We start from the raw sequence: 144,179 nt of genomic DNA on the forward strand, positions 1-144,179 counted from the left end.
TCATGGGAAAATATGGATTATTCCAGAGGATGAAATTGTCCTATGGTGTAAATAGCAAGCCACTAGAGAATAATAGATTTTTTTAAAATAAAAAAATAGATATCTTACACAAGAATATCTGAGCCCTGTTGAATTTTGCTGTATTTCTGTTTTTAAGTGTGCAGATAAGTAACTTGACTACTAAATTTAAGGAAGCTATTTACCTATAGCTTATACATAGAATCTGTCAGATGTACGGATGTCTTCAAAGCAATTTTTAAATTATAATATAAATTCATTTATCTGTATTTTACAGACAATGAATATTATTTATACTGGAAAAGAGTGGGCCAAAATTTAAAAATTTTACTTAAAACATAAAAACAGTTTGCTAGGCAACTTGCTAGTATAAACAGATTTCCAGGAAAATATACAACGTGTAATGTTTTTAGGACTCAGGATCAATCAGCCATCTATATCTAACATATTAATGACAAATTATTTTCTCCAAGAGACCTGCCGCATACCTATAAGGCAGCTTTTTTTTTCTTTGGTACACGGGCCTCTCACTGTTGTGGCCTCTCCCGTTGTGGAGCACAGGCTCCGGACGCGCAGGCCCAGCGGCCATGGCTCCCGGGCCCAGCGGCTCCGCGGCATGTGGGATCCTCCCAGGCCGGGCACGAACCCACGTCCCTTGCATCTGCAGGCGGACTCTCAACCACTGCGCCACCAGGGAAGCCCCAGCTTTTTTATTATATATTTACTGAACAGTAAGGCCACTTTACTAAATATTTTGTGATTTAAATGTTTCAGTAAGTCATTTTGGTTTTCATACTAATTCATGCAAATAGATAAAATTTGTGCTGAAATCTCATGGTCACTTTAACATGCTTCTCTCTTTTTGTTTCATGTGACTTGTATCCTTCTTTCTGAAACTCCCTTCTCCAATCCTAATTATCCTTAGTACAGACATGACATGCTTGCAGGTAGTGCAGAGCCAGGACTGATCTTCTCTCACTAGTCCTGTAGAGACTAAGCTGAGCCAGCTACCTCACTGATAATGCAGGGAAACATTGATTGCCATATGTGGTATGAGTAAAGCCAGCCTGCTTGTAGGTCCTGGACCCAGAATGTGGATATTGACCTCCCCCCTGCAAAAAAAAAAAAGATTTCAAAGGTCAGCTGGTAGCTCTGAATCCTAGAGAACACAGGTTTTGGCCTGTAACTGGAGACCCCCTCAAATAAATTATACTTCAGCCTTTAAATAAAATTGTCACTACATTTATAGTGTCTGAATCAGCTGAGTAGGAATAGATGGTAATTCTTTTCATTCTCATGTTTCAGATTTTCTTAGTTTGCAATTAAGGATACTTTTATCCTATGGACTATATAGACTATTTGGAAATCCTGATTCCAAGCTGGTCAGGGACCGCCTATGGGTTGCAGAGAGCTGAACTATGTGAGGTTTGGTTCCTGCATGCACAACATGAAATTGAGCAGTTCTCACACCAAAGTCCCATGGGCAATTAAGAAAGGTCAGAAGTGTGACAGTGACTAACCAAGAGCCAGCATCCTCCACAATAATCAGAAAAAACTGTACACTTACCCTAGGAATAATTATGAATCCAAAAAGTAGTATATTTTTTACCAAATAACTCAGTAAACTCAGTAATAACTCACTTCAAAACCCATTCTTACCACTTTTTATTTATTTCTTAATGCATCTCTAACATTCCATCTGTGATTATTTTCATTTTACTTGATAACTATCCCATTTCCTTAAGTGCATGACTGCTAGTCATGAATCCTTTCAGACAATCTGGTCTGAAAATAGTTATTGTACCTTCATTGTCAAAGGACATTTTCTTGGGTAAAAGAAAATTTAGATAAGCAGTTATCTTTAAACTGCTGCAAACAAATATCATTCCATTGTCTTCTGGCTTCCACTGGGTTTTTTTTGTTTTTTTTTTGAGAAATAGGCTGTTTGTTGCCCCATTACAGGTGTTTAAAAACACCTTTCTACTCTGCATGTTTGAAAGATTTTAATACAATGTGCTTGGGTGTTTGGGGTTCATGGGGCTTCTTAAATGTGTGGAGTAATGTCCAATCTCCAGTTTTGTAAAGTTTCATAAAGTTCTCAGCCATTATCTCCTAAGGGAGAACTTTTGCTCCATTCTTTCTCTCCTATTTTTCCAGGAGTTAAGTTATAAAATGTAAACTATCCCACTGTATTCTTTATGTCTATTACTTTCTGGTGCAGTTTCCATCATCTTAGCTCTCCATTCTTCCTTCTGGATAGTTTCTTTTGGCCAGTTTTCCACTGTACCCGTTCTTTCTTCAACTGTGTTTAATCTACTGTTAAACTCACCTACTGAATCCTTAATTTAGGCTACTGCACTTTTTACTTCTAGTATACCTTTTTAAGAGCTTTTTTTCCAAATAACTTTTAATACTGTCTTTTTTCTTTTTGCATAGAGCAAATAAACTATTTAAATTCTGTCAGACAGTCCCTGTATCTGTATTCTCCTATGGGACTGCTTATATTGCCTGTTTTTGCTGAGTTTTTCTTCTTTCATGGTTTCTCATATCATTTTGGGCCTGATACTTTATTTGCAACATTGATTGTAGAGTCAGTTTGAAGCTCAGGACAATGTTATCTTCCACCAGAAATGGTTTTCTTTTGTTAATGCCATTCAACTGGGAATTCTAACATGCTGGGATTACGTGAATAAAATTTAGGAATTGAAATTATTTGAGCTGACCTGCAGTGCTTGCAAGTACCTGTCTACATTTGGCTTACTCTTACTCCTAGGAGTAGCAACTTTGGTTCCCCACTTAAAGAGAAAAATGTTTAAAAGCCCCTTATCCCTCCTTGACCCTAGACTCAAATGCCTTTCCTCTTAGCTCTGTACACTATGACTCACAAACCCATAAAACAGAATAGCCCTAGAATGATTAATCAAAAATAGAGGAGTCATATATAAAAAATATTAAGAATGAAAAATAAGTAGGTACAGATAATACAGAAGTTATAAAAAAGTGAAAATTATACTTTCTGCCAATAAATTTGGAAACCTGAATGAAATTGATATTTAAAACTTTCTATAAAGAAATGAAGAATCTAAAGATCTTACAGATAAGTTATTAATATTCTCAAGAAAGAATCTTTTCAATCTTATAACAATTATTCCAAAACTGTAAACAGAGGGAAAGTCCCATGTACATTCTATGGGGCCAGGATACTCTTAACAACAAAATTTGCCTTCTGGAAACAAGTGCTGGTGAAGATGTGGAGAAATGGAAATTATTATGCACTGCTACACGGGTGCATTCATTTTGCAAAAGCCGAACATGTACAATTACCTTCCTAGCTATATATTCAATGTAGAGCTTCTTCAAATTTTTTAATGAGCTTTACAATATGATCATGTACAGTTCACACACATGCCTGGAGATAACATGTCCTGAAACAATCATTACTCTTACTATGTCTGATGTTTTAATATTGTTAGTTCTATCATATGACTTTTTCAAAAGATTTTGTTATATATTACTAATTTGATTTTATATTCCATTAATGGTTCTCCAAACTCAGTTTGAATAGTTGCTCTAGAGAAACTTTTACTAAAAAAGCACTACATGTGCAAATAAATTCCAAATGTTAATAATTAGATGCATCAATAAATGATAGATATCTATACACTAGAATATTATAAATCAGTCAAAATGATATAAATACCATTGCATGCATCAATAAGAAGTAAGTCAGAAAGAGAAAAACAAATACCATTTAATAACACATATATATGGAATCTAAAAAAACATGGTTCTGACGAACCTAGGGGCAGGACAGGAATAAAGACGCAGATGTAGAGAATGGATTTGAGGACACGGGGAGGAGGAAGGGTAAGCTGGGATGAAGTGAGAGAGTGGCATGGACATATATACACTACCAAATGTAAAATAGATAGCTAGTGAGAAGCAGCTGCATAGCACAGGGAGATCAGCTCGGTGCTTTTTGACCACTTAGAGGGGTGGGATAGGAAGGGTGGGAGGGAGATGCAAGAGGGAGGGGTTATGGGGACACATGTATACGTATAGCTGATTGTTATACAGCAGAAACTAACACAACATTGTAAAGCAATTATACTCCGATAAAGATGTTAAGAAAAAAAAATGACTCCTAAAACATAATATAGAGCTAAAAAACAAGTTATAAGAGAACATATGTAGTATGATTCCATTAACGTTAAATGCAAATCCAGATTAAATTAGATCATAAATTGTGTAAGCTTCTATGAGTTCCCTGAAAAAGCCTTTTTACTCTTTATTTGTATGTTGAAGATTTCAGAAAATCCAAACACAATGTCTGATACTGCAGTGGCTGAATTACAATCTAAACTGAAATCCCATCCTTGCAGTATCTCTTTAAAGTTAGGATACTGTAAGAGAGTGGGACCCAAAACATTGGGAGGGAGATGTCTCAACAGATTTCATGAAGCTGAGATAGTTATTTTAGTTACAGTAACTTTTGTACCTTGATGTTGAGCTAACCAATTCATTTGACTATTTCCTATGATAATGTCATCAGTATGAGGTAGTTGAGAAAATACAAAGAGGATATAATACTCTGACAATGAGAAAAAGACAACATAACCTTATGTGGACTAAAATTCATACAAGATTGCCTTGTCAATGTTATGTCCTCATTAGTCACCCACAGAAAAATTCAACTAGTGGTTAACTTATACAATAAATGCCATCAGAACTAGCTTTAAACTAATCTATTTTGTTGACACATATTTAAATACCCACAGTGTGCTAGACATTATATTATTAACTCAATCGCAAACCTTATGTTATGCTAAAATATTTTTTAAAAACTTCTGCATTATAGAAACTACATCTGTTCATTAAATCTGAAATTACATTTCCATGGTTTCCCTCTAATGCATTTACTCACCAATGTGTAGCTAATTTGCTTGCTAATTTTGCAATCATTGGCTATCTTCATCTCTTCCACATTACTTATGAATCCCTGCCTTTAGTCTTCCATTAATTGCCTGCAGACATTTTGTAGCCAAATTTTTATTGTAAGTCATTTCACATCACTTTTAGAGGGAGGGTATAACAAAGTTATAATGGAAATGTTATTATTTGATGATTGTTATTAGCATCAAATTACTTGCACCTATTTGGATGGTAGACTTCTTGACCTCTTAGAAGGTTTTTCTGAAAACCTTGGTTGAATGCCTAAATGAATCATGATTAAAGAAATAACACCAAGAAAACCTCCACAAAAAATACAGCCTTATTAAGACCAACAAATTTAAGTTCACCTATGTCTCAGAGAGATACCAGTTTTTGCCACCTAGAAGATAATGATCCCAGGTTCAGAAGCATGCCTGTCTTTGTAATACTTTGGAGGTCAGAAGAGAACTACAAGGACAGTAGTTAGGATGTAAGTTGCTCCTCAGACACATTTATGTGAATTTCAAATGTATATTTCTGAAAATAGACAGTTATGCATAACTTAATTGTTTTCTATTTCTATATGGGTGAATATCAAAGTCAGGGTTCAAAGTGGGTTAGGTCAGGCCAGTTACAAGATGACTGGCTTGCTGTCATAGAAAACAGTTATCTGGAAATAGCCACATAAGCCTTGTTTCAAAGAAGCCGAATACAAACAAATTGCGCGTAGATGTTGACAGTGTCATGCTCCTTTCTGTGCTTAACCTTCGCAGTGCAAAGAAAAATTGGATATTCTGATTTACCACTGTAGAAGAAATATATAAAATAATTATCAGGTAGAAGAAATGCCTTAGAGAATCACATAAAAAATTGATTTTTTCTCTCCTTGGTCAGACATCACTTTGAAATATAATCCCCTGGTGGAATACTGATGGATAGCTTCTCCAGTCATGTGGTCCTTGAAGACAAGAATATCAGGAATCATAAGAACAGAAGAGTAGGTTAAAGTTGTGTGCCTTTCTTCCTCTGCTCAAGAATAAATAATAGTATTCTTCAATATTTCCTTCAATTTTTTTTTTATTATTGCGAATGCCTCCCTCTTCTGATCTTATACTGCTGCTCTGAATACTATATATAATTTGGGTCCTTATTCTTCCTACTCACATTTTCTGCTCCCAAATACCTCAGAATCTAATTATGAATTTTGGAGAACTTTTATTATAGTTATATTTTCAGTGCCCAGCACAGTGCTTAGTATAAAACAAGTGTTCAGTAAATATCTGTTTAACATAAGGGTTGGTGAACTGTTTTTTAAGGCCATCTTGTGCATGTTTTAGGCTTTGTGGGGTCTCTGTCACAAGCACTCAACTCTGCCTTTGTAGTGAGAAAGCAGCTTAGGACAATACAAAAATAAGTGGGAGTGAATGTGTCCTAATAAAACTTCATTTACAGATAGAGGAGGTGGGCTGGACTGGCCCATGAGCTCTAGTTTGCCAACTGCTGGTTTAATAAATATTTGAATTAATAAATTGTTAGTAACCAAAAAGCAACTCCGTAACTTTGAGAAAGAACAAGAGATCATACTAATACTATCAAAGGATCATTTACAGACAATTGAGGTTTAACTAAGGAAAATAATAAAGGTGAGAGGTGGTCCTATAGAAACTTAAAACTCAAAACCTGTTGAGATATATTTTGCTTACTCCAAGACAGTTTGCCTAAACCAGTGATAAGTAGAAACTGAGCAGATCCACAACCACTGAAGGTGGATGCCAATCCATTTCTTGAGATAGAGAAGCTACATCCTCTTCAAGATTAAAAAAAAACCAACACACATCCTGCTCTAAAATGGGCAGAGCATGAACAAAGTGAATACTGAGAGAACAAGGAATTATTTTTAATACAATTTTCATTGTGTTAATTTGTGGCCTACTCGTTTTAGAATTGCTCATAAAGAAGGTTGCCAAATTATGTCAGCTATGCTGAGAAGGCTTGCTCCATAACATTCCAGGGTACAGTCTATAGCATCCATGGTAAATACAGTCACTAATTTACCCCATACATCACATTCTTGGCAGTAATGACATTTTAACATGTTCCAAAGGCCACACATTCTCTTCTAAGTGTTTATGGTGTGGGAACATGCTCAGTTTTAAAATGGCCTTGGCCAAATAGTCTACATTTTAGCAAAAATCTGCATACTTTGGAAAAGAACTATAGATGGCTCTTTTGGAAGTGATAAGCTATGCCAACAAAGAAAGTATATCTTCTTGTCCTGTATGCCATTACGAGCAACAGATTATACATTATATAAGACATGGTTGAGATGGCAGCGTGACACTGCTCTGGGATGTTGTACTTATCACATCAGAAATGTTCTAACCTTGATATGTGTCATAATCAGGACACATTTAGTTTTCTTATTTCCCAGGTTGTTGTAAGTAGACTAGAAATCTGGTCACTTGTAGCATGAAGATGGGGCAGCAGAAGAGCATGCGATCTTTGATTAAATAGTTTTTAAGGGCAGAGTGACCTTTGTGCCACTTGCAGCAGAGAACGATTGCTAGAGTTTTCCAGTTCAAAACAAACTGCTTCAGAAATAATTTTTCTGGGTAGTCTACAGTAATCTGAAAAAAATATATATACACACACACGTGTGTGTATAGTGGGTACCTGAGCTGCTTTCAGTGACAAATTAGTATTAATTACTACTGGGATCATTTTAGGACATTAGGGATATATATGCTGAAGGATAGGAGAAAAATAGAGATAATCCGGCAATGAGAGATAAAAGCCCAGATTAAGGGAAGTTGGGGCAGAGATATAAAACTGAATCCTGTAACTGAATGTGTTCAAAGGCAATAAGGGTGACAGCTCCAAAACAGGAGTCTGGGAAGCTTGTGTTATTCTGACTGTGTGTGTGTCCATGTGTGTGCACATGGCGTAGGGGAGTGAGACTCTCCATTTTCCCACTTAGTCTAATTTTTCCATTAAGTTGCCATCTCTGAACTCAACAGCCTGAAAGAGCTATGTATCTCAAAAATGCCTAGTGTCCGGATTCTGGGAGACAGAGGATTTTGGCTTTGCAGACTATTTTATATAATGTAACTCCTTCAGTACTTATAGTAAAACAATACTTGATTTATCATGAGAGTCACAAAATATTTAGTTTATTAACTATTATTTTTTGTAATTAACATGGGATTAAATTTACACCCAGTAGCATAGTTAATATACATGCCAGCACTTCCTTCTTTTGTATGAAAATGATATTTTAAACAATAATCACATCACAATATTATTTAAAAATTTTCTGTATTTATTTAAAATTCATTTAAAATTTTACAATTAAAAATTATAAAAGAATAATAAATATCAACATTACAGATAATACTCAAATTAAGTAAGGTATTTAATGTGTGAACTAAAATTTATTCATCTCAAAGAAAATATTACACCTCATATTTCATATTCTGTTTCACTATTTTAAATTTTAAAGACAAGTAAAAATGCTAAATGGTTTCAAAGAAAGACGGAATTGACATATTCCAGTTTTGTCTCTTTATCAGTATTCTAATTATATTTATTGAGCTCAGGAATACGTACTATCACAGAGGTGGTCACAGATGTGAACTGTGGTCAGCTCAAGGTTGAACAATTTTGAGTCATTACAGACATTCTCTCCAGTGCACGTGCGTATGAGTTCACACCTGTCATCTATCAGAGCCGACAGCACAAGAGGAGTTGTCCAAAGTGACTCTCATGTAGAACATGTTTTATAGGGCAAGTAATAAAAAAAAAATGCGCCTGTTTGAAGGTTAAATAATTATTATTAAAACTCAGTAATAACCAAAGCAATTGTTTAGAACTTAGACCAATAAAAAAAAAATTTTTTTTTTCAGGAAAAGTATCGTATCACTGATACTATTGTAAATGTCTGGTTCATGGCAGTGATAGGAGACTGACCTTTGGTTAGGTTGTAATGTGTGTAAATTCTCTAGACGAGATGCCCACTCTCTTATTTTGCCCACTCAGGTTGATTACTTGGGAGGGGGTGACTATAAAATCTTATATTCTGTGGAGATGTCTACTGAACCAGAATTTATTAGCTCTCCACAGAAACGTGCCAGATTTAAGTTAAAAAGAGACATCTTTGGAATTGTGAGCTTTGATAATCAGTGAACTGGAATTTTATCTCACACATTACTGGTTAGGTGATCAATATACTGACAATTGTTTTAAACCATTTCGAAGCTTTCTTAAGTGGAGAGAATGTGAATATACATATGAGTGACAATTGAATGACAAAAAAAAATTTGTCCAATGAACACCAAGAGGAAAAAGAGCTGAGGTAAAGTCAAGACAAAGCTAGCTTTGGAAGACATATCAGATGCGTGATATTTCTAATTCACGTACAGCTGAGAAATGGAAGATTATGCATGTTTGTCCAAGGAAAGGGTTCAATTCATCGGAATCTCTTCCTAGCGTGCATTTAGCTTACATGCTTTTAATTTTTTTCTTCATAAATGTATGTAACGCTGAGCATTTGTACCATAAGAAAATCTAGTCTGTTTCCTGTTTTTCTTCTCAAGTGCTATTTAAATATCACGTTCATATTTTATGACCTCTAATCAGAAGGGAATTTAAGTTGCTTTGTCTATCTACATTATTTTGGGGCATTTTACACTCAGGACTGTAAGCTGTGTACTTAAAATCTTTTATTGGAAGAGATGTCCTCCTCTGTTTATGAGTGCATTGACAATCATAGAAACAGGCAGCTCCATCCCAAAAGGAGTATGCTGACCAGGATGCATAATTTGTATCACATGCCCCCAGCAGAGTCAAAACATTCATAATTTGAACCTAAATAGAACTCTTTTCCATAGCAGACTCTCAGAGAGAAGTTTTGAATATACTGCTATCAAATTCCATAACAGCTTGAATGATGATTCCAAGTCCATATTGTAGAGAATAAAAATTCATGAATAACCCTAAAAATCTTTTAAAGCCAACCTACAAATGTTTTTTTTTCCCCATGCTGTACTGTCACAATAACAGGACAAAAGTTTTTATTTTTCAGTGTCTTTTCCAATTATATCAAACTAATTATAATTCGATTAAAAAATACCCACACAAATTAAATTTGTACATCCCGTGCCTCTTTAGGCTATTATATTTGTTTTTCTTTAAACATTTTTGAATATTTTGAACCCAATTCTCCCCTTGTGTGAAAGACACATAAATCCAGCGACAAGGGCAAAGGTATTAGAAACATACAGATATTTATACTCCAATTTCCCTCCCCTTATTGAAAGCTCAATTTAAATTCTCCTAAGCAGAAGTAAGAAAGGCTAAATGGAAGTTTAGGTTTGCAAAATGGTTTTCTGTCTGTTAAACTTAAAGCTAAGAAGTCAAGCAGAACTAAAAACAAACATTAAGTTAACGTTCAACCGTGATTAAGCTTATTTAGTGACCAATTTGCCATACTCTGTGAGTTGGGCAAAACCAAGACCTCTTCTTTCAGCAAATAGCCCCACAGTAGATTTAGAACGGAGGTTTCATTACCCTCCCCAATTGAATTGTCAAACTGTTCCTTCTAAACACAAACAGTACCCTTTCACAGCTCACTTTATATGTTACCTGCCTCTCAATCTGTTCTGTGCCTCAGTGATAAGCAGAGCCAGGCTTCGTTTGGTTGAAAGCTCTAAAATACCTTGGGATATGCATGTTCTGTAGAACTGTGATTTTCAATCATTTTTAGATAAAGAACCTCTCTGAATATCTGATGAAAGCCATGTACCTACACATAAAACATTACATACCAATTCGGTGTGGGGGGGAGGGTGTCTGTAAAATTCTCTGCTCTAGGGAATAGATCATGAGTGCCTTGTCACTCTCAGTGAGCACCCAGCATCTCATTGCAATTCTGCTTAGATACGATGACAGCCTCCAGCCTTGTGCAGGCGACCTACTGTGTCCTTTTAAACTGTGAAAGAGTGTATCTGAGGAAGAGGTAAAAATAAATATCATTTCGATTTTAAACATCTATCTGTATAAAATAAAACTCAGTTAAAGGAGGCCATTTTTTTTGGTCCTGAACATTGCTGTTTCTGCAAAAACAAGATGACTTTTACAAACATAGTGGATTATCAGGACATCACCTCCATCAGGAGTGCAGTATCACCAGGGGTCGCAAAGCGAACACGCAAGCAAGCAAAGGAACCAGCACTGTTAAACCCAAACAGCCCTTATCTTGTCACTGAAATCCAGGTCATTCCTAGAGCACCTAATATGTAACCATGAATTAGTTATAACTGAAAAGAATGACCCCAAGTTGAAATATGGGATAATGTTTATTTTTTATCTTTCTAATTCTATTATTGGTTTTGGGCTCACATATTCTGAATCAAAAGTTAAAATGTGCTTTATGGAGTGGAAGTGGGTCCAATATGTAGAAAACACGACGCATAATTTATCTCTAACATCATTTAAATGTGCATGTCTCTTCCTTTTATAATAATCATTTTTATCCCAAACCTGAAGCCAGCTACAATTAAATTTTTAGGTATGATCCCTTGGACTTGTTCATGGTATCTGTTTCATTTATTATAGCTGATAGAGTAAAAAACTGGATTCCATGTATATTTCTAATATAATTTTTTATGACCAACATTAAAATGTTGGCTCTCTCCCATATCCTGTGCTGAGCACCTGTACCAGTTCACTTAATACTCAGAACAAACCTGTGAATTGTCCCCGATTTAGATGGGGAAAGATATTCAGAGAAGCTGGGTTGCTGCAGGCAATACATTGAGTCACAGTGGGGCTGGGATGTAAAGCCAGAGCCCCCGACCCACATTTTGAGCTCTTAGCCGTCATCTGTCATGTGTGATGTGGAGTAAATTATTTACCTTGCATTTTCTAAGCATCCTTCCTTGCCCACATATTTTCCCACCTTGCTTTGTGGACGTGTTAGAATGAGTGATGATAAAGACAGTCTCTGTTTGAAACATGAAGAATCCAAATTCCCCATAGTTGTTTGTTGTCACAGACCACCAACTGCAGCATTACGAAATGAGTCTCTTCAAATTCTAAGATAAGTGTAGGGACTGGTGACTATGATTTTTTTTTTTTATATCATGCGGAGTTCTTGTTCCTTGATTTATAAAGTGACTTATTAATCCAGAATTTTATGAGGAAGTTCTCTTTTTTCACTTAACTCTTCTCATGTCAGTGAGTGGTGACGTGGAAAGACACACCAGAGAACGACTGATTAGTTGGTGACGCCAAAACTTAAGAAGGGAAGTCAATCCAAAGATGAGTTAAATTCAAGGGCTTCTGAATTAGAACACTTGCTTATGCTGATGAGTTCAAAGAAGTATAGCAGGAAAAGCTTGTGTATGTATGTGTATCTGTATGTGTATATATATGTATATATATGTGTGTGTGTGTATCTGTTTATTTATTCTACAGTTTGTAAAGCAATTAATGGTGGAAATGTAATTGTCTCATGCTTTTTTGAGTGCTTGATCCTCAGCCTTTACTATATATTTGCTTTACTAGTGGGATTTTCCCTTTTCTGTAGATACTTACTTCTTGTTGTAGCCTTTTCTTTCCCACTTAGAGAGGACCTTTTAACATTTCTTTTAGGGTTGGTTTAGTATTGACCAACTCTTTTAGTTTTTGCTTGCCCGAGGAGTTCTTTCTCTCTCCTTCAATTCTAAACTATAATCTTGTTGCATTGAGTATCCTAGGTTGCAGGGTTTTCCCTTACAGCACTTTGAATATATCAGGCCATTCCCTTCTGGCCCGCAAAACTTCTGCAGAGAAATGAGCTGATAGCTTTATGGGGTTCCCTTGTTTATGAGTCTTTGTTTTTCTCTTGCTGCCTTTACATTCTCTCTTTAACTTTTGCCATTTTACCTCTTATATGTCTTGATGTGGGTCGCTTTGGGCTCAACTTGTTTGGAACTCTCTGTGTTTTCTGTACCTGGACATCTGTTTCCTTCTTCAGGTTTGGGACATTTTCAGCCATAATTTCATCAAAATGCATTTTCAACCCCCTTCTCTCTCTCTCTCTCTCTCTCCTCCTTCTAGGACCCCTGTAATGTGAATGTTGGTACTCTTGATTGTCCTAGAGGTCCCTTAAAATGTTCTCTTTTTTTTTTTTTTTTGCGGTACGCGGGCCTCTCACTGTTGTGGCCTCTCCCGTTGCGGAGCACAGGCTCCGGACGCGCAGGCTCAGCGGCCATGGCTCACGGGCCTAGCTGCTCCGTGGCATGTGGGATCTTCCCGGACCGGGGCACGAACCCGTGTCCCCTGCATCGGCAGGCGGACTCTCAATGACTGCGCCACCAGGGAAGCCCTCATATTTTTTTTAAACAATTTTTTTCATTTTGCTCTTCTGATGGTGTGATTTTTGTTATTCTATCTTCCAGATCACATATACTTTCTTCTGCGTCACCTTGTTGGCTGTTCATTCCTTCTAGGGTGTTTTTTTATTTCAGTTTTTGTATTCTTCAGTGCTGATCGCTTCTTTTTTATACTTTCTAGTTCTTTGTTAAAATTATCACTGTGTTCATATATTCTTTGCCCTAATTCAGTGAGCGTTCTTACTGCTAATGCTTTGAACTCTTTATCTGGTAAATTGATTATTCTGTTTCATTAGTTGTTTTTCCAGATGTTTTCTCTTGGTCTTTCATTGGAAACAAATTCCTCTGTGTTCTCATTTTACTTAACTTTCTCTGTCTCTATGAAATTGGGTAAAAATGTCACTTGTGGTCTTGAAGGGGCATCCTTTTGTGGTAGCATGCCTATACAGTCTGTGTGTGCCCAGTGTCTTTGGTGGGAGAGCTGGATTTGACGTGAACACAAGTCATGTCTTTCCTGAGGTGGGCTGGCAGCTACTACCTTGGTAGGAGGCGGGGTTGGAGATGAAGGGACTAAGTCCAGAACCAGGTGTGAGCCAGGACTTCTCCTCTGCTCAGTAGCCATCACTGCCCTATCGGGTGGGGTCCCAAGTTGTGGGAACAGAAGCCCTCAGGGATGGGTCTAAGCTGACTCCATTCCCTTTAAGTATGTGCTCTACACCCTCCTGACACTGGCACTGTTGCCTCAGAGGGAGGCAGTGCTGGAGCAAGAGGGCCTGGTGTGGGCACTTGGCGTGGGTCTGGATGTGGGCTGTGGCAGTCCAGGTTGCCGTCAGAGACCTGGAAGGCTTCTGATGCGCTGCCTACGTAAGAGCCAGTAATGGCCGCCCCCACCCCACTCAGATGCTGTTCCAGGTCTGAACCACCTTCATGTCTCACAGCCGAGATTTTCCCTTGACCATGGCAGTCATTGCCTCAGTGTGGAGCTGTGTTGTGTAGCAAGTGGGGCTGGAGTGGGTGCTCAGCTCAGACTGGGGTATGCACCATGGTGGTCCTGGAAACCAGCCAGCGACCCACGCGGTTAACGCACCCTATTCGGGGAGTAAGCAAGCTCGGGCAAGCTCCTCATGTGCAGAGTTCAGCCTTCCTACAGCCTTCCTGTTAGTCCCACTGGCCCTCCAACCAGCCGAGGGGGCTCAGTCTTCCAGATGTTGAACCCCAGGGCTGGGCGCCCAGTATGTGGCTGAACTGCTCACTCCCAGGACATTACCCTTGTGATCCCTCTCCTCTGCTGACTCACCTCCCAGGGGCACGTGTTATGACCCGATCGGTTCTCTTCTCTTCATAACGGATCCCGTGTGGATCTTTTTTGCAGTCTTTAGCTGTACAGGAGTCTTCCTGCCAGACTCCACTTAGTTTTCAGTGAGAATTGCTCCCCATGTAGATGTATATATATATATATATTTTTGTGATACACGGGCCTCTCACTGCTGTGGCCTCTCCCGTTGCGGAGCACAGGCTCCGGACGCACAGGCTCAGCGGCCACGGCTCACGGGCCCAGCCGCTCCACGGCATGTGGGATCCTTCCGGACCGGGGCACGAACCCGGGTCCCCTGCATCGGCAGGCGGACTCTCAACCACTGCACCACCAGGGAAGCCCCCTCTAGATGTATTTTTGATGTGCTAGTTGGTGGAGGTAAGCTCCGAGTCTTCCCACTCCACAGTCTGGATCACCTCCTTGTCTCATGCCTTTTTGAAACTATAAAATATGAGTATTTTAGTAGAGAAAATTATAATAAGAAGCCCATAATCTTACCTTTCATATAAAATAAACTGGCATGTTATTTGTATGTGTTTTTATGTCTATCTCTAAATATCTGTGTTTAGATAAGCCATACAGAAGGGTGATATATGAAGAGAGAAGCCTCTTTTCTCATACCCCAAAGTGCCTTTATCAAATATAGCCACTGTTAATCATTACTTGTGATTTCTTCCTGAAAACCATTTTGCGAATTTATGATAAGGATTGAACAAGTTTTACTTGTCTGCTGCTGAAAGTTTGTTTATTAAAATATCAAATATTTTTCATTATTAATACATAGAAATGTACCTCCACCTTTTAAATGTCTGCTTCTTATTCCTTAATTTGGACGTGTCATAATTAAATGGATTAGTATCAATTAGTGGACATTTAGGTTGTTTGTAAGTTTTCATTTTTTCTGAGCAAAAGATCCTGCAAAGGGCTTCCCTGGTGGCGCAGTGGTTGAGAGTCTGCCTGCCGATGCAGGGGACACGGGTTCGTGCCCCGGTCTGGGAAGATCCCACATGCCGCGGAGCGGCTGGGCCCGTGAGCCTGCGCATCCGGAGCCTGTGCTCCGCAACGGGAGAGGCCACAACTGTGAGAGGCCCAGGTAGCGCAAAGAAAAAAAAAAAAAATCCTGCAAAGAATATCCTTTCACATATATCTTGAAATAATTTTGTATGTAAATTCTTAGGCATGGCGTTGCTGTGTGTGTCTAAAAATTGAATAGGTATCATCAAATTGCTTTACAAAAACATGCAATTTATTTTACATCAGAGTATGAGATTGGCTATTTTCCTACAACTTGCTGGTATTGTACATTATAACTTAATGTGTCATTCTGATAGATGGAAGAATATTATCTTGTTTTAGTTTTCATTAATAATTCCACTAACCAAACTATGACCCATTTTTTTTGGTGTATCATTGTTTTGTACCTCTTTGTTCCATAAAGCATCTTCTCACATTTTCACCATCTTTTCCCTATTGTGTTATCCATCTTTTTTCATACTCATTTTTATGGGCCCTTCATAAATTAAAGAAAATAAGCCTTTGTTATTTATTGCTAACTTTTTCTGGTTTATTAAGTCTTTTGACTGTATTTTTCATACCACATGGAAGATTTTTATTTTCTAGATTAAAAAAATAACACCTTTATTGAGGTATAATTTATATACTAGAAAGCTGGATGTATTTAATGGATAGAATTTTATGAGTTTGGAGATAGGCATAAACCCATGAAACCATCACCATAATCAAGGTGATAAACACACTCATGTTCTATTTAGAAAAAAACCCCTCTATTAAAAAATAGTAAATAAATTAATAATTTAAATAAATTAAATTGTAATAGAATGCCAGATTAGTTTCCTAGGGCTGTCACAACAAAATACTGCAAACTTAGAGGCCTAAAATAACAATTTTTTCTATCACAATTTCGAAGTTTAGACATCTGAAATTAAGGAGTTGGCTGGGCTTTGCCCTTTAGGAAGCATCCTTTCTTGCCTTTTCCTAGCTTCTGGTGGTTGTCAGACAATCCCTGATGTTCTTTGCTCGTAGAGACACCACCTCAGTCTCTGCCTCCATCCTTGCATGGCACTCTTTCTTGGTTCTGTCTGTGTCTTTGTTTTCTCTCCTATAAGGGCACCAGTCATTGGATTAGGACTCACTGTAATCCAGTATGACCTCATCTTTTCCCCAGTGGTTTGCAATACCATCCTTAGGGTTAACCAAAATCCCCTATTTATTAGAATTTATTGTGGCCTCTTTTCTGGTCCATTGAACCGCTTTTTATTTATAGAGCTCCAAAGTCCTCTAACATGTTAGTATAGTGTGGATTTAATAATGTTAATATGTCAAAAGTTTTAAAATTTATTGATATTTTACTGTCTAATAGGATTATTCCCTTTTCATCTGTATTCTTTTCTCAGAATTGATTTTGATATTTCCCTTTTTTCCCAAATGGGAACTTGATAACATTTTGCCTTTTGTTGTTTAATTATAATCACATTTCATTACATGTTAGTTTGGAGAGAATTAGTAATTTTACAGTGTTCCTAACCAAGAACACATGATATCTTTGCACTTACTTACATAATTTTATGACATTTAGCGTATTTTTATAGTTTCCTCCATATATGTCTTGCACATCATTGCTATCTTTATTTCACTGTATTGTATTTTTTCTTTGTGAGTATCATTGAAAATGGATATCCTTTTCTATTATAGCACTTATGTGGTTCATTTTTACATATGAATATGTGTATGTAATGATTGTATTACTATTAATGACTTCTATTATTTTTCCTAATATTTGTCACTTGACTCGAGATTATTAGGTAGACAATTGCTCGTCTTTTAAGCTTTTGTCCTCCAGTTCAGTATTTATTACTTTATCATTTTCTCTTGTCAGTTGGTGCCAGCTAGTTGTATCAATCACTGTTCTTAGATAAACATTAGCAACTGATACTGGTTCCTTTAATCACAAGAAGAACTTAGATAATTTAGATGATAGATTAAATGGAAGACTAGCAAAACCTGCCAGAACGACCAAAGTAAAATCATACCACACAATCGTTTTGGTGACAGCCCAGCTGCCATGGCTTAAACTGTCAATAAATACTGCCAGAACTTGATACACTACTTCTGAACCTGGAATTGCTAGTTTGCTGCCACTGCCTGCTTCATTTTCCACATCTTGCTTAATTTTCCACTCCCCTTGCTTTTTTTTGCATTGCAAACTCCTGCCAGAGTCGTGTGTCTCTTTTCTGTTGGTCACAAGGACTAAGGAAGACAGAAACTAGTTCTGCTAAGTGATGTGGGCTCTGCTTCATCAGGCGTTGGGTAGCTGAAACAAATAGCAAGTGCCCATTACATTAGTACTTCTAGGTTAGTGCTAACTAACTGTGGTAATAAAGCAGCATTAGAGCTACTTTCCTCTTTATTTTTTGGTTCTTGGCTTCAGTAGAAGAATTCTCATTTTTACCATGAAAAATCATGTTAACTTTGGTTGAAATACACATTTGTATCCTGCTAAGGATTTAGTCCTTTATTTGTAGTTTACTATTTTTTCTCTTTAAATCAGGAATGTATTTCAATTCTGACAAACGTCTGACTGACACTTATTGAGAAGATCATATGTTCATTTTCACTTGACATATTAACATTGCGTATTTCATTAATAAACTTATTATTTACTTACCTTTGTATTTCTGTGAGAAACTTCCCATGATTCTGAATTATTCTTTTCATGTGCCACTGATTCCATATTTCTAATATTTAAAAAATTACCTTTAAAAGTAATATTTATTTGTGAGACTAGTCAATAATTATATATGGTGTATTTGTCACATATTATATCAGTTTACATGGCTTCAGAAGGAAAGTATGAAGATGTACTTTTTTCTCTGTAATATGATACTATGTCAGAATTATTTATTGTTTGAAACCTTGAAGAAATTTTTGTGATAAACCACTTCTTTTGAAGTTTTGTTCACATGCTTCCACGATCAATTGTGACTTATTGTTGTTTCCATAGAAAGTAATTTATTTAATTCAGCTTTAAAAATTTTAATATAAAACTTTAAAATAGATCCATTATGATTATTTTAATTTCTTCAAGATCTATGGTCAGAGTCCTGTTTATTACCATTAATTTAGTGATTTTATTGTATTTCCCTTTATTCTCAATTATTGCTTTCCATGATTCATTATATACTTTTTTCTAAAACTACTATTCCTGTATTAATGCTGTCTTTCCTGTTTCTTAATAAATTTTTAAAATATTTTCTTTATAAGGTTCCTTCTACAGGATATGTTTTTGCTCTTTGGGTCATTTTAAGGCTACCTTCTTGATGCAGACCCTTATTTGACTCATTTTAATTTATCTGGTTCAGTTACACATGTACTTCTGGAGCATATCATTACCCATATCATATATAATGTGATATGTATCATTAGTTGGTAGCAATTTTGCAATTTGGGATTTGGTTTCTTCTTAAACCTAGGGATTGTTTGAAATGTATTTTGCCATATTATTTTTGCTTACCCTTTTGTTGTTATTAGAGAAAATTTTTACATTGAAGTATAATTTACAAAGTAATTACAACGTATTATTACAAATATAATACCTACACTTTGGGAAATAGGTGAACATTTCCATTATGTCCAAAAATATGGTCAGTTTAAAAAATACCTTATGGATACTAGAAAAGAATGTATATCATTTATTTGGGAGGCATAGAATTTAATCTGGACATTAGCATGTACATATACAAATAAAATAAATATAATTAAATAACATGTAACAAATATCAAAAAATATAAGTATAAATAAACACATACCTTTAAAAGTGCTACATGCTTTTTAGTTTACTAGATTTTTCACAATCTTATTGATATAAATTAATATCTGATATTGATATAAATATTGATATAAATATAAATATTGATATAAATTAATACATTGATATAAATTAATATTAATTAAATCAATATCTATTGATTTTTTGCATATTTCCTATATTTCAATACTTAGGTGTTGTGATACTTTATTTGTTGTATAAAGATTTATTAGAGTTATAATCTCATTGTTCTCCTTGCTTTGTTAACACCTTTTGCCCTGTATTAAACTTTCTCAAAATCAGTAATATTGCTATTTCTTTCTAAGAATTTGTTTGGTCTAAATCTGTCCATCTTTCTACTTTCACCTTTTCTTAAGCAGCTTGTTTCGTTACATGGTTTGTATAAAATATAGGGTGAATTTTATGTTTTTGAACCAACTTGAGTCTTTCTATAATGTTAGGATATTTTATGCCTCTTTGTCATCAGATTTTTATGTGCTTTTTCTTCATCAGGTTTTAGAACATCTTTTAAAATTTTATTTTCCATGTAGATTAGTCTTCAGATATGGGTGTGTGTGTATGCGTATATATATTTTGTGTGTATATATATATATATATATATATATACACACACACATATATATATATACATTTTCCCTTGCTGTGTTCAGTTGAATTCTAAGCTTTATCTTTCTCTCATCTTTTCCATTTATACTTTGTCTGAATCAATTATGTTGTTGTATTGTTTTCAAAAAGGGATCATAATTTTCCATATTGTTCATTTTGTTAAACGTTTTCTTTACATTTGACAATGTAAAACAATTTTTGGTTAGAACTATTCTTTTTCCCTCCAAATGTTGATACTGCTGCTATGGAGAAATTGGAGCTAGCAGCCCCGACACTACCCCTATCCCACCCTTCCCACAGCACCTTCTTGAAGTTTCTCAATTTTTTTCTGCCTTAAAACAGGAAAAATAATATTTTTCCTGTTGTTCAAACCAGATGTGTCTTCACTGATTATTTTTTATAATTTGTTTTTCCTGTTAATTAAATTTTCATTTCTCTTTCAGTTAGCAATTTTGGTTATTTCTTTTTTTCCAGCAAATTTTGTTCTCATCTATCTTTGCATATTCTATTTTAACTTTTCCTTTTCCATTCATTGAGTTGTCTTCTGCAGAAACACTGATTAGGCTGATGTTTAATGGACTTTGCCTCACATATCTAAAGATTTGGTCCATCTTCTATTCTATTTTTTTTTTTTTGGAGAGGGGATGAAAGGAGCAAAAGGGAAGTGAGAGCTGGGAAGAGCTTTGAGGCCTCAGGTCTAATGCCTTCAATTTTCAAAGCAGAAGTCTGAAGTTAAGAATTTAATGATTTGCCCAAAGACACATACTTTGAGAAAAGCTTTTGGGGAATTTGGACGAAGTCTTCTCACCCCTAACCCATGCTGTTGCTACATAATTTACAATTTTCATAACACTCTGTTCCTTTATCTGTCAAAGAGGGAAAAAATCTTTCATAGAATTGATGTGATCCTTACATGGGACAGTATATATTAATTTATTATCACAGGGCATAGCCTATAATCGGTGGTCTATAAAAATTATTGATATGAAGGTGGCAGGGAAGAAACTGCTATTGAAATATTGGCATATTGCTACTCCATGACTAATGTGTATTCCATCCATTTGAGGCCAAAACACAAGCCTGATTTAATCTTTCATTTAATTGGAACATGTTACTTCAGCATCTCAGGTATCTCACTACTTCTTAGTCTTCTGACTTGAGTAATGCTACATTTTCCTCTTGAGTATAGCATCCAGTTTATTCTTCATTAATGCACTAATATAATTTTTATCCAACCAAAGTCGAGACCCTGCAGCAGATGACCTTCATGACTCACCATTTTGCCAGTGCAGTTAATACTCTTACCCAGCTGGCAGAATGTTAACTTGTTTCTATTCTCCATGTATATTTTCATGTTTGCTTTGTCTTCCTGAACACTATTTTAATTTTACTAAGAGTAGAAGCCCTGTATTCTTGTTTTGTGTTTCTTACACTGCCTAGTACAGTTCAATCCCTATTGTCAGTACTGGGCAAGAACTTCTAGAAGATGGAATAGCTACTTTTTCCCTTTCCTATGGATTTGCCCTCTCACTACTACATGATAATAAGGCACTGAGTGAATTGTCATTTTTATACAGATTTACACAGTTGAATATAAAAATTTATGTGTTTTAATATAGCACTTGTACAGAATCTCCCCTCAAATTTTCTTCTTTGCTGCAACAGTTAGAGTATCTCCAGGTAAGCTATTTTTATCCCTTTTAGGCTATACTGAATGCTCATTAAATGTGGATATATGTTTTATCCAAAACATTTATTTTTAAAATTCCTTATAGCTATAAGACAACTCTTAACCAGTTGACTTTTGATCTTATGTCCCTTGTAGGGTTCAGAGTAAGAGCACACAGCCAGACCGGTTGAGACCGTGCAGCTTTAAGTTGAGTGCTTTTGTCACTCTAGATAGGTCCTAGTTTATGCTTTTGTTTACTTTATAATATTTACCTCCAAATTAACTTTAAACTTCGAAAATTAGAGGGTTCATTACAAATCTTTAATATCCCAAATTTTATCTCTACTAGTAAAAAAAAAATCCAAGAATTGTTTAGAGAATTTGGCATTTAAACAGGATCATACTGACTTTCATAGGATTAATAATTCATATATTTTATCACATTTGGGGCATTTCAGTAAGTCTGTTTATACTTATATTTTCTGTGTAGTCAGTAAATTCTGTAGCTCTTAAAACCCACGACATAAAATATAGGTTTGAAAAGCCATAACACTATCAATACATTAATATTTATGTAGCTCTTTTCATGACAAACATTCTAAAATGCTCTCCAGCAAAATAAAATGAAATAAAGCATGAAGAGAATGTAGATTACAAGTCAAAGGGTCACTTTAAAAGGCAAATCAAGTGAATTTGGTTGGCAAAGTGATTGACCAGTTTACACAAAAGGAAGCAACTCCCGTTAGGTGACCTCAAGCTTGCGAAACTAGAGAATTAGAAGCAGTCTCTCAACAATCAGGAAAGTCAAATGGAGCAAAGCCTTTCTACTCGCTTAGGTAAGATAGTACCATTCCTATTGTACTGGAAACCACTAGGGCTTCAGCCTGTGGGCCATTTTCATAACTCTATTAATATGACTTTGCAGCTCTAAATATAAATAAGAGTAAATAAGCTGATAAAATGCAGTCGTAAAGGCATCTTTAATTTATTATAAGGTATTATTTTCTTCACACATCACAGAAACAAATTATTGATATAAATTATGCTAATTTCTTTCTGTGATGGGGTCATCCATGAGTGAAAGATAAATCTGGAGGACAAATACCCTTTAACGCATACCCACTGCTTCTCTAATTGTTTGTTGTCTCCACCTAATTTCCTTTGAAAATGAATGGTTCTACGGAAAGATATTCTTCAATTTAAGATGCTTTTAGTTCTAATTTGAATAGAATGTTCATCTCATGATGAAAACGGGGAAAACGAGTGGAGTAATAACACAGGTTGCTACCAAAATACATAGTATGGAGACGCAGGAATGAAAGAGGCTGGAAGAGCATATAGTCATAAAATATTATTGCTAGAACATTTCAAAGAACTAAAATTCTCCTAATGATTATGAAAATTTACTTCTTCTTTCCTAGGTTTGACCCCATCATTTTGCAAAAAAGTTATTTTAAATATTGGTTGCTGACTTTTTCCCTTAATATGGGAAGCCCTAGAAAATAGGTGACCAATAACCGTTTATTAGCTACATATCCATTTATCTCTAGAGGAAGGACTAGAAATGAGAACCAAGAATGATCATCACACTTCATGATTCTGGCTTATTCCACCAAGTATCAGGGTTTTTTTCCTGATATAATTGCACATTTTAGCAATAAAACCTATTAGCTTAATTATCTTTCTTGTGAGCCAACATTCCTAAATGAAAATTGTATTCATGATAGGTCATACTTTCCTAATTAAAATAGGTTTCTAATACGTTGTCCTTGCAATGATTCCCTGTTTTACTGAGAATTCCAGTATCTGTTATTAACATTTCAAAGGCTTAGAAGATAAAATACACCATGATCTGGTTCCTTTATGAGTTTCCATCCTCATGTCTCATCACTCAGTTATTCCTATGTTACGCTCCAATAACATAATACTGATGTAAGTCCATGAATCTTCCATGCTGTTCCTCCCTCTATTTATCTGTTCCCTATCTGGAATGCCTTATGTTGTCTTCCCCACCCCCTCCTATCTAACTCCTATTCTGCCTTTAAGACTTAATTGCAGTTATCACCTCTTCTAGGGTTATTTTATTACATTCCTTTCTTTAAGCCTGAGGTAGTGCCACTCTTGGGTAGGTAGTTTCACAATGCCTTAGGCAGTGTGTGCCTATATCATGTTATTATAACTGAGTCACAGAATGTGAGCTTTTGAAAGTAGGGACTTGAGTTGATTCACCTTTGCATTTGAAGCACCTACCAGAGTTTTTGATATTTAATAGAAGCTCAACACTTATTTGATGTCACCAGGCATAGAATTTAACTTCCCTTAGTTGCTACATAGGAAGACTGATTGCATCAGAGTTGTCTTTCCAGAGACACTCATATGCTTCTAATAGTCACCTATGACTGATAGCATTTCCAGACTTTTTGTATTTGGCCCCTAAAATTAAAGGAGTTTCAGTTTCTTCCCTAACAGTATTTACATTAGAACCAATACATAACACCAGAGGCTATTTGGCTATTAAATTAAGATGCAAAACAAAACAAAATCTTGGGAACGATAAATCTATGTAAGGCATTTGGATTTGGCTGAAAGTTCTGCTCATGTTCTTAAATTTGTGGATCCCAGGCAGCCTTTTTGCTGGGTTATCATAATACTTGTTTATAAATCCAGAATGTAATTAAGCCTCTTTTTTAGCTAGGTATACCCTTTATTTATTGCGAATTATACACTTACTAGTTTAACATCTCTTCCTTCTGAAATGCTTTCCTTGGTAAATTATAAGCCTGAGTTTTTCAGGCAAGTTTTTACAAAAGAAGCATCGATTTTTGACACAGGTACTGACCTCTGTTTTATACTGACCTCTGTTTTACTGACTTCTGTTTTATACTTTACCAACTTGAGGAGTAATTGTTAATATTAACAAGATTGTTTAAACATTTTATTGAGCCCTATAGTCCTTTGATCAAGGATAGGAACTGGATATGGGCTAAAAACGTGGGTTGATGGTATTCATGGAGAACATACATTAACATCTACTGCAGTGTTTTTCAAACTTTAATTCCTGCATCTCTTGAATCCATATTACCTGGGATGACTGTTAAAAGGCAGACATTGGAACCCCACCAGAAACTAAATAGATCATAATTTCTAAGTGCAAGCCAAGGAACATACATGTTTATCAAGGGACTTTTAAAACTGTACCATTAATCTAGAAAGGCAAGATCCTTTATGTAATAGTAAGTATTTTCAGTGGAGCAAATTATGAATGTCTTATTTGGACATATATATCATTCAGTAAGTATTTGCTGACGATTTTCTAAGTGCCAACCTGTTTTAGTAGTAGGGGATATGGAGGTGAAAGAGGGAATTAAGAACCTTAGGGTTTGGGGAGTTCCCAGACAACATATGAATAAACAACTGAGTACATATTAAAAATAGTCTGTCACCCACACCCCATACACTTTCCCTAAAATAATGGAAGGTAAGCGTTTTCTTACGGGCAGATGGCAAGGTTGTAATACCAGACTAGAAACAGCCTTCTTAGTGGAAGGGATCACATATTAACTCTTCTAAAACTAAGATGTTATGTTTGTTTCAAAAGAACTCTATTTCCAAACTGTGTATAAGTAATAATGCTGATCTATAACAGGCCGTCTCCTCCAGCTCATGCCTAGGAATCCAGTGCAATAATTTCACCTTTCTAGGGCATATTAGGAAGTTCTATTGCACAAAGGTCTAGACTTAAAATGGATGCTTTCTAGAGATTTATTATTAATGGGCAAGGTAGGATGTTTGGCTTAAGATGCTTTGAAATTTTCACAGACTTAAACTGCAGTTCTGTTTTGTGGCAGAGAATTCGGGGCTCTCATCTGCCCTGTTGTCTGTTGTGGTAACGACTCTTCCCAAGGAGACCTTTTGTCCTGCCGGTGGGGTCTCCGGTAAGTACACTTAGAGCATGAGTGGCTTGGTTTTCCACACCAGCAGTCCCCGTTTACCTCCTCAGTTTTGATAAAAGAATGGCAGTTCTTCTCCTGGCTTGGCAAGTTGATAACTTTTGGCTGTTCACTTAACTATCACCCTGCAGTTCAGGTACGTATTTGAGCACATCATTTGAACTGCACTGCCACATACTAGCTATTGAAAACCTGGTTGAAAGACAAACTATTCTCAGTATTGTAAAATATATCTTTGGATTAAAACAGATCACTACATTTTATCAACATCCGTGTGTTATCGATTTTATTATGATGCCCCTTTGACTTGTCATTAGCTTGTATTGAAAGATGTCATCAGAAACAACACGCTGGGCTCTGTGACATATGTGTTTACTGTAGGAATTAAATTGCTGGTTCATCCCATGATAGAGTATCCTTTGCATAGGGGTCTGGGAGAGAGATTGTTCTGTGCCTCTCCAGAGCAATTGGTGTATCTTTATCTTACAAACACTGTAAATTACATCACTAGCCATATTTTCCTCTTCCTGCTGACTGATAGAAAGAAAGTGACAAATTTGAGATCTCCCTTTACTGTGTGCATAGGATTTTACAGCATAAATGTTAACTTATCTCCTGGCACGTTCACATTTATTAACCTTAGTTTTTCATTGCCTCAACTTTCTTCCCAACTAAAAACATATTTTATTTTTCTACTCTATGTGTTTCTTCATGAAATGCCCTAAACTGTTTCTGAAACAATGCAAAATATACAGTTAGGTTTTGTTTGTTGGTTGGTTTGTTGAAAGAAGAGTGGTCAGTAAAGATTAAAAGTCTTCAACCTGTGATAGCAAAGAATCCAAAGATTAGTGAGATAAGAAGATGGGTGGAAGAGAAAATGAAGAGAACTGGGAACTTTTATAAAAGAATGGATTTTGGTAAGCACTTAAAGTTGAAGTCCATTTCAATAAGAGAATCTAAGGTTGGCTTTGACCAACCAGTGCCAGAAGGAAAAAGACTTGTAGGAAACAGAAGTGGTTACAAGAAACAGACCAAGGCTGTATATTCCTGCATTTATCAGAGATTATTTTGCACTGAGAAACGGGAGCAGGCATATACTTACCACATTTGACTTCTGTAGTATTAGCTGTTCTGTTTTCATCACAAATGTTTGTCCCTACAATTGAAAGTATCAGACTCGGGAATATATGAATTTAGCAATCAACTCTAGCGAGTTTTATCCAGTGTAGCATGGGCTGCTTTACTTGTGTTAGCTGCTGTTCCTATAATACTTGATAGTATTATGTTTGGCTAGTTAAACCTTAATTATAACAGGTCATATTCATGGGAAAGTCATTTCATACTGCTGTTTGAATCACTATGGAATATTACAGCTTGAAAATATCTTAGAGAACATCCAGTCTAATCTGTTTAATAATAATTGCTGAAACAGGGACTCAGACAAGTTATGTTATTTACCCAAGGTCACAACCAGTTAATGGAAGAACCAGAAGTAGAACAGAAGTTATTTGGTTTATGGACCAGCAATAACTCAGAATGTCTCAGTTATTACAGGTCCCCTCATTGAGGGTTTTTTACCATTTGCTTTACAGAGACCAAATCCTATACCTATTAGTTGCTAAAACCAGAGAAAGAAACTACTGGTATTACTGGTTACTTGGAAATGCCGGTTACCATCCATGTTGTTTCCAGTGCCTGGAGGTGAGGTGGGATAAAAGTGGAATGTAGGGACAGGATGGTAGGGGCACTTTAATGACGGAGCTGAGCCAGAATGTCCCTAGTGATTTGAGGTAGATAATAGAGATAAATGCAGGGAAATCTATGCTTGCTTAAGTGCGCATTGAAGTAATTATCTTGATAATCTAGGTAAAGGACCATATTTTTTCCTAAAATTAAGATGAATGGGGTTTTAGGATTTTATTATCTAAATAATTATCTCGTTTCAAAAATTTTGTTCTGCTAGTGGAGACAAAGCCATGGTTATTAAATTTCTATAAGTTATAGATGAAGACATTTTATGCTTACAAAGCAAATTGTGATTGAGAATGTAGAAGTTAGGGAATTTGTTTATTGTGAGCAATCTGGAGAGCTCAATTAAGAACAGTTTTGTTCCTTCAACACAGAAATTTTTTTTTTTGAGGTACGCGGCCTCTCGCTGTTGTGGCCTCTCCCGTTGCGGAGCACAGGCTCCAGACGCGCAGGCTCAGCGGCCATGGCTCACGGGCCCAGCCGCTCCGCGGCATGTGGGATCCTGCCGGACCGGGGCACGAACCCGTGTCCCCTGCATCGGCAGGCAGACTCTCAACCACCGCGCCACCAGGGAAGCCCAGAATTTTGTTTTTAATTGCTGGAGTTTCTAATAATTAGGTAATTGTCTCAACTGTATTTATTTTATTTCAATAAGCAGACTCTATTTACACGAAGCTGGGCAGAGGAACCTAAGGATTTTTCCTGGTGTTCGACTTTCAATCTCAGTAAGTCAGGAGGAAGTAACGTTACAGTAAAAAACAGTACTACTCCCCTTGTTCATAGCTTTTGGTAATAATAATGACCTCTCACACAGTCTTTTGAGTCTCATCACTTCATGAGGCAAGCGAGGCAGTTTCATTGATCTCATTTTGCAGGCAAGAAAGCTGAGACTCAGATAAGTGATTTCACATGTCTGAGGTCAGAAAGTGAGTCAGCAGCAGAATATGGACCAGAACCCAGGTCCCCTGAATCCTCGCCCAGCACCTTTATCAATCCCATTGTCACAGCCCTGGTCCTGGTCCATGAGACCTCTCGGCTGAATTGATTACAAAGGCATGACAACATGCATTCCTGTTTCCGGTCCTCTTCTCCCAGCTCCAACTCTAATTCACTCTCCCTGGGGCACTGCTGATACCACAATGAGAGCCCGTTGGGTGTCCACACTCCCACACGTCTGACTTGAAAGTGTGTAGAAGTTAATGTCACAAGGAGAGGACTTTTGACCAATGAGAATTGGAAGCCATTGTGAAAAATTTCCTACTTTTCCCTCCTTTCTCCATCCATTGTCAGCCCATTCTGAAAGGATGTTGGGTCTCTGGGGAAATGATGGAGCAATTGGTTGTATTTAGCGCACCAATTAGGAAATATATCCTCATGTTGGCTCTTCCCCTTTCCCTGCTTCACTCCTCTTAATCCTTTACTCCTGTTTCCTAGGTTAGGTAGCCTGTTGCCTAGGCTCTGATTTCTGGGGAGTCCAGGCTAAGACACCAAGTTCATCTCTGTTTCATTCTTTGGTGCACAGAGTTCTCCTCTACTCTCCCACTTGGATTACTTTAATGCTCCTGTCCGTTGATCCAAATCTTTTTCTTCATTGCTACTTCTTCCAGGATTGTTTTCCATGGTGTCCCTGGCCCCAGGTATTTTTTTTCTCTCAGAAACCTCCATCTTTACATTGAACGAAGAAAACCATAGTATGCCTGTATCTCCTATGACAAATATTTATAGATAACTTTGTATAAGCTGCTGTTCTTCATAATTCATAAACCCCTTTAAGTCCTGGGGTTATTTGTCTTATATCCACAGCACCTGGCATGGTGTGTTTGATTATTTTCCCACTGCACAAAAAAATGATTATTTTCCAACTGCACATAATACAAGGGAAGAGTGAGTTGCTCATTCTGACCAACTTCATCACCCGTCTAACTGACACAAGGTCACTTTGGATGTAACATGTCTGAAAGAGTGTGATAGTGCAGTTCTGCTGCAGTTGGGTTATTTGTTCTGTGTTGATGTGAGAATAGTTAAAACTCATAAACCACTTCCTTCTTTATGTCATGTTTTCTTCATATGCAAAGTTTTTGGCTAAAACAAAGCATTTGGAAATCAAAGACAAGGAGAATTTTTCAAGTTGTAAGCATTTTTATTCTGCAACTCATATTAAATATAAGTCATCTAAACTTTTGTTTTATCAGTGAAAAATTAGGCACAAAAATATTGGCATAGCTTAAAGAGTACCCCATTGCCTTTACACATAAGAAGGTAATGCATAGTGGACATTCTAGGGACGAGATAAGCTCTGTTTAAACAAAGCAAGTTTAGCTATATTATAGCAGGGGTGGGATATTTAGGAAGGTTTATTTAAACATTAATACATATACAATGAACTGAGCAATGTAACGTGTGTGTGTGTGTATGTGTGTGTGCATGCATGCATGTTGCCTTTTTGCTGAGAGTAAAATATCAATCGTATGACAATTTTAAACTTCACCAATTATTTTTATTAACATATAGATAAGGCTAATATCAAAGGATCCATGCTAGTAGAAATATGGCTTAATGTTAGAGATTAAGGAGCTAATATTTTTTCTGATATTTAAATCACTTCTTCATATTAAATTTGGAACTTACCAAGGCAAATGCATTACTTCAGACTGTTGAGTTTCCATTTAGCACACTTTTTTCAATAGCATATTATGTGGGGAAAAGCACTTGCACTGGGGGCAGTGTTTCTCTTTTTCCCTTGGTGTCCTTCTTTCTCTGGAAGGGTGTCAGAGCAGTAATAGAGCTGACCTTTAAGAGCTGACTTACCTCTCAGAAGAAATGATTTATCTGACTGGAGACTTAGGGGTAAGTTGGGCCCACTCTGTGCAGCCTCTTGTTCTATTCTTTCTTTGGGAGCCAACCAGTGTCAGGATGTACACATTCTTCTCTGAGCCTCCACGCGGTGAGTTATAAACGTGAAGACCCAGCTCCTGCAGCTGGGCCTGGGGTCGGTCCAAACAGCCAGGGCCTGGAATGAGTGAGTCTTTGTAATTCAAAGGTGAATCCCACCTACGTTGTAAACCTAAAGAATAGGAACCAATATCAGTTTAATTAAGAATAAAGGTGATTTGAAAGCTCACATCTCTCTGACTCTCTATGTTGGTTCTGAATGTAGGCAGGTAAGAGAATAGGTAGTTATTTAGACTGTGTCAACCCTCAGCAGAGTTGTATTTACTTTTTCCATGTGGCAGGAAAGGTGTATGAATGCCCAAGAAACTGCAAATGCTCGTTGGGTAAAGGGTAACTCCACTGACTGCAACATCCCACAGATGATGAAGGAGTGCTGTGCTCTCAACAAGGAACTGTAAGTAGTAAATAATTGCATATGTACATAAGCCAGTTCATTAATTCTAAAATTAGTTATTTATCTGTGTGGGCAGCAGTGATAGATGTTAAAAATGTGAATGCTCCTCTCAAGACAAACAAAAAATATGTTCCTTTTGTGATTATATAGATTGAACATTGAGTTTAAAAGACAAGATGGGTTGTACTGGAAAGCACAGTATCTATTGCTGCTAGTTAACTCTGCAACTTTATTCTGCGGAGTGATTTGAATTCATTTTTCAGACTAAACATTTGGTGTTGCCCTCCAGCTAACAGCTCTGGAGATGAAAGGTATCACTTATAAACTGGTCCCTCTTTGCCTTTGAAGGCACAAATTCCCTCATCCATCCCTTCCCTCAACTCTCATTGCCAGTGATTTGAAATGAAAAGGTTATTCACCTTAAAACAAGATCTTCTAAACATGAGAAATATTTTCTGGAATGATATGTTTTGTCTTTTATGGTACTGAGTTTTTTGTGGGGTTTTAGGAAGTGTTTCTACTTTAGACATTTGTGTTTTTGGAAAACATTATCAGTCCAATGTTTTTGATAACCTCTTTGCTTCAGTTCTTGGAAAAGTCTTTAAGACATATGCCAGAACTCTATGTACAATTTTACCGAAAGTAGGCAATGTTATATACTAGGTGCTTCAGTAAAGCAAGCACTGGATATTTGACAAACACAACCTTGGGTCTCAGTGTTTTTCTGTTTGGTCAGGAACATTCAGCAGAGAAATTGCTTTTATGCTTCTTTTCCGCCCACTCCATGCTTATACACCCATGATTAAAAGCTCTTGAAAAGACATCATTTGAATAGCCATTTAATAGGCAGGATAAACTAGTACTGAACTTTTGAGTATTTTGCCCCAAGTGAATACTATGTACTTGATTATTCCATAACAAAAAGCATAATTTGCAAATATATTAATCACTCACCCCTCTCCGATAAGTCATTTTACATTTTCTGAAAAAAAGCTTGTTGTGACATGTATCTTTTGAGAATTTGTTTTCCTTCTAGCTTCTTGCCTCCTCTACCCCCATGCATCAACTAGATGCTACAAGTAAAACCACCTTCCTGAACTGACTAAAATGGAGCAATAACACTGTTAGATTAACCACAGTTCCTCCCCTGTCAACCCTAAAATATTCCCTTTAACACACACACACACACACACGCACGCACACACACACCAACAACAACAACAAGAAGGAAAGAGTGAACATTTGACCTTTGTCTCAGACTTACCGGAGAAGGAAGGAAAATACTGTAGCATCTAGCTGTGTCATATATGTGATTTTGTAAAAGATCTTGTTTCCTGAGCTATCTTGATCCGTGGGACTTTTCGATCACTGGGGTAGAAACTGCTCCTGCACTCACATCTTGAGAATATATCACTCATGGGCTACACCCACCACTTTTGGGTGAGGAAAAAAAAAGGAAAATTAATTGGGCTTATGAGTTGGACACATGAAAATGCACAGATACCAGTAAGCTTTGGTTGAGCTAACCACTCTCTCGAATATAAGGCTTTGAGTCATGAAGAAAGCCCCCCTTCCCTCTAGAGGATTTTCATGTAGCTGTGATGGCCATGATCCTGTCCTTTCAGTCATGGGCCTGGTGAATGTGAAGTTATTTTGGTGTGTCAATCTGAAAGGCCTCCAGTGATTATGCTGGAATTATCAAATGGAGGTCAGAAACAAGGCAGTTGTGTCTGTCACCTTTGGAAAAGACAACATTCAAGGAGAGCATCGTTGCTGAGCAGGATAATTCAACAGGATTGGGAATGAGGAGGGTCTTGGGGTTGGAATATAGTTTCTGCCTCTCAGAATGGGAGAGGGCAGCTGGGGATAAGGGAGTGTGGGCTGCTGCAGACCGCCCTCCTCCTTAGTAACGTTTTCCTCACTCTTGAAATACATTCCCAGGCCTTTCACTGTGCAAAAGTGATTTTAATCAAAATGCATTGAAAGTATAATGGAATAAATTGAAGAAATGCCAGTTTTCTTCCTGTAGCTCTACCCAGATTGAGAGTTTATTAAAGTTAGTATATAAAATTCTCTTAGAAAGAGTCTCCTGCATTTCAAGTAGTGTCTTTCTTAAGGAATGTCTTTTGAAGTTGAGTTTAACTACAATGGAAATACAACATGAAAACACAGCATAAATTAGAGTGGTTATTTCTTTGCATCACTTTGTGTGTTCCTATAGCAACCCTTCCAATTTTACCTGCCCCTATTGACCAGATTTATTTTTAGTGACTGCTTACAGTGGAATGAAAAATGAAGAAGAAGAAAAAAAAATGGGAGAGGATATGGGAACCAAAGCCATCCTTTGTACTTTTTCTACCACAAGTTAACTGGATATACATGCCTCCATGCCTCAAAATAAGTGTTAAAGATTTTTTTTTCCCCTTGAATCAGTGCCCCCTAAGGTTCTGGGTCCAGGAAGTCCAGAGAAAGAGTCAGGCCCATATTCTTACCCAAAGTGTTTGAATTCTTAGACAAATGCAGGCCTATGACTATGTATGTTTGTCAAATGCAGGCTATATTTACCCAACCTAAGCTTGCAGCAACTGTGCTGTCAAGAGAAATGTAAATATTAATGAAGCATGTTTCTCAGGAAAGGATATTCAGTGAGTCTTCTTTATCTGTCAAAACTGACTCAATCAGTACACACTTTCTGGACAGATTGAATGTTTATAGAGTCATAAATTGACATTTATCTGACAATTTTTCTGTTCCTACCAAATGGCTTTCTTTATTATGCCTAGGCATTTCAATATAGGATTGATGGTTCTAAGGAGAAATTAAACATTATTTTTCAAATGAAGATAAGGGTGAAATGGGATTTATAGCTAGTGGGCCTTTCAAGAGTTTTTTGGATATTAAATGTGAATACTGGCTTAAATGAAATCTTAGTATAGAATTTCACCCTGGTCTGCAAAGATATAAAACAATCCTATTATAAAAGGACTCATTATTAAATTAATTGTGATATAACACAATATATATGTATGAAGATATGTATGTGTTATATTCTTCAAAATATTAACAGGTGATAGAATTACTTTCTGTGACGTTTTCCCCCTCTAAAATTATAAAAATAAACATACCAGAAATACCTTGTTTTCCAAAAAATAAAGCAGCTATTTTAGAAGAATAAAACTTCCATAATATATGCACACTCAGACACATTCACACACACACACACACCACACACTCCAAGTTAAATAATTCTCAAGAACAGGAGGAAACTATCTTTTCTTGTGGTCGACCATGTACCTGCTAAATGCCAATAAAAGCATATATTATAAAATTAGACATGTTATGTTTAGCTTATATTTAGCAAGATTTGTTATTGCCTCCCAGCATCAGGCTTATTAAGCAATTTCAGTCTACATTTACAATATATAGGATAGTTAAAATCCTAAAATGTGTCACAGAATTTTTGAAAGGATTTAAATATGAATTGGAAAAGTTGAATTTGGCAGCTGAAGACCCAAAGAGCCAAACACAGCAGAGAAGAAAGAGGTTTTAAGACAACATAGAAGAGAACCAATTCCTCCATCTCTTCTCCAGAAACGTCCAGGAGGCCAGGGAGAACACAGCCAATAAAAACATCTCCTGCCATGAGAGGTTATAGTCAAGTTAACAGAAACTTTATGCTGTGAACTCTCACATTTACTCAATCCCTGTTTAGGGTTGTTAAAAAGATATCTGGTAACAGAAATCAGGATGAATCTTAGGAGTAGATAGCCTGCTAGTAAGAATCTAGAAGGTCCCCAATAACACTCCCTTTCCCTTTTCTTTCTATTCCTACAAATACTTCTTGTCAACATTCACAGTCTTACCAGGTAATTAATGCCCATCATATATCTGTTCATAGGATCATCCATTTTAGATTTGATTCTTCTCAAAATGTAATTAATCTAGAAAACCTTGTAATTTAAGTTGGCATTTATGGCATATATCTGAAAGCAAGCAATTAGAGAAAACCTAAATGTCCTGACTAATCTTTCTGTATCTTCTACACACATCGCTATCAGACTTATTCCACTGTATTTTAATTTTGTACCAGATTATTAGTCCATCAGTGGACTTGGACTCGGCAGTTACTCATTGCTCAGAAATGTTTTGTTTTACTTTTTTGTTTGTTTTTAAGGATTAAGTATGTCAGAGGCTACAAAAAGTGTCGATCTCTCAGTCAGGGATTGTTTGATTCCCCCAAAACAAAATAGAGGAACACAGTAGATATCTTTTTACCTTCTTGGTCTGTTCAGCATCTTTTCCATTTAGAGATTTTCCTTTCCCTACCTGATGGAGTTGACAATAACATAGCTTCACTTTAAGTACGAAATTGCTTGGCAATTAGGCTGTCCAGAGTACCCTATCCCTGTGGAATCTTTGAGTGATTTAAGACAAGGCAGTCAGAATTCTTTTTGAGGGATTGATATGGACTTTGGAATTTAAAGTTCTTTCTCTAGAGATGAAGACTGTTGAAGATCGTTAAGGATTATCATTGCTGCCACTTTGCAGAGAACACCTTGGAGAGTGAGGCCTATGAGGGGTAAGGAGAGCCAAGGGGGAAGAGAAAATTAGTTAGATTTCCTAAGGACGTCATTAAATTCCTGGATCAAGCTGTAACCTGAAGATAAACATTCATAGCTATTCCAGACTTATGTGTCAATATGTTATTTTTGTTAGTTTTTGTTTAAGTTTGCTTCAATAGAGTCTGTCATTTATAACCTTAAAAATCTTGACCATTCCATGGGGCACCATGAAGTTTTCAAAAAATCCAAGCGTGGGAAGCAAGATACAGTTGGATGATACAGAATAGCTGAGGCAAAGTCTACCTTCTTGATTCCCTGTGGAGTTGGTGGCCTCCTGCCTCTGCTGCTTACTAATAATTTGCTTCCGTTCTTCTCTGTGAACCTGCTCTGTATGTATACATATGACTTCTCTGCTTCTGCATGTATACATATGACTTCTCTGCTTCTGCATAACAGTGGCTTATTCCTACCCTGTAAGCTAGAATGAGGAATGGGATTACTACCATTCCTCATGGTAGTAATTAGAATCACTGTTCTAATTTAAAATTCCCAGAAAAAAGAACTTGGTTAGATCCCCTAGGTGATGCCCTCTCTCACCTTCCTTCCTCCACTAGGCGTTACTTGTGTGGGATTATATGGTATGCTGGCTTTTCTGAGTTCACTCCTAGGGTAAGGACTGTGATATCTGAAAAATGCAGCATGATAGGAAAGCAATGGTTAGTATCTAAGATACGGATGATGATAATAATGATGATTATAATGGCCTTATCCAGAAACCAGATGGATCTTTTGTACTTTCTCAGATTCTCAATGCGTCATCTTTCTTCCACTCCCATAAACAATTTTTCTGCCTCAACTATTGTCTCGAATCACCTGGTAACTCCCTATTTGCTCTTTCCAAGTATGGATGAAACGTACACCCTGAAATCTGGGTTCCCAGCCAGCCACTGGTGTGACTGATGATGTGAACTGAAAGCCTTGGGAATTAATGATTTTGGGAACCAAATTAGACCAGTAGAAAATAAGAGAGGGGCATCCAAAAGAGGCATCTTCCCATCTTCTGTCTGTAGAACTGTTTAAGATATAGCTTTTCCATAGAGCCTATCAGGAGGTTTTTGTGCCTGGAGTAACCTGTCAAAGATTGGCTGCGTCTCTTTGCAGCTTCTCATGCAGAAGTGGCTAGGGAGGTAATGCATCATCTTTCAATTGCTTCCCGTCCTTTCTGGACCCAGTTTTCTTTCCTAACTTTTACTGATCGAGATTGCTCTCCCCTCAATAAAAGCATTCACACTTAAGTCTTGCCTCACGCTCTATTCCTTAGAGAACACAGAACATTAATCGACGACTTTGTACCACCAGTACTTGGCTATGTAATCCTCATTACAGTGTTCTGAGATGGTTATTAATATTATTCACATTTCAAATGAAGCCGTCAAGATTCCAGCAGGGAACAGTGTCACTCTCCCACTGGCATGATTCAGAGGGTTTATTTACAAACGAACTATTTAGAATTGTCGGGGTGGGGTAGGGAAGTCACATTTAGTACAGGAATGGGGACCTGGTGACAGAAGAGAAATTGTTACCACCTCTAGACCTGAAGGTATGAGGGCAGCAAGCAGTTAGCATAATTTGGAAGGAGAGAGCTGTGTCAAGAATGGCACGTGGGGTGGGGGGGTGGGGCAGCCACTCGTGATGAATGGACACAGGCAGGGAGATCAAGATCCTGACATCACGCTGCTCCTGCCTCCTGCTCTGCTACCCGAGCTTCCCTTTTGTCACGTCCAACCAGAGTCCGAAGGCAGTGGCTCCCGTTGATGTAACCCACAGGAGTCAGCATCCTTAGGCAGGACGGGATGGCAAAAGTGTGATCCAGAAGTGAATCTGAAGCTCAAGACAGCACTTATCTGATGGAATGCAGCAGTGGAAATTCTGGAAGAATGTAGAATCTGCCTAAGGTCATAGAGCTAATAGAAGTGTTGTTTCTTGGTTTAAAATACTGCCTTGCGCAAGTCCTGTTGGAAAGAGTCTAATTGACATTTGGGAAGCAGTCTGTATTGTTCGGCCTGATGCACTCTTTCACTTGAGCGGGATGCATGTTAGCAGACACTTCTCTGGTTAGTTTGAGTCTAGAACTGCAGTCTCCACACACCCTCGAGTGAAGCCTTATCATCATTATGCTCTTGGGTCATGGGGGTGGAAATTCCTAATGAGTGAATTATTACTCCATTCACAAAATTTTGTTTCTCCTTCTAAAACTTCAATGCAGCAACTCTTAGAGATTATTAGAATCAAATTAAAACAAATTTGACTCTTAAATTTGGAATTGTTGTCCATACAAAGTATACTTCAAAATTAACCATATGGAACATGATGTTTTTTATGCCTAAATGTAGTTTTCCATAATATATTTTTAATACATAGGCTTGCTGGAAATTTATTTCACCCTTTCCTCTTGGAAAGAGTACATTAAAATGTACTTGGCCTACTCTTTCACCTTTCAAGAGAATTAATGCTTTGCCATGGGCCATACCGCCCACACCATCTTTCCTTATCCCCTCACACAGAGTTTGCCCACAGGTAAATTAATTCCACCTAAGGTAATTTTTTTCCCCACATCTTCAGTCCTCTTCCACTTCAAGTAATCTTAGTTCCACATTTTAGTTAAATCTCCTATTTCTCTGAAATAATCCCTGAAAGGGGTTTGATGCCTGGAGCACACATTAGTGCAGGATTGCCCCCCAGCCCTTCAGAATCCAGCTTTGAAATATTTGTACTCCATGTGCCATTGCAATGAAATGACAAACCCATAGTTGCTCCTGAGGGATGAGTCTGAGGTGATTTTACATTATAGAAGTTTTATCCTTTTCTGTAATTATGTTGAGCTATATTTGCATTGTTAATAAGCTATTTCAGTTCCTAGAAACAGAAAGTTGCAAAGGTAGATCATCTATAATCCCTTCAGTTTCAGGAACCAGGGCCAGTCAAGTAAGGTGACAGGTTAAAGGTCACATAGCTACTGATTGCTGTGTGATCGTCTCTTTTTTTAGAGTTTTTGGACATCAAAGAAAGTGTGTAATAAATTACAATAGCACAACATCCCAATATCCCAGAAGCATAAGTCACCATGTACTCAATGACTAAGGTCTGGGTGTCCCTGTAGAAATCCCTAGAGTTTCCAAAGCCAACATCACCAAGAATTGCTATGCCCAAACTTGATTTTATCTCCCACACATTCTTCTTCAAAGGCCCATCTAAAGGAATTGTTTTGGAGATTGAGTGTAAGCAGATCTCTTCACGTAATATACTTCTGTAACAGTAAAGAATAAATTACTAACCATATAGCAATTGCTAATTTGCTGCTGCTTCTGAATCCATGTGTCAAAGGCAGTTATCTCACGGATAATCGACCCCACTTCCTTGTTCTTCAACAACAGCAGCAAAGAAAGACTTTGCATGAGGAAGTGAGGAAGGTCCTTATTCCAGGACACATGCAAAGACCCTCAGAGATTTTCTCCTGCAGAGAGAGAGTTCTGGGGTTCTCCCAAATGCCATTCCTCTTATAATATAGCAGCAAGAGGTTGGTTGGCCTTCAATGTCTGTCTGACTTCAAGACTTTCGTTATTTCCCTTCCATCTTCTTGGCATGTGGTGAGGATTGGTGTGTTTGGAAATATTCACAAGAAATCAAAATATAATACAAATATGAAAGGGTACAAAAAAAACGAAAAACGTACTTTAACCTGACTAGTATTATCCCTTTGATTTCCTTTGTATTCAAGATTTTGTATATTTTTTCCCTTTGACACTGATGGCCCTCCCTCTTATACATACCCCAACCCTTTCAGGTTTCAAGGCTCACAGTTACATTAAACTCACCTCCAGACTGCATCATTCTCATGTTTTCATTTAAAATCTCTTCTCTTCCAGTTCTTTGGATAGTCTGACTGGGTGATATATTTTCTTAAACTCCCCCTTGATTTTGCTAAATCTCTCTCTTTTCTCTGAACGAGGATAAGACTCTGTATTAGGCATAGTGCTTTTCAAAATATTGCTTGAACAGATCTGATTAAGTATGATTAATTCCCTGGATGTTTATATTGAGTACACTCATGGTTGCAATCCTCAAGCCATTTACAGTCTATCAGTGGAGATTTTTTTAAATCTCTTTTACCGCTTTATAAAAAGCTCAATTTATGTCCATGATTTTTATACAATTTGTCAGTGATTAATGTGAAACAGATACTCAGTAGAATTGTTGAGTTGAGTTCTATCATGTCATATAATTGGCTCTTTAAGTTAACACAGTGCTTCGGTATCTCATAAGGAGTGACAAAAAGAAAAATTGTATGTGGATATGCTAGTGTCATTCCTTTTTTGGGGGGCAGTTTTACCACTAATTATTTGGGACAAAAAGTACATTTCTTTTTTTAATTTCAGTTTTTATATACATTACATCTTAGTTCTTATCCTCTTCCGATCTTTGATTCAACAGTCTCTATTTTGAGTAAAATAGAGACTGTTGAATCAGAGTAAAAATGTGTACTCTGAAAATAAAGAGCTCTGGAGTCCATCTCTATCTTTTTTTGGTGGGGTTTAAATCAGTATATGACTTTGGATCAGAGAAACCTATTTTTGTCTCATACTAGTCAGAATGGTATTGAAAAATTTTACTCAAATTCTCTCAATCTGTTTCTTCATCTGTGATATAGGGATAATATTAACATTCTCTCAAATACTGAAAATGAAGTGAGAAGATACATTTAAAATCCCAATTTATAGTATGTATACAATAAGCTAAAATTTATTATTATGTAATAAGCAAAGTCTATACCCATTTAGAGCACTGGCAAACTTTCTCTGTAATGGGTGAGATAGTATGTTTTTTCGGCTTTGGTGGCCTTATCTCTGTTACAACTATTCAACTCTGCCATTGTAGCATAAAAATAGCCATATGTAAAAAAGGGAGTATGATTGTGTTCTAATAAAACTTTATTAGAAAAATAACAAGTGGTTGTCTGGGTTTGGCCTGCGGGCTGCAGCTGAAGAGCTCTGATTTAGATTAGTGCACCTACCCTTTGCTATTGTCTCCTTATGTACCCCATTCCTACTTACTCTCCCTAAGTAAATTCAGTAACTGGCTCATAAAGATTTTATTTTTTCTTATTTTTATTTATTCATTTTAATTGAAGTATAGTTGATTTACAACATTAGCTTCAGGTGTACAGCATAGCGATTCTATATTTTTATAGATTATACTCCATTTAAAGTTATTATAAAATATTGGCTATATTCCCTAGTGTACAAAATGTCCTTGTAGCTTATTTATTTTATACATACTTGTTTATAACTCTTAATTCCCTACCACTATCTTACCTTGCCCCGTTCTCTCTCCGCACTGGAAACCACTTGTTTGTTCTCAATATCTGTGAGTCTGTTTCTCTTTTGTTATATCCATTCATTTTTTAGATTCCACATATAAGGGATAACATAGAGTATTTGTCATTCTCTTTCTGACTTATTTCACTAAGCATATACCCTCCAGGTCCATCTTTGTTGTTGTAAATGGCAAAATTTGATTCTTTTTTATGGCTGAGTAATATTCCATTGTATGTATGTATCCCGTCTTCTTTAACCACTCATCTGTTGATGAACAGGTTGCTTCTATGTCTTGGCTATTATAAGTATGCTGTTATGAATATTGGGGTGCATGTATCTTTTCAAATGAGTGTTTTCATTTTCTTTGGATGTATATATACCCAGGAGAGCAACTGCTGGATCTTTTAGTAGTTCTATTTAGAAATTTTTGAGGAATCTGCATACTGTTTTCCACAGTGGCTGCACCAATTTACATTCCCACCAACAGTGTACTAGGCTTCCCTTTTTGCCACATCCTCACCAACATTTGTTATTTGTGGTCTTTTAGAAGGTAGCCATTCTGACAGGTGTGAGGTGATATGTCATTGTTGTTTTGACTTGTATTTCTTAGATTAGCAATGTTGAGCATCATTTCATGTGCCTTTTGATGTGTCTGTCGGGGAATGTGGGTTCTGCATCCTACTCCACCATCTTGATCTCTCCTCATAATATCTTTTAAATGTATTAAAATGTATCAGATATAAAAGTGTACTCATAATAATGAATCAAATACCTATTAACAGCCACCCAGATAGAATAATATAAAATATTTACAAATATGGACTGAAGTGGCCTAAGTATCCTTTCCTAATTCCATTCAACTCCCTATACTCAGAGAAAAATGCTGTCCTCATTTATTGTTCATCATTCCCTTAGGTGACCTTATGCTTTTGCCAATTTTTTTGTATATTCTTAATAAATACAGAGTTGTGTTTCACTATTATAAAATTCCGCATGTGTGTGTAATATAATACCTATTGCATGTATCCTGTCTTTTTCACTAAATATTGAGTGTTTAAGATCAATCTATGTGGATATATGTAGATGGAGTTTATTAATTTACACTGCTGTATTATATTCTAACACATGAATATACCATTATATATATATATATATACATATATATCTTAGTCCATAAAGATTTATGTTACTTCTACTTTTTTTTTCTGTTGCAAATACTTTTGCTATGCACATTCTTATACACATCTTTTGTATGTGTGAGGATTTATCTAGAATATGTACGTAGGATTAAATTGCTAAATCATCTTGTACTTTTCATTATTTTGCTAAATAGGTCTTCAAATTGACTATAGCAACTTGCCCTCTACTAGTATATATTAATGTTTCAGTGCATTTACATGCATTTTTTAGTGTTAGATATTCACTATCTGTTGGGCACCAAATGGTATTTTATTATGGTTTGAATATGCATTTCTTTGATTACTGGTGCTCATTTTTTCATATATCTATTGATTCTTATTCAGTTTAGATTCTGATTCTGTGGAGTGACCATATGTAACTATTGTCAGTTTTTCTGTTGAATTGCCTGTCTTTTTCGTATAGATTGAAAAGTGTTCTTTATATATTGTAAATTGCAATCTCTTGGGATTTACTCAGTTTTAAAATAATCTTCCAGTGACTGAGGTTTAACATTGTTTAATGCCTTTTGATGCACAGAAGAATTAAAAACTTCATATACTATCTAATTTAACAATGTTTTTCTCTGTGCCTATATTTATGTCATTTTTAGAAATAGTTTCAGTATCAATTCCATAAAAACATTCCTTTTAAAAGTTTTAAAGTTTTTTTGTTTTTTAACCTGTACATTCGTACTTTTTATTTGGAATTGATTTTTGTGTTTTATTTTATCAGATAAGGATACAATTTAATTTTTTTCTATGTGAATAAGCTATTTTCCTAGTATGATTTATTAAATAATTAGTTCCCTCTGCCCATGATTTTCACTGTTTATTTATTTATATAATATACTTACCTATGTGAATTTTCTGTTTCATGAGTCAGTTTCCTTGTGTCTGTGACAATACCATGTTTCTTAATTACTTTAGTTTCATAATAGCCTGATGTCTGTAGGACAAATAGTTTGTGTCTTGCCTATTCTTGGTTGTTGGCTTTTTTGTGTAAATTTTCTTGACAGGTTTCCTGAAAAAATCCCTGACTCTCTGCTTTTCTATATACTTTTTTATAGGTTTCTTAAAAAAAAATCTGTTGGGGATTTTGATTGGAACTCCATCTAATTTTAGATTAATTTGGGGCATACTGATAGCTTTATGCTATTGAATCATTTTATCTGTGAACATGTATATGTTTCCAATGTTTAAATTTACTTAAGTAGAATTTTATGATTTTTCTATTGTTAAAAAAGTACTCACTATTCACATCCCTTAAGTTTAGTCTAGTAACTTATACTTGCATTGCTATAGAAAATGATATATTTTATTTAACAAGATTTTATATTTTACTTAATAAGATTTTACCACTCTATGTGGCCACTGTGTAGGTATGTAGTTGATAGCTGCCTATTATTTTTATATGCAGCAGTCTTGCCAATTACATTACTTATAATGATTTCTCTGTAGAGTATGTTGGATTCTTTCATTCAGACAATTTTATCAAATACAAGTAATGACAGTTTTGTGTCTTTCTCTCCATTCCTTACATCTTACACTATAGTGTTGGCATATTAGTCCCATACAGGCCTTTGGTCTTTTTTTTTTAATTTATTTTTTATTTTTTTTTTAACATCTTTATTGGAGTATAATTGCTTTAAAATGGTGTTTTAATGTGAGGGAGAAATCAACCTTGGACTTACTTTATTAATTAATTTATTTTTGCTGTGTTGGGTCTTAGTTTCTGTGCGAGGGCTTTCTCTAGTTTTGGCAAGCGGGGGCCACTCTTCATCACGGTGCACGGGCCTCTCACTATCGCGGCCTCTCTTGTTGCGGAGCACAGGCTCCAGACACGCAGGCTCAGTAGTTGTGGCTCACTGGCCTAGTTGCTCCGCGGCATGTGGGATCCTCCCAGACCAGGACTCGAACCCGTGTCCCCTGCATTAGCAGGCAGATTCTCAACCACTGCCCCTGGATTAAAGTAAGCCCCTGGACTTACTTTAATCATTGTCATTATAGCAGAAGAATATAATTCCTAAAATTTCTAACAGATACACAAAGATTGTTTCTGAGATGGGGATGATACAGACAGTGCTTTGATTTATCAACTTTTAATTGCCAGACCATTTGGAGAAAGAAAATTCTGTCTTTTTGCTTGGATTGTTAAACTAATAGATGATACATTTAGAGATATAGCAGCCCATTGTTGCCACTGGCTTAAGCTTGCCTGTAGAAGAAGCTAACACAGGAATGTAGATCCCAGAGGAAAGTGAGAAATAGATTCATGATGACATCATGAGCATGACCTTGACTACATTTTTCAGTTATGCAAGCCAGTAAATTACATGTCTTGATTAAGTCTGTTCAAGTTGTATGATTGTCACTTAGGCTAGAAGAATCTGCCCCAAATCTTTCCCAGGCCTACTCATCTTTCTCAGCAGCACTCTGTCTGTTGCTTAATGTCTCTCACCTTTCTCTAAGGCTTCTGATACTATGTTCCTCTTGCCTACCCATTGGGCTGCCTCCACTATCTAGGTTCCTCAATCAGCCTAATCTAACCACCAGAGTAAACTGCCCTGCTCTGTTTAGGGAGGCCAACTCTTAGCCACAACTGCCCAGGATACACTTGAGTAGTCAGCATTACAATATTATCACCATCCATGTTATTTACACATCTATCTTGCAAATGAACAAAACGTCTTATTCAAAATTGCCCATCATAAAATAACATTTTTCGTTTGTATGTTCTCCATGAATTTCATAGTTTGTTCATCTGTTTATCTCTTTTACTAAACCAAGAAATCCTTGAGGTTGTCCATATGTAGCCTAAGGACCTAATCAGTGCTGGGCACCCTGGAGATAGGCAGTGGTGGTTGAATTGAAATTACTGACCATTCAATATGATCCTATAAAGATATCTAGTTTGCACATAAAAGATTGTGTTTTGTACTTAATAACTAATGTTAAGCAAATTCCACATTGTAGACAGAAGAAAAAATGAATTTCAAAGGTCCTCTTTATATTGGGAAATATTAGGTCTTTCCCAGTCAAAATTTTGAATAAACCTCGTTGAGAATACACCAATAATTTAATTCAGTTTCCAAGGGAACATTTTGTCACAGCAAAAGTTGTATACAGAATTCTCCTGTGCCTTCATGTATGTTCCTTTTCTCAGGGAGTGAAATACTTGAGATTTAAATTCTGACTACAAATTGGAATCATTTATTTGTGAACATGTAGACACAAAAGCAAAAATGGAACAGGACTAAAAAGAAACCAGATTTCCTCTGAGACTTTACTTGGAGGTTTTTTTTTCCCCCCCTCTTGCAGCTTTTAGAGAAATAATAAATTGCCTACCATCCTGTTTCTTTCCTTTCCTTTTATGTGTACGAAAGCTTGGGTGATCAAGGAAGAGTGAAAACCAAGGCTGAAGCATATATCCATTACTGCAGTTGCCTTCAACTAGCAAGTCACAAATTCAATCAAAACACAACCCTAGTGCATTTACCTTTTCATCCTTTCTTATACACTTATTTTGTAACTACTTACAAATACATGTGGAATGCTTCAGGTAGTATTTCTGCTATTACCAAATCTTTCTACTGATTTCTCATCACTGTACACTTGGGTGCAACATTCAAAAGATAATGGAGTAAGAAAAGAGAAAAGAAGCAAACTGTGACATCAGTAATAACACTTGGGCCTGGATACCTCTGGACTTTCTCATCTTTTTAGCTGTAACACTAAGTAAGCTATCTCTTTGATCGTAGCTTAGTTTGTTGTTTCATAATTTTTCTCCTTTGAGAGTGTGACACTATTTTCTTACTGAACATTTTTTAGGGGTCATTGATTGACTATTTCCAGAGGCTATAAATCTTTTAAAGACAGCAGAAATCAGTGAGGCATAAGGAGAAATTTATATTGGATCAAATATAGTTTACATATGAATAAAATATAAAAAGCTTGGATAAAAATGTAATTGAACAACTCAGTGTGTCATAGTTTGCCATCCACAACACTGCTCTTGGTAAATAAAATAAAGTAAGTGAAGAAAAGCAAAATGAATCCTCTAAGTGAGGAAACCATTGATTAAGGTTAAGGATTCCGGAAATTTTTTCTGTCAAGCATCATTTTGTTTTCCTTAGAAGGATACGCTGCCAAACCTCTCTGTGTCCTCTATAGTTGAGTAAATCTGTTTAGAAAGTGACTAAAACACCAATAAAATGAGATTTCAGCTGGGTTTTGAATATTTTTCATGGTAATTATTAGACCTATTAGGTGTTGACAGAAAGGAAAAGCTATTGGGCTATTATTAGTTCTAAGAATTCCCCTAATTTTCCACAAAGATTCATCAAAATAGTGAGTGTTGTATTATTCACTGTTACTGGATGATGCTAGAGTCACTGAACAATTTATTGTCCATGTGTATGTATACACATGGTAGGAAAATCTTTTCCCCATCATAATATTAATCCAATTTTGTGGTAATTAATTACTTAATATCTGCCTTCTCTGTTAAGCTGTAGATTCTAAATGGACAGGAATTAATTATTATTTTTTTGGTTGTATCATGTAATCTGGCACACGTTGGGTACCCAGTAAATAATTCTTGAATGAATGAATAAATTGATGAATCAAAGAAAAAATCATTAAGTGGGGTTGCCCAATAGTATTTTGGTAATTCATAGGAATATTTAGGATTGACTGCGCTTGTACATAGGTAGGCAGTATAATTTATTCTTTTCTTTCTTTTTTTTTTACTAGGTAAACATTTCAGGACTCCCTACTATAATAATGGAGTCTATGATAGAAAGACTCCATTATTATTGTAGAATATAAAGTATTCTGTATACCTTACATAAAAATATATAGAGTATAGTATAACATATGTAGTATAGTATATTCTATACTCTGTAGAGATATAAAATATTTTCAGGTGACTGTTTCTCTAGAAGAGGAGCCTGAGATTCCGAGATGTTATTCAGCTTCCTTGATTCCTTGCTAGAACAGAGTTAAAACTGTACCCCAGAGCCTTTGCCTTTTTCAGAAGCCCTGTACTAATTTGAAAAAGTTTTAGGTTGGAATGCTACCGGTTGGAAATGATACAGGAAAAGGAGCTCTAATCTCATACTTTACTCTCAAGTTTTACCTCAGAACATTCTAGAACCTAGGGCAACAGAGAGAGCCCTTTCACTAGGGAGCAATAGTATTTTCAAAGGCCAGATTTTATAGGCATAGTTTTTTAGTTTGTTATTACCGTTAGAGAAAAACTCTTCTTCAGGGCAAGCAGCTTTTTGCACACTACTTAAAAATACAATTAGCCTTGATGTAAGTTTAACAATACTGTCTTTTTCCACTTGCCATTCTTAGCAATAGAAAACCAATTTTTCTTCAGAATACATTTCCATTTCTTCCAAGGCAGAAAAATAGGAAAGACGTACAGGGTGAAATATTAAATTCTGACCCAAGGATTATTTTTACAATGGTAGCATAAAATTCTAAAGATAGGTATTTATGATGGAAAACCTGACATATTTTCACCTCACAGAATCACAGGAAGTAGTAGTAATATAATTCTATTCATTCATTTTCCCCAAAACTAATTATTAGGGTCAAACTCCAAAGGAATATTACTTAGGAAAGGAGAAAAGACAGAATCCACTGATTTCTACATCACTATAGATGAACAGTGAATAACAATGAATATAGAAGGGCCATTTGTGCACCTCAGAGGAAGAATCTGTTCAAGTTGACAATGTCCTGAGACAAAACAGAAAGCACTTTATAAAACAAAAGCTGCTTATTCAAAACATTGTTGCTTTATTCATCTCTTGTTCTGTAAAGTTGTGTACTTGGGATGGATGATAATGACTCTTGCTAAATAAATATAAGATAGAACAAATAGTGAATATTCCATTTTGTTCAGAGCAGATCCCCTGCAAAGAAAATGATGGCTGTTAAAAATGCCTCCTGCGACTTTTGGAGGTGGGAATGACTGCTAATGCATCAATTAGATGCCTTATCTTCCGTTCCCTTTGTACTAAATAGTATTGAACAATTAACTTGCATCACACAGTACCTGAAATACCTCTGGATAATAAATGGCACTTATAGGAGCCCACGTTATTTCTGAAAATGTGGGGGGGGGGGTTTTTTGATTCCTAGTAAAAATTTTAGGGCAGATATTTCTGGTGAAATAGTTAATGTATGTATAACTAAACAGAAACAAATGTCTTCCAGAGAAATTTTTTTTCTTCATGCATCAGTTGGCTTTGTAAAACTGCTGATAGGAAGTGCCTTTAATCTTTGAAACTTTGCTAAAAATATAGAACTTACTTCTCTATCTCTGAGACAGGACTTTCAATATGAGTTTGAATTCAGGATTGAACAATAACCTTAATATAAGAGATAGAAATTTAAAAATTTTAGAAATTTTTTGAATGTATTACTTTTGAATATAAGCTATTTTCCTGAAGCGCTCATAGTATTGCATGTTAAACACAAATATATTTAACTTTTAAAATGACTTAATTCTTGTGATCATCATGCAGTCACTTTTTATTATCAACAATTTGGAGAGGCTACTATATATAAGATATTGGATAAAATAAACATAGTTGTTTCAGTGAGGGTCCTTCTAAACAAAATGCTTTTAATCCTACATGATAGAGAAAAAAATAATAATGTTCATGTCAATGAAAAAATGACTATAGTTATTCAGAGAAAGGAGATATTATTTAAAGTTGGGGCTTGGATAAAGAAGATGGAATTAGAAAATAATAGTTGTACTTTTTGTAAAACTATTTCAGAAATGGTTTTCCTAGGTTTTTCTTCTATGTATATATCATTATCAGGAAGCCTTAGTAATTTTTCTTTCTACAAATCTTCACCATGAAATCACCACAAAACCAGAGAGTTTTGCATTTCCTTAAAATTTCAAACTTGATGTAGGATTCAGTAAGATGCAAATACTGTTTTTCTTATGTTTTGATGAAAAACTGACCTTTCATTCACATAACTTGGCTTGTTTTTCTTTACCAATGTACTAAGTAGTCCTGATTGAAAGAATGCACCATAACTATAACCAGTATTGATAAATGGTAGCTTTTGTGTTACCTGAGATAGCAACAGATTCATTTCATCTTTTCTGGAGATCTTTTATGAACGCCTGTGAGTTTAAAATACTTCCATCCTTTCCCCACTTTCCTCTTTCCCTCACTTCCCTTCTTTTCCTCCCTTTGTTTTTTTTTTTAAATGAAATTCTATGCAAATCTTCTGCAGTTTAAATACTGGAAACTAAGGCATCAAATTGCATTAAGGATGTCAAATGCTTCTTCATTTTAAATTCATTTTGAATTCGGAGGCCCTGCCAAATGCAATCTGTAGCTCAACGCAAAGTACTTGCAAGTGTGACTATCTAATCCTTTTTGGGGGAAGGTTTAATCAGATATAGTGTTTGAAGTAAGTGGATAATTTCTTTGTCCACAGATAATTCACCAAAGCAGATATTCACCACATGGGTATCTCTATTGACAGAGTTTTATTATGACAACTAATTATTCAGGATGTTCTGTATATTTGGCTTATTATGGGACAAACATTTGAGAACAGGCAAAACAAAGTACATACAGAAGGCGTGTCTTAAGCAAACTACTAAAGGAATATGTCACCTTATCCTGACTCAGGATTCTGTTTGGACTCAACTATGCCAACAGAAAAAGATTTGGCAGTGATTTACATGAACTTTACATGGTATATCATACAGATTCTAAGAGAAACAACCTGAATGACTGAGCTAATCCAAATATTAAGCTGATATGTGTATAGTTTTATTCTGAAAAAAAATAATTTCAATAAGTTTTATTTTTACCAGGTTACTTGATATTAGGAGATCTACAGTAGGCTTCAGTTGTCTTCATTAATCCTAACTATTCCATTATGTACTGAAAACCACCTTCAACTACAATGATCTGCCTGTTTTTGTTTCTTTTCATGCACTGGAGGAAGTTTAACTTTGAGAAAATTCACTGGTTAAATTGCCTATGACTTTGGGATATCTCTTCTCTCTGCACATTTTTTCCCAGGGTAGCAGTTTGCTTTCTCTCCTCTGAGTTATGTCCTACTTTTTATTTATTTATTTTTTCTTTAGCTGTTGGGGGTAGGAGTTTATTAATTAATTTATTTATTTTTGCTGTGTTGGGTCTTCGTTTCTGTGTGAGGGCTTTCTCTAGTTGTGGCAAGCGGGGGCCACTCTTCATCGCGGTGCGCGGGCCTCTCACTATCGCGGCCTCTCTTTTTGCGGAGCACAGGTTCCAGACGCTCAGGCTCATAGTTGTGGCTCATGGGCCTAGTTGCTCCGCGGCATGTGGGATCCTCCCAGACCAGGTCTCGAACCCGTGTCCCCTGCATTAGCAGGCAGATGCTCAACCACTGCGCCACCAGGGAAGCCCCTATGTCCTACTTTTTAAAAGATGTTTGATTAACATTTATCTTGCCCCAAACCTGTTCATTTAACAACCTCACACCTATGCCCCTTTGTTCTAGGATCCTTTCAGCACATAGGGATGGAAATCTATGTTTACAATTTCATTTGTGTTTTTCACTGAGATTTAAATTCCGAGACCGTCTCTTCTACTTTTACTATATTTTCCCAGGGTACGTGTTACACAGAAATGTGGAGATGGTGGGTTATCATAAATGTTACCTGATGGACTGATGTAATGAAGAGTTCACCATCACCCCCTTGTTTTTAAGAATTCCCATGTGTATGGCATTTTCTTGTACCACTTCTGGCCATAAAGCCATAGAAGCTGTTTCAAATGTGATGATTATTTTTGGATTGACTTCTTTCCTTAATAATTCATTTTGTAATCATGGTCTCTTACATATGTACTTCCCTTTCTCCTGGGTGGCAAGGGTCAGAGGGCTCAGATTCTCACACAGTGAGAGTGATGTCTTGGTAAGATTCCCATCGCTGACTGGAATAATAAGTGAAGCTCATATGCAGAATGTATGATGTCTAAAAAATTAATATGAAATAGAGGCTAAAGATGTAATTTTAGTTTAGTTACTTCTGGATATGTTTTCCTGGGCCTAAGGCTGGTTACAAGAGAGAGAAAGAACAATTGTATTTTTATCCATATGGTTACTGTTAGTGTCTGATTATTACCTAAAACTCCTTGCCCATGTTTCAGCAGAGAATAGTTGCTCCCAGAAGGCCAAGAGTTCCTTTCAGGCACTGAAATTCAATTGACTCCCCAGCTAAAGCCCCAGTGGGAGCTGCCCAAGAGTATCTGAGGGCAGGATTTGGACACTTGTGAATTACAGCCTGTTGGTTTCAGGCTTCGCATTTGTTGCTCTTAGTTCCCAAGTGGCACGTATTGCCTTTGTCCTACTGATCACACTATTTTATGGATGTAAGACAAATGGTTCCAGGTTCTCTGTTAGCAAAGCAAAGGCATTTTTAAAGTTCATTTTTAAAGTTATTTTCTGTTCATTTGTAGTATCACAGAGCTATATTGACAAAATCTATAAACTCACCATCTATAGGGCTTCAGTGGTAAGTTACAAAACTCCTGTTGCTGATTGATTTTTATTTTCAGCATCCCATCCCCTTCATTACTTGACATATGCTATCCCTTACTGCTCTAGTGCTTAAACATATCTCTACTGAAACATTGTTTTAGCTGCAATGCAATTTTTATCATCATTCAAAATGTATAATGATAAAGTTATATAAAACTATTATCTTCTCTTAGGTTCCAAGCAGTAAATAAAGACCACAGGTAATAGCTCCTAAGCTAAATATTGTCCTAAGTCCTGAATGTAATGATATTTAAAGTTACTGTAAAATTCAGGCTCTTGAGTTAGGACCATCTACTCAGAGAAATTATACTTTGAAAATACTAGGTTATCTCAGAGCCTTTACAATTAAATATGAGGAAAGTAATCAGAATAACCAAAGTCTTCTTTCCCATGGGAGTTTTGTTCTCCTTGCTGAGTACCCTTGAGAATGCCACTTTGGGGGTTGATAGGAACCTTGCTCCCTTCTACTCTTACAGACGTATCACTTACTCGTAGTTCTGCCACGACACGTGAATTATTAGGCCAAGGGGGTAAGGCCTTTGGATAGGACACTCCAATAGATAATAGGTTCAAGAGCTGCGACTTGATGAATAGCTTTATTTTCAGACTCTTAAATAAGTGGAAAAGGATCATATGATAGACTTCCCTATCCAGAAAGGTCACACACAGTACAGCTTTTCTCAGCATAAAGTCTGTATCTATCTGTTGTACAGAACAAACAATTGTTATTGGTTTCTATCACATCTCTTCATCCTTACCCATGGTGGTTGTTAGGATAGAACTCTGTATTAGTCTTCTAGGGCTACCATAACAAAGTACCGTTGACTGGGTGACTTAAACAACAAAAATTTATTTCTCACAATTTCAGAGGCTAGAAGTCTGAGATCAAGGTGTTGGCATGGTTGATTTCTTCTGAGGTCTCTATCCCTGGCTTGTAAATGGCTGTTTCCTCTTTCCCATGTCTTCTTCTGTGTGTGTCTATGTCCTAATCTCTTCTCCTTACAAAGATACCAGTTAGATTAGGGCCCACTCTGTTGACTTCATTTTAACTTAAATCTTTAAGAACCCTGTCTCCAAATATAGTCACATTGTGAGGTGCTAAGCATTAGGACTTCAATATATGAATTTTGAAGGAATACAGTTCTTAAAAATTTTACATTACTTGTGATCCTGTTAAGCACTGTCAAAATATGCAGTTGTGTGGCTGATAAAGGCAACACTCTATATGGATTTTTTTTCTTAATTGCTATTTTTAAGCTTATATTTAAATATAAAGTTCCTTTGTTTTTCTGCTTTGTGTCTGATTTAGTTGTTTTCAAGGAACAGAGAAAGTCAAAAGAAACCTTTTAAAATGTTGAGCCACACACACCCCCAAAGTGGCCTAGATAATTAACAAGATTGTGGGATAGTGGAAGAAGCATCAAGTCTTCCCAATGAAAAATAATTTCCCTTAATTAATTAAAATCCAGGAACAGTGTGGAATATTATAGATTTATTTATTGCTCACTCAGAAAAGGAAAATGGAAAAAAAAAAACCCTTTTATATTTGAAGATATTCTCTCAGCCATTACATTTGTCTGACCAGCTCAAATCTCTGTATTTGCTTTTTTAACATTTGTCTCTCATCACTTTTAAGACAATTTACAGATCTTTGAAAGTCATAAGAAAGTGGAAAAATTCAACTAATTGGTCGATAGATTACTTCCTCTAATATTTAATACTTTTCAGCACTGAAGAAAAATAAAGAAGGATTACTCATTCTTACATTAAAAAAGAGATTTTATTATTTGTTCTAAATTGCTTACTGTCTATTCTTCATGGCCGGTTAGTCCACTGATATTGTGAACTACTCATATGGTGTTTCAGTTTTGCTAACTTGCCCTTCTTATCTTGCTGTGTTTTTACCTAAAGTTGCAAAAATTTATAATTTCTATACCATTTCCTCTGGTGTGTGTGTACATATATATTTTCCCCCAGCATAATTGGCTGAACTGAGGGAATTGGCTATCGGGAAAGGTATTATAGATATTTTCCTTTGAAAATATTCAATAATTTCTGAGACATTCACCTTAATTCATTAAAGAACCATGATTCAAAAGTATTATATTAATCAATTGTGCAGCTAATTATACTACAAAACTGTCTTTCCTTGTCCCCGTGTGTTTTTGAACAGTGATGAAAAGAATAATAAAGCCTAGGCAGAATATTACAAATATTACAGCAATCATTCCACATGTATTTGCCTGTAATTTTGAGTGAGATGTGGAAAAAGGAAGTTGAAGAGAATAAATCAGAGTTATAAAAGAGGATTGAATTTTCAGGGGATAAAATAGTTCCTACCTCATTTATTAGCAAATCTTTTTTTTTTTCTCCCCTTCCCTTCCCTTCTTCTATCCCTTCTTTTAAAAATATATTTGTATACTCTGTTTACAATGTACCAGACTAGAACTCTCAGCAATATCCTTGGGCTTTGACTAAGTTGACCAACGCCATTATCTTGCTTTTGTTTTCTGACAAAATTCCAGCTCAACTCAAGTTTTGGTTAGGAACAACACTGCAATGAGGAAGAACCACTGAAGGCTGTAGCCTGCAAAAATTTTACACACTCTGATAAGATTTTAGACTGGAGTGAAACTGAGGCTCTTGTAAAAAGAAGAAATGCCAAATGAGAGTGGAGGGTGTGTGATAATCTGTTTATCATCAGGATCACAGCAAAGGCCAGGAGAGTGAAGCAACATGGACTTTTGTTTTATTCTATTCAGCTTCCACATCCCAAGGATTGGCATGGCCTTCTAATTTAACCTTTGGTAATCTAAAAAGGGAAAATGAAGCTCCGATGAATTTTTTTAGGGGAATAAACTATTTTAAAAAATATGTTTTCAGCAAAGGCAGAGTTGAATTAAGTAATGGTCTGAGAGGGCTCAAGTATCATTAGCTTAGTTGCCCAAAAGGGATGCGGTTTGATTGTAAAGGTGCATTTTTATAGATTTTGGGCTGGGAAAACAGATCCTGGTTTCTGAAGAATTTGTGTTAAAAACAGCACTAATAGGGAATGCTAACAGTAGATAGCACTGACTGACAGATGTGTGCATGCCATCCTGATAAATGTATTTTTCTTCTACAAATTGCTTTATAATAGCCCCATTTTCTTTATTAAATTTTTTTAAAATTTTAGATTAGAGTATAATTGAGTTACAATGTTGTGTTTCAGTTGTACAGCAAAGTGATTCAGTTATACATATACATATGTTTATTCTTTTTCAGAATCTTTTCCCATTTAGATTATTATAGAATATTGAGTAGAGTATCCTGTGCTATACAGTAGGTCCTTGTTGATTATCTGTTCTATATATAGTAGTGTGTAAATGTTAATCCCAAACTCCTAATTTATCCCTCCCCCCATTTGTTTTCTCTTTTGTAAATAAGTTCATTTTATCTTTTTTTTTTTAGATTCTGCATATAAGTGATAACATATGATATTTGTCTTTCATTGTCTGCCTTATTTCACCTAGTATGATAATCCCTAGATTATCTATCCATGTTGCTGCAAATGTCATTATTTCATTCTTTTTTTTTTATTGTCGAGTAATATTGCATTGTATATAGGTACCACATCTTATTTATTCATTCATCTGTTGATGGATATTTAAGTTGCTTTCATGTACTGGCTACTGTAAATAGTGCTGCAATGAACATTGGGGTGCATATATCTTTTTCAAATTATGTTTTTCTCTGGATACATGCCCAGGAGTAGAATTTCTGGGTCATATGGTAGTTCTATTTTTAGTTTTTTAAGAAACCTTCATATGTTTTCCATAGTGGCTGTACCAATTTATATTCCTACCAACAGTGTAGGAAGGTTCCCTTTGTTCCACACCCTCTCCAGCATTTATTGTTTGCAGACTTCTTGATGATGATCATTCTGACTGGTGTGAGGTGATACCACATTGTAGTTTTGATTTATATTTCTCTAATAATTAGCGATGTCAAGCATCTTTTCATGTGCTTTTTGGCCATCTTATGTCTTCGTTGGAGAAATGTCTATTTAGAGCTTCTGTCCATTTTTTGATTGAGTTGTTTGTTTGTTTTTGATATTGAGCTGCATGAACTGTTTGTATATTTTGGAGATTAATCCCTATCAGTCACATTATTTGCAAATATTTTCTCCCTTTCTGTGGGTTGTCTTTTTGTTTTGTTTCCTTTGTGGTGTAAAAGATTTTAAGTTTAATTAGGCCCCATTTGTTTATTTTTGTTTTTATTTTCATTATTCTAGGAGATGGATACAAAAAGCTATTTCTGTGATTTATGTCAAAGAGTGTTCTCCTTATGTTTTCCTCTAAGAGTTATAGAATCCAGACTTACATTTAACTCTTTAATCAATTTTGAGTTTTTGTGTATGGTGTTACAGAGTGTTCTAATTCCATCCTTTTACACATAGCTGTCCACTTTTTCCCAGCAATGCTTACTGAAGAGAGAGTCTTTTCTCCATTATATATTATTGCCTCTTTTGTCTAGATTAATTGACCATGGATGCATGGCTTTATTTCTGGGCTTTCTACCCTGTTCCACTGATCTACAAGTCTGTCTTTGTGCCAGCACCATATATTTTTTTTTTTTTAAGAAAAAAATTTTTTTTAATTAATTAATTTATTTTTGGCTGCGTTGGGTCTTCATTGCTGTGTGTGGGCTTTCTCTAGTTGCAGCGAGCGGGGGCTACTCTTTGTTGCAGTGTGCGGGCTTCTCATTGCGGTGGCTTCCTTTGCTGTGGAGCACAGGCTCTAGGCATGCAGACTTCAGTAGTTGCGGTGCACGGGCTCAGTAGTTGTGGCTTGCAGGCTCTAGAGCACAGGCTCAGTAGTTGTGGCGCACGGGCTTAGTTGCTCTGCGGCATGTGGGGTCTTCCCGGACCAGGGCTCGAACCCATGTCCCCTGCGTTGGCAAGTGGATTCTTAACCACTGTGCCACCAGGGAAGTCCCACCATATTGTTTTAATTACTGTAGCTTTGTAATATAATATGAAGTCAGGGAGCCTGATTCCTCCAGCTCTGTTTTACTTTCTCAAGATTGCTTTGGCTATTCAGGTCTTTTGCATTTCAATACAAATTTTAAAATTTTGTTCTAGTTCTTTGAAAAATGCCATTGGTAATTTGATAGGGATTGCATTGAATCTGTAGATTGCCTTGGGTAGTATAGTCATTTTATATTAATTAATTAATTAATTAAATACCTAGGTTTATTCCTAGTTATTTTATTCTTTTTGATGCCATGGTAAATGGGATTGTTTCCTTAATTTCTCTTTCTGATCTTTTGTTGTTAGTGTATAGAAATGCAAGCGATTTCTGTGCATTAATTTTGTATCCTGCAACTTTATTGAATTCATTGAGGAACTCTAGTAGTTTTCTGGTAGCCTCTTTAGAATTTTCCATGTATAGTATCATGTCATCTGCAAACAGTGACAGTTTTACTTCTTCTTTTCCAATTTTGATTCCTTTTATTTCTTTTTCTTCTCTGATTGCTTTAGCTAAGACTTCCAAAGCTATGTTGAATAAAAGTGGTGAGAGTGGACATCCTTGTCTTATTCCTGATGTTAGAGGAAAGGCTTTCAATTTTTCATCAATGAGTATAGTGTTAGCTGTGGGTTTGTCATGTATGACCTTTATTATGTTGAGATATGTTCCCTCTATGCCCGCTTTCTGTAGAGTTTTTACCATAAATCGGTATTGAATTTTGTCAAAAGCTTTTTCTGCATCTATTGAGATAATCATATGTTTTTTATTCTTCAGTTTGTTAATGTGGTGTATCACACTAATTGATTTGTGAATATTGAAAACTCCTTGCATCTGTAGGGTAAATCCCATTTGATCATGGTGTGTGATCCTTTTAATGTATTGTTGGATTTGGTTTGAGGATTTTTGTGTCTATTTTCATCAGTGTTATTGGCCTATAGTTATTTTGTGATATCTTTGTCTGGTTGTGTTATCAGGGTTGGTGGCCTCATAGAATGAGTTTGGGAGTATTCCTTCCTCTGCAATTTTTTGGAATAGTTTCTGAAGTGTAGGTGTTAACTGTTCTCTAAGTGTTTGATAGAATTTTCCTGTGAAGCCATCTCATCCTGGACTTTTGTTTGTTGGGAGTTTTTTAATCACAGTTTTAATTTCAGTACTTGTGATTGGTCTGTTCATATTTTCTATTTCTTCCTCGTTCAGTCTTGGGAGATTGTACCTTTCTAAGAATTTGTCCATTTCTTTTCGGTTGTCCAGTTTATTGACATATAGTTTTTTGTAATAGTCTCTTATGATCCTCTGTATTTCTGTGGTGTCAGTTGTAACTTCTCCTTTTTCATTTCTAATTTTATTGATTTGAGCCATCTCCCTTTTTCTTGATGAGTCTGAATAATAGCCTCATTTTATAGATGAGGAAAATGAACCTTGCAGAGCCTCTGCAAAATATCAGGTCACATTATGGAATCAGAATTGTAACCTAAGCAGTCTGACTACAAAGCCCAATATTTTAACAGATACTCTAAGGAAAAATACAAAACAAATCCTTGAACAGTTGAGCTACGCTTTGATGCAGGGACAGAGTAGACTCCCTTTCCAAGTATGGTTTATACATGTAATCATCACCATCTGTCACTTACGTTGGTTAAAAATGTAGAACATTGGTGAAGGGTACCCCTTAGGAGTTTTAAATATGCTTTGATAGGAAAAAATAGGGGGACATCTATACTGAGAAAGCGAGTGGGTTGGTGAGATAAACAAATAATTAAGATTCAGGTGTCTAAGGTTTACATCCTGGCTTTTCTGTACACCAAAGCCCACGTGACAGCTATGACAGTGCAATCTGTTTATCTCCAACTACAGGGACCATAATTGACCGAGGGCCTCAGGGAGGGCTGGCTATATAATTTGCAAGACCTGTTACAAAATAAAAATATGAGGCCCACTGTTCAAAAGGCAAAGTGTCAGGAAAGGTACTAAAATATAAATCTGTTTTCTTTCTTCTTCAATCTTCCTCTTGACTTTTCATGGTGTTTTTTAAATTTGATATGTCATGTTGTCCTAATTAAAGAAATACTTAAAATTTTAAATTACTACCTTGAATTTCACCATTTATGTTGTGTAATACCAGTTTTAAATACAAATATAGGAATATTTAATTTATTGCAGGATCACTGAATTGTGCAATTTGTGTTTTGTAGCTTGTACATGCATATGTATTTTTTCTTACCAGAAAAATGGAAGCTGCACAAAAGTTGCTCGAGTGTTTTTATTTTACTTCTTGATATGCACACACATCCTACCAACATTCTCTACCTTCAGCTTACTTATCAGTGAAGAAAAACTGAAAGGAACAGGAACTATGGATTGCTCTATCTTTTCTTTTTCTTTCTATGCCATCATTTTCAGCACAAGTGATTGCTGAATACGGAATAGTCACATAAGTGATGATGTGTTTCTTCTTTCTGATTTGAGGCAAGTTCTGGTGGCCTGTTGGCTTACATCAGTAACCCTGCTTACTCAGTCATAGACATAACAAACTTACCTCCAACTAACTTTGAGTCTGGCTTAAACACATCGTGGGTCTACCAGAATCCTGTGCTGTGGGACATCATGAGCCCCATATGTAAATGGGCAGCAAGGAATGGCAGACATGCCTATTGCCTGTTTCCTCTGTTAGTGCACATACTCCATTGTCCCTTACAAAACACAAGTTCAAAGATAAAATTCTTCAGAATGTCAAGACAGTAGCAGAGCACTTAAACAAGGGCAGGTCTCTGCCAAGTGCAGGGCCCTGTATGATTGCCAAGCTGGAGCCCATGATGCTGGCCCTGAACCCAGGTGCTTTACTCTGAAATCCATCCCCACGTTCTGGTCAAGGGCATGTTTCCAGTGGGATGCTCCCAGACAGGGATTGAGTGCAGCTGGGCAAATAAAGACCCATTCATGAGCTACAAGGGAGTTTATTGACAGCTGATTTTGGCTTAAGGCCTCCTGAATGGTCTTACCAAACTTTCCTTAGACTGCTCAGCAGTCTAGGTCTCTTTCACCCAGACTTCTCTCTCCTCTCCTTTATTTAGAGTCACACATCATGATCTAAGGGCTCTCCCCAGCTACCTGGCCATATTCTTTCACGTAGATTAAAATAAGTGGTACCAAGTGGTCTGAGAAAACAGGTAGTAGGATGGGGACGTGGGAATGCCTCACCTACTAACTGGCAGGTGAAGAGGATGCCACTCTACTCATTGGATGGGGCATGGGTAGATGACATAACTCAGTCAATAGGGTTTTCCCAGTAATGATCTAGGAAAATGTCACAGTGGAGGAAAATGCTGTGGCAGGTATGTGATACATTTGAAAAATTGAAACTTTGAAGAATTGAAGCTGCAGAAGTCTCTTCCAAATAAGGCAATAAGTATCTCCCTTAGGAGCTGCCTCCACCTTCTCTCCTGGTTCTGAATCTGATAATTAGGGTTAAACCCTAATATAACTTGGGTAAGGATCTGCTGAGATTTATAAGGAAAAAAAGAGTCTTTTAACCTAAATAATTGCAAGAAATGGTTTGCATATGCCAGCAGGAGCCAGGAGATTAATACCGGGATTAGATTTTGAGGATGTTTGATCAAGGGGCAGGAATGTAAGTCTGGATCAACAAGAACTATTATTTTAAGGCCATTCTCTTGGGACTTAGTATTTAATGTTCTAGCAAGAATCCCAGGAAATGGGGCAAATTATCAGTGGGTTAGCTGTTAAGATGACTGGAATAAACAGTAGCTCACTCTGAGTGACGTGAAAATGCCTGAGTTACCCTGAAAAATGATAGAGGGAGGAATAAAGCGAGAGAGAGGCATGGACATATATACACTACCAAACGTAAGGTAGATAGCTAGTGGGAAGCAGCCGCATAGCACAGGGAGATCAGCTCGGTGCTTTGTGACCACCTGGAGGGGTGGGATAGGGAGGGTGGGAGGGAGGGAGAAGCAAGATGGAAGAGATATGGGAACATATGTATATGTATAACTGATTCACTTTGTTATAAAGCAGAAACTAACACACCATTGTAAAGCAATTATATTCCAATAAAGATGTAAAAAAAAAAAAAAGGCAGAAAAAGTGGGTATGTTGGAATGGGTATATTATATAAGTCCAGAAGAGCCATCAGAGTATGACGTTCCACGAGGAGGCCCAGAGAACATTCAGTTCACCAAGACTATTGGTCATGTGTGGTGGGAAGGGTACTAGTATCACTAAGAAGTTTGATGGTACGCCAAGGCTGATGATAGATGATGTGGTCACAGAATTGGGCTCATTATTATTCATGGGTTGATGTGAGTTTAAAGTAAGAATGACCAGGTGGCAGTGCTTCATTTCTATAAGCCAGGAGACCACAGTTAACGTAATGGTTGGTAAGATGAGGAACAGCCAAGGGTCTTTACTAGCCAAGAGTTGTGAAATGGTTAATAGATAATAGTATCTCAAGGGGGTATAGTGTCTGAGGTGCTGCTGAACAAATACAATTTTTTTAAAAGACATAAATGTAGGAGCAAGAGATAAAGAATGGTCACCTCAATAAAAAGTTATGCTCAAGGTTTCAGATCCAAAACAATTTTTGCACTGAGAACCCTTTGAGGAGGAAGGACTTTACAACATGATGTCAAGTATACGCTCTGATGATTTCCCCAAGTTTTCCTCAAAGATCTATAGCCATTTACTCCCATGAATATACCATGGGGGAGGGGGACTAAACCCAGACATTTCTAAGACTTCTGAACACAGTTTGAGTTGGCATTGTTATCTGTCGACTCAGCCGTCATCATAGTACCCCTGTTGGAGCAGAGGCATATGGAGGCCAGAGAATCAATGGAGTTCTGGCTCACAGCGAGTACACTGGGCCTACAGACCCATCCTGTAGTCATTTCTCCAATCCCCAAGGATGTAGTAAAAACTGATATATTTGGTAGTTGGATTAACGCTTCTGTCCCTAATCTGTGAAGAAAGAGCTATCACTCTGAAGAAAGGCCAGTTGAGACCTCCAAAACTGCCTTCCTTGGATAAGATAGTAACTAGGAAACAATATGAAATCCCAGAGGGTGTGGCAGAGATTAATGCTGCAACTAAAGACCTAAACAATGCAGAGTAGTGGTCCCTATAACATCTCTGTTTAATTAGCCAGTCTGACACCTTTGGAATCTGATGGACATTGGAGAATGATTGTAGACCACCACAGACTTAAAAAAGTATTAAACCCTATCACAGCTGCTGGGGCAAATGTGGTGTTATTTCTTGAACAGATTAATAATATCTTGGGTGCATGCTATGTCAACATTGATTTGGTATGTGCTTTCTTTTCCCTTCCAATCAGAAGAGAATCAGAAACTGTTTGTATTCATGTGAAACAAACAGCAATATTCACTGACAGTTTTGCCTCAGAGCTATGTTAACTCTCCTGCCCTCTGTCACAGTCTGAAGAGATCTGAACTGCATGTATATCCCACTGAAAATTATACTGATCCATCATAACATTGATGACGTCATTTTGACTGGACAGAATGAGCAAGAAGTGACTAGAAAGCTGGAAACATTGGTAAGACACACGCACTCCAAAGGGTGAAAGATAAATCCTGTGAGGATTCAGGGAAAGGCCACATCAGTGAAATTTATAGGAGTCCAGTGATCAAGAGTGTACTTGGACATCCTCTCCAAAGTGAAAGATAAATTGCTGCATCTTGCCTCCCTTACCACAAAGAAAGAGACCTGGCTTCCCTTTTTGGACTCTGGAGGTCCAGATAGCAGGTGATGCAGAAGGCAGCCAGCTTTGTATGGGGCCTGGAGCAGGAAAGAGAACTGCAGTAATTTCGGGCTGCAGTACAAGCAGCCCTGCCACTTAGCCTATGTGATCTCTAGGCACTATGTTATTAGAAGTATAATTGGCACTGTGGACCTTTGTGGCAAACTTCAGTGGAAGAAACACAAAGCAGACCTTGAAATTCTGGAATAAGACCATGCCGTTCAAGGAAATAATCACATACCCTTTGAGAAACAACTCTCGGCTTTACTGGGCCCTGGTGGAGATGGAATGTTTAACCATTGGGCACAAAGTAACCATGCATCTATAATTTTCTATTATGATCTAGGATCTGTGGGACTCACTAGGCCATAAAGTTGGATGGGTCAAACATCAGTCAGACCATTGTAAGATGAAAATGGGTACATCTAGGATTAAGCCCCTGTAGGATCAGAGGCCATGAGTAGACCCACATGTCACCTACTAACAGTGTTCTTCACCTTGCTTTTACCTGTAACGTATGGGAGATTCTATATGATCAACTGCAAGAGGAAAGAAAAGTGTGAAATTGGTTTATGGATGAATCAGCTGAGTTGCTGGGTGCAAGCCAAGAATGAATGTTGGCTACATTACAGCCACATTCAGGGATGATCCTTAAAGACAATAGAGGGCAGAAAAAATCTTCCCAGTGAATAGGGCTGTGAGCAGTGCACCAGGTTATATGCTTTGTGTGAAAGGGGAACTGGCTCAGTAAGGAATATTTATGATTCTTGTCAGTGGCCAATCACCTTGCCTTCTGGCAGTAGCCTGGAAGACGAAGAATTGGAAGATCAGTGATAAGCAGGTCTGCAATGTGGATGGATATGCAGAAGTGGGCACAAAATGTGGAGATTTCTGTGTCACACAATATTGGCCACAAGAAAGCATTCACCATAATAGATGAGTTGAACAACTTAACCAGTTGACATAAGCCAACTTTTGCCATTGGCTGCCCCAGAGCTGCCATGATGGACACATGAATAACATGGCTATAGTGGCATAGACAAAAGCTATGTAAAGGCTTCACAGCATTTTCTCCCACTTACAAAGTCTGATCGTGTTCCTGCTTCCTTGACGTATCAACCTGTCTATAATAGAGAAAAACTTTGAGCCTCCAATATGGTACATGCCTTGAGGAGACCAGCTTGGTAGAATTGACCACATTCCATGACCATGGAATCCACTGGAGGAATCACATATTTTATTACCCAGCCTCGTAGAATGCTGGAATGGCCTCCTAAAGGTATACCTGAAGTGCCAGAGCAAAGACTTTGAAATGATGAGGTGACATCTTTGAGGATACAGTGTACTTATTAAATCAGAGGCATCTGTGGTTCTCTGTGTCCCCAAAGGAAGGATACATGGGTCCAATATTCGGGGTGAGAGGTGAACTCTAAATAGAATATAGCCCTCTGTATTCACATTTCAAGCACTTGATTGAGCTGCTTCTTCCACTTCTAGGCAAAGTTGCAGAAGGCCTGCACAGGAAAGGCATATAGGGCATAAAATAAATTCCTGATCGAAAAGGGCCAACGCTATCACAAGTGAACAAACCTTTTCTTTTTCTTTCATGAGAACCCTTTGGCTACAGATGATGTAGGCTTTGTAAAGAAGCAACTGCTCAGATAATCACCTTTGGCCATGATGCAACCTATTAATTACTGTGCCATCCCATAAGAGGCTCCACAGAGCCATGTTGTCTTTTGCATATTAGCTATCTCAAAATTATGATAATATTCCAGTGAACTAACCTCACATACAAATTTACAAATCACCATCTTCCACCTTCCCCTCAAAGGCCAATTATCTGTAAAGCATTTGATCAATCTCCAGGTGAAAGAGGCTGTGGAATTGCCAAACATATTTGTGATTGCCTGACTGTTTCAAAGAGCACCCTGGTGGTTCACACCAACAAAAGGATGAAAAAATATATATATATAAATATATAAGCATACACAGATATTCCCAATCTTCATGAAGACCCTTGGTAACTGGCATGTTGATGACCAGCATATATTAATATAAAAAAATAAAACATCCATAATCCACATGGCTGGCTGCCCTGAGTTCTGAGAAGAAGATTTTTACTCTACAATTCCTACCCAGAACCCAAGTTCAAATGTTGTTTCTATCATTGTGATTTTACTCTTTTATAGGATATTTTAACAAGATTACACAATCCAGAGGTGCCTATAGCAGGCACCATATGGAATACCTTTTCAAATTTTAATGTAAACACAAATCACATTCCTAAGCACAGAATTTTTCTTCAGTGGGTCTGGGGTGGGGCTTGGAATTCTGCATTTCTAACCAAGCTCCCAGGTTCTATAGATACTTGGAGTAGTAAAGTCATAGGGTCTATTATGTACCCCACTAATACCCGTTGACCTCTCTTCTCCTTATTAACAGAAATGTTTTCTTTGTTCCCATGTCTTCCCCATTTGAATCAAGGATGAGTCCTACTTGGTGGAATTCAGTCATGGTGGTTCTGTTCATCTTGCCAGGGAGGGGTTAGAGGCAATCTGACCAATGAGATGTGAGGGGAGATCTGCTAGATCTCGGAAAATAGTTTTCACATGTAAGAATGAGACACCACAAGAGAATATCTCTTCTCTACTTCTGCATATGCTCTTATTTCTGCATATGATGACTGGCATTAGTGCAGTATCTTGCAACCAAGCTATGGATGAAGCCAGCACCTGGAAAAGATCAGAGTCGAGATAATGAGAGAAAACCAAAGCAGCCTACTTATAGTTATGCTGTCTTTGAACTTTTCCTTATTTGATATACTGCCTTACTGTTTAAGACAATTTCAATCAGGACTTGGGCTTGAGAATTATCTTGACTACAGAAAGAAATGTAGAAATCAACTTAGTTCAATTCTATATCATATATACTAGATCTGTGTCTTTAGACATGATTCGGTTTCCTCATTTATAAAACAGAGATGATTATAACAGTGACCACCGTATAGGATTGTTGTGATTTTCAGATAGGCTTTTGCTTGTTAACCATTTATCAAAGTGCCTGACTTATATTACATATTCTAGGAAAATGATAAATGATGGTCCAAATTCTACCTTGTACTGCTAGTGCTGGGGAGCTCACTCAAGTGACATCCTACTCCTTTGTTGAGCAGTCTCCATTGTTCAAAAATGGTCTCTTTTGTTGAGCTAAAGATCTATTCCCCTCTTTCTTTCAGACCTAAATCCTAGCTCTGACCTCTGTTGCACAAAAAATAAGTATAGCTTTCTTATTCATGACAGTCCTCAAAGGATTTACAAATAGTTTTCATGACCCACTGCTAAACCTTCTCTTTCCTGGCTAAACCTCCTCAGGCTTTTCAAATGTTTCTTCCATGTCATGTCTCCTAGATCCTTTTCTAACCTACCTTATTTTTCTGGACCTTTTTCATTTTAGTTAAAAACTGTGTGCTTAATGGTACTTTTTTGTTTTCAAACTAGAACTGTGGCTCACACTTCTGCTTCCAAGAATAAAATACATGTGTTGCTTATATACAAATTTATATTTAATGAATTTAAATTGTCCAATATCCTATAGAACATCCACTATGTTTTTTAGTTCTTAAGTGGTCTTCTTTAAATGGGGTATGTGCTAAAGGTAAAAACCATCTATGATTACGGTGTATATTTCTGGTTTGCCCATGAGAATCCTATTGTATTCCTGCTGTCTCAGTATAGTCCTTAAGCCCTCCTTTTACTTTTAAAAATGTCTCCGTTTAGATAATAAATTATATGATCATCCTAGTTTAAATCAACTAGTATAGTTGATTTAAAATGTGATGTCAGTTTCAGGTGTACAGCAAAGTAATTCAGTTATACATATACATATATCTATTCTTTTTCAGATTCTTCTCCCATATAAGTTATTACAAAGTATTGAGTAGAGTTCCCTGTGCTATACAGGAGGTCCTTGTTGATTATTTTATACATAGTAGTGTGTATATGTTAATCCCAAACTCCTAATTTATCCCTCCCCACCTCCTCCACATTTCTCCTTTGGTAACCATAAACTTGTTTTCTAAGCCTGAGTCTGTTTCTGTTTTGTAAATAAGTTCATTTGTATCATTTTTTTTAGATTCCACATATAAGTGATATATGATATTTGTCTTTCTCTAACTTACTTCACTTACGATGATAATCACTAGGTCTATCCATGTTGCTGCAAATGGCATCATTTCATTCTTTTTTTAATGGCAGAGTAATATGCCATTGTATATTTGTACCACAACTTCTTTATCCATTCATCAGTTGATGGACGTTTAGATTGCTCCCATGTATTGGGTATTGTAAATAGTGCTTCAGTGAACATTGGGGTGCATGCATCTTTTCGAATTGTGGTTTTCTTTGGATATATGCCTCGGAGTGGGATCACTGGATCATATGGTAGCTTTATTTTTAGTTTTTTAAGGAAACTGCAGACTGTTTTCCATAGTGGCTGAACCAATTTACATTCCCACCAACAGTGTAGGAGTGTTCCCTTTTCTCCACAGCCTCTCCAGCATTTATCATTTTTAGACTTTTTGATGATGGTCATTCTGACTGGTGTGAGGTGGTGATACCTCATTGTAGTTTTGATTGGCATTTCTCTAATAATTAGTGACGTTGTGCATCTTTTCATGTGCTTTTTGGCCATCTGTATGTCTTCTTTGAAGAAACGTCTCTATAGATCCTCTGCCCAGTTTTTGATAGAGTTTTGTTTTGTTTTTTTTTTTTTGATCTTGAGCTGCATGAACTGTTTGTGAATTTTGGAGATTAATCTCTTGTCATTTGAAAATATTTTGTCCCATTCTGTTGTCTTTCCATTTTGTTTATGGTTTCCTTTGCAATGCAAAAGCTTTTAACTTTAATTAGGTCCCATTTGTTTATTTTTGTTTTATTTTCATTACTCTAGGAGGTGGATCCAAAAAGATATTGCTGTGACTTATGTCAGAGAGTGTACTGCCTGTGTTTTCCTCTAAGAGTTATAGTATCTGGTCTTACATTTAGGTCTTTAATCCATGTTGAGTGTATTTTTGTGTATGGTGTTAGAAAATGTTCTAATTCCATCCTTTTACATGTAGCTGTCCAGTTTCCCAGCACCATTTATCAAAGAGATGGTCTTTTCTCCATTGTATGTTCCTGCTTCCTTTGTCATAAATTAATTGACCATAGGTGTGTGGGTTTATCTCTCAGCTTTCTATCCTATTCCAATAATCTATAAATCTTTATGCCAGTACCATACTGTTTTGATGACTGTAGCTTTGTAGTATAGCCTGAAGCCAGGTAGCCTGATTCCTCCAGCTCCACTTTTCTTTCTCAAGATTGCTTCGGCTATTTGGGGTCTTTTATGTTTCCATACAAATTTCAAGATTTTTTTGTCCTAGATCTGCAGAAACTGCCATTGGTAATTTGATAGGAATTGCATTGAATCTGCAGATTGCCTGAGGTAGTATAGTCATTTTGACAGTATTGATTCTTCCAATCCAAGAACATGGTATAACTTTTCATCTGTGTCACCTTCGATTTCTTTCATCAGCATCTCAGTTTTTTGAGTACAAGTCTTTTGCCTCCTTAGGTAGGTTTATTCCTAGATATTTTATTCATTTTGTTGCGATGGTAAATGGGATTGTTTCCTTAATTTCTCTTTCTGATCTTTTGTTGTTAGTGTATAGAAATGCAAGAGATTTCTGTGTATTAATTTTGTATCCTGCATCTTTACTGAATTAATTGAGGAACTCTAATAAGTCTTCTGGTAGCATCTTTAGGATTTTCTATGTATAATATCATGTCATCTGCAAACAGTGACAATTTTACTTCCTTTCCAATTTGGATTCCTTTTATTTCTTTTCCTTTTCTGATTGCCTTGGCCAAGACTTCCAATACTATGTTGAATAAAATTGGCAGGAGTGGACATCCTTGTCTTGTTCCTGATGTTAGAGAAAATGCTTTCAACTTTTCACCATTGAGTATAATGTTAGCTGTGTGTTTGTCATATATGGCCTTTATTATGTTGAGGTATGTTCCCTCTATACCCACTTTCTGGAAAGTTTTTATCATAAATGGGTGCTGAATTTTGTCAAAAGCTTTTTCTATGTCTATTGAGATGATCATGTGAATTCTATTCTTCAGTTTGTTAATGTGTTGTATCACACTGATTGATTTGCAGATATTAAAAAAAATCCTTGCATTCCTGGGATAAATCCCACTTGATCATGGTGTATGATCCTTTTAATGTATTGTTGGGTTTGGATTGCTGATATTTTGTTGAGGTTTTTGTGTCTCTGTTCATCAGTGACATTGGCCTGTAACTTTCTTTTTTGTGATATCCTTGTCTAGTTTTGGTATCAGAGTGATGGTGGTCTCATAGAACAAGTTTGGTAGTGTTCCTTCCTCTGCAATTTTTTGGAATAGTTTCAGAAGGATAGGTGTTAACTCTTCTCTTTATGTTTGATAGAATTCACCTGTGAAGCCATCTGGTCCTGGACTTTTGTTTGTTGGGAGTTTTTAAAATCAGAGTTTCAGTTTCAGTACTTGTGATTGGTCTGTTCATATTTTTTATTTCTTCTTTGTTTAGTCTTGGGAGATTATACCTTTCTAATAATTTGTTCATTTCTTTTAGGTTGTCCATTTTATTGGCATAGAGTTGCTTGTAGTAGTCTCTTATGATCCATTGTATTTCTGTGGTGCCTGTTATAACTTCTCCTTTTTCATTTCTAACTGTATTGATTCGAGCCCTCTCCCTTTTTTTCTTGATGAGTCTGGCTAAAGGTTTATCAATTTTGTTTATCTTTTCAAAGAACCAGCTTTTAGTTTCATTGATCCTTAGAATTTTAATTAATACTTCTTGACTGATTCATCAAAAGACTATTCACTTTCAATCAGTGACGTATAGTTTCCATCTTTGGAAGATACGTCACTTACGGAGCAAATAATAAGAGTGGATTGCCAACTCTAACATTTTCTAATAAATCTGCCAGCATTCCAAGTACAGGTTTTAAACACCCTCACAATTTCTTCACCTTTTAATAAATTCAATATGACTTTTTAAAAAATCTATTTCGTTCAGTAGTTTTCTATTTTGTTCAAATGGGATGCCGACTGATCTGATCTGTTTATTTAGTATGCTCTCGTAACAGTAGTTCAGGCGTGCAGAAATGAATGACTCATTCCATTCACCCAGGGAATGGTTACAGCAGACTGAAAAAACCCAGTTGATGACTAATAAAGGATATTAGTCTGAAAGAAAAGTTTTTACTCTGTGTTAATTGCTAAATAAACCAGAAACCAAGAAGAAAGCCTCCTCTATTTTGGTGAAGCATTCCACTTAATGTATTGGGCGATTATCCAGGTGGCATTTATGCCCATGTTGGAACTCAAAGTTCCAGAAAATTTTCCAACAGGCTGAAACTGTCAACTTCATGGAAATGAAAAGTGTCAAGTTGAATTTTATTCTGAGCAGTGTAGAAGGCTTAGAGCTCAGTTTGAATGCTTAGGTACGATATTCTTAGCAGTCACCTGATTTTTGCTTCTAATGAACAAATCAGGTCGACATTAGAATGAGACTTCCATTCTTGAAAAGAACAGAAAGTTGCACCTTACAGTGGGTATCTGGCCTAAGCAATAAATATCCAGTAAACGGGGAATGATACATCTTTAAATTCCTCTCAGCAAAAGATAGCACTTTTGGGGGGTCTTATTCTTATCCAGTATTCAAAATTGTGGAATAGAATTGTGTTTTCTCCTTTGAGGCATGTAACAGAATAGAAATGGAGATTTTGAGAACAAAGTTCTCATTAGTAACTGCAACACATATTGAATATTGTTTCATGTAATGAGAGCTACCACACTGATTTCAATTTTGTATGATTAACCAAAAATTGTTAGGAAAACTTTACTGATTAATTAGTTACTTTATTACAACTAAAATTTGCTTTAAAATATGATTGTAACAGTTATTTTGCCTGTATTTAATATTTGACTGAAACCAAAACTTGGGCAGTAAATAGGACATATTTTACTTTTATGTTTGGCAAACACGTTTGCAGTACATAATAAAACTTTTAGAATTCCCCTCGATGACTGAATTTGGTTTTTATGCTTCTGCTGTGCTTGCCACTGGGAGAGTTCAGCAGAAATGTATGAACTTTTGTCTGATATTAGGGAGAATTGGAGTGGAAATTAAGATTCACCCTGGCACTGGGTAAATTCTCGGTCTCTAGAGTTTAGATAGACTATGATTCAATGAAGCAGGATTGCCACATCCACAGACACTCTCAGTGGGCAAACAAGATGCACAAATAAAAAGGCTATGTGGTTGTCCGTAGCCTTGTGGTTCCGTAACCCTCTGGATCCAGTAGGCATACAAATTCCAGGGTGAATTTTGAAGAACACATTACAAATTTGGGGGGATTTTCACGGTACTTTATCATATTTGTTCTAAGAAAACATTAGTGAAAGATGTCTGTTAATTTTCAGATTGTTAGGGCCTGGGAAGTTGTCAGTCCAAGCTCTAATAGGTGGCAGGCATGACAGTGGGTTTCATGTGGGAGGGCAACCTCCAGTGACTGGTTAGGCTAAAAGTTTGGTACCTGAGCTCCAAGCAGTAGTGAGATATCCCATCCGGTGGCCAGAGCACGGCCGTAGAGTTCTAGGGTGGGCAATACAAACCATGGCCTTGGGGAAAAGATTTGGTTTAGAAGAATGGGTTTGAAATTACAGCCTTAGCTTTCATCTGTCAGCTATATGACATTACTTAATGTCTCTGAGCCAGAAATTTCTCATTGAACAAAATACTGATAATGGAATCTACTTTATAAAGTGGTTGTGTGGATTAATTGAATTTTATATGTAAACCTCTAGGATCTTGCCTAGCTCAGTGCTTAATAAATGGCAGTTCTCTTCAGCCCCCAAGGAAGGATGCTGGTAAGGGCAATACAGAGCCCTAATCATCAGATGTGAGTGAATTAATCTAAAAACCCAAGCCATTTGGGTCTCTTGCACAGACTACTGTCAGGGCTAGCTATATAATCTGTGAGGTTCAGTGCAAAATAAAAATGCAGGGCCCCTTGTTCAACAATTATTTAGAATTTCATGACAGCTACAGCAGAATTAAGCAAGGAGCAGTGCCCTTCTAAGTATGGGGTCTGGTGCAGTGGCACAGTTTGTCTTTGACTATGCAGTTAATTTCTGTTTTCCCTGCATTCATTCTTGTTCCTCTATAATCCATCCTTTCCACAGCAGATGGGGTGAACTTTTCAATTAATAAAGCAGATCCTGCTGCAACATGTTTCAGTCTTAAACTGAGAGGCAGTATAGCATAGGGAGAAGCTACATAGCATAGCAGTTAAGTGGGTGGGTTCTGAAGCTAGAGATTCTTATCTTTGTTTGCTGTTTTATCCTATCTGTGATCTTGGACATATTCCATAAATTTAGTTGACTGTGTTATCAAATGATCATGATAATAAATACCTACCATATAGAATTATTGTGAGGACTTAATGAAGTAGCTCTTATAAAACACTTGGAATACAGTTTGTTATCTAGAAGTCACTTGCTGTTATTGCTATTATGTTAAGTAGATCTATACTTGAAAGATGATATTAACCTGCCCCCCAGCCTCTCCATCATCTGCCTGTGTTGACCTCTCAATGCTCATCACCTACAGCTTTCCTCTACTCTCATTACCAACTAGGCACACGTGCTTTTTGTTTGTTTGTTTTGTTTTCCATTTCCTTGAGTTAGTCACACTTTATTTATACTGCAAGATCTTTGCTGTTCTCTCTACACAGAACACTTTTTCTCAAACTTTTATCTTTTAGGTCTCAGCTCAAGGATTCATTTCTTAGAGAAGGCTCCCACAGATTGCAAATCTAAAGGACCTCTCTTTGTTATAATCAAGTACAATACCATATTCTTCTACTTTGTAGCACTTTTCATAATTTGAACTTAAGTATTTAATTATAAGTTTGTTTAATGTGTGCCTTCTCATGAGGGTGGAGGGTCATATGTGATGTCTATAATACATTATCCCCGGCACTCAGCAAAGCACCTGGCATGTGGAAAGTAACCAGTCAGTGTGTGTTGAATAAATGAATGAATAAAGCATAGCAGAAACTTAGAAAGCAGGATCATTTGGATAAATTAGGATCCTTGTCTGAGAAGCAGGAGTTGGGACTAACATAACATAAAATATTAGGAAGCCTAATTAAAAAGACATTAATGCTGTAAACAGTTGCTTAAAGAATTTGCCTTGGAGATAATAAAATTGTTACTTTTTTTGAGTCCTTGCTATGTGCCAGGTATTCTGTTAAGCATGTTAAACATTTCATTTAATTTTTTTTTAGTCCTAAAAAGTAATTAAAATTATTATCCCCCTTTTGCACAACTTGGACGTGGTGAACTGACATTTTAACTGTTTCACTTTACTTTTAGCAGAAACTGCTCTTTGGGAGCTAGTGTACACGTTTGTTACTAATTTTTTTTAACCTTGTTTTCAATGATATCTGGTCTAGTCTGTTATCCCCTTGATAGAAATTTCCTGAATTTTTTTTTTTTTTTTTGCGGTACGCGGGCCTCTCACTGTTGTGGCCTCTCCCGTTGCAGAGCACAGGTTCCGGACGCGCAGGCTCAGCGGCCATGGCTCACGGGCCCAGCCGCTCCGCGGCATGTGGGATCTTCCCAGACCGGGGCACGAACCCGTGTCCCCTGCATCGGCAGGCGGACTCTCAACCACTGCGCCACCAGGGAAGCCCTCTTGAATTTTTAAAATCAGCTTTATTGAAATATAGCATAGCACCACAAAATTGACTCAATTGAAGTATACAGCTAGATGATTTCTGATACATGTACAGAATTGTGTCATTACATTAAGATATAAAACATTTTCACCCCCACAAAAAGTGCTTCCTGCCTCTTTGCAGTTACTCCCTCCCTTTTCCGAACCCTGGCCCCTGACAATCACTGGTCTACCTTCTGTCTCTCTAGTTCTCCTTGTCCTGAATGTAGTATGAATGGACGGATAGTTGGAACTCATATGTAGCTGACTTCATTCACTGAGCACAGTTCCTCTGTGCTGTAGTGATATCATAGTCCATTCCTTTTTCTTGTCCAGCAGTATCTGTTGCATAGGTATGCCACATTTTCGTTATCCATTTACCAGTTGATAGATATTTGGGTTGACTCTAGCTTTGAGCTAATATGAATAAAGTTATGTGAACATTGGCCTTTATTTAAATATGTAACTATTAAATTTTAAGTAGTGATGTAAATGTGTTTGAAAATTGACACAAACTAGTTCTTTAATGAGTTAATTTAAGGTGGCTCTTTAAAAAACAACCATTAGTAGTTAATTATTCAACCCTATGGGATATCTCTTTTAAATGGAAACGTTTTCTTTACTGTTATTACAAAACACGACTTTCAAGCCAGGAATGTCAATATCAAAAAAAAAAAAAAAATCAATCACTTTAATACCTTGGAAGTTCCTTTTTTTTTTGGTACAGATCTCCTTTGCTCCCTCTTTTTTCACCTAAATAAGTGTGGTACACAGTAATAACTTTTCATTTCATTAATATTAGTAGAAGGCTTTATTTTAAATGAAGCTAGGTAGGATTTACAGTTTGACATTGTGCCTACCTATCTCTTTAAGGACAAAGAGATAAAGTAGTTTATGATCTGAAGGTGTGTATCATGAGCAGCTGCAAATGGGAATGGGGGGAGTCAAATGACAGTTCTTACCCATAATACATTGTTCCTCATGGTACACTAGTACCTGTGCTACAGTAAGCTTTGTCAAATTATAAAATGGGTATAAAAAAAACAGTATCGGGCTTCCCTGGTGGCGCAGTGGTTGAGAATCTGCCTGCCAATGCAGGGGACACGGGTTCGAGCCCTGGTCCGGGAAGATCCCACATGCCGCGGAGCAACTAGGCCCGTGTGCCACAACTACTGAGCCTGCGCGTCTGGAGCCTGTGCTCCGCAACAAGAGAGGCCGCGATAGTGAGAGGCCGGCTCAACGCGATGAAGAGTGGCCCCCGCTCGCCGCAACTAGAGAAAGCCCTCGCACAGAAGCGAAGACCCAACACAGCAATAAATAAATAAATTAAAAAAAAAAAAAAAGCAGTATCAAACAGGAAAATGAAAGATGCACTCTAGTAACATTTCAAATATTAATATATACCAGATATATTTCACAGCATCCTGTTTTATTCTGAGTCTCTTGGTAATGAAACATCAATAGAGGTAATTCGGCTCCAGACTCCACAGCAAATCTCATCCTGTGCGATGTATGAAAGCTAAGGATGAACAAAAATGAAGGGTATTTTTATTGTTCAGTATTTCTGTTTTCCAAAACATACTACACATTGTCATTTCTCCCTGGTTAAACATAAAGGGAATCACTTGGGGTTATCTGAGAGTTATGGCACCCTGCAACTGACCAGTCTCTTCCTGTATATGTTTCCATTCTGGAACTCCATCTATGGAGGTAGAGGTGCTATATAACTAGTGAAGCATCGCGGGTCTCTTTGTGACTGTAGGATTCTGTGACAAGTCAGGGCTTATCAGGAGCCCAACCACAGAAGGGAGTTCAAAACCTTAACCCCCAGAGAGAACTCTTATAGCAAGGCATTCCATAAAGTAGCAATATAATTTCCAAATCCATTGATGTGCACTTTATATTAGGAATAAACTAATACCCAGGGTATTTTGATGCTATTTAGAAACTATTTAAAGATCTTTTTTAGAAGATGACTTGGTTAATAAAAATGGGGGCAGGGGGGAAAATGATAAACTTTCAAAGTAAACATAGTATGATTTAAAAGATTAATTATGAATTTTTATGAGTGATAATATCCATGTGAGTTAAGCTCATTCTTTGAGAGAAAATATGCTTTTGGGTAAGCCTTAAACTCCTCAAAATTCATTTTGCAGGTAATTTTTTCCCCACAAATCAATCAGTATCATTTTCCATATTAATTGGCATTGTATTTCTTCTTTGCTTTTGACTGGCCAGGGGTTAAAATGAAGGTTTCTAATGTATCAAATGGTATATGTGTTGGAGAAGAACCCTCAGACATTTGCTTTCCCAGGAGACTCATTTCTCCACTTCCCAATATCCTACAAAAGTCAGTCTCACACGTCTATTTTTATATCCACATGCATAATAATTTCTGTGGATTTTGATTGTGACATTTTGAACCCTTTTTACTACAAATACATGAAAATATCTTTGTTTTCAAAGTAATCCCAGTTCTAGGAAAAACATATTGAGAGAGGCAGTATTTAAATTGTTATATTTGTTCTGCTTTACTGTCTAAAATTTTAATATGGGGAACGTGATGCAGGAAGAAATGAAACAAAAGGAAAATTCACTCCGCTCTAAATTTCAGAGCAGTTTCAATAGGTATTTAATCATAGAAGCAGAAGCACCAAGCTGTGAATGAAGATTGCTCTATCTTTTACCAGCTCTTTCTTTCTTTCCCTCTCTGTTTCTTAAAAAATATATGAATAGGGGACAAGGTCAGGCAAAGGAACACTTATTACTAGCAAGCATTTTGGCCCCAAACCGCACGCAATCTCTTGGTCAGCAGGTAGGAGTATATAAAAAACCAAATGTGTTTAGATTTACAGCCATATTACTTGGAGCACCCTCTTTTAAATTCCTGTGTCAGGTTTTATGGCTTTGGTGGTAAAGAGTGTCCAGTCTAGACCACATGAGGTAAAAAGAAGAGTTTTCCTTTCTGTCTAGAAAAGAGCTTGACTAGATGACCCATGGTCCACTCAGTTTGAGAAAAAGGCTACAGGCCCAGCTTACCTTGTCAGTCACGGGAGAAAGAGGGATAAGGTAGCTGGAGGAAGGGAAGATAGAGGAACCCAGGCCTCTCACCACACACTGTTCCTCAGTTCAAAGGGCTAAGCATTCTTCTGCCCTTTCTTATCCCTTAAGACCCATGAAAGGAAATGTACAGTAAGAGCCAGAAAATGGGCACTTGCCACAGTATGGTTTCCTCTCCTCCCACTCAATCCCATTCTCTGATTCATCCCAATAAATATCTGCTATCTTGATTGCTCAAGAAGCAAAAGTCTTCTTTCCTAGGGGTGGAGTGAGGAAGGAGACAAGTTTTGAACTGGCTGCCCTAAATCCAACAGTTTATGTTAGGTTTTCTGAGCCTTGAGTGTCATACCATCAATTATCCACTACTGCGATTATATCATAGGCTTTTTTGTTTTGAGATAAATCATAGTTCTAGAAATATTTATTCATATGTAAGTTATTGGTTCTGTTAATCATCTAAAACTTTATTCCAGTGGGTTTGATCATGAAAAAGATAACTGAACACCAGTTCTTGGAAACCCTAGCATGCTTTACATTTGGGGCATCCACGAGCCTGTCTTACCCACCTACAGAGGCAGCCTGGGAGAGCATCTAAACAGATTTCACAACTCATAGTTTAGTGTCTTAACACAAGTCCATGACCCTTTCTCTGGGGTAGCAGATGTTAGTGCTCATCGGTAGCCTGAAGAATAACCTGGATTTCTTTTAGGCAAGAAATTTTTATATTTGTATTAATTTATATGGCTGCCTATTAGTTTATGGGATATTCAATTATTGTTCTCAACTAATGCATGGTTTCCTAGGTCTTATGTGGTATTGGGAATCCATTTTAGCTTAAATGTGCTTTGAAGTTGCATTTAATAAAATGTATAGGTCTTTGGTGATGAGAGGAAAGAGGGATGATAGAATCAAATGAATAGGTCTAGAGAAAGTAACTTAAAACTTTTTTTTTAATATCAGAACTTCTGCACAGCAGTGTGATATAATCAAATAATTATACACATTGAACATTTTCTTTCTCTAAACGTCACTCAAGCCGAAGCCATGAAACTGATGACAAAGTGGTATTTTATCTGTTCCTGTGTGTCAGCTGGGCTGGCTGTAACTGCATCCCAGTGATTTCACCTTTTTTTTTTAACTCTCCATAAAGAAAACTTCAGGTTTTTTTTTTCTTAATTCAAACTAAATTCACACAATGTACCATGTCATGCTTCTTCAAATACCTAGCTTTCAAGTACTTTCCAATTAATAGGAATGAATGAGGTTTTGTGTTTTTCTTTTTAAAGACATGTCATTGAATCCACAGCTCCTCATTTCTGTTGCTGTTTATGCCACCTCTTGGAGATTTTAGTATTAGGGGTTTTGTCTGTTTGTTTGTTTCGGTCAGCTCTGTGTGAAGTCAGTTATAAAAATGAAACTGTTCCTTTTAAATGATCTAATCCCATAGGATTAGAGTGAGCAAAGTGCTTACTAAATTGAATAAATATTCTACTGCCAGAATTAAATAGGATGATTTTTAAAAGTGCTTTATAACGGTGAAACATGAGCCATGTAATACTAAGATTAAGAAGTAGTTGCAGAGAAAGACATACTGGAGGGATAATCTTAGGAGTTAAGTATTACTTTGTTCAGAGGAACAGAATAAATGATCACTCTTTTATTACAAAAATATTTCAGCATGTTACATTATCTGCTCAATCAAATCAATTAAATTCTTCTTATTAAGGAAATACTTCTAGGGAATCTGTGATTTGCTATCCAAGTTTGGGGAGATTTTCTCTTTTGATAGCTGTACAGATGTTATCCATTACTTTATTTTCTATGGTTTCTAGTGTTACTTTTATTCCTTTTTGAATTGCATGTCTTCTTATTGTTGTTTTCTTCTGAAATATATCCTTTAGTGAATTTTAAAGGAAGAATGCATAGGAAATCATATTTCTGAGTCTTTTCATGTTTGACAAAGTCCTTACTTCCCTATTTTGCCTTCACACCTACTGATATTTTGGCTGGGTATAGAATTATATGTCAGTAATTAGCTTTTTCCTCAGAGCTTTGATAGGTTCCATCACTGTGTTTAGAAACCAGAATGGCAAATAAGATCATTGACATTAAACCTGATTTGTGTTCCTGGAGGTAACCATATTTCCTCCTCTTTCGTTGGAATATTTTAGGCCATTCTCTCTAACCTATGTATTCTGAAATGCTACATTTTAGTTGGTAATCTCTTTTTCATTCATCTAACTTGATCTTTTCTATCTTAAGATAAGGATCTTTGGCTTTGGAAATTTTTTATCTATGAATTATATGATTATTTTTTTCATCTTTTCAGAACATTTTTTCAGAATGCGTAATAAATGGATATCTGTAAACCTCTTAAATTGGTCCTCATTATCTATTACACTTTTATTTTCCATCTCTGTTTCTCTCTCTCCCAACATTGTCTGTTCTGGTTGTTAGAGTTGTCTTTTTCTTTAAATAATATCTTTTTGTATACATTTTACTAATTTAAAAATAAAAATACGATGACTAAACAATGACATGAAACATAAATATCTCTCTTTTCTTTTTGTCTAACACTGAGATACATCTTTTTTTAACCAAAATGGGAGCTTAGTATGGTAAATAAATTTATCTGCTTTGTGTTTTCCCCCCTTACTATATTTTGTACATAATTCCCTTATAGTCTATATAAACAGATCCATTACTTATTATACCACTGAATTTAATATAATTTGCTTTTCAGTTTTGATGGCAATTTACATAGATGTTAGCCTTGGCTTCCATAAACAGTGGTACAGTTTGTCAGTGAGTATCTTTGTATATATAGCCTATGTGTTTGTAAAATAAAATCCAGAAATAGAAATACTGTGTAAAAAGATACTTGCATTTTAGTATCTTGTTATATATTTGCTTAATATTTTGTCAAGTTGTTGTCCAGAGAGGATTCACAAATTTATATTCCTATGAACAAGGAATGCCTGTTCCCAATGTGTTGCCAATGCTGGGTATTAATTTAATTTTTGATATATGCTGTTCACATTGCTAAAAAAAATTGGCCTTTTCTTTTTGTTTTGACTTACATTTTTTCAGTGTAAATTTGAACTTTTTCAAATACTTCAATGCCATTCGTGGTTTTGTTTTTCCTTCATGTGAAATAACTTTTATGTCATCTGCCCACTTGTTTCCTAAGAATTATTCATTTTTTGTTTTAGTGATTTGGGACCTATTTATATTGAATAGAAATAATTTTGCATATCTTATGTGTTACTGTTCTTCTTCTGGTCTGTAATATGTTTTAAAACGCTGTTTATTGCCTTTTTTCCCATGTCGAACTTTCATTTTCTATGTCAAATATATCAATCTTGCCTGTTATGGCTTTTCTAAGAATACTATGGGTATGAATATTGATAAAGATATAGATATAGATATATAGATGTGTGTATATAAATATCTATCTATTTTTACAAGCATGAACACACTGATAATTAGCCTTTTACAGCTAAAGCTGAAAAGCAATATGCTTATCAATTTTTATTTAAATTTAAAAGTAAGAAATACTACTTGAAAATGTTTTAATGCATTATTTATCAGAAACATAACTAGTTTGATAATAAAAGTGTTTTTAGTTTAAGGTAATTCTCCACAAATTTTGGTACCTATCATAAATTATGAATCAATGCTTTATGTGCCTATAAATTAAGCAAGAGGCAACAAATTGGGTGTCTTTAAGATGAAGACCTCAACTCTCTTCTCTCAGGGTTATATGCCTGAGAAACTTCTTAGGCTCTGAAAAACCAAGAGCTATAAACAGCCAAGATTGATCCTCACTACATGTACCAGGTATCCTTAACTGCAACCTGGGTAGTTCTTCTGCCTTAAGTGGTTATTCACTGAGATAAGCGTAGCAAAAGTTAGTTCTAATCTCCATTGAGTGTGAACTACCTGTCAGGCATGATGCTAAGAAGCTGTGGACATACATCTTCCTTTCTTAAGCTGCACAGTGGCTTGCTTTGGTGGGTACTATTGTTGACTCCACTTTACAGGTGAGGAAACCAAGGCTTTGAGGCATGATGTAATTGCTCAACATCACAAATCTAGCAGGAAGCATGAAAAGAACAGATGCTAAGTTTTTCAGACTCCATAATTCTGTGCACCTATTATTTCACACTGTCTGTAATGTTTGTTACCATGGCCATAAGCCTTTACAATAGGGGATTCAAGAAGGAAGTAGTTGATTTGTCAGGTTAATTCTTTTTATCATAATTAACTCCATATTTTTTATACGTTAAAGACTTTAAGAATAAGGAAGTTGCTACGAGTTTGTGGTCAACTAGAATGTACGATCATTGATCATTGGGTTTTATATTTAAATTAAAGATTCCATTGATCATTGGGTTTTATATTTAAATTAAAGATTCAAGCTCTAGATGCAAACAGACCTAGATTCAACGATTGTGAACTTAATCAGGCAAATTAATTAACTTCTAAATTCCATTATGTTATCTTCTAAGAAATAGGATTAATAATAGCACACACTTCAAGCAGTTCAAGCGTTGTTAAATAAATGTAGCTTTTCAAGAGCAAGGGTTTTTTGTTTTGTTCATTTTTGTACCCAAGCACCTAAAACAGGGCGTATACATAGTAATTGCTCAATAAATATTTGTTGAATAAGTATAAAAAGTTCCTAATACACTGTCATTGTATTTGCCACTATTAGACAATACAAATAATAATGGTACATATTTAGAATTCTCTTTAAATGAGAAGCGTGATTTGAGATTCCTAATAAATAAAAATTCTTTAGTGAAATTGGCATAGATGAGATTCTGTGAGAGCCATAGTACCTTATCATCCACTAGCCTTTAGCTGCTTGTATGTATCTGAGAGATGTCCACCCTTTCCTCATTGGGAAAAGAAGAAAGGACAATTAACTGGTGACAAATTTTACTTGAATTTTTAATGTTGCATATTGGTATTTCACTTAAGAAGTGCTTTGAAAATGCCACAATTTACTGAAACAGGTTTTAAGGTCACATAACTCAGAGTATATTTCAAAGAGAAAGACAATGGGAGGGAGACAATTTTCAAGAACTGTAAAGTGAGGTTGGAATGCACTTTCCCATTTTAAAAGTCATATTGGGACTTTCACAGTATTAATTCCAGAGGCAGGAGAACTCATTTCACTGCCAGTCCACTGAGTACCCCCCTCTGCCCCAGGCTGGAGGTGGTTAGGGAACTAAGAGTCAATGCTCGCATCAGGGTCCCCACCCAAAGACCCATATGGGTAAATTCAGCCACTAGAGTATAGGATCAACTTGGGGCAAGAAACTCTGTCTTGTTTATTATGATTTCTCCAACATTTAGAAGGAAGTGATCCATAAAATTTGTTAAGTGAAGGATTGAAGTCAATGACAGCTGGCCTTTATGCAGCTGTCCTTTTTAAACCAATATTTATAAAATGTACATTTATTTTTCCTTTCAAGGGAGAAACACAAGGAGAGCATAAATATTTCAGGGAATTTTGTAGGAAATAAAAATTTTATTTATTTATTTTATAAATCAGGGGAGATCTATGGAACATGTGTTTTTGATAAACTTAATTTTGAATTGAAGTAAAGAAATTCTATAGGCTTAGACACATAATAAATCATTAACACATATTGAAAATGAAAAAACTGTAGAGTCTCCGAAGACAAATGCCCTGTCATCTTGCATGATCTGCTGCAGAGCTGGAGCTCTGGAATTAGTCTTTTAGGTCAACATTTTTTCTAGAATGTCCATCAAATTAGTTTCAAATAATATAAATATAGCAAATTTGTATTTTCTGTGTTATAGTGATTTGGATTTTTCGACATGGGTATTTCTTTCATGTTATTTACCAATATGGGAATAAAACGTAGCACATTCCACAGCCTTGGAGAATATTTCTGATATATGCATGCAGGGGTCTTGAGCACGCATGTGTAACTACCTCACATGGGTGCAAGATGAATTGCATTTGGGATTTAAATCACTGTTTTGTAACCTGTCAAGATGCTTTGACAGACTGTTAAGACTGAAGCTACTGTGAAAACTGTTCTCTCATTTACTTTCCATTGCTCAATTATTTTGAGCCTTACCCAAAACAGGGATTCATTACCTCCAGAGAGACGTCAGAAGATGTCAGGATGTAGATTTGTCTTTTTTATCCTTTCCTTGCAAATGAGATTCAATTGTCAAAATGACAGAAGATTCAAGCTGGAAAGAAGCCCCCAGTAAAATGTCAGAACTTCATCACAGTATGAGTTGCAACCGGCACATTAATAAGTATTCATTCATTTGGGGCTTGACCTGAAGCCAACAATTAGACTTCTGGACAGAAATTGCATAACAGCCAATCAAACATATGGGGTACATAAATTATATAGGGATATAATTTAAAAGGTATGAGACATGTTCATTACATCAGCTATTGATTTGTCCTCTTTTGAACTTCAAAGAACTTCTCTAGTATGTAACTTTGTGACATGGAAGCCAATAAACACAAAAAAGAAGTGTTGTTTATAGTGACCTCATTATGCTCGGTGTTCAGATAATGATCTGCATCTTGCAGAAAAGACTTTGATCTGGGAAATTGTGCTAGAAATCTTTCTGAACCAAATTTTCTTGAGGCATTAAAATCATTTTGTGCTGCTGTGTGTGTAGTAAAACAAGCTTCAGTTGGTTAAAGGGGCTCTTTATCTGGCTTTGTTTACTCTGGATGTAAGAGCATTTGATTCTCATTATCAAGAGAAGTGTGTGTCCTGGGCACTGTGGCTGACTCAACATTCATGTCAGGTCAGACTATTAGTCTAAGTCAGCCATGGGAATTTCATTCCCATTGCCAGCAATAGGTTTACTTGGGGCATGTGACTGAATTCTTGCTAATGAGAAATCAGAGCTTCAAGATAAAAGAATCTGCACTCCTACAAAAAAGCCCCAGGTACCTGTCCCACATCTGAACATTGGCAGGGGCAGGGTAAAAATGACCCAGGGGACAGCTGCAGCTTCCTTGTTACCACTGTGAGGAAGCAGCTGACATGGAATGGCCTGGAGACAGAAAGAACCTGGTCCCTTGTTACCATCAGTGAGCTGCTGGATCAATGAACCCTGGAACCCACTGTACTCGTCTTCTTTTTACAACAGATAAAACATTTTCTTAATCCTTAATACAGTTGAAGCTGATGTTTCTGTTGCTTACAACCAAAAAATCCTAATTGAGGTAGATTAGCTAAATGAACCTGTATTATGAACTCTAGACTGTGATTAGAATATGGGTGTTCTAATTTTAGACTTTATGAGGAGATCAACAGCATTAGAAGTAGTTTCTGCAAATAACTCTAAATGACAATTGCATGCTTTTATATCTACCACATTTATTAGAAATATTTTCAATCAGTTCATCATCCCACTAACCATGTGGCTAAGGGAACTCCTGTGGCTCAATCTTCATACCCCGGCCATGTGCCCCAGTGGCTTGTCCCACCCACTATGCACTGGAATAGGTGCTTCTGGATTTAGGACATTGATAAAGATGATGATGATGATATTGTAGCCAGACTGCATCAATTGGTTTCTAGCTAAGCGTTTGCTATTTTAAGGTCTGTCCCGTCTTAAGCTCAATAGTAGCTGTGATCCTGCACTTTTATCTTTCTCTTTTGAGTACGCTGTGTCCTCTGTGTCTATATTTGTGTACTGTTTGGCGGCTGCATTTTCTATATGAGACCACAAGGGTCACTGGGTATTGGGACACTTGATGGTGAATTTTAATCCTATTTTGGCAAGAAAATTTACTTCCTGCTTGAAAAAAAGAACTAAAAATGAATGTTACATTGTACCAAACATGAAGGCCATAATGCTTCCTGTCCTAGCCTGGGTTTCCCCAGTGACAGGGTGACAGTCACGGGCTTGCCTCCAAAAGGTTTACTTGTGAAACAATCCCAGGGAGCAGAAGCAACAGACTGCAGACAGTGAAACAGAGGAGGGAAAAATAATTTTTGAAAGGTGTACAGTCAAGTTGCTCCCACTATGAATGACTGGGACTTGATCTTGTTGTGACCTTCTGACATATTGAATGAGCCTCAGAACTGTCTGCTTAAGAAACATAGGGAGGCATGTTTATCCATTAGCTCTCATGCCTCATAGGTCGAGTCACCTACGTGTAAGTCTCTCACCCTTTCAGACTCCATATATGTGTACCATGAGAGTTTCCACAGGTATCTCGTGAATCAGGATACTCTAGAGCTGAGATGCTGGTCGGGTACACATAGCTGAGTTTGCTACTGCAGCAGTGATTAGAATAAAAGATGGTTTGGGAGAACCTGAGGTGGGGAATAAGAGGTGGCCAACAGACTTTCTTTTCAATACCGTGAACTAATCTTATCTTCCTCCCCCATAAGAGATAAGTAGCTCAGAGACATTTCTGTTTCATTATCTCATGCTTAATATTTCATGGGCAACACTGATTCTGGAATGCAAATAGCTAAAAGGAGGACCATGAGAAAAACTGGAGAAAGAAGCAAAATGAATCTGAAGGCAGGAATAATAAATCATAGACACACATAAAACACTGGGGAAAATATACAGAATGTACAAGGGCACAGAATATTTCTCAAAGTTATTATGCAGAAGTAGTGGGAAGGATTTGGAGCCAAGGAAGCAAGGTATTATTGAGTGGCCTGGGTAATTCGGGAGGTTGACGATTCTGTGGAGATACGATTATGTACCACCTCTCTGAGAGTACATCACGTAGAGACTGTGGTTGATGCTTAGTTAAGGAGATTCATGGGGTTGTTAGAACATCCAGAAAAGTAGATCTGAGTAGAAATAAACATATCACTTTTTATGTGTGGCTTCTACACAGAGGAATGAGAATAGATACATAAATGTACTCTACATGTGGAATAGCCCCAAAGAAACAAAATTATTTAATTGGATGCCAATGTCTACCAGAATTCTAGAATCCTTTTAGTGGTGTGTGTGTGTATGTAACATTCACATATGTGAATGCTTGTGTGATACTTGTCTCTGGCCATCAATGATATAAAGTTACACCAAACCAACTGCAGTTCACATTGTATCAGATACTTCAGACTGAAATTAATTGGTGAATCAGTTGTTTAGCAAAGTATATTACATAGGACACCAGTCTTATAATAAATCTAGTGCATGATTTTAAAAATGGGGGTCTCTGGCAAAGTACATGATAGAAAATATTCTATCTGTCAGAGTCACAATGGACACCAACATTGTAAGGGCTCTGAAAAATCTTGAAGGACTAAAACCAAGTACATTTTTGTTAAATAATGGTGACCCACATTCAGTCTTGAGTGTAAGAGAATTTTGGAAATGCTGCAGGTAGAATGTTTCAGATTTCAGCAAGCCTTTTGACAAAGTCTTTCATGGTACTCATACATGTAATGCTGATATATGGGTTGGGCTTTAGCAAAATTAGGTCAGCTTGTGTCTGGTAGAATTACTTTTCTCAGAATATTGACTAATGGGTCACTGCCAACACACAAAAAAGAGTTCCCTGATGGCATGCCGCAGAGCTCTGTCCTTGGCCCTGCTGTGGTTTAACTTGTTTATAAGTAACTCCAATAATGATCTGAAAGGCATATTTTTCAAATTTTTAGAAAGAATAATGTTGGGTGGAAGAGTCATTACCCTATCACACTCTGAGGCTATGTAGCATTATGGAAAAAGTGTTTTTGAATCAGGTGGACCTGGATTCAATCTCTAGCCTTGCTATTCTCTGTGATCATCTTCAAATTACCCAGTCTTGTAGAGTCTCTGTTTTCTAACAAATAAATAAATATGGAGGTAACTACATTAAAGATAGTAAATGAAATGTAAAAAGTAAAACCTTTTACTCGTTTGCTGGATATAGGAAATTCTATGTTACTACCAAGAGTTGAATTAAGAGATTATAATCAAATGTCAGAAGTATATTTTAAAGTTTATGCAAGTAAGATTCATTTTTAAAATCAATTATATAGGTGCATAAGAAAAACCTGAATTTACCTGAATTATATTTCTTAAGCTCGTTCCTGGGAGATAAACTGACTGCAAACTCAATATGAGGCAGAAATATACATGCAGCTTCTCCGAGTTAATACAATCTGGGCAGCGATTGTAAAAATAAAATGTCAAGACCAAGGTAAACGGTCACTCTAGTATACTACGCTCTGGCTGCTACCGTATCTGGATTATTCTGTCTGGCTGAAGGACAATATTGACAAGGTCTAGCATGTCCATGAAAGGGTGACCTGGATGCAAAACATCAAAACATGTTTTATGAAGATAGTGATGAAGACTACCAAGGAGGTATTCAAGTGGAGTCATGCCGGGAGATATTTGAAGGATGACATTCTGAAACAGGGACTCTGTGCTCTTGTTCTTGGGGTTCCAAGGGCATGAAGGTGGGTGGAAAGATCTGGAAACACATCTGGCTCAATATAAAGAATGAATATTCTCGTTTTTAGAAATTACAAAAAAAAAAAAAAAGAAAATGCAGTCTTTCTCACAGAGGAGTGAGTTCACCATCAGTGCAAGTCCAGGGATATCTATCCGGAGTCCTGCTTCTGAAAGGAGAAGCACAAAGATTACTGCCAAAGCATTTCCAACACAAAAATTCTCAGACCCAAGAAAGTAAATGAGATGTGGGAGAAAGATCAAGAAGGGAAAAGAAAAACTGTCCGTAACTGTCCAACACACTCGGTTGAAAGGAGCAAGGCTTTGTCTTTGCCTTTGCTTTTGTTTCATTTTTACTTTTTCTCTCCTCCTTCCCTTTTATATCTTTGTTGTGTGTCTAACATCCCTGTGGTCAGTCATTTCTATACTAAGCATTTTGCTTATTATACTTGTTTTGTGCTCTAGGAAACAAAAGCAGTCCCGATTTTACACTGCCGACAAAGTTTTATGGATTGCCTGTTACTGTGTGAAGTGCTCTGTAAATATTTACCCAAAGATTCAGTTCTCAGAACTCCTATGCAGACTTTTTACCTGGACACATAGATAGTGGTGACCTCCCTGCTGTTAACAAAAAGGCCAATACTTTGGCCCATGACTCTGCTTCATTGAAACAGGCACACAGAGAACAACTTTTGATTAGTTTTTAGAAAAAATAGCCGTGTCTGGATTTTAATTATTCATATTATGGAAATAGTATGTGGGTCACTATAGATAAGGAACAAAATATAGAGGAGAAAATAAAAGTCAACAGTAATCCATAATTCTGCTTATATTTGTCATGGGCTAGGCCTTACTGATCAAGACATAAATGAAAGGACTTTAGAATAATAAAAGACAAAAACAAAATAATAATGGCTAATATTAATCCTCATTAAAACCTGAGCTGACCAATATTATTATACCCATTTTAGAGAAGAGGTGAACCTGAGGCTCAGAGAGTTAAGTAATTTGCACTTGGTCACACAGGCAGCAAGTGGCAGAGCCAAGGTTTGACCACGTGAAAGCTGGCCCCAGAGAGCATGTGCTAAACCACTGTGTTTCATTGAAACAGAAGCCACCTCTAGAAAGTTTAAAAATGAGGGATAGAAAGGAAAATAAGTAAACACAAAGTTCGTGCTGTGTATTGTATGTAACATTCCTATCCAAGATATATAAAGACCTTCAAAAAAGTAATAAAATATAATACCCCTTTTTTAGAAAAAAAGGAAATAAATATGATGAGGTAATTCAAGGAGAAATACAAGTATATTCAAGTATATCAATATCCTTACTAATCAGGAAATCATGAACTTTAAAAATGAGTTTTATTTTGCTCATCAAAATGGCACAATTTAAAAGAATATTAATAATAATTAGCACTGGCAATCTTTTGGGAAATAAACATCCTTATACAATATAAATAAAACAACATTTTCAGAGGGAAATTTAGCATTATTAATCAAAATTTTTAAAACATAAAGTTCATATTTTTAACACTTCTAAGACATTGTCTTAACAGAAACACACAAATACAAAAAGACATATTACTTAATATCTTTGTAGCATTGTTTTTAATAGGAAAAAAATTGCAAAAACTCAGATGCCTAACACAGGAGTATATTCAGATTGTAATCATAATAATCATGGTTGTTAATATTTATGAAACCTTTTATGTATCACACTCTACCAATATTTTACAGGCATTATTTCATATATGTATGGCTATGTGTAAATAATTGAATTATTTTTCTTATGGATCAATTCTGAGAGTATTTCTTAATAATTAGGATTTAAGTTTTAACATGTATCTATTGGTTGATCTGATTGATCTGAATTCTACCTCCTTATTTTATGTTACATATTTTGTTTTTTAAAGCTTCCTTGATTTGGTGTTGTATCTTTATAACATAGACAAACTTTTTATATTGTGTTTATACATGATTATTTGCATAATTTTGAAAGTTGATTATATGATTTAGGTATTCTGGAGATTATCTAAATTTAAAAAAATATTCAAACTTCTCTTTATTAATTTACCCACTTTAAATAGTTTCCTTTGACTTTCATAATAGAAGATCCAAAAAATAGTGTATTTTAACTTTGTCAACTTTTGATTTCTCTCCTAGTTTCATTCATTTCCTCATTTTTGTTAGTTTTATAGATCTTCCTTACTCTGACACTTACTTCCACTCCCTGTATCTATTTTTTTAGTGTCTTTTCAAATTTTTTACACATATCTTGTTGGATTCTTTAATTGAAATATAATTTACATGCATATTACTTCAGTTTCAGTTGTGCAACCTAGTGATTCAATATTTTTTAGATTATACTCCATTTAAAGTTATCATAAAATACTGGCTACATGCCCTATGCTATACAATGTATCTTTGTAGCTTATTTATTTTATACATTGTAGTTTGGACCTCTTGTGCTTCTACCCCTATTGTGCTCTGCCCCTTCCCTCTCCCTACTGGTAACTACTAGTTTGTTCTCTGTACCTGGGAGTCTGTTTCTGTTTTGTTATTAAGTTATTTTTTAGATTCCATATATCAGTGATAGCATAGAGTATTTGTCTCTGCAAATGGCAGAATTTCATTCTTTTTTATGGCTGAGTAATATTCCACCATGTGTATGTATGTGTTTGTGCATGTGTGTGTGTGTATGTGTGTGTATGACATCTCCTTTATCCATTCATTTGTTGATGGACACTTAGGTCACTTCTGTATCTTGGCTATTGTAATAATGCTGCTATGAATATTGCGGTGCTTGTATCGTTTTGAATTAGTGTTTCCATTTTCTTCAGATATATACCTTGGAGTGGAATTGTTGGACCATATGGTAGTTTTAGTTTTTTGAGGAAACTCCATATTGTTTTCCGTGGTAGCTGCACCAATTTACAATCTCACCAAAAGTACACAAGGGTTCCTTTTTCTCCACATCCTCACCAACATTTGTCATTTGTGTTCTTTTTGATGATAACCATGCTGAAAAGTGTGAGGCGGTATCTCGTTGTGGTTTTGATTTACGTTTCTCTGATGATTAGCAGTGTTGAGCATCTTTTCAAGTGTCTGTTGGCCATCTGTATGTCTCCTTTGGAAAAATGTCTATTCATGTCATTTGCCCTTTTTTTTTTTTTTTTTTTTTTTTGTGGTACGCGGGCCTCTCACTGTTGTGGCCTCTCCCGTTGCAGAGCATAGGCCCCGGACACACAGGCTCAGCGGCCATGGCTCATGGGCCCAGCCGCTCCGCGGCATGTGGGATCTTCCCGGACCGGGGCACGAATCCGTGTCTCCTGCAGCGGCAGGCGGACTCTCAACCACTGCGCCACCAGGGAAGCCCCATTTGCCCATTTTTAAAATCAGGTTCAGAAGGCTGTAGTATACTTTAGCTGTTGTCAGTGACTAAGTGGGGTCACTTGTACTGGTAAGGGTATGTCGTTAGAGCTTATAGTAAGTGTTAGTGCTTGGAAGCATAGGAAGGAAAGAACCAATGATTAGAGTATCTGCTATGTATATACATATATATATGTATATATATATATGTTGTATGTATCTTATCTCATAAAATCCTCATTTAGTTCACAGAAAACCTATGCAAAGCAAGTGTTATCATTGTTATTTCATGGATAAAAAAGTCAGCTCTCTGACTGTTGAATTTATGATAGTTCATATGGTTAGGGAGGATCCCACCTGGCGACTAAGCGTGTAGAAGTGTGAGCCATACCCTGAATTATGAGATTGAACAGAGTAGAATATCAAGGCCTTAGTCAAGTAGACTAGACTGCAGACTAATTAAGAAATTCGGTGTAACTCCACCCCACACCATCACATGAACTGGACACATGTGGGGTGGAGCTGGTGTAAAGCCATAGCTCAGTAGTCGTGATTGTCCAGGGCTAAGACTAGACACTGCAAGTTAATTTCCTTTATAGATAAGGATGAGATTCCCAATGTCTTGCTTTATTTTTTCAGATCTGTGTTTGTAACTCATTGGCACTAGTTGGAGACATCAGAGATTATAACATAGTAGGATTGTGTAAAGCTGGGAATTCCCACAAAACAGACTGCTGAAGCCAGACACAGACCATTCAGTTATTCTCTATTTTAGAAAAAAAAAATTTGCTGGGTAATTCTTCACTAATGAAATTCAAGTTTTATTTTTAAAGATCTCCACCGAGTATCTGAAGAGTGTCCCTTTATATAGTACTTCTAATAGTACAAGTAGTCATAAACACTGAAAGCAGAAACTCTGCCCTTCTCTGCCTCACCAAAAGCTACTTTCCAATTTGACTTCATTTCTTTTAGTTTTTTTTTTTTTTTTTCTTTGTGGTTCGCGGGCCTCTCACTGTTGTGGCCTCTCCCGTTGCGGAGCACAGGCTCCGGACGCGCAGGCTCAGCGGCCATGGCTCACGGGCCCAGCCGCTCTGCCGCATGTGGGATCTTCCCAGACCGGGGCACGAACCCGTGTTCCCTGCATCGGCAGGCAGACTCTCGACTGTGCCACCAGGGAAGCCCCCATTTCTTTTAGTTTTATCTCCACCAGAAATAGAGTAAAAATGCTCACTGGGTCCTCCCCTGGCCCCTCCCAACATCCTTTATTTATTGAAAAGCAAATAATTTGCTATCATATTTCTTGACTATAGTCTAAATAATTTCTATGTTTTTCTAAACTTTTAACTATAGGTTCTGTGTTCTCACCTTCCAGTAGTTTTTAGATTCTCCCATAAGAGATATTTTTATTTAATTACAAGTATTTCTAACTCATCCTACTACAGTGTATGTTTTTTGATGATATTCTACAGTATTGGAAAAAATATAAACCAAAATAAGTATGTGAAATCAAATCATAGACTTTCTGAGGTTCTGTTCAATGTGGAGGTAAAAGTCATGTCTAAGTATCAAGGCCAAGCAACTTGGGCAAAGAAAACAGCAAGATGCTGCAGTTGTCTTGCATGTTTATTAGTGTAATGGATCACATTTATGAAGGCATTGCAAAGTTATAAACAGCAGTGCAGAGTGGTCCATCCCAGATACTCAATATATAACCATTTTATTACTGCAGTGGACCAACATTACAATTAACTAAAGAAACAGGGTACATATAAGTTATTTCAAAAGAAACAGAAAAAATGAGCTACAAAAGGTCAGCTTTCTGGCCTAGTTTAAAAGTGCATTCTCATAAGCCACAAATAACTGTACAGCCATCGAAACCTTGTACATAAAACCTATAAAGACACTCTTTCTACAACACTATTTAAGGCCTAGAGAGCAAATCGTTAATGGGATGAAGCTTTTGGTTTTAGCTATGCATAATGAAGAAACTCAACTTTCAAAAGTACAAGAATGATTTATTGCTATCCTGTCCATTGATCATTTTCCATCCCCCCTCCAAAATCAGTCTTGGTCAATCTTGGTCAGTTTTGCATGTCTACCCCTGCACTGGTTCTCCCATGCTCCATTTCCTTCTGGCAGCTTAAATTGTCACAGATGGATGACAGTATGTTACCTTGTATCTTATCTGTCTGTTGTGCCCGCTCAAATGACTTCTCTTTTCTTAAAGAGGAAAGCTATGATGACAGATTATAAGGCCATGATATCATTTTGTAATTTAACACCATTATTCCTAAGACACTAACATTTGTCTGCATAGTACACTTTGAAGGGGTTGCTTGCTGTGAGCCTTGACTCAACTATTTCTTCTAAGGAGTTGAGAAAATTCCAGGATTCATTACTGCAAACACATTTCTTAAAAGCCTTGTGTTCAGCAAAATCCAAATTATATTTTGAAGCATTTTCTTCTTATCTTTAAAACCTTTTATTGTTTAAGAGAAACAATCAATAGCTACTTTTCATACTTAAATTTCAAATCAATAAAATGCATGTGTTTTAAGTTATTTGATATCCTCAAATATTTAAATATATAAAAACATCATTTGCCTTATATATAATTTTTTAAAAATTTCCCCAAATTTTACTTATAAGGCACTACCGGTGCTTTTTAAAACCCCAGTAAATGACGAACCATCAATCCTTATCTTGTGTATGTAGGATAGTGACTTTACCTATGTGATAATTCTTCTATTTATCATAGCCTTTACCAAAAAATATTATTGTGTCTAAAGGGTGGCTGAAACTCTAGAAATTGGTATTTCGGTATTGAACTTAGTGACTTACCCTAAATGTCATATGGTCCTGGCTGTGGTGAAGGAAGATATTCAGTCTTAGGAATCAATATTCATGCTTTTGGTTTTCATAAAACATATGCTTTTTACCAATGATGAGTTTACTGCTGTTAGCCACTTTTCATTTGCCATGTGTGATCACCTGTCTAATGATGATTTTGAGCTCTAGGTATTGGCACCACCTTGATGCTTCAACTGGAAAAAAGCCTCAGGCTTTTCCTGGGTCTTGTTCAAGGAGACACAGTCTTCCCAACATTTTTTTTCCAAGAACAGGGACCTAAAGCTTGCTTGTTCTATATGAGGCTTTTATCTAGTGTATGTATATGTCTCCTGGCCCAATGTCTCCTTGCTGTTCTCTGCTGAGAGGAAGCATGGAATGAGAGGTAGAGCTGTGCTTTAGGCAGGCTGATAAGATAGACATGTAAGGTAAACAGTTGTACAAGGGTCTATGTACTCAATCCTAACACATTCCAGCACAGATGTTTTATGATGGATAGGCACCTCACTTTAGTCCTAAAGAGGTGATGGGGGTAGTACAGGGTTGAATGAAGAGGAGGTGCCTGGATCAGTTCTCTGGTCCTCAAGCCAATAGAATGGGTAACTACCTGGCCCTTTTCCCTTGCACCAATAGCTGCCTTGTTCCTAGAACCTTACCAGTAGTTGAAACCAGAGGCAGCCATGTCTGTAGGTACCACATTTAGGGAATTAAAAATATTTCTTAGGTCTCTGGTAATGGAACTTCCTTTTTAACATGTGAGCATATGTTTCAACTCTCAGTCCACCATATGTACTTTCATAATGCAGTTGGCGCTTGGCTTTTGCCACCTTGATATTCTACAACCAACTTTTAAATTTCATAAAGGCCAGATCTGTGTTTTATACAGTTTATACAACCCCAAGGTTATCTGTCTTGTTTCTTCATCTTTTGCTGTGGGACAATGGGTTTTTTGCTTTGTGAAAAAAATCCAAACTATAAATAGTTCTTTGTTTTTGCCTGTATATGTATTTAACTTACAGTCTTTCAATCTTGAGTGTTTCTCTTTTTTTCGCCTTCATTTAGAAGACATTTCTTCCTATACTATTCTCTCCTTAAGACCAGCTGACTTAATAAATTTAGAGGTAAGAAAAACTCTGCAGTGCTATAAGCCCTTTGCTTTCTAAACGCAATAATGGATCCCAGCATTGAGTTCTTTAAAGTGATTGCTTTCCCTGTGTGTTTTGAGGGCAACAAGGCAGGGAGTTTTTAAATGCTTTTGGACAGGAAGAGCCATTCCCTTCTTGGATCCAAGCTGAAATCATTACCTCAAGCCATGAAACTTTCAACCATAATATTATAATACTATAATACTCTTAAATATTTTCATGGCAACCTTAGCCCAGTATAGCCCACCCTCCATAGCAACCCTGAAATGTATTATCACTCTTGTGTGTCACAGATTAGGAACAGTTAAGGGACCTTTTCAAGGTTAGTCAGCAGGTAAGAATTTCTGTGTTTGAGCTCAGAGCCTTTTCCTATAAACTCTCAGCTGATTTTGGTAATGGCAGTATTATGGTTTTGTATATGGAATATGATACTTTCACTTGTCAGAAGTGGAAAAGACAAGATCAAAGAGGTATTTAACTAAAGCGCAGTTATTAGCAAATTTAGTCTCTTTTCTGTAATATAATAGTTATGTAAAAATAAACCAGCCACCCAGGGACAAGACATCTGCTCCTTAATCAGGTGTGTCCTTGTTTAAATGAGAGAGATCAGTGCAGAGGTTAACATAAGGGGGAAAAACAAACTTGGTTAAAGATGCTAAGCTCTAACAGAAATGGGAAGTTAAATTCTGGCTAAGTTACATAAATTTTATTGCTTCATTCTCAGTAAAATTCAGGGAGAAATAAGGCAAATTCTTTTGTAAAACTGTAAAGACAACCCCATCTTTCCATTCTGAAAGGCTTCTTTTAACATTTCAAATTTCTACAGACATCTCTTATCGGAGTAAGGCTGCTCCGTTTTGTTTTTTCCAAGTTTATATATTTTCTTATTGCTTTCTATATTAGCAGGCAAACGCATAAAGGTACTAACAACCAGGGTTCCCAACATTCAAAAATTTCAGTTTCTCTCTTTCCCTCTCTCTTTCTCTTTCTTCTCTCCTATGCACATGCATATCCCTCCCCACCCGACCTCCAACATTTAGATGACTAATAAAAGTAGAGGCTGAACTAATTCAATTCCTGTACTTTTGTGTGCAGAGTTTCATTTTGACCTCCGGTTCACAGGTACGTGAAAAATGCAAATTAAGTAGCACCAGCACTGGACTGTATCTTTGTTTCTAGGTGCCTCCAAATCTGTAAGGGTATCTCAGAGGTGGTCATGGTAGTGGCGGGGAGGTTTGGGAGTTGTATCCATACATATAACTTTTTTTGGTAAACATTTTTATTGGAGTATAATTGCTTTACAGTGATGTGTTAGCTTCTGCTGTATAACAAAGTGAATCAGCTATACATGTACATATATTGCCATATACCCTCCCTCTTGCGTCTCCCTCCCACCCTCCCCATCCCACCTCTCTAGGTGGTCACAAAGCACGGAGCTGACCTCCCTGTGCTATGCGGCTGCTTCCCACTTGCTATCTATTTTACATTTGGTAGTGTATATATGCCCATGCCACTCTCTCACTTCGTCCCAGCTTACCCTTCCCCCTCCCCACACCCCATGTCCTCATTCCGTTCTCTACATCTGCATCTTTATTCCTGTCCTGCCCCTAAGTTCATCAGAACCACTTTTATTTTTAGATTCCATATATATGTGTTAGCATACGGTATTTGTTTTTCTCTTTCTGACTTACTTCACTCTGTATGACAGACTCTAGGTCCATCCACCTCACTACAAATAACTCAATTTCGTTTCTTTTTATGGCTGAGTAATATTCCATTGTATGTATGTGCCACATCTTCTTTATCCATTCATCTGTTGATGGACACTCAGATTGCTTCCATGTTCTGGCTATTGTAAATAGAGCTGCAATGAACATTTTGGTACATGACTCTTTTTGAATTATGGTTTTCTCAGGGTATATACCCAGTAGTGGGATTGCTGGGTCATATGGTAATTCTATTTTTAGTTTTTTAAGGAACCTCCATACTGTTCTCCATAGTGGCTGTATCAATTTACATTCCCACCAACAGGGCAAGAGGGTTCCCTTTTCTCCACACCCTCTCCAGCATTTATTGTTTCTAGATTTTTTGATGATGGCCATTCTGACCAGTGTGAGGTGATATCTCATTGTAGTTTTGCTGTGCATTTCTGTAATGATTAGTGATGTTGAGCATCCTTTCATATGTTTGTTGGCAGTCTGTATATCTTCTTTGGAGAAATGTCTATTTATGTCTTCTGCCCATTTCTGGATTGGGTTGTTTGTTTTTCTGATATTGAGCTGCATGAGCTGCTTGTATATTTTGGAGATTAATCTGTTGTCAGTTGCTTTGGTTGCAAGTATTTTCTCCCATTCTGAGGGTTGTCTTTTTGTCTTGTTTATAGTTTCCTTTGCTGTGCAAAAGCTTTTAAGTTTCATTAGGTCCCTTTTAAAGATATATTAAAAAATATAATACACTAGAGCTAACATGTCTGTCCAACTTCTTAGTGTTTCAAATGTTGCAATTCTGAAGAGTAATTTTTTATTTATTATACTGTGGGATAGTACAGGCATAAAGAATCAAAATTTGCTGCTCTGTAACTCAACACATTCCCACTTGCTATTATAGCTTCCTGAGGCATTGCTTGCTTGTTTTCTTCCTTCATTCCTTCTCTTTTGCTCTCTCCCTCCCTCTGTTCCTCCATCTTTCTTGTCTAATGAAAAGTGTTTCTCTAGAGTGACCTATTATAGTCTGGACGATTTCAGCCACAGGCAACATTATGTGGAGAATTAAGGAAGAAACATTTAGATTTTTTGATTCAAGAAAGAATGAAAATTTTAAAATAACAAATTCAGTTTGACAGAATTTTAATTTTGATATTCCCTCCTTTGTAGTTTCATGCTTCTAACCACATTGTAGTTTGCTGTAGCTTTCTCTGGATAATGGTTTATCAGATGACACTTTGCATCTATTTATGTTCAGAGATACGTTTGGGAGACAATTTAAGAAAAGGATTAGTTTAAGAATGAAAGCAATCTAACAAGACAGTAAAGGAAATTAAGGATAACCTTCCTTGCTTGCTTATTTATTTATTTACTTATTGGACCCCTCTGGTCATCATACAACATGCATTAGAAATGAAAGTGTTCTGATTTTCACTTTCCTATATTAGTATCAAGGTGAAAGTGTTGGCCATAAACATATGTGCAACTGTCTTTACCATTCCCAGGAATCACACATACATACATCTGCTAAAAAGTAGACTAAAAGTGGAGCTATTCTGACTGAATACAAAGCAAAAAACTCATTTTTTTTACATCAAAATGTGCATAAAGAGTAGTAGAGAATACCTTTGGAACTTATTTTTCCCAATGGTCTGTTGCAGTTATTGGATAACATTAAAGTTAAAGTAAAAACAAGTCAGTGACTGAAGTCAGAATGCCAGTAACATTAAAAAAAATAATAAAGCTTGATTGTATTTAATAGCAAGAATGGTATGTTAAGTGCTCCCAAAGCAATATCAAATAATTTATAATTATCTAATTTTAATGAGGCAGTCTAGAGTTCAATATAGATAATCTGATTTTTTTTAAATAATGGATATAACATATAGATATATACGTTATATATAGATATTATCTATAATGATATAGATAATCATATAGATAATATAATATGATTTAGCTTTATGACTATACAATCTTCATGGATTTTTCACAAGAAACTCTGATTTCTTAAAGGACCCTTATCATAGAAATAAAAATACTCTTTTTACAGTTCATCCTTACTTTTGAAAACGAGGTTCACTCACTAACTGGGTGAATAATTCTATTCTTGATAAGAATATTCTATTCTTCCTTTCGACGCTGTCTTTTCATTGTACCAATAACATCTGCTACATCCAACTTCATATATTTTTGGCCTGCTTTTGCTACTTAGGGATATATCTTTTTATTATGGTAAATTATGGATGTGAACAGAATAGTTTCTACAGTGGGTAATTCACAACAATGAAATTCTTTGGCCTTATTTCTGCCAAAAAGGAAGACTTTGCATCCACTGTTGGTAACACTAAATTTAAAAATAATAGGTAGAGTGGTTATGTACCATCCCCTGAGATTATCTCTCTTTTTATTTTTTGTATAAAAGCAAATGGTCTGAGAGCTCTTCAAAGAATAGTTCTGTAGAGTTGGGAGTTGCGTTACCTGATGTGAATAGAGTTTATTTGTTCCCAGACTCTGTGAAGCATAATTTTGGTACTTGTGTTTATCTGAGGAAACAATTTCCCAGATTTTTTTTTTTTTAAGTTATCCCTATACCTCAAGTAGCTGAACTCAACTTTTCCACTTTAATGTCAATAAACACAATCTATTGACCTAAATATGCCCACATTCACCTCGAGGATAAAGCTTATGGTATTATTAGTCTCTATTCTTAGTCTCTATTTGCTTAATAAAGAACTTAATAGTTCAAGGTGTTTAAGGTAATTTTTTGATCAATTATCGGTTGATCACAAGTAAAAGTATCATAGTCAAACTGTTGAAATCCAAACACAAAGAGAATAATTGGAAAACAGCAAGAGGACGGGAATTTGTGGTTAGGCAGCAAGTGGCATCTTTAAGTTGGATCTAATCATATTCATGCTAATAATACTCAATATGCATAGAAAAAACAGATTCTGATTCAACTCTACAAAAGTTATGGCTTGTGAGAAAGGCAAATACTGACAAATATTAAATTGTTCCTCTGTAAAACTGTGGAAAATATTTTAAATCAATGAATTCTGACAAACTTATAGTTAGTGTATTTAGAAAGCTTAGCAGGTACTTAACAGATAACAAGTACTGAAAAACTGTCACAAAAAATCTTGTTCCAAAAGTCACACGTCATAGGAAAGTGCTGGTTAATCAAACTTGCTTTGCTTCAAATTAGGTCATTAATCAAAATTATTTTTTCCAACTTTTATGAGATTTTCAGGAGAAGAGATATTGAAGAAAGTACATCCTGGTGGTAGAAATGAAAAGTCTCTGTCCTCCATTTTTGCCAGTAAATTGAACTCAGTTAAAATAAAAAAAAAAACAAAACCAAACACATATCAGTGAGTGAGAGAGGTCTCTGTTAGCCTTTCTAGAAAGACTGTCTAGGAATTGAATATTCATGTACCCTCAGAATTGGTTTAAAAAAATCTGTATTTAATCCTCTCAAAGTACTGATTTCACTGAGGGAAGACACATACAGATTATTTAAGACATACTGAATTCTTGGTAACATCTAAAATCATAAAGAAAAATGTGTAGTTACCATTGTTTCCTCTCTACTACAAATAATGTGTAATAACTAGAAATTTATACATCATGCAAATAAATTTAGCAAAACATTGGTTAAAATAATTGTTTAATACAGGAAGAGTTATTTTTCCCTTTTTTTTCACTGCTTCTAGTATTTCTCACTTATCTCTTTATTCTTTCAGAATTAATGAAAAATATCAGGGTTGTAAGTCTAAATCACCAAGAGTAGGATTAGAACAATGAAAATTTGTTGTTTAAAAAAATTCTCTCAAAGTAAATCTAGGTATTAGTGGAAATATATTGGCAGTTAGGTGATAATAGGGATCCATGGGTTTTCATTATTTGTTCATATGTTTCTTTAAAATTTTGTGGAGAGGGGAAAAAAATTGCTGGAGTTTTAAGGACTTCGGGGCTACTCAAGTATAATCGCAGAGGCTATACTTTGAAATCTCTTACTGTTGTGGCATAATTCTGTGTCCCCTAAATTTCTATTTATTATTAATTTTAGAAAAATTAGAACCTAAACACTATTCTAGTGAAGGGCCTCTGGCTAAAGCTAATACTGAGAAATCTCTATTATGAGTAAATAGGCTATTAAATTCTGATATAACTAGTAGATTTGTCTTTAAAAACAAACTATTAAAAATAAAAGTGAAAAATTGGGCTTTTTCATGAGGGGAAAAGAAAAGAAGCAACTCTTTTAGTATCTTCTGTGTGCCAGTTTTCATTCTAGTTGCTATGTCTATCTCATTTTAAAAGTATGAAGTTGTATGTAATGTTAATTACAGATGCAGTTAAGAAAAAAGAAGGGAAATTACTGAAACTAATTAACTATCTTAGGCAACTTTTGGCAAATATTTAAACTTAGGCTTTTCTGATTCTCCAGCCCGTGTTCTTTCCTCTGTTGTCCAAAGTTTATAGATAATGCAAGCACAATCATTGTAATGTTCAAAATAGGTAGCTATATGCCAGCTTTGCTGCATGTGTTATTTCATTTAATCTTCATAACAGCCATATGAAGTATGTGAATTTTGAAAAGTTAGATATCAGTTGTTCTTCTGTCTCATTCCAGTGCCTGAACTCTTACTGTATAACATCCAGTTTTCATAAAAACCCTAAACTATGTTGGAGTCTGGTATTCTACTTTATCCAAATATTCTTTCCAAAGTAGTTCTATTAACTAGTTATATTAAAAATCTTTGTAAGCAACATGAAGAGAGCAGCTGCTGTGTGCATAGCACTGCAGTGGTGCTCAGTGTTACTTTTTTTCTTTCTTTGTGATAGAAACCACGCAGTTAGATTGATTTTTTGTTTTTTTGGGTGCCTAATGAACTGACACTATTCAGAGTGTGATAGTAAGATTAGGAAGAATCTCACAAGCAAAGAAACACATAGGTTCATAAAAATAAATTGGATAAGTACTCATAATTTCTTACTTTAGAAATTAGGGAATTTTAATCTTTCTGTAGGTTACAGGAAAGATCACAATTAAAATCTCATAGCATTTATTGAACAGCTATGTGTCTGAAACTTGTGGACCAGCAGTCTGATAGTTTGATAAGCTGACAGTAGAACAATATGCAAGTATAGTGGTCACTCAATAAATTGCCAGTAGAGCTATATGTAAGTACAGCAGTCACTTAGAGGAGATACTCATTAAATCTGTGTGAGAGGTCAAAGGAAAAGATGCCTTCTGAACAATAGAAAATTTTCCAAGGGAACAGAATTGAAGGTTTTCAGATATAGACAAATGTCCGTAGTCATGGCTCCATATTGGAGAGATATTTCCAGATAATATTCTAGAAGTGGAAAGACACTAATGTTGTATGGTGTCTGGAAAGAAAATATGGAAAAGGAAGAATAGGGTCTTGGATGTTATGCTATAAAATTTGGAATATGTTCTAGGGCCAAAAAAAGACCTCACTAAAATTTTGTAGTACTGAAGTGACTTAATCAAACATATGGTTTAAATATAAATTAAAGATGGGAAAAGTTGGAGGCAGAGAGGTTCAGTGAGAGACTGCTATAAGGAACGTGGGGCGAGAAATAGACTTAAATTATTTGATAGCCTCAGAATAGAGGACATGGAGGTTTGCTGTAGAGGCTCTGGGTTTGGAGAAAATGTAAGAATTCTCTTTTTGATGTAGTGAATATTGGGGGTGGTCAAGGAAACATCTGTTGACAACATTCAGCCAGAAGTTCAAAAACAGAAAAGTAAACATGAGGCCCACGTTTGTTTTATAGAAGTACATATGCTCAAAAGAGTTGAGGCCAGTGAATAAATAAGCAAAACCTGGGAGAGTTTGTAGAGAATCTAGGAAAATAAGAGTGTCAAGAAGCAAATATAAGAGAGGAGCTTAAAGAGAAATTTCTACAATAGTTTGAGAGAGGGTAGATTTATTCTACAATAAGATTTCCTTAATTATGGTAATCTTTGTCTTCATTTCTCTTTATTTATTAAGAGACTTACCTTTAATGGACTTTTTAAAATCTAATTTTATTTTCCTCTCTTGTGTCTTAAAATATTTTTCCATCAAATCACCTCCTTCCTATTATCTCATCTCTGTTTCTCGGTGGACATATTTGTGTCTTTATTATTCATTAAATTACTGACATCACACATCGTGTCATTGCTCATTGTCTTGCCTTTTTATATTAATCTCCAAGCCAGATCAAAATTCATGCATGGAACAATTATGTCCTTTACATGAGATTAAAGGATAGTTTTCCCTATTTATTCAAGTTAATCTTTGCTTCACTGTGCGAAATATTTCACATAGGCATTTTCTATCATTAACCTAAGACTAGGCCATTCCAATTAGGTAGTTTTTACATGTGTTGCTTCCTTTATTGAGAATGTGTTTTCCTTCTCTTTCTCTTATTATATAGACTCCTCCTTCAAGTTTCAGTTCAGTCCCATCTCTTCCATTAAAATCTTTCTTATTTCACATTGACCTGTCTCTTAATTCTGTCTAAACCACACAGATTGTGTTTTTCTTATATTGATTTTTCAGTTGTTTGAATGTTTAAAATGTGCTTTTATTTCCATAATATATTTCAATCTTCTCGTAGGTAGAAACTACTCATTTTTTATAACATGAAGCAACCACTTCTCAGTATTAAGCATATAGTAGAGACTCATTAAATGCTTGTATTGCAGTGGTGTCATTGTGATTTATTTTTGAGTTCAATATTTATTTAACTTCTGTCAATCACTATTGCCACTCTTTTTAAAGACTATCTATGCTGTGGCATGATATGTAGAAATTGTTTGGATCAGTCCCAACTGAGCCTGGAAATGCAAAGTAAAAAGCTCAGTTAAGGTCATATCGTCTTAGGAACAAGCACATCTATTGAAAGAGTAAATAGTTGTGGAACATGTGGTAATATTTCTTTTTAAGTTTATTATAAGTAGTCTGTAACCAAATTTCTCCATTTCCAGTGAGGTATGAACCAGAGGAAGCTAGCATATATTAAATAAAGCCTGGACTTTAGTTGGCTCTAGGAAAATAATATTTCTGTACCAAAAACTATTAAAGTGGAAAGAGTTGAAGAAAGGGTGTTTTTGGAAAACTTTAAAATCAGTTCCCATCTGTCAGATGTGGCCTGCCTTTCAGAGCTATTCTGGAGTTGCTGACCTTTGTAGGTCCTTTCAACTCTGGACTTGATCTCAGGACCCCTATGTTAAACTTTAATTCCTTGCCAGGATTTGTTATAATTCATCAAAATTAAACCATGGAAGATGAATGTCACAGCTGAGTTCAAATAAATGCTGGCAGACTTTACTCCAAATTAAGTTGGTAAAACGAATAAGCAGCTGACTTCCTTACTCTGTTTGCCACCCAGAACGCCTTATAAGAATATCTTTTCTAACGGCAGTTTAGACTTTCCTGTTCAGTTCCTGGTGAGAAGTTTTACTGCTTACAACTTTTGGGAATGTTGTAAAGAAAAACTAAGCAGTGACTGTAAAACACTGGGGAATTTTAAAGTACTCTATAAATATCAAGTATTGGCCAAATTAATTGTAGAAATTCCAAGTAAGAAAAAAAATTACCCAAATAGTTGAGTGTGTAAAGGAAAGTTTGACTAAAGTTGGTTTTGCTGTAAAGCATCTCTTGAGTTTTCCTAATATTTCCTTTTATCCATCATTTGAGTATACAGCATATTTTAGGTTTCCAGTTAGCATCAGTTAATTGATAAATTGCTAAAAAACAATCTGTAGATGAGGGAAAACGTGAGTATTTGCATCGGAGTTATTCTTTGTGATTTATTAAATTTTTTCTCTGTATGGCCGATAAATAACAGTATTTGCCCAGAGATGTGCAGCCATGTTGTGAGAACAAATAAAGTAAAAAAAAAATCTCATTCTAACAAAAATGGATGATATAACAAATACAGCAAACTACATTAGTTTGCATTATTGTAGTCCTTTCCCAGTTATTGTATTTTGTACTTTCTTCTAAATAAGCAGAGCGGGGGCAAGGCTGGTGTACTGCATGACTTGTGATTTCATTCTCTGCCCTATCAAACTACCTCTAAGCCCTGGGCTACCTATCATTGGTTTTCTCTCGGTGATTCCTGGCCCTCTGGCAGACCAGAGACAACAATCCTCTGGAGTTTGTGGAATAACCTGGTGCCCTGATAGCTTTGGCAGTCCTCACACATACTCAACAAGCCCTCATTTCCTCTAGGAATCCTTGCTGTGAGAGAACCTAGTGTTTGACTTCAACAGCTCCAGGGTTTGCGTCAATTTGAATGTACCTCTTTCCCAGCGTAGCCCTCTGACTGATGTATTTGCTCAGCTTGCTCTTTGTTAGCGCCTAATTGGGGCATTTGGGCCAGCGGTGGGGAGGGTGCCACAGGCACCTGATTGGGAGTCCTGGCCAGAGTTTTCCAGGCAGCTTCTAGTTCACGTTTCTGTGACACCTGCCCTGTCACCCCTACCTTAGGGACAACTGCCGGGAGGGCTCCTAGAGTCAAACCAGTGAAGTTTTCATTGCCCTCTGGCAACTTCAGTGATGGAGTTGTTTTATGCTTGCATTCTCTTGAGTGGTCTCAGAAGTATGTGCAGGAGTTGCAGAATGCCAGCAGCTTGGAGTTGAAAACCCAAGCCGTTCTCTCCCTCTCTGGGTCTGCTCTTCAATTAGGCACAGACCTGAGATGGACAGGTTAGGTCTTGCTATGCAGAGCAGCAGGGCATGATGTAGATCTAAGAAGGGGACATAGCCAGGTAGACCATTTATAATTTTACTTACCTCTGAGATTCAGGGCTCAGTTGTATCAGAGGACAGATACTGGGGAATGTTTATGCTAAATGGATTCTCAGAGTCCTTTACTATCCAGGCTGTTGTCCTTTTTCCACCTACTTGCTTTTCAGTTCTCGAGATACATTTTACTTCTTGCCAAAGCCTTACACTTAGATAGAAAACTCTTAGTTGTTTCAGTCTTTTAGGGTTTAAAGCAACTTATATTTAACAAGTAAAAGAAATTACTAGAAGTTGGGTTGAACAAAGTAGTTAAGTACAGGTGTTAGGAGGGAAATTGATGCCCATCCCTACTTTGAGAAGAGTACACTATTTTGTTTGTTGGTTGATTAAGTGAGGTGTTTTTCTTCTTTTTTAAGTTTTGGAAAGACCATGGAACCTAGGTCCTTTTGCTAGGTCCTACATCTCCAGCTCACATGGGTGCATTCTGATACTATCTTCAGCCAGTGGTTTTTGACCATACAGAAAACTCAACGTGGCTATTTCCCCACGTGAAATAAGTGAAAAATTATTTTCTACTTGAAGAATGTAATACATCAATAGGGATATGAGTTTGCATGACTCAAAATCTCAGTAACCTGCAGGGACAGGTAGTAGAAATAAAAGGAAAAAGTGACTCAGATGGGAAATGTTGGGAAATAAAGAGAGCTGCTTTATTGAAAGCTGGCTGGAGCAACTCAGCTTCAGCTGATTAGGATTCCTAATCATTTTTTATTCCAAATAAAAGATAAAGATTGAGTTTTTTAACCCAATTTTAAAATGTTTATATAAAATTTATTATTTCTTTAAAAATTTTGATGGCATATCAGATGGGCCAGACTTACTCATGAGCTGCCAGTTTATGACCTTTATCTTAAAGACAGATGGGGAAAACTAGAGTCAGATTATGAAATTACTATTTACAATCTAAATTTTAGAGTGAGTTACTTCACTCTAGCTCCTTTAGAATTTCCTCATTTGTTTTCATAATATTAAAAAATAAAAAGTGGTGTCAAAAATCCTTTTAGGGGGGCTTCCCTGGTGGCGCAGTGGTTTGAGAGTCCACCTGCCGATGCAGGGGACAAGGGTTCGTGCCCCGGTCCGGGAAGATCCCACATGCCGCGGAGCGGCTGGGCCCGTGAGCCATGGCCGCTGAGCCTGCGCGTCCGGAGCCTGTGCTCCGCAACGGGAGAGGCCACAACAGTGAGAGGCCCGCGTACCGCAAAAAAAAAAAAAAAAAAAAAATCCTTTTAGGGAAGCCTAACTCTGGACCATAATTTCCTTTTGTTCTTATTAGAGAAAGGGCAATATATGTCTACTAAACCTTCTCAAATGGCAATAAAAAATTTATTTCTTTTTCACCTTTCTTGGCAACATTCTCTTTGATACCATCCCCAGCAAGCTGCCCTGAATGGAGATAAGCCTTTCCTTACTCCAGGTGGCTTGGCAACAAGAAGAGAAAAGGGTTTGGAGCTGCGCACCATGAATGTTCATGGGCTATAACTCTGTACTTCAACCAGAAAAGTTCATTCAACTGCACTGATGTCACTTTCTCTCTCCTCCTTCAAGATAAATTTCTTATTCTCTCTCTGATTTCATTATTAACAGACTTTTCCCTGGACTAAATCCCGGTGGTTTAAGTAACTATGATTTTTGGCCTCTTACGCCAGTTCAAATACACTTGAATGAAACTATTATTGTTACTGAACCAAACTTGTGTGTACTCACCCTTGTGCAGTAAAGCCAATCTACTGACACTGGGTTGTGGTGAAGGAAAGTGCAGCATTTATTGTTAAGCCACGCTGTAAGGTGTCTGGGACAGCTAGTGCTCAGAAAGCCCAAACTCCCCGATGGGATTCAGGAAAGCATTTTTAAAGGCAAGGTGGGGGAGGGGAGTTGCAGGCTATGTGATCAGCTTGTGCACAGTTCTCTGATTGGTTGGTGGTTAGGTAACAGCGCCATGTCACAGGGGTTAACATCATTAATCCTTAGGTGCTAGTAGGCCTAGGGGGTATGTGCTCATGGTCATCAAGAGAGTCTTTTATCTGGAAGGGGTTTTAGCATCTGTAAAACAACTCAGGAAATGTGCATTGGATACTGCTATCTAGGTACTTCAGAAAGGACCTAAAGTGGAGGATATGGGGGAGGGGTCTGTCCCAGGAAGGATCCTGCTCAGTTACACTTCTGAATTTAGAAATACATTTGATTTGACCACATATGCAGAGACGATAAGGGCTCAATTTCACTCCTAGCTCTTCTTGACACATCTCAGTATTTATCCTGATAAACTGTACATGCCATTTCGGGGATGAGTTTTCTTTCCTATTCTTGTCTACACGTGCTCTTTGCTTACTTAGTATGAACTTCATCCTCACTATAACAAAAGGAGACCATGACTGCATCTCCTATAGTCTGCATATCACCTCTTCTTCCAAGGTATTCGTATTAAAGGAGGGGGGAATATCACCCGTGTGAACATCTTATAGCTACATTTGTAAGAGAAAACATTTGCAGGGAAAAATCATCCAAATATTGACTTAAGTGTCTACAATTCTAGTCACTTCATTTACCTTGATTTGATCAGCATTTTTAGTTTATCTTCTGTCAGCCAAGCTTACAGTTTCTGTGAGGTGATAGTGTTCATTTTCAAGCCAATTTGAGTTAAATATTCAGTAAGATGCCTTGAAGGCATGTATCCATTTTGTCTATTGCATTTTCTTCCTTAATTGAAACTCTTGGCAACAAAATCAACATTGAAGAAATAATTTCAGCCCTTTCTCCATTTTGCTTGGTTATCTTCCGGTGTTCACAAATAAACCTCCCTATATCTTTCTGATAATATTAAAAAAATTTCCGTGGTTTATACTACAATAATGTTTGTGATTGTATCCTGAACTGCCAAATGTTTCCAGAAACTTCTCTGTTCCCTTAACCTTCACAGCTCAAAATGACCTATGTCCATTGCCAGAATTTGGGCCACATATTTATACATTTTTGGAGATGGAAAACTCATGCTGGAAACAATTTTGGTTATCAGGACTTGGTCTTAAATTTTTCCATACTCATAAATAATAGTACGTAGCATGTAAATCTGTGTAGATACATGCTAACACCGAACAAAATATAACATATGTCAACCAAAAATTAATCAGTTGGTCTAAGAAAGAATTGGAAAAATTTATTCAAGACAAATTTGAGGATTATAACCTGGGAAGAGCATCTCAGAAAGCTGTGAGAACTGTTCTGCCTGTTAGAAATCGAGGCACAATTATATAAGTTTCTTGAGACAGAGGGCTGTACATCAAATGACATATTATTGACAGTTTACATAATCCAGGTCTGTGTCATCCTGGTTGGTCATGTGACCCCTTACAAGCTCAAGAAGGAATGATAGTTTTTCAGTTGTCTTGTTGCTGCTTGGAGAATGTTGCTCTTTGTGGTTGAGCAGGTATTCGTGCTGATGGGGGAGGTTTGGTCAATGCATGATGTAGACATGCAATGCACAGTGAAGGGAGAGAGGAGGCCAGAGGGCAGAGAAGAATTTTTGTTTAAATATTTCTTGTCTTGCCATAAAATATGAATTTTATCTCATACATATGTCACATATGAATTCAAATGACAAACTATCCCCAAAAGTCTCAGTGGAATAAATTATTGTAAGAGTTTCCCATTTATTTTTCTGACATGGAGATGCCTCCTTTAAGAACCCTAACTCAGAGTCAGCTAGTGACTGTTTTGTCTCCCTTGAGTCCTTGTCACCAGCATATAGAGGCTTGTCCCCTTTGTTCAACATGGTTTACAGTTTTACACATTTTCAACCATTACTAGTCTTCACAAAGCTGAAAATTATAGAAGTGAGATGACATCTGTAGAGCCACAGAATTTCAGTTCAGTATTGATGCCCAAAACAGCCTCTGTGCACTGGTGCTGAGTCGAATCTCAGAGACTTGGGTGAAGTAGAAAAGAATAGCTTATTGTTTTGCCAGGCAAAGTGGGCTCATGACCTCAAAAATTGTGTGCCCCAACCTGGGGGGGGGGAGGTGCTTGTGAGGAGTTTTTTGTTTTTAAACATTAATTTAATTAATTAATTTATTTATTGGCCACACCATATGGCATGCGGGATCTTAGCTTCCCGACCAGGGATTGAACCTGTGCCCCCTGCATTGGGAATGCAGAGTCTTAACCACTGGACCACCAGGGAAGTCCCTGGTGAGTTTTATAGCAACGGTGGAAGGGTGGGGTTACTCATAAGGATCAGGGTGTGTGCAGGGCCTGCATCTTTTAATCTGGCTTCAGGTGGTCTCCTGATGAGCTTCTGAGCTTATCAAACTGTGGTCTTCTCTCTGGAATGAAGAATGCTTCATCAAGTAGTTAACATCTTCCCTTTATTGGGGGTTTTAGTTCTCCAGAAGAGCTCAAAGATACTGTTTTGTGCACCCCATGAGGGGGAACCAGGATCCTGTCCAAAGCCTGCACTATTGTTTCTTGACTGCTCCTCCCTTTCTCTGCATCCCCTCCCTTCCCAATTAGCAACTGTTTGAACCTGACCTTTGGAGCTCAGGGAAGGTCATGGAGGCTGGAGCCTATTCCCTACAAACAAGAAACGGGGGACACAGAAAAGCTTCCATCCCCAGGAGTGCTTAGTTTCAGTATCTTTCTATTTTTCCTTATGTTTCTTGCCTCACATTCCCATATTTCAGCACTAAAATGATGTATTTTTAATCTTTTTTTTTTCTCACATTTTTTATTCTTTTCTTGAAGCAAGGAAACTATGAACTTAACTGCTGGGATGCCTAATTTGAAGTGACTTGAAGTGGTAGATATTAATGATGTGCACAAAGCATGAAGCCAGAGAAGTTTTAAACCTCTTTTATTATACAACTGGAGTTTCAGTTACACTTGAGACCCCTCTTTACTGTTTCATAAAGGCTCTATTTTTATTCTCCCAAATTTTCATTGCATTTATTTAAGTATGCGGTTTACATTTGATATGTCATCTTCTTGTTGATTTTTAATGCAAAATAATGTGTGTGTGTGTGTGTGTGTGGTGAATTCCTCTGTAGTTTCATAGATACCTTATAAGTATAAATATCTATCTTAAAAGACTGGCTTTGCTGGTTAGGAAAAGATATAAAATAAAATTTATTTTTAGTACTAATTTAGACTTTCATGTGTACTACCAGTTTTATTCTTTAAAAAAAAAAAAAAGGCAACCCATTACTAATTATTTACAATGCTTTTGAAGAGGCAGAGAGTCTGTACCTAACATCCCATGATTGGCCTCACTCACATGTAACCCCTGTGCTGTCTTACTTGGCATTCCAGCTGTGCATCTCCCTGCTGCTTGCCATCTACTAGTTTAATTCAGTATAGCTCAGGGGCAGCATTTTTCTTTTCTATCTGCATGCATTGCTACTCTTTATCTTGGTAACTGTGCAGATAGCAATGAAAGGTATGGTGGCAAGGTCACGACCCAGATGGTCTGTTAATGAAGGGTATTTTGTTGTTATTAAGGATAATGAAATTATTGTATTTAAAGAATCCAGGGCTTCCCTGGTGGTGCAGTGGTTGAGAGTCCGCCTGCCGATGCAGGGGACACGGGTTCGTGCCCTGGTCTGGGAAGATCCCACATGACGCGGAACGGCTGGGCCCGTCAGCCATGGCCGCTGAGCCTGTGCTCCGCAATGGGAGAGGCCACAACAGTGAGAGGCCCGCGTACAGCAAAACAAACAAACAAACAAAAAATCCAAGTTTATGTAATTTTGAAGTGTTTTTGCTAAACTGCTCTTTATTAACTTTGAGAGAAATTTGGTTTGTTTTTAATTTTGTTTACTCTTAATCCCTCACTAACATAGTTAAGTTGTGTATATTTCCTTATGAGAGTTTTTTTTCCTTAAAATTTCATTAGGTAAATGTCTACCATATACAAAGCAGACAGAAAAATACAGGGAGACCAATACACCCATAACCCACTGCAAGCAACCTTCAACTCTGGCAAGGTTGGCTCTATCCATAAATTTACCTACTTCCCCTAATCCACCCTTAATCCACAGCAAGTTCCTGACATTAAATTATCTCATCCATAGATATTTTAGTTTGCGTTGCTATTGCAAAAGTATTCTTTTTTAAGAAAACAAAATATTATCCAAAAATTTATGGATAATACTTAATAACATTAAATAGCCAATCAGTGTTGACAATTCTAATTACCTCATAAATGTCAGAGTTTTTAAATTATCAGAATCAAATTAAAATTCATACATTTTGATTGTCTGATATGTTTCTGAATTCTTTAAAAAAACTTTTAATTTTATAATAGTTTTAGATTTATTGAAAAATTACAAAGATATTACTGAGAGCTTCTGTTTTGGTTAATTATATGAGTCAAGTTGACTGTCTAAGGGATGCCCAGATTAAACATTATTTCTGGGTGTGTCTGTGAGGGCTCTGGAGGAGATTAACATTTAAATCAGTGGACTCAGTAGATTACCCTGCCCAATATGTGTGAGCATATCATCCAATCCTCTGAAGGCCTCGAATAGAACAAAAGGCGGAGGGAAGTGCATTTCCCTTTATTTTTTCCCCCTTTCTCACTGCTGGAGCTGGGATATTTTGTCTTCTGCCCTCCCTTGGACTGGGATTGATATCGTCATTTCCCCTGCCACCACCCCACCAAATTCTCAGGCCCTTAGACTCAGACTGAATTACACCACTGGCCTTCCTGGTTCTCTAGCTTATAGATGGCAAGATAGTGGCACTTCCATAATCAAGTGAGCCATTTTTATGTAGTGAGATAATTTTTATGTGCAATAATTTTTATGTATTCTTTTCACTTTTCCCCCTTTTTGATAAATTAGTATATCTACATTGTCAGAGCATGTAGTTTCTGCATGCTGTAATCCATCACTTAAAACCATATGTTTTGGGCTTCCTTGGTGGTGCAGTGGTTGAGAGTCTGCCTGCCGATGCAGGGGACATGGGTTTGTGCCCTGGTCTGGGAAGATCCCACATGCTGTGGAGCGGCTGGGCCCGTGAGCCATGGCCACTGAGCCTGCGTGTCCAGAGCCTGTGCTCCGCAACGGGAGAGGCCACAACAGTGAGAGGCCCGCGTACAGCAAAAAAAAAAAAAAAAAAACACCATATGTTTTTACAGTCCTACGGGTAAATATATATTGAATGTTCACCACCAGGCCTTTTGTTGTTTCTCCATTCATTTTGTTTTCTAAAGTCCATTCTCTAGTAAATTTTTTATCAAGTGCTAACGAGCAGAATGACCTAAGTAGTTGGTTGTCATAACAGTTAATCTGAAGAATTTATAGTTGAAAGTTAGTTTGGCTGGATTGACTCTTAGGCTCACCTTTCCTTTCCTTAGGTATCAGGTATATTATTCTCTTATCTTCTGAGCTAAAGTACTGTTATTGAGAAGTCCGACAGCCTAATTTTCTTTCCCTTGTACGTGTTTTCATGTTTTTGCTGGATGTCCAGAGGACTTTTTGTTTTAATTCCAGTAGTTTTACCAGAATACATCTCATTATTGGCAATTATGGGTCTATTTGTCTATATTTGTCTATATTGTCTATATTTGCATTGTATTCCTTCAATTTGTAGTTTCAAATTTCAAGTCTTTTTTAAATTTTAATCTCAGAGTTTTCTTGCATTATAACTTTCAGTATTTTTGTTCTCTGATTTAGATTTCTTTTTCAGGGAATCACATAATGTTGGTGTTTTGGATCATTTAGTCTATTTCCTACATCTGTTACCTTTTCTCATATTTTTTATATATTCTTTTCATTTCTCTTTGATTTAAAAAAATTCTTTTTACCTTCTGTTCTTTTTAGTCATTATCTGTCGTGCTTATATGATATGTTTTTCATAGTTTAGTCTTAAATTCTAAAATGATTTTTCTAATGTTTTTCTGAATTCTGTTATATCAATTGTGACTTTTTTTTCAATTCTTTTTTTCAGTTCTGGTTTAGTTTGCTCTTTCAAATTATGTATTATTTAAAACATTTTTTAGCTCATGTTGAAAGATTGGATAACAGAGACCCTCTGATTTATCCATGTGTCTCACTTATCCTATTCTAGATCAATATTAATGACCTGAAAGGGGTGATTTCTAGTGAAAGCCTAAGCCAAAGTAGGTATTGGGCATGTGCTATTGAATATTGAATGAAATATTTCAGTCCACCCACTACCTTTCTTCTGATAACTACTTTATGGGTCTTATCAGACAAGTTTTTTGTCCATTTTATAAGGTTCTATCCCTTAATGCCTGGTCTGGTCTTGGTTCTGCTACCTTTGACAGGCAATTTCAGGCAAATTACTTACCTTCTCTGAGTCTCAGTTGTTTTCCTCAGTAAAATGTGAATTATACCTATTTTAGAGAATTGTTACAAAATTAAATGAATGTAAATGTCTAACACACTGCCTCACTGTATAACTGATTGTTACTTTTGTTATTATTTGACTAATTTTGGTATAAGTTAATAAATCTCTTGAGTAAAAGTGCTCAAGCACTTCTTTTTTAGTAATGCGGAAATGCCATTTTCTTTTAGCTCTTTAATTCCATATTTTCATGATAGTTTAGTTGATTTTTCTTTCATTATATAGTCAGATGTGTTCTTGCTTCTCTAACTCACATTTATCTTCTCTGTTTTATTTGCTACAATTTTATTTCTATCACTTTTCTGATTTTTTTTGATAAGGCAAAATTCTTCACATGCTAAACTGTTGCTGCATTCTGAATTACTGTCCAAAATAGGGGATATGCTTAAAAATGCTCTTGAAAAACATCTATGCCATACATGTGGACAAAATCAAGAGAATGACAATGTGGGTAGAGATGGAAAGTTCTACTTTTAGAGATCCTTTTTAAGATAACTCTGCACTTAATATGGGTCTTCTCTCTACTCTTATAACATGTCTTCCTCCTTATATTTATTTGTTTTTTATATTTATAACACATTCTGATTTCAATGCATTTTCATTTGTGCTCTTTTATTGCTTTAGTGGTTGTGCCTTGGAGACATAAGCATTTAAATGAATAAATGAGAGGTGAGAAATACAGACATCTCAAAAGGGAGAAGGGGCTGCTATCTAACTGTTCCCTAGAGTCCTGTCTACATCAGACTGAGCTTGACTAGACATATATGCCTAAATTAACTGAAATATATAATTAGGTTCATTCTCAATGTTTAGAGAAATATTGATTTGAGTTCAGGGCCCAAATAATGAGATGGACTTTTGGCTTGTTTCATTTTTGGTTTTTTAGATACAGTTATTTTGGTGATGATTCAACTTTCCAAGGCTTTTGCAAGTATGTCTTTGTACACTGTAGGTATAAGGTAGTGATTACTTGTGCTAGTTGTGCATCAGAATATCCTTAAAATTATGGGTCCTACATCCCAACAGTCTGACTCAGGAAACTGAATAACAAAGTTATAGTTATTAATATCTAGATTATTCCTAGCTATGAAATTTGTTATTTGGGTATACTTGGGCAAGTTACTCGATTTCTCTGAGACCTATTTGATACTTTTTAAAATAAAATGATCGTAATAAAATATATGTAATAGTTTTGGAGAACTACTTAGCACAGTGCCTGACTTGGAGAGAACATGTATTAATGGAAAATATTAATATTCCTGAAAAATATTCAAACTGTGAAAGTTGACTGAGCCTATGTAGTGATTTGTGATATTAGAACTCAGACAATTTTAGAGCATGTACCTTTTATGTTCCATTTTTTTGGTCTCGTTTTCAGGTTTCTAACTGAGACAGAAAAATAGTTTTAACTATACTAGTGGCATTTAAAGGTAATTTTTCCTCTCTATCTCTCCATAAATATTAATAGTAGATCAAAGAAAGAAAGAAGTCATAGATCTGAAATTAAACCTTAGCACCTTCTCCAGAAGGGAGGTGCTACCAACACTTACTGTGACAGGCTATGCCACCCCAGCAAGTTTGCTCTCTCAGAACAGCTGAGCCTCTCCTGAAAGAGAGTGACCTTCTTGGTATCCTACCTTGAAAGTAGAAATGCTTATAGTTTACCTATGCAGGTTTCTGGACTGCATGGACTTCATGCACTTAACATCCATATATCTTTGTTAGCTGTTCTTACTGCACTTATAAACACTTTGTTTTTAAACTGTTTTCTTTTATCAATTTCCGGATCAGTTATGCCAGTGAAAGAAGAAAAGACTATTACAGAGAATATAAAATCATATAAAAGAGATGCATGTAAAGATTCATATTGTTTTTTATAATTTTACATACTAAATTTTGTACAGAAAATTGAATTTGGGCAACTCAAAATAAGCCAATTTTAGAAATGTATTCAATGTTGTTTAACTGTATTAATAATCTAGTATTGTCAGGAAGTAATTCCTTCAGCAGATGTTTTGCTTATCAAAATCCTTCTAGTTTCAATATATAAATAGTAGCCCTATTATCCTATTTCATACTTTATATTAGGTCCATTTACAATATTTAACTTATTTTATTTACAAAATTCTATACCCATATTCAGTCATTATTGTCATATATTCCTCTTTTTGATTATGTCTCAGGTAATACCAACTATACTCATTGCATTTTGTTTTATATCTATTCAGAATTTCTCTAATGTCTGCCTACAAATGTTTCCCACTGCCACTTTTCTCTCCCCTTTCTCTTTGTCCTCCTCCTCTTATTTATTTATTTATAAAACGTTTTATTGAGATATAGTTGATTTATAATATATTTATTTCAGGTATACAACATAGTGATTCAAAACTTTTATTGCTTATCTCCATTTATAGTTATTATAAAGTATTTTTTATATTCCTTGTGATGTACAATATATCCTTGTAGCTTAATTATTTTATACATAGTTGTCTGTACCTCTTAATCCGCATCCCTGTCTTGCCCCTCCCCACTTCCTCTCCCCACTGAAAACCACTAGTTTGTTCTCCATATCTGTGAGTCTAATTCTTTTTTGTTATATTCACTAGTTTGTTTTATTTTTTAGATTCCATATATAAGTGATAACATACAGTATTTGCCTTTCTATATCTGACTTATTTCACTAGGTGTGATACCCTCCAAGTCCACCAATGTTGTTGCAAATGGCAAAATACCTTATTTATTTATTTATTTATTTATTTTTGGAGTAGAGTTGCTTCACAATGTTGTGTTAGTTTCTCCTGTGGAGCAAAGTGAATCAGCTATACACATACAAATATCTCCTCCTTTTTGGATTTCCTTCCCACTTAGGTCAGAGCATTAAGTAGAGTTCCTTGTGCTATACTGTAGGTTCTCATTAGTTATCTATTTTATACATAGTAGTATATATATGTCAGTCCCAGTCTCCCAATTCATCTCATTCTTCCTTTCCCCCCTTGGTGTCCATATGTTTGTTCTCTATGTCTGTGTGTCTATTTCTGCTTTGCAGATAGTTTCATCTGTACCATTTTTCTATATTCCACATACATGTGTTAATATACGATATTTGTTTTTCTCTTTCTGACTTACTTCACTCTGTATGAGTCTCTAAGTCCATCCACATCTCTGCAAATGGCATTATTTTGTTCCTTCTTATGGCTGAGTGATATTCCATTGTATACATATACCACAACTTCTTTATTCATTCTTCTGTTGATGAACATTGAGGTTGCTTCCATGTCCTAGATATTGTAAATAGTGCTGCAATGAATATTGGGGGTGCATGTGCCTTTTTGAGTTATGATGTTCTCTGGGTATATGCCCAGGAGTGGGATTGCTGGATCATATGGTATTTCTATTTTTAGTTTTTTAAGGAACCTCCATACTGTTCTCCATAGTGGCTGTATCAATTTATATTTCCACCAACAGTATAAGAGGTTTCCCTCTTCTCCACACTCTCTCCAGCATTTATTGTTTGTAGATTTTTTGATGATGGCCATTCTCACTGGTGTGAGGTGATACTTCATTGTAGTTTTGATTTGCATTTCTCTAATAATTAGTGATGTTGAGCCTCTTTTCATGTGCCTCTTGGCCATCTGCATGTTTTCTTTGGAGAAAGGTCTATTTAGGTCTTCCACCCATTTTTTGATTGGGTTGTTTGTTTTTTTAGTATTGAGCTGCATGTGCTGTTTGTGTATTTTGGAGATTAATCCTTTGTCCGTTGCTTCATTTGCACATACTTTCTCCCATTCTGAGGGTTGTCTTTTTGTCTTGTTTATGGTTTTCTTTACTGTGCAAAAGCTTTTAAGTCTAATTAGGTCCCATTTTTTTATTCTTGTTTTTATTTTCATTACTCTAGGAGGTGGGTCAAAAAAGATCTTGCTGTGATTTATATCAAAGAGTGTTCTGCCTGTGTTTTCCTCTAAGAGTTTTATAGTGTCTGGCTTTACATTTAGGTCTGTAATCCATTTTGAATTTATTTTTGTGTATGGTGAAAATCTCTTATTTTTAAATTTTACATAAATCTCTTAGAACATAAAATCTTTTGGTTTGCCATTCTATTTTTTCCCCACCTTTACCATTTTCTCTTTTCATTTCAATAGACTTGAACTTATATTTTGCTTCCTTGACTTTCAAGAAACACATATTTAAGAGTTGATTTCCCTTTTTACTTCTCAGTTATCTTTTTTGTCTGTTTCTATTTCTTCTTTGTGTCATCACGTTTCTCCACTCATTTTTATGTATACTTTTTTCTCATGTACTCTTCTATCTTCTTTCTCTCTCTTTGGTTTATCACTTCCTAATTTGAATTATACAGCCTTTTACTTATGTCCTTACACATTTGTTGTTTGTTTGATTTTTATATTTATAATTTACAAATTTGAGGCAGAAACTAATTGGTAACAAGAGAAAAGTTGAGGCTAGACCTTGCTTCCTTGACTTTTGACCTAGAATTACTGAGAACACAGGGGTTGGCTTTAGACAGACCTGGGTCTGGATATGGATGATCTACTCACTAGGTGTTTGACCATGAGCTATATAAGCTCTCTCAGTCTTACTTTTGTCATCCATAAAAATGGGGATAAAATATGTGAATCAAATGTTTGTAGTAAAGTCCAACATGTTAACTGGCACATAGTGGGTGCCCAATAAATTGTAACCATTATAATTTTTTTTTGACATTTCAAAGTTGAATTTCAAAATTCAGCATTGAGATAGATACTAACAAGATGAATTAATTGCTATATTTAGGACTTTGATTCCCTTTATATTCTTAAGGAGTATGTTTAGTTTTTTAAGAAACCACCAAACTGTCTTCCAAAGTGGTAGTACCATTTTGCATTCCCACCAGCAATGAATGAGTGTTTCTGTTGTTCTACATCCTCTTCATGTTTGATGTGGTCAGTGTTCCAGATTGTGGCCTTTCTAGTAAGTGTGTAGTGATATCTCATTGTTGTTTTAATTTCCATTTTTTTAATGACATCTGATGTGGACCATCTTTTCAAATGCTTATTTGCCATCAGTATATCTTCTCTGGTGAAATGTCTTTTAAGATCCTGGCCCTATTTTAATCAAATTGTTTCTTTTATTATTGTTGAGCTTACAAAATTCTTTGTATATTTTGGATAACACTTCTGTATTACATGTGACTTTTGCAAGCATTTTTTCCATGTGGCTTGTCTTCTCTTTCTCTTGGCATTGTCTTTTGAAGAGAAATTTTTTAAATTTTAATGAAGTCCAGCTTTTCAATCATTTCTTTCATGAATCATGCCTTTGGTGTGCTGTATTTAAAGCGTCATCAACATACCCATGGTCAGTTAGATTTCCTCTTACATTATCTTCTAGGAATTTTATACTTTAGTGTTCTAAATTTAGGTCTGTGACACATTTTGAGTTAATTTATGTGAAAGGTGTAATGTCTGTGTCTACTTCCATGGTTTTACATGTGGATGTCCAGTTGTTCCAGCACCATTTGTCAAAGAGACTGTCTTTGCTCCATTGTATTGCCTTTGCTCCTTTGTCAAAGATCAGATGTCTATAGTAATGTGGGTTCATTTCTGGATTCTCTATTTGCTTCCATTGATATTTTTATCTATTCTTTCACCCAATACGACACCATCCTGATTACTCTAAGTTTATAGTAACTCTTGAAGTTGGGTAGCATCAGTCTTCCAACTTGTTCTTCTCCTTCAATATTGCATTGGCTATTTTAGATTATGTCATCTGTGAACAATAACAGTATTATTCTTTCCTTCCTAATCTGTATATTTTCTATTTCATTTTCTTGTCTTATTGCATTAGCTAGTACTTCCAATAAGATGTTGAAAAGGAGAGATGAGAAAGGACATTCTTGCTTTGTACCTGATCTTAGGAATTTTCTTATTTCTCACCATTAATTATGATGTTACCTGTAAGTTTTTTGTACAGATTCATTGTCAAGTTGAGGTTTAGTTTCTCTCTATTCCTAGTTTACTGAAAGTTTTTATCATGAATAGGTGTTGGATTTTGTCAAAAGTTTTATCTGTATCTATGTTTAAAATCATGTGATTTTTGTTTTTCAGCCTATTGATGTGATGGATTATATTAATCAATTTTCTAATGTCATGCCAGTTTTGATATATTTCACTTGTTCAGGGTGTATAATGCTTTTTATTATCCCTAATTTTTAATCCCTTCTTAATGTCCACTTGGCCTAATATGTTATGGATGTTTGTTTGTTAGGTTTTTCTGATTTTGTTTGCTTATTTATTTGATTTTCATTATACAAAAAGAGCAGTTTGGGCTTCATGATTCTCAAGATTCCATTTAACTGTGAAACTCATTGGAAATCATTTTACTTTCATTTTCTATCTCTTTACGATTGTCTTATTTTAATGTAATGTACAGCATTTAACATCTTCACAGTTGGGAAATAAACTCTCTGTACTTTAGCATCATGGTAAATTTTGTATGATAATGCTGTATTTGAGTCATTGTAGGTATTTCAATATCTCATAGTATTTCCCAAACACTGTATAAACATAACTCAATGAACTCAAAGTCAAAAACCAGTTAAATGTTTTTAACAGCAAGATTTTCTTGCTGCACACCCAGGAATCCACGTAACTGTCTTAATTTTGTAATGGTTACTCACTTTTGCTGATAATCAAAATCAAATATGTGATATTTTATGCATTAATTATCTATTTTCATTTTGTATGTCCCCTCTAGAATGTGCACTTCATAAAACTAGAGATTTTTTCCCCTGTTTTTCTTACTTTTTATCCTCAGCATTTAGACCACTACTGGCACAGAGCAGATGTTCCCTAAATATTTGTTGAGTAGAAAAAAAATCGTATTCAAATTTATAATCTTCAGAGAATTATAATTTAAGGCTCTATATGTTGATTATGATATATCAATTGAAAATTGCCACCAAAATTAGCCATACTGCTATGGCCATCCCCCTGTCCTGCCCAACCTAATAACATATTATAAAATCAGAATTTATAATTTAGTTTTCAAAATAAAAACAATTCATTAAAATTTAATTTGATTCCTAGCAAAAGAGTAGGAAATGTTAACTTGTGAAGGGCTTTCCTAGAGCTTTCTCCACAGATGAAATAATATAGATTTAGTCTGAGAATGTGGTTTCTGAGAAAACAAGAACCAAAAAATTCAAACTTCCTCAGATGACTCTGGTTCAAATATCTTTTCATTTATAAAAGGATTGTCTCTTTGAGTGGGTGAATTTATTTTTCTGAAAGCTACTCTTTCACCATTTATTTAACTTCTAAATTATTTCTATACTGTTAGTTGCATTCAGAAGAGGTAGAGTTTAGAGCTAAGCAAGGGAATAAACCAAAATCCCTGGTATTCACTTGTCCAAAGTACACCCTGTTGTACTAACTCTTTGATTATAATTTTGTTACATCCTGAGACCCAGCCTTGCCTTTGTTCAAAATGTTCCATGGTTTTGAGTAAATCCCTCCATCTACTGGCATCACATCTCCTTACTGGAAACACCTGGAAATCCCTGGAAACACCTTGGAGACAGGATCTGTACCTCTTTCTGCATATCACTAGTGCCTTGTACAAAGCTCAACATACAGGACAGGAAACTGTTAAATGAAACAGTGAATAAATGAAAGAATGAAGCTAGAAGCAAATACAAAGTCCTTTGCTCATCTTCCTGCCTTTGGACACAATTATACTTAGTCACCTCCAAAGAGTGGGTTGGATCCTCTTCATAAATAATTTTAGTCCTTACATTTCTTTGCTGGCAACAGTCTTCAAGCCTCAGTGTTTACAGAAGGTTGATGTACCTCAGCCTAGCAGTCAGCTTAGGTTTATTTCCGTCTTTTGACTTGTGTTCCACAGACAGATTACAGTGTTCCGGCAATTATTGAGCTAACTCAGATAATAAACCTGCTTTTTTTGAAAGAGTCATTACAGTGCAAATGGAAAACAGTTGCTCACCATTAGATAACATTTTTATAGACATGAATGAACTCAATATTTAACCATGGGGGGCAGTATGTAGCCCCAAATAATTAATATTTCTTTGCTAATAATATCTCTTTTCATTATATCATTTCAGCAGCCAGTTTCCTTCTGTGATATTCACATGTTCCTTGAATGTAGAGTCCCACATTAGAAACAGTGTTTTCAATTCTACCATCTCTATCATTGTTATCAAATGATATAGTTATGTTTGTAGAGAACTTTAGAAATAATGGCCTCATTCTAAGCAATCCCCCAAGTATAAAGAAACAGGTAAAGGACCCCCTCAGTGATGCAATCCTCCTTGAAGACTTGATGACCTTTCAGATCCTTTCCATCCAGCTTTGCATCCTTTCCATCCAGCTTTGCAATTTGATTTTTGTAAATATTTTTAAATGGTATAGTTGGTAATATTTTCATAAGAAAAAAATCAGTAATAATCTGTTTTTATATCACACACTGCACCTGCAAGTCTCATTCAATGACTGTCGGTGGTGTCAGCAGCTGTGAGAGGTCTCAGAATTTGAGGAAGTGACAGAATATGCTGCATAGCAAAGTTTCTCATGGAAGACTCCTGAGTACTATTTATATGTCATAGTAGGTTTACACAGTGCTGACAGAGGTCCAGAAAAAATGTTTCAGCTTGAGATTGTCAGTCTTGAAGAAATCAGAAACAAGGGCAGTGCACTAAACCACTGCAAATGGAAACAGAAATAGTGGGACTAAGGAGAATTTTGCTTAAAGGCAGAAATCACTGTCTTTATCCTTTGATTAGACAGATAATAACAGTGAATTATAACAGGCTGTTCCAGAATCTGAGTCAGTAATCAGAGTTTTCACAGAGTTGTAATACTTTATAAACGCAGCTAGAAACATGGGATTTCAAATACATGATTTCCCCCACTCTGCATTTTAACATTTTATCAGCGTGAGAGGTGAAATATTGCAAATAAAAACTATCTTAATGATCCACAAAAATAAAATTACTATTACAGCTTTCTGTGAACGACCAATAGCAAATATGCAGTTGATTAGTTGCTACTAGCACACAACAGAGAAATATTTATTGATGTTTTTCTCTGATTGCTATCACTATTTTAGAGCCAAATCTCTTTGTCAACTAACTTCCAAGCTGTTTCTTTTTAAACCCATGAAAAACAGGAAGAGAGCAAAAACCCAAACACTTACATGAAGTTTATATATACCATTTAGTGATTAATTAATCATTGGTAAGGAATTGCATACTTATGTCTCGGCTGTTAACTCATTACTTCTGGCTACTATTTTACTTTCCAAAATATTTTATTCTGGAATATTCCCTGGAGGAAATCTTACCTATTTTGTTAGGATTATCAGTCAGAACATAATAGCTAAGTGTATAACATGTCTTGAGGATGTGCAACTTGAAAAGTAGTACATCAGGTTTATTTTATAAAAGCTTCTGATGACCTCAATGATAGTTAAGTGGCCTTGGAAAATGGGTGAGTGCTTTTTGTAAGATTAAACATGATAATATAGTGCACAAAGTTTGACAACTGTTATTTTGCACTTTGAATTACAATTAATTCCTTCCATTAAAAAGAATTCTATGAAAGGCACATTTGCATCTTGACTTGAGGGGCTCATGACAGTTTTTTATAGAACTTATAACCCAGAAGTAATATAATGGAATGTCATCTACACTTGAAAGCCATGTTATCTGATTTAGCTACAGCTGTGGGAAAAAAAATCTAAGTGCCTAGTTTTCCTTGGTGAAGAATTTAACTAAAGTTCCTGTAGTCTTGGCCAATCAGGCATGCTGTACTGTGATCATGGAATTGCAGTTACTCAATGTTCCACTGAAAGACAGCATTAAAAATCTTGTCAGGAAACTCACATGGCTGGGGAGAAGGGTCCTCCATAATGAATGGAAAGGTAATTTTTTTCTGACACAGTTTGGAAACCAAGTTACAGATGACTGCAACCATAGTCTCACTAAAAGCGCTTTCCAGAAGCAGTGTATACTTGACTTATTTGCTCCTTGTTATCCTGAGAAGTAGATGGGAAATTTGACTAAAGCTCAAGTACTTTTGAAATTCTGAGCATCATTTCTTCTTTAAAACTTGTTGAATTTTTATGGAGATAATTTGTTGAGGAAATACAGTTCTTTTGCTTCTAGCCACTCACTAAAAAGCACAAATAAATCTCATAAAACAAAAACAAAACAGTGGATGAAAAACAGAACAGTTAGAACTAAATAACTCCAAGAGAATCTCAAAATTTATGTTATGTGTCCTTCGAACACCTACAGGTAAGGTATTCTACCAAATACTGATGAGGATTTAGGATACTTCATTGGACCTTAGTCCCAAAAAAGTAGGACTTTCTCTGTTCTGAACGAGAGAGTTAATGATCAAAGCCCAAGGAAGATGTTTCTCTTTTTGGATAATCTCGTCTTTTCATGAGATCTCCTCAAGGATTGGGTTATGGTAATTTAGGACTCAAGTAATCAGGTTCAAATGGTTGATGAGTTGGTAATTGATTGAAGGCTTACATTTTAAGAGATAAGAAAATAGAATTTCTTTAACAATTATAATTCAATTAAAATTGTAAAACATTATTGGATCCTGTATAGTATATTTCAGGTTTAAAAATGATTTGGGCATCAGTAGGATTAGCCCATAATGAATAAATCCAAAGAATTTAAAGTTTCAGCTTTTGCTTATTAAATCATGTTTTAAAATAACAATTCTTTTGAGTAATACAGAAGTCATTAATGCTGTTCAGCAAATATTTTCAGCTCTTTGTCTACTAGGCACATACTTCCTGGCCTTTTTATGAGAGGGGAAGACATATGACTAATTCTGTCCAATGGGTTGTGATCAGGGTTGATAGGTGTTACTTCTGGGCCACAATATTTGATGACTGATGCACAGTTTTCTTTTGATTGTTGATCCAGAGTTTCTTTCTGACATCATACTTAATCATGGCTGCTTCATCTGCTTAGCTCTAGAATATGAGTGATACACAATAGAATCCTCAGCCACCTAAGATGTACATGTAGCAGAAATTGAAATTAAATCATATCATTTTGCACCACTGAGATTTTAGAGGTATTTTGACCAGTCAAAACCTAGGCTATCCTGAAATGGGTAAAAGAACAGTTTTTTGTTTGTTTGTTTGTTTTTAATTACAGATGGAGGCAGTGTAGTCCCAAATCAGTAAACTATTTGAGAATTTCAAAGTTGGGAGGAGCCTCAGTATTAAGCAGCCCATTTAGTAGCCTAGCAACTTAACGTTAGTCCTCTTGAATCTTTTATAATTTTTATTGAGAGTTAAATCCCAAATGTTAATTCCTTTTCTGAAAGCCTCTCTGCCAACACTTCAGATTTAAGATATCTATATCTGAATCTAAAACTATAGATATGTCTGTATATCAAGTGAAATTGTCAGGGCTTGGTACTAGATTAAATGTAGGGAGTGAAGTAGAGGGAAGTGTCAGCTTGACTTCCCGGTCCTGATTGAATGACTGGATTGACGGCAATGCCTTTCACGAAGAAAAGAAACATTGGCAGAGAACCAGTGTTTTAAATGAAGACTCTTAAGTTCACTTTTGGACATGTTGACTTTGAATCACCTCTGAGACATCAAAGATCTAATGTCAAGATATAATTAGACAGAAAAGTCTAGACCTCAAAGCAGAGGTCTGGACTTGGGTATACATTTGTGAATTATCTGTATGTGGGATAATTTAAGTCCTGGGCATGAATGAGATGGTAGAAGGAGAAGGAATGGCATAATAAGAGGAGAGACTTAATGGTAAAATATTTTAAATTATTAATGTTTATTATACAAATCAAATGCTTACAAAGTAAATATTGAATGAGTGATAGAAGATATATAGAAGTAAAATCAGGGGAGTATTGCATAATAAAAACCAAGAGAAGAGTGTTTTAAGAATTGTTCTATAGTGTTTATGGTGCTAAAAATTCAAGTAAAATGAAGATTATGAGATCTCAGAAAATTGAGGTCACTATTGACTTCAGTAAGAGCTGTTTCAGTGGAGCATAGATCTAAGACATCATTTTAAAAATAGGATATTTAAGTAGATTTTTTTTCCTCTTCATTTCTAGGTGGTTTATTGTGGTTTTTGTTTGTTTTATTTGCTAGAGAGAATGATGTAGAAAATACATTTGCTGAAATATGGACAGTGCTTAAAGTCATAAAAGCACTGTAATGTTAATATAGCATATGTGGATGAAGCACTTTCATGTACATTAATTCATATGAACCCTGGGAGCCTACCTTCATGAACATTTTTCTCAAATCTATAAATGAAAACTTGTTCTGTTGCCTTAAAATAATCATTTACAGAGTAACAAGGTCTCAATATTTTGCTCACAAAACAGAACAATTCTGAAAATAGCAGTTGAAATTATTTGTTTACATGTTTTTATTCAGAAAGTTTATCTGATAATGAGAGATTAAAATACACATACTTTTTGCTAATCAAAAGCAACTTTGGTATTAAATTACTATCTAAACAGAGTGTATAGATATTAAAACTCAAGAAGTCAACTGCTCAAGGAGTCTAGAAGAAGGACTAAGGCAAGCCCCTTCAGTGGCAGATATACCACGTACAGCTCCATTTATGAAGAGAATAGGCAGGCGATCTTGCTGAGCTTCATCTGTTTGGACAAGAATTTTCCTAGAAACTCATCAAGGGCAGTTGTGCATTTCTGGCTCTCCAAATAAGACATCTACAGTTAAATTCAGCACATGTGCTATTTCTTCAAACATCTATAAAAATAGGTTTTAAACTATAAGATTAAATGAGTAATAGGCTTTGAAGCTACTTTCTCTTATTTTAATTAACACAAATGCCATGCATAAAGTCATTTCATAAAATACTTTAAATCAGTGTCTATGGTGCTGCTTTTATGGTAGATCATGAACGAATAATGAATAACAAATATGATCATTGATTAGTATATAAGTTAATGGCCTTTAAGTTCCACTTTACTAATTTAGAAGCTCAAATGAAGGAGTAGTACATATTAGATTCAAAAATACTCAGGGTTGGTCATCCATTTATTCCTTAGTGTCCATTAAATTTTTTTTTTATTTGCCAAATATTTGCAGCCGTGAAGTGATCTCATTCATAGCCCCATTTGTTAAATATCATTTTGATTTTCACAAGTATCTCTTTGAAGTATTCATTTGCTTATTGCTAATTATTATCATTGGAACAAAAAATTCTGTGCCTCAAATCAAAATTTAATTTTACTTAAACAAAACCCCTACGTTGGTATATATGCTCATTTTAATTTTAGAGAGAAATTTTATCTGAACAGCAACTGGACATTAACCTTCACATCTTAAAATAAATGTCCTAGAAAACAATTCAATCAGTCTATATTATCTTTACATCAATACAACTGTCAGAGGATGTTTAATGGTAGCAATCCAACAAAAGGTTAGAAAACTAATAAATATTTAGGCTGGAATCACTGACTAATAAAATCACCACAAACAGAGGATGAGATATCCAAACTTCCAAGTATACTGTGGTCTTTTAAAACTCAAAAATCCAATCAGCAGAGCCTTTAAAGAATAAATGAAGAATTCTCAGTATAGAGCTCAACTAGGGGAATGCATGTGTGTAAGAGTTTTTTAAAGAAAAAAAACATGCCCATTAGCTTTTGGCATCTGGGCAAGCACATGGCATTCTCATGTGGTATATGACCTTGTGGATTTTCAGACATTATGAACTTAGTGTCTCTTCAAATCCCAGTGTATTCTGATTCTATTATTGCAAGCAGCTCCCCATTTCTACTCCAAACCCATCAACACTAAATAAGTAAACAATGTGCATCTTAATAATTTTAATTCAATTTTGATGTAAATAATTTCAAAATTACATAACCCATTCTTAAAATTGTCAAGAAAATATCTTTCTTGTCTAATTAATTTAAATTTATCCTTGGTTTCATAGGCTTCATTGATCACCAGCCTCAAGTGATTAATAAAATCATCAGTTTCCATAAACAAAGTCTATAACTTTACCAATAACTAAACCACAGGATTAAAAAAAAAAATAGCCCCTTGAGGCAAATATGTCACTGTGATTAATGTTGGGTGAAGATGACTGTTGAAAGGAGTTTTGTTTATTTGTTTCACAGGCAAATATGAAGTTGATTCTAATTTGTTTGTTTCAGAAGATATAAAGCCGTGCTAGATGATAGTGAGGAAAGCCTGCATTGGATAATAGTGTAATATTTTTCATCTTTTAATTCTCCTTTTTGTTCCCCAAATGAATGAAATAGCTTTGTTCTGTAGCCACAACTGGGGTAGTTATCCTTTGTATTTCTTGATATGTGTTTTGGGGGTCCTGAAAGGGCTTCTCTCTGGGCTTACATTTGCTATTTCCCACTTTTTCCACTTATTTGGTAAGGCAGGAAGGAAGCCATGCATGCTTTCCCTTCCACTGAGGAATAAAAGGACAATTTGGAGACCTGCTCATCACTCATGAAATATAACAAAAATGGGTTTGATCTTGACTTCAATAATTTAATAAAACTAAAAATGAAATTTGAAGAAAAATTATTCACCACTGAAATTAAAAAGATAATTATTTTCTTCAAATGATTTAAGAAGAAAAGAACAAATGAAATTTAACATGAATGGCAAAAGATAAAACAAAAAGACAATGGCAAAGAATTATTTTTATAAGCATAAAGCAAGAAAAATACTTAATACAGCAATATGGTACTACATTTCATTGAGCACAGTTCTCCAGCAATATCACAAAGAATTTCAGTATGAATATTTTAATCTTAAACAATGTCCTCATTTTGTGATATAGTTATGTCAGTTAAATATGAAGACAAGAAAAGCAGATAGTGTTAGTATCACAAGTAAGAAAAAATGTTTTAATGATACAGAATCGTGTTACATTGAAAAAAGTATGGTCTATGGCACAGATATATTCACAAACATCATTTAAAACTACAGCAGCAATAAGTCACAAAGCAAAAGGAATTAGGAATAAAGTGACCTACTAAGGAAGAACGATAATGAAAATTTCAATATGACACTCTGATTCAATTACAGATCAAATAGACAGAATAGTAATAGCAGCTGCTATTTACTGAGGTCAGGGTTTCATATATATTATCTTTGATGCTTTAGGAAGCTTCATCCCATTTTATAAGTGAGAAAACTGAGGCTCATCAAAGTTAGTAACTCTCCTGGGCTCATACAGCTATTAAATAATTGAGCTTGAATTTGAAATCAAGTCCTTATGACTGTAGAGTATCACATTTACAAATAAGTAAAGCTATTAATTATTTGAATAAATACTAAAAATGGTTAAATATATGTATACATTTATATGTGTATTTGTGATATACATATACGATAATGTTATAGGCTCTGACAAATTAAATTTTGAAACTTCTCTTAGCTTAGGAGAAATCAAGAAGAAAAAAAGTAAACAAGAATATAGGAGATAAGAGAGGTAAGTTTACAAAATGAATCTAAAAGATACATATCAAAGATATGTATAGATGATACAACTTAACTTTTTAAGTATCCATGAAACATTTGCAAAATTTGATCATATACTAGACTACTGAAAAATTTAAATTTATCTTCAATAATAGAAGTAATGCAACATTATTAATTAATTGGAAAATAGAAAATAGCTATCATATCACTTGACTAATTTTAAGAGCTGTTTATTTGAAAAGTAGATAGATAATATATAGATAATAGACAAAATAATAGACATATAATATATAAATATATATTATATAATATATAAATAGATAAAACAATTTTAAAATTCAATTTAAGCAAATATTTTTTAGAGCGATCATAGGCAAGGAGAAAAAGGAAATGGGTTATGAAAGAAAAGATTTATGCTCTCTGTGCAAGGAATATTGATAATCAAAATATTCTCAAATTAACACTAAAAGATATGAAATAAAAATAGAATAACCACTAAGAATGAAACTTAGAAATCTGCCAGAGAATATCCTTTATAAAAGCACTAGCTTGTAACAATATGACCCCTAAATCCTGCCTACTCTGATGTTGTTTCATGATTGTATCTAATTTACCTTCAATTACTGTGCAATTGCTGTTGCAACAGTTCAGCCAGTCAGGAACTCAGAGGCCAGTTGAATGCTAAGTGTGGTTTATTCCAAGACGTAAGAGTAACTTAATATTAGGAAGTCTATCGATATAATATTTATCGGTTAAAAGACAGTAATTTAATGGCATCCCCTAAATGCAAAAGATGTGTCGTAAAATAATTATATTTCCTGATTTAGGGGAAATAAACCTTAGTAGAGGGATATACCTAATATGTTTAAAGAATGCCTATAAGAAGTCAAAGGCCAGCAATATGATTAATGTTGAATGCTGAAGTACTAGATGTATCCCATTATAGGCAAAGTAAATAGAAGAGTAAACGCAATTACTACTTATATTTAACATTGTTCCGGTAATACTAGCCAATGCAATTAGAGAAGTAGAATAAATAATAAGTATAAAAATTGGAAATAATTTATCGATGATATGATGGAAAGCCTAGACAGTGAAGAAGCTCAATCAAAAATTATTAGAATTTGTTTTAGCTTGTAGGGGTTGCCATAATAAAGTATCACAGACTGGGTAGCTTAAAAATAGAAATTTATTTCGTCATAGTTTTGGAGAATAGAAGTCTGAATTCAAGGTGTGAGCATAGTTGTTTCTTCTGAAAGCTTCTCTCCTTGCCTTGCAGATGGCTGTCTTCTTTTATGTCTTACATGGTCTCCTCCATGCCTGTGTCCTAATCTTATCTTATAAGGACACCAGTTGTATTGGATTATAGCACACTCATGTGAATTTATTTTACCTTAATTACCTCTTAAAAGGTGCTGTCCCCATGTACAGTCACATTCTGAAGTACGGGAGGTTAAGACTTCAACTTATGAATTTTAGGGTACGCAAATCAGCCCATAAGAGAATTTAACAAAGATTTCAGTAAAGTATTATATTAGAAAATTAGGTACAAACTTATAATCCTTTCTTAAATCAAACAATAAATGATTGAAAATGTAATGGAAGGAAAGACACCATTTACAACGTCCAGAAAAAAGAAAATGGCAGCTTAGATGAGAGTGGCAGAATTGGTAATAGATACCTTGAGCAGATTTGAGAGGCTGGATAAACAGCATAGAGCCTGGCAAGGAAGAGTATTTTGTTCACTGTACAGAAAGCAAGGCCTTCTTCTAAAAAAATATACAACTTTAACTTTACACTTGCGACTGAAGGCTTTTCAGAAAAAGAAAAGTATCTTCATGTCTTTCTCTTTCTTTAATTTTTATTTTTTTTATTTTATTTTATATTTTTTTGCGGTACACGGGCCTCTCACTGTTGTGGCCTCTCCCATTGCGGAGCACAGGCTCCGGCCGCGCAGGCTCAGTGGCCATGGCTCACGGGCCTAGCTGCTCCGCGGCATGTGGGATCCTCCCGGACCGGGGCACAAATCCGTGTCCCCTGCATTGGCAGGCGGACTCTCAACCACTGCACCAACAGGGAAGCCCTCTTTGTTTAATATTAACCAATAAACTGATCCAGTGGTTTCAGGTGTCGTTTTAAACAGTGTCTTTGTGAATAAAATATATCAGACTTCATAAAAGTCAAAACACCCTTGATTTTGTACTGATTTAGCTTTCTTTGGGACAAGCCATGCATAATCTAAAATAATACAGCAGAAGAAACTGAGTAATATAAAGTAAGCTTTAGAATAAACCAGTATTTTTGAAACCAGTGAAGTACTCCCCCCCCCCCCCGCTTTTTTAAAATTCTTTCTTCTCTTGCATGCTAAAGTTTCTTCTTTTCAATAACAAAAAAATTAAATATGTTAAGAAAGAACCAATCATTTCTGGACTGGTGACTAGCGAGTGCACCTCATGGAGAGCTTTCCAATATGTAAGCCCCAGGTCTTCTTTTCAAACCCTGCCTACTTTCTATATTTTTCTTTCTTCTTTTGTCACAGATACTCAGCTTGGTTTCTACTCCTTTAGGAGATGCCATCACCCACACCTTCCTTTCAGGGATTTCTCTGCTAGGTTTTACTGCAGTGATAGACAAAATCTACCAAGACACCCAACCTCCAGCCCACCCACATAGCTGCTTCTGAAGACAATTACTCCAGAATTTTTCATTTAAGCTTTTCACTGCTGGTCACTATCATGAAAGAAAGACAAGACAACAACCAGGGAAAGTTTAGAAAATCTTGAGGTTCTCACACTCCTTATCCTTATCTCAGGGTTCATATCTTCTTTTCTAATGTAACATATTTCCAATGGCATTTAGTAGAATTTACCCTGCTGCAAAAGCAACTACTATAAAAGGAACAGACAATTCCTCAAGGTTTCTCTATAATTTAACTATAAAATATTCAGTGACTAAATTATCACAGCAAAATAAGTGATTCCTGATTAGGTTTAATATGGAGTTCCTTTATCCAAAGGAAAGAGAGATTACTTAACCATAATCAGATGCTTTGCTTTATTAATAATCAAACAGCATTATTTTCATAAAAATATGAATGTAAATAAATCTTGAAAAGTAAGTAAGTAAGTACTTTTCAAGTACTTACTTGAAAAGTAAGTATTTTCATAAAAATATGAATGTAAATAAATCTTGATAATGGAAAACAAGACCACACATGAACATTTAAAATCTTAATACAGGTTTTTTAACATCTGAAACTTTGAAAGCTATTGATTTTTTTTTTTAATGGCTGAGCGATTTCTGGTTCCAGTTAAGATGGAGTAAGCACACTTGATTGTGTTTAGATCTTGTCTCTCACCTGTATAGAATGTGCAAGGCAGCTTTCTGGAGTCTTTGAAAAATAAATGATAGCAGGCAAATTGGGAAAGGGAACCAGAACTTAAAGTGAGGTTGATCTGATGGTGGATTTCTTGTTTTCTGTTTTGTTTGCTTTTGTTTTTGATTTCTTATCATCTCTCCCATCCTGGACTCAAAAGCAGTCTGAGTTTTGGAATTGTGCATTCAGTGCAGACAGAAAGAGCTCCAAGAGAGGTCCTTTCTTTCTGATCTGGAGATCAAAAAAGAGGTCCTTACGGAGAAAGAGAATAGAAAAAAGTCCTCCATTATTATTTCTATTCCACCTTCCCAAGCCCCCGCCCATCCTCAGTTTTAAAGCTATAATCTCATTGTGGCAGCAGTGACAGTGGTAGCTTGGCAAGTACTTAAAACTTTGTTAGAGGAGAATCCCTCTAACCAAAGGAACTGTTGCCTGGAGAGTGGTGGTAATAGGCGTGATATCTTTCTTTTTAAATCCTTTTATCACTTGGCTTCAGAAGCAGGCATAGTTACTGGAATTTCACACCAGCGCAAGGAAACTAAAATCCTAGCTTTATAGACAGACTAAAGGGGAACTTTGGGAGCCAAAAGAGAGTTGAGAAGATTACAAAGAGGGAAAACATGAGAAAGTGAACCCCAAAAGTTAATGATCTAGGAACTACTGGGTCCAGACCAAACTGGTTTTGCAAGAATCTGACCCTCAACAGCACACCAAAAACTTTGAGAACATCAGAGTGGCCCCTGAATGGAACACATGAGGAGCAGGGTCAAATCACACTTCAAAATGTCCGAGATACAATAAAAAAGTTCCAAGGCCACAAAAATGTCAACATTTGTAATGGAAAAAGACAGTCAAAAGATGCGAAACCCAAGATAACTCAGATGTTGAAATTATTAGACATAGGTTTTAAAGCAATCATCAAAACCTTGCTCCAAGAAGGGTCAATATTGAAATTTTAGAGTGAATTAGAGACTATGGAAATTTTTACACATGAAAAATTCAATAGACCAAGTTAAAAAAATAAATGGATGAGCTCAATAGTGAAATAGTGATGACAATGGAAAATAACTGTCATATTTCCATTTTTCAGCTGTTTAGGTTTCAATTCTGAGCAGAGCTAACACTTTTACATGAAAATTTCTCATAGTATTTTCTTAGAAAAAGATTTTAAAGCAGAACTTTACAATCAGTATTGAATTTTATCAAATGCCTTTTTTTGGCATCTTTTGAGATGATCAGATGATGTTGTTCTCTTTTATTCTGTTAATGTAGTAAATTATATTAATTGACTGTTGAATGTTGAGCCAACCTTGTGTTTCTGGGGTACAACTGACTTGTTAATGGTGTATTATCTCTTTTATATATTGTTAGATTCAATTTGCTAGTATATCATTGAGTTTCTTTTCCAGTGTTCATGAGAGGTAATGTCCTTGTCAGGCTCTGATGTTAGTTTTATACTAGCCTTATAAAATAAGCTCACAACTATTACCTCCTCTTCTGTTTTATAAGAAAAAGTAATGTGATATTGTTCATCTGTTTGTTCAAGAGTTTTCTACATGGAAATTCAATTTCAGATAGTTGGCTCTTTTGGTTTTGTATTTCTTCTTGTGTCAGTTTTTATTCTGCTTTTTGAGAACATTTTTTGCATTTTCTATAGACTGTCAAATTTATTAGCATGAACTATTGAGAATACTCTTATTTAGTTAATGATGTTCTAATTAATATGCAATCATTAATACCTGATATTGACAATTTTCATTTTCACTTGCTTTTGTCTGTTTAATTTCACTAAAAGTCTCCTATGTTTGTTTCAAAGAACTAATTTTCAGCTTTGTTAGTGTTCTTGTCTTATGCATTTTTATTTTATTGATTTCTATTCTTATTATTTTTTAATATTTATTTTGAGATTAATTTGTTCTCTTTTCTCTGCTTATTCAGAGGAAACAGGCATTTAAAGTTATAATTTTTCTTCTAAGCACTGTTGTAGCTGCAGCTCGCATATTTTGATACATATACTTATTATCATTCATTTTGAAATACTTTGTAACTTATCATCAGTTTTTATTTTGACTCATGATGTTTTTGAATCTGCTATTAAAATTCTAAATATTTGAGAATTTTAAAAATAGCTTTATTATTGGTTTCTAAATTTATTTTGTTCTGAGAACCTTGTAATATTTTAATAATTTTAAATTTATTGACATTTATTTTACAGCTTAGCAGTGGTATAAATTGCTTTATGTTTCATGTGCACTTGAAAAGAATATCCTGTAGTTGTTAGATGTTGTACTCAGTCTATTAGGTCAAAGTGATTGACATTGTGGTTCAAATAATATATATCCTTGTATTTTGTCAGTTATTGAAATTTCCAGTGTGATCATGAATTTGTCTCTTTCTCTGTTTACTATTACCAAATTTTGCTTTATGTACGTGAAGCTTTATTATTAGGTGCGTATACATTAATGATTATGATCTTCATGATAAACTTACCTTTTTGTCATTTTGAAAGTGTCTTGTTTATCTCTGGTAATATTATTTGGCTTGAAACAATTTTTCTCTAGTGGAAAATATCTTCACATGAGATTTCTTATATTTAGTGAATGAATGGTATATCTTTTCCTAACATTTTACTTTCAACCTATATGCGTCTTTAAATTTAAAGTGCAGCTCTTCTAAAAAACATATATTTGGGGGACTTCCCTGACAGTCCAGTGCTTAAGACTTCATGCTTCCAATGCAGGGGGCTCAGGTTCGGTCCCTGGTCAGGAAACCAAGATACCACATGCCACATGGCTCAGCCAAAAAATTAAAATTTAAAAATTAAAAAAAACCCACATATTTGGCTCTTATTTTTATGTGCAGTCTGATAATGTCTGCCTTTTATTTAGAGTACTTTTTCCTATATTGTTTAGTATAAGTATTGACATAGTTTGTTTAGATCTACTATTTGGAAATTGTTTATATTTGTCGATTCTGGGTTTGTTCCTCTGTTGCTTCTTTCTAACCATTATTTGTTTTGCTTGTATAATTTCTAGTATTCTGTTTTAATTCCTCTATAGCTTTTAGTTACTACTCTATATTTAATGCTACTCTAGGGCTTATAAGTATCTTGCAACTTTTTATTTAGAATAAATATTATTACGTTTCACTTAAAATGTAAGAAAGTTGTGACAATATAGACATTTTCCCCTCATGTTTTCCCTCATAGGTTCTTATAAATCCCAAGCTTCAAGATAGAGTTCTTGTTTTAAGGAGTGTTTTTCAAAGCAATTAAGATAAGAATATCCACATATTTACTATTTCTAATACTCTATAGTTCCTCTTTTACTCTGAGTTTTCATCTGGTGTAATTTATCTTTAGTTTAAAGAGCACCTTTTTCTTATAAAATGAGTCTTCTTGTCAAAATTCTATCAGATTTTATTTATTTAAGTATGTCTTTATTTTGGTTTTATTTTTGAAAGATAATTTTATTGACAATGGTTGACACTTTTATTTTTTTCTTTCAGCACATAAATATACCATTCCATTGCCTTTTGACCACCATTATATCAACTCATATTAGCTTCTAATAACCTGTGGGCCAGACCCTTGTAAAGAGTTGGTCTAAATTTGTCATTGTGGGACAGAAATAATGATAATTTACAAACGCATTTAAAAGAATTTAAAATACATTGTACAAATATGAAATTGGATAATGCAATTTTCATTTCCCGCTCTCCCTCTTTCCTTCCTTCCATCCCTCCCCCCTTTCCTCTCTCCCTCTTAATCTCTTTCTCTCCCTCCTAATCAATTTCTCTCTCTCTTCCCTCTTCCTCTCCCTGTCTCTATCTCCTCCCTTCTCCTTCCCTTCCCCATTTATTGGTCATGATGTATATGCCAGGAAGCATGTTTTACATTTTTGTATTTTAGGTATACCATCTCTGAATTTTTACAATAACAAAATCAGGGTGGTGTTAATAATTTTTCTTTATTTACGTCATCTTTAAAATGTGTACAACAATAGTGATTACATTAGAGTTGGCTCTTGAACAGCATGAGTTTTCACTGTGCAGGTCCACTTATATGTGGACTTTTTTTTCAAATAAATGCTGTAAATACTATAGTACTACATGATCCATGGTTGGTTGAATCCATGTATGGTACATTGCACAATTCATGAACCTACATTTATACACCATAATCAAATCACCCAAAGTCCCTATTTATCTCGTGGTTCACTCTTGGTTTTGTACATTTTATGGGCTTGGATAAATACATAATGCCATATATCTGCTATTGTAATATTAAATAGGGCATTTTCACGACCCTAAATATCCTCTGCACTGTGCCTATTCATCCCTTGTCACCCCACTGGCAACCACTGCTCTTTTTACTATCTCTGTAGGTTGACCTTTTCCAGAATGTTGTATAGTGGAAACACAATATGTAGCCCTTTCACCTTGACTTCTTTCACTTAGCAATATGTATTCAAGATTCCTTCTTGTTTTCCCATGGCCTGATAGCTTATTTCATTTTAGTGCTGAATAATATTCTGTTCTCTGGCTGTACCACAGCTTATGTATCCATTCACCTACTGAAAGACATCTTGATTGTTTCAAAGTTCTGGCAATTATTTATGAAAAAAGCTGCTAAGTAACTATGTGCAGGTTTTTGTGGGAATATGTTTTCAACTCCTTTGGATAAAGTCTCAAGGAGCACAATTATTGGATCGTATGTAAGAGTAAGTTTAGTTTTGTAGAAAATCACTGCTAAATTGTCTTCTAATGTGGCCGTAGCAATTTGCCTTCCCCCCAGCAATAAATGAGAGTTCCTGTTGCTCTACATCCTCCTCACATTTGGTGTTGTCAGTGTTCCAAAGTTTGGCCATTCTAATAGGTGTGTAGTAGTATCTTATTGATGTTTCAGTTTCCATTTCACTGATGACATATGATGTGGAGCATCTTTTCATATCCTTACCTGCCATCAGTATATCTTCTTTGGAGAGATGTCTTTTAAGATTGTTTGCTTATGTTTTTAATCAGGTTGTTTGTTTTCTTGTTGAGTTTTAAGAGTTCTTTGTATATTTTGAATAACAGTCCTTTACTAGATGTGTCTGGTTTACTCACTCTCTTGACAAAGTCTTTCACAGAGCAAAGTTTTTAATTTTAATGGAGTCTAGTTCATCAGTTATTTCTTTAATGTATCATACCTTTGATGTTTCATTTAAAGAGTCCTCACTATGCCCCTGGTCATCTAGATTTTCTTCTGTTATCTTTTAGGAGTTTTATACATTTTTGTTTTACATTGCAATCTGTGGTTCATTTTGAGTTAATTTATATGAAAGGTGTAAGGTCTGTGTCTACATTTGTGGTTTTGCATGTGGATGTCTGGTTGTTTTGACACTGTTTGCTGAACAGACTATCTTTACTCCATTGTCAAAAGTCAATTGTTTACATTTATGAGGGTCTATTTCTGGGTTCTGTATTCTTTTCTGTGGATCTGTTTGTCTGTTTTCTTGCCAATATCACACTATTGATTACTATAGCTTTATGGTAAGTCTTGAAGGTGGGTAATATCAGCCCTACAATTTGTTCTTCTTCTTTGATATTGTGTTGGCAATTCTGAATTCTTTGGCTCTCTATTTAAATTTAAGAATCAATTTGCCAACATCCACAAAATAACTTCCTGGGATTTGATGAGATTATATAGAATCTATAGATCAAGTTGGCAAGAAATGGTACCTTGACAATATTGAATCTTCCTATCCATGAACATGGAATAATGCTCCATTTATTTAGTTTTTTTGATTCTGTTCATCACATTTTTGTACTTTTCTTCATATAGATCTTATACATATTTTGCTATATTTAAACCTAAGTATTTCACTTTTAACAGAGCTAATGGAAATGGTATTGCGGGTTTTTTTTTTTGCGTTTTTTTTTTTTTTAATACAAGTTCCACTTGTTCACTGTTGCTATATCTTATAAATTTTAGTTCCTTCATTGCTCAACTCTCCCTCAAGCTTAGAGGTAGTAGCTGCCATCTGCCTTTGCTACTTTTTCACCCTTTAGAATATTCTTTACTTTGTTTGGTAGTTACACACATTTTAACTAGTTAACAATTCTTTTTTTAACATTTTTATTGGAGTATAATTGCTTAACAATGGTGTGTTAGTTTCTGCTGTATAACAAAGTGAATCAGCTCTACATATACATATATCCCTCTATCTGCTCCCTCTTGTGTCTCACTCCAACTCTCCCTATCCCACCAATCTAGGTGGAAACAAAACACCAAGCTGATCTCCCTGTGTGAGGCAGCTGCTTCCCACTAGCTATCTATTTTACATTTGGTAGTGTATATATGTCCATGCCACTCCCTCACTTCATCCCAGCTTACCCTTCCCCCTCCCCATGTCCTCAAGTCCATTCTCTACGTCTGCGTTCTTTATTCCTGTCCTGCCCCTAGGTTCTTCAGAGCCATTTTTTTTTTTTTTTAGATTCCATGTATATGTTTTAGAATATGGTATTTGTTTTTCTCTTTCTGACTTACTTCACTCTGTATGACAGTCTCTAGGTCCAACCACCTCACTACAAATAACTCAATTTTGTTTCTTTGTATGGCTGAGTAATATTCCATTGTATATATGTGCCACATTTTTTTTATCCATTCAACTTGCAATAGAAACTTAGGTTGATTCCACGTCCTGGCTATTGTAAATAGAGCTGCAATGAATATTGTGGTACATGACTGTTTTTGAATTATGGTTTCCTCAGGGTATATGCCCAGTAGTGGGATTGCTGAGTTGTATGAGAGTTCTATTTTTGTTTTTTGAGGAACGTCTATACTGTTCTCCATAGTGGCTGTATCAATTTACATTCCCACCAACAGTGCAAGAGTGTTCCCTTTTCTCCACACCCTCTCCAGCATTTATGGTTTGTAGATTTTTTTGACGATGGCCATTCTGACTGGTGTGAGATGATATCTCATTGTAGTTTTGCTTTGCATTTCTGTAATGATTGGTGAGGTTGAGCATCCTTTCATGTGTTTGTTGGCAATCTGTATATCTACTTTGGAGAAATGTCTATTTAAGTCTTCTGCCCATTCTTGGATTGGGTTGTTTCTTTTTTTGATATTGAGCTGCATGAGCTGCTAGTAAATTTTGGAGATTAATCCATTGTTAGTTGCTTCATTTGCACATCTTTTCTCCCATTCTGAGGGTTGTCTTTTTGTCTTGTTCATGGTTTCCTTTTCAGTTCAAAAGCTTTTAAGTTTCATTAGGTGCCATTTGTTTATTTTTGTTTTTATTTCCATTTCTCTAGGAGGTGAGTCAAAAAGGATCTTGCTGTGATTTATGTCCTGGAATATTCTATCTATGTTTCCCTCTAAGAGTTTTATAGTGTCAGGTCTTACATTTAGGTCTTTAATCCATTTTGAGTTTATTTTTTTATATGGTGTTAGCGAGTGTTCTAATTTCATTCTTTTATGTGTAGCTGTCCAGTTTTCCCAGCACCACTTAATTGAAGAGGCTGTCTTTTCTCCACTGTATATTCTTGCCTCCTTTATCAAAGATAAGGTGACATTATGTGTGTGGGTTTATCTCTGGGCTTTCTATCCTATTCCATTGATCTATATTTCTGTTTTTGTGCCAGTACCATACTGCCTTGATTACTGTAGCTTTGTAGTATAGTCTGAAGTCAGGGAGCCTGATTCCTCTAGCTCCGTTTTTCGTTCTCAAGATTGCTTTGGCTATTCCGGGTCTTTTGTGTCTCCATACCAATTTGAAATTTTTTGTTCTGGTTCTTTGAAAAATACCATTGGTAGTTTGAGAGGGATTGCATTGAATCTGTAGATTGCTTTGGGTAGTATAGTCGTTTTCAGAATGTTGATTCTTCCAATCCAAGAACATGGTATATCTCTCCATCTGTTTGTATCATCTTTAATTTCTTTCCTCAGTGTCATAATTTTCTGCATACAGGTCTTTTGTCTCCCTAGGTAGGTTTATTCCTAGGTATTTTATTCTTTTTGTTGCAATGGTAAATGGGAATGTTTCCTTATTTCTCTTTCATATATTTCATCATTAGTTTATAGGAATGCCAGAGATTTCTGTGCATTCATTTTGTATCCTGCTACTTTACCAAATTCATTGATTAGCTCTAGTAGTTTTCTGGTAGCATCTTTAGGATTCTCTATGTAAAGTATCATGTCATTTGCAGTGATAGCTTTACTTCTTTTCTGATTTGGATTCTTTAATTTCTTTTTCTTCTCTGATTGCTGTGGCTAAAACTTCCAAAACTATGTTGAATAATAGTGGTGAGAGTCGGCAACCTTGTCTTGTTCCTGATCGTTGTGAAAATGCTTTCAGTTTTTCACCATTGAGAATGATGATGGCTGTGGGTTTGGCATACATGGCCTTTATTGTTGAGGTAGGATCCCCTTATGCCTACTTTCCGGAGGGTTTCTGTTATGAATGCATGTTGAATTTTGTCGAAAGCTTTTTGTGCATCTATTGAGATGATCATATGTTTTTTCTCCTTCAATTTGTTAATATAGTGTATCACATTGATTGATCTGTGCATACTGAAGAATCCTTGCATTCCTGGGAGAAACCCCACTTGTTCATGATGTATGACCCTTTTAATGTGCTGTTGGATTCTGTTTGCTAGTATTTTGTTGAGGATTTTTGCATCTATGTTCATCAGTGATATTGGCCTGTAGTTTTCTTTTTTTGTGACATCTTTGTCTGGTTTTGGTAACAGGGTGATGGTGGCCTCGTAGAATGACTTTTGAAGTGTTCCTCCCTCTGCTATATTTTGGAAGACTTTGAGAAGGATGGGTGTTAGCTCTTCTCTAAATGTTTGATAGAATTCACCTGTGAAGCCATCTTGTCCTAGGCTTTTGTTTGTTGGAAAATTTTTAATCACAGTTTCAATTTCAGTGCCTGTGATTGGTCTGTTTATATTTTCTATTTCTTCCTGGTTCAGTCTTGGAAGGTTGTGCTTTTCTAGGAATGTATCCATTTCTTCCAGGTTGTCCATTTTATTGGCATATAGTTGCTTGTAATAATCTCTCATGATCTTCTGTATTTCTGCAGTGTCAGTTGTTACTTCTCCTTTTTCATTTCTAATTCTAATGATTTGAGTCTTCTGCCTTTTTTTCTTGATGAGTCTGGCTAATGGTTTATCAATTTTGTTTATCCTCTCAAAGAACCAGCTTTTACTTTTATTGATCTTTGCTATTGTTTTCTTCAATTCTTTTTCATTTATTTCTGATCTGATCTTTATGATTTCTTTCTTTCTACTAACTTTGGGGTATTTTTGTTCTTCTTTCTCTAATTGCTTTAGGTGTAACGTTAGGTTGTTTATTTGAGATGTTTCTTTTTCTTGAGGTAGGATTGTATTGCTATAAACTTCCCTCTTACAGCTGCTTTTGCTGCATCCCATACGTTTTGGATCATTGTGTTTTCATTGTCATTTGTTTCTAGGTATTTTTGGATTTCCTCTTTGATTTCTCTCCTGATCTCTTAGTTATTTAGTAGTGTATTGTTTACCCTCCATGTGTTGTATTTTTTACAGATTTTTTCCTGTAATTGATATCTAGTCTCATATCCTTGGCCATAAAAGATACTTGATATGATTTCAATTTTTTTAAATTTACCAAAGCTTGATTTGTGACCCAAGATATGATCTGTCCTGGAGAATGTCCCACTAGCACTTGAGAAGAAAATGTATTCTGTTGTTTTTTGGATGGAATGTCCTATAAATATCAATTAAATCCATCTTGTTTCATGTGGCATTGAAAGCTTGTGTTTTCTTATTTATTTTCATTTTGGATTATCTGTCCATTGTTGAAGTGGGGTGTTAAAGTCCCCTACTATTATTGTGTTACTGTTGATTTCCCCTTTTAAGGTTGTTAGCATTTGCCTTATGTATTGAGGTGCTCCTATGTTGGTTGCATAAGTATTTACAATTGTTATATCTTCTTCTTGGGTTGATCCCCTGATCATTATGTAGTGTCCTTCCTTGTCTCTTGTAATAATCTTTATTTTGAAGTCTTTTTTGTGTGATATGAGAATTGCTATTCCAGCTTTCTTTTGATTTCCATTTGCATGGAATATCTTTTTCTATCCCCTCACTTGCAGTCTGTATGTGTTCCTAGGTCTGAAGTGGGTCTCTTGTAGACAGCATATATATGGGTCTTGTTTTTGTATCCATTCAGCCAGTCTGTGTCTTTTGGTGGGAGCATTTAATCCATTTACATTTAAGGTAATTATCAATATGTATGTTCCTGTTACCATTTTCTTAATTGTTTTTGGTTTGTTATTGTAAGTCTTTTCCTTCTCTTGTGTTTCCTTCCTAGAGAAGTTCCTTTAGCATTTGTTGTAGTGCTGGTTTGGTGGTGCTGAATGCTCTTAGCTTTTGCTTTTCTGTAAAGGTTTTAATTTCTCCATCGAATCTGAATGAGATCCTTGCTGGGTAGAGTAATCTTGGTTGTAGGTTTTTCCCTTTCATCACTTTAAATGTGTCCTGCCACTCCATTCTGGCTTGCAGAGTTTCTGCTGAAAGATCAGCTGTTAACCTTATGGGGATTCCCTTGTGTGTTATTTGTTGTTTTTCCCTTGCTGCGTTTTATGTTTTTTCTTTGTATTTAATTTTTGATAGTTTCATTAATATGTGTCTTGGCATGTTTCTCCTTGGATTTATCTTGTATGGGACTGTCTGTGCTTCCTGGACTTGATATACTATTTCTTTACCCATATTAGGGAAGTTTTCAACTATAATCTCTTCAAATATCTTCTCAGTCCCTTTCTTTTCCTCTTCTTCTACTGGGACCTATATAATTCCAATTATGGTGCATTTAATGTTGTCCCAGAGGTCTCTGAGACTGTCCTCGGTTCTTTTCATGCTTTTTTCTTTATTCTGCTCTGTGGTAGTTATTTCCACTATTTTATCTTCCAGGTCACTTATCTCTTCTTCTGCCTCAGATATTCTGCTATTGATTCCTTCTAGAGAATTTTTAATTTCATTTATTGTGTTGTTCATCATTGTTTGTTTTCTCTTAGTTCTTTTAGGTCCTTGTTAAATGTTTCTTGTATTTTCTCCTTTCTATTTCCAAGATTTTGGATCATCTTTACTATCATTACTCTGAATTCTTTTTCAGGTAGACTGCCTCTTTCCTCTTCATTTGTTTGGTCTGGTCGATTTTTTCCTTGCTCCTTCATCTGCTGTGTATTTCTCTGTGTTCTCATTTTGCTTAACTTACTGTGTTTGGGGTCTCCTTTTTACAAGCCTCATGTTCATAGTTCCCATTGTCTGTCCCCAGCAGGTAGGGTTTGTTCAGTGGGTTGTTGAGGGGACTGTTGCCTTTGTCTTGTGGTGAGGCTGGATCTTGTTTTTCTGGTGGGCAGAACGACATCCAGTGCTGTGCTTTGGGGTGTCTGTGAACTTAGTATGATTTTAGGCAGCCTCTCTTCTAATGGGTGGGGTTGTGTTCCTGTCTTGCTAGTTTTTTTGGCATAGGGCGTCCAGCACTGTAGCTTGTGGGTTGTTCAGTGGAGCTGGGTGTTAGTGTTGAGACAGAGTTCTCTAGGAGAGCTTTTGCCATTTGATATTACATGGAGCTGGGAGGTCTCTGGTGGACCAATGTCCTGAACTCAGCTCTCCCATCTCAGAGGCTCAGGCCTGACACCCGGCCAGAGCACCAAGGCCCTGTCAGCCACACGACTAACTGGGCTTCAGGCACCAGAATCCCTGCCTCACTCTGCAGGTGAGCAGCTGAGGGGGGCGCAGGCATGTGCTGGCATTTAACAATTCTTTACATCACATTTCTTTGTTCAAATTACTGATGAGGTTTCTGTCTCTCAGACAGACCCTAATTGATATAGCATATAAAAATATCTAATTCTCAAAGAGTTGACTTGCTCAAGGTCTCAAAATAGATAACTTTTTGTAGGGCTTAGAATCAGAACCAATTATACTACTGTGTACATTACCATCCATTTACCCTGTGCATCCTCTTTCCACGTCTCTCTATCTTTCTTCATGCCATGGGGGGTTTACTGTATCAATGGACTTTTTTGTCCTTTTTAGCCAACAGTGAATACTAGCAAGAGATCAGAAGGAGGGGTGATGGTGAATGGTTTATTCTCTCAGCTCTCTCCCTGAGAAGTTGCTGTAGTTTGGCTATGCTACTTGATAAATGGTTTTAGCTCCTATTGAAGCACCATCTCTAGACAATCCGCCACCTCTATTGGCTGATAACAATTTTTCCTCTTGCCCTTTTAATCTAAGGGAGGTAAGTTAACCTGCTATTTTAATCTATACATTACTGCACTGTCCCTAAGTTTTACCAACACCTTGACAGTATCTTTACAAAGCATCTCTTTATTAAAAACACTCCTTAAATTACTCTAAATTTATGGCTCTGTTTTTGCAGGGATCTTGATGAAAACAAAAATACTCAAAACTCTGTGCTCTTT

The sequence above is a fragment of the Pseudorca crassidens genome, chromosome 3 (assembly GCF_039906515.1).
Source record: "Pseudorca crassidens isolate mPseCra1 chromosome 3, mPseCra1.hap1, whole genome shotgun sequence".
NCBI classification, from domain to species: domain Eukaryota; kingdom Metazoa; phylum Chordata; class Mammalia; order Artiodactyla; family Delphinidae; genus Pseudorca; species Pseudorca crassidens.